The 137,739-nt window shown below is 32.7% G+C and overlaps 5 protein-coding genes across 5 annotated transcripts in view; 1 reads left to right on the forward strand and 4 right to left on the reverse strand.

The window, feature by feature from the left end:
- Positions 1 to 9,088, reverse strand: part of LOC126886757 (uncharacterized) — a 43,048-nt gene extending 33,960 nt beyond the window's left edge. Inside the window, exon 1 of the mRNA XM_050653780.1 lies at positions 8,676 to 9,088. Coding sequence (XP_050509737.1) covers positions 8,676 to 9,078 — 403 coding nt within the window. The 5' untranslated portion in view covers positions 9,079 to 9,088. The remainder of the gene's footprint in view (positions 1 to 8,675) is intronic.
- A 23,088-nt stretch (positions 9,089 to 32,176) lies between these two features.
- LOC126886308 (general transcription factor II-I repeat domain-containing protein 2B-like) lies at positions 32,177 to 32,809 on the forward strand. The gene has a single exon (XM_050653182.1). The coding sequence runs from the start codon at positions 32,177 to 32,179 to the stop codon at positions 32,807 to 32,809; it is 633 nt and encodes a 210-aa protein (XP_050509139.1).
- Positions 32,810 to 37,955: 5,146 nt separating this feature from the next.
- On the reverse strand, positions 37,956 to 61,591 carry LOC126886309 (uncharacterized). Its single transcript, XM_050653183.1, has 7 exons — positions 61,411 to 61,591; positions 59,775 to 60,156; positions 57,980 to 58,002; positions 49,533 to 49,683; positions 44,875 to 44,971; positions 38,924 to 39,028; positions 37,956 to 38,123 (listed from the first exon to the last, which is right to left on the reverse strand). The coding sequence occupies exons 1-7, from the start codon at positions 61,589 to 61,591 to the stop codon at positions 37,956 to 37,958; spliced, it is 1,107 nt and encodes a 368-aa protein (XP_050509140.1).
- A 2,310-nt stretch (positions 61,592 to 63,901) lies between these two features.
- Positions 63,902 to 105,306, reverse strand: LOC126886310 (odorant receptor 46a-like). Its single transcript, XM_050653184.1, has 6 exons — positions 104,910 to 105,306; positions 92,306 to 92,687; positions 83,677 to 83,773; positions 75,677 to 75,781; positions 67,195 to 67,350; positions 63,902 to 64,011 (listed from the first exon to the last, which is right to left on the reverse strand). The coding sequence occupies exons 1-6, from the start codon at positions 105,304 to 105,306 to the stop codon at positions 63,964 to 63,966; spliced, it is 1,185 nt and encodes a 394-aa protein (XP_050509141.1). The 3' UTR covers positions 63,902 to 63,963.
- An 11,671-nt stretch (positions 105,307 to 116,977) lies between these two features.
- Positions 116,978 to 119,086, reverse strand: LOC126886756 (uncharacterized). Its single transcript, XM_050653779.1, has one exon. It carries the CDS (start codon positions 119,000 to 119,002, stop codon positions 117,071 to 117,073), a length of 1,932 nt encoding a protein of 643 aa, XP_050509736.1. The 5' UTR covers positions 119,003 to 119,086; the 3' UTR covers positions 116,978 to 117,070.
- Between the last annotated feature and the right edge of the window lie 18,653 nt (positions 119,087 to 137,739).

A 137,739-nucleotide genomic window follows, 5' to 3' on the forward strand; every position in this document is an offset into this window, starting at 1 on the left:
CCCTGGTTTTGTACATTTATATGTGTTTGAAACTAAAAACATTTGAACTACAAATATTTAAATTTATATTTTTTTAAATTCTCGGAGGGCCATGGCCCCCATGGCCCCCTCCCTGGATCCGCCATTGTTGTATTATTTCGTCCATTATCCGCTTTGTACTGGTTTAAACTGCGTTAGTTTTCCATTTATCTTTGCCTGTATTCGATTATGAAAATAGATGTTTTCGATGGTTTGTATAATATTGATTGGTTTGTTTCTTCTATAAAGTAAATGTAAGACGTCTTCGGCTTGGATGCGATCCAAAGCCTTTGTTTGTTACCTTCATCTGTATCTATATTTTTATACATTTACTTTTCTATATTACCTAGTTTTATATTAAGCATTTAAGTATTTATTTATTAAGCTCAACAGTCTTATAAATTTTATTTAATTACACTTCAGTCTTTTTATATTATACACAGTGGCGTAGCTAGCATGGGTGACACCCGGGGCGGTAATCGACGGTGTCACCCCAAATCCTAAAAATAAAGATGTTAAAATCAACGAAAATCCGATAAACATATGTTTTGAATAATGAAAAAATTAAGAATTAAAATATCTTTTTTTCTAGCATTACTAGCTGAAAACTCTGAAATCACATTTTCTATATTTATGTTTTGTGTTGCTTCATGTTCAATAGTTAATCAACCTAGGTTATTTAGCCTTGTTTGCATCATTGTTGCTCGCAAGTAATTCTTGATTAATTTTAGCTTACTAAAACTTCTCTCGCATGAAGCAACCGATACACAAATGGTCATAAACAATTTTAATACGACCATTCAGTTTGGGAGGGATTCCATGAATTACCATTCCACAATGAGTTTTAAAAAGTCTACAGCTAACCACTTAGAGGCTGTAATATTCACGCTTTAGACCGCTTGTAAATGTTTTCTGGCCCTTGGTTTTTCTAGCAAGTGATCTGCTTCTGATACCTCTTCATGGTAAAAGTCACAAAATGTTGAACAGCTAATTTCAACTGTTCACTGTTCGTGTGTGTGTCTGCACAACCTGTAACAATGAAGCCACATCATGAATGGACTTTGAACTGGTTTCGAGTTAAACATTGAATAGGTCAAAACATTCCAACATATCCTTTTGAAGTTCGTCTCGAAGAGTGAGTCCTATATCGGTAGATATCTCAACAGCCATTCGTTTTTGACTTCGAATTCGTTTTTAGGTGGGAATGTCGTCATCCTCATGTATTTTCGTGACCAGATCTATTGCTTTATCTACATATTATAATATGACCACCGTTTTTCTTCAATATAAAGACGAAGTGCCCCTATTTCTCTTAGTAAATCATTCCAAAATAAACAATAACAAAGAAAAAATATGAAATTACACACAGCGGGCATAAGGTTATGTGCAGAATCTCTGGTGTCTAAATTTTCTTGTTGATGACATAATTCCTCAATTAAAGCAACATTATCAATATGTTTTGCCAATACTTTAACTGCAGCTTAGTGAGAACTCCAACGCGTTGTGGAAAGTCGTTTAACAGATGCTTTGCTGTCTTTAATAAGCACTTACAGCTAGTGGAAGCAGAAAAAAAAATTAAAAATTTCCTCTACAGTTCTGAAAAATGTTACACAAGCTGTATTTTAAGCAAAAGAGTGCTGACCACATAAATTAATTAAATGATCAATACATCCAATAATAGCTTGTATTATCTACTCCATGTAAGCCGCTCATACCAACTGCATTATCGTATTCCTGTGAACGGCACTTCATAATATCTAATCTAAACCATCAATCTCAAGCTTCTTGAGAATTTCGTTACATAGATCAACTGCTTTTTTCATTTTAGCGGAAAAATCCAAGAAATACCTCTTTGATCTCGACTTTTCTCGGTTTCGTGTGTTCACAAAATAATATCGAATTGTATTTTGATTGTAAAGTGAGTAAAGTTACAAATTATCAATTCATTCTTTTGTGATGGGGTCTCCCGGGTGTCACCCCTGAAAGGGTGACACCCGGGGCGGACCGCCCCCTCCGTCCCACCCTAGCTACGCCACTGATTATACACTCCTTTACCACCTTCCTCCATCTCCTTCTGTCCAATGCTAGTTCTTTCCAACTCTCAATGTTACTTTTCCTCAGGTCTTCGTACACACTCTCCTTCGATCTTTTTCTCGAGTTTCCTTCTCTTTTGTATTGTTCTTCGTGATAGTACCATTTTTGGCATTCTTTTACTTCCCATTCTCTCGATGAGTCCCAAATATGACATTCTCTGTACTTTGATCGTCGTCGTTATCATTGGCTCTTCCAATTCATACAGTTCTTCCAATTCTTATTGGTTCTTATTTTCACACCTCCATATATTGCTCTTTGCATTTTTTCTCCCATCTTTCTTAACGGTCTGTTTCTGACTTTTCAGCACCCATGTTTCTCACGCGTATGTTACTGTAGGTCTGATAACCGCTTTCTAAATTCTGATTTTTGTTTTTCTTGATACATTATTTGGATTTCATTAATTTTCGTAATGCTCCATACTTTTTATTTCCTTTAGCTATTCTTGCCTTTATCTCCCCTTCCTCATGACCTTTTTCATATATTTGACTCTTTTAAACGAATATGTTTTTTCTCCATCTATTTGTACTATGATGTTATTTTCTTTTTATTTTTGGATCTATCCCATTATAATATATTTTGTCTACTCTTCATTTATTTCAAGTCCCAATTTTTTGGCCTCTGTTATTATATTTTTCATTAGCTTTTGTAGTTCTTTTTTGCTTGTTGCTAATAGTGTCAGATTATCTGAAAATGCGATGCATTGGCGGCCGTTTATAAATATTATTTCTTGCATGTTTATTCTGCTTTTCCTGTTTATTCCTTCTAATGTCAGATATAATGCAGTTGTTGATGGGCCTTTTTGTCGTAATCATTATTTGGTTTCAAACTTTTTCGATGTATACCCTTTCCATGCTATTTCTCTTGTTGTGTTTTCTATTGTCATTTTTACCATTCTGACAATTTTAGTTGGTATCACCAATTCTTTCATCAGTTCGCATTTATGTAGCTTTTTTCAAAAAAATGTATGCAAAAGTTAATTACATTTAGTGCTCGATATCGGCCTTTCACTTTGTAAAATTCATACAGGGGCGTCATTTGAAATTTTGATTGGGGGGGGGGGGCAAACATTAAATATACAATATGCAAATATAATATATACAAACATAATGCAAATAAATAACTATAGTAATAAAATTGATGTATTTTTTGTAAATTTCAGTAATTTTCAAGGTCAGGTGTTTTCAGGGTCAGGCATTTGCCCCCCTGACCCTATTAAATGACGCCCCTGAATTCATATATTCGAGCATTCAGCCATTTCTTATTTTAAATGTTAATTAGTTAATATGTGTTTAGCTATTTTCTTTTTGGATTTCTAATAATACATATTACTAAAAGTGTTGTAGTCGTTTTTTTGCATTTATTTTGCTTGAGCGCTTCTTCACTTTAATGTTTTGTACTAAAACATATTAAATGCCCATAGAGTAAAATTAATGTTATTTTGTTTCTTTTGCAGTACAAATGGTACAATGTGGCCGGTGAGTAAGGGAATGAGTCAGGGGTTTTATATTACTAAAATAATATTGTATTTAATTTTACTTGAAAAATATTCCTTTTAAACACTATATTAAGTACATTAAGGTATGCACCAACTGGTACTTACTGGTACACCCAATAGTAGCCGACAAAAAGGTATCTCAACTGTTTAATTACAGTATGCATCATTTGATGCTTACTCCCAAAAGATTCAGTTGATCTAGCCTTCGCGTTTTTTTTTTGGGTTTTTTGCTTTGAAATTTCGTTTTTACCGATAAAAATCGAACGGGGTGCATGAACATGTAGAGCTCAGTTCATGACTGGCACCCTGTTTAAACCAAACGCTCTACATAAATGTTCCGAAAGACTTCCTTAGTTTTAAAACACAGATGTTCCTAACGTACAATAAATTGTACATAAACATGTTTTGACTTGTATACAGGGTTTCATTAATAATTGTCCATATAGTAACTGGAGAAACCTTAGCAGAGAATACGAATATTTAACCTAAAACACTTAAATAAAATGTGGTTTCTTACTGAGTTACAGGGTGTTTTATCTAAAAATTTAAAAATTATTTTTGCTCAGCATTTTAAAACTGTTCGACGTATCCTTTTCACACTTGGCAGAAAGTGCGACTACTATACACCCTACTAAATTATGATAAACAAACGTTTATAGCTACTACCAGAGGCGTATGACAGGGGATAGTGAATGGTTGACCCTTCTCAAATTCTACGCCACTGGAGGAATTACTATTTTAGTGCCATTTTTAGATTTTCCAATACTATCTACATAAATAATAAATATACTCTTCATTGGTAACGATAAAGTTATTATTCGAGATATTTGAAGTTAAGTATGAAACGGCACAGTTATTTTGATTAATTTAGGATATGATTCATATGATTAAAATTTAAAAATTATTTGTACCCAGTACTTTAAAACTATTTGGCGTATCCTTATCATACTTGGCAGAAAGTGTAGGCACTGTACACCCTACTAAATTAAGATAAATAAACGTTTCTAGCTATTACCAGAGGCGTACGACAGGGGATAGTGGCTGGTTGACCTTTCCCAAATTCTACGCAACTGACGAAATTGCTATTTTTGTGTAATTTTTTGATTTTCCAATATTTTTTATGTAAATGATATACTCTTCATTTGTAACGATAAAATGATTAGTTTTCGAGATATTTGAAATTAAAAATGAAGCGACACAATATATTAATCAAAATAACCGTGTCGTTTCATTTTTAACTTCAAAGATCTCGAAAACTAATGACTTTATCGTTACGAATGAAGAGTACCTTATTTTCATAGAACGTATTGAAGAATCCAAAAATTGAACTAAAATAGCAATGCCGCCAGTGGCGTAGAATTTGGAAAGGGTCAACTTTCCCCCGTCGTATGCCTCTGGTAATAGCCAGAAACGTTTGTTTAACATAATTTTATAAGGTGTACAGAACCTACACTTTGTTTAACGTAATTTAGTAGTTTGTACAGTACCTATACTTTCTGCCAAGTATGAAAAGGATACTTCGAATAGATTTAAAATGCTGAGCAAAAATATTTTTTAAATTTTTAGATAAAACACCCTCTAACTCAGTAAGCAACCACATTTTATTTAGGTGTTTTAGGTTAAATCTTTGTATTTTGTGCTAAAGTTTCTCCAGCTACTATATGGACAATTATTAATGAAACACCCTGTATATGTACGCATTCTTTCTCTTGGTAACAGTGTAAATACTTTCAGAAATTTATTCAGACTTACTGAAAGTATTTAGATTGTTACCAAGAGAGAGAATACGCTCATATAAACAAATTAAACATATTTAAGGTCGTAGACGCAAAATTTCGCGCCAATATGTTTTAATGCATATTTTTTTTGGAATTCTGGGAAAACTAATAAGTATTTTTGAAAAATTTTAACGCAGAGTGAAAGAGTACATATTACCGAGGATCGAAAGTACCCGAAAACTTCTATAATGTTTATTTTAATAAGTTACAGCGGTAAAAAAAGATAAAATTTAGTATAATAGTTAATTTCAAATATCTTATGCAAAAGAAAATTTTTGGTTATTCTAAGATACTTTCGGCCCTAGGTAATAATGTAATCCTTCATTCTGCGTTTAAATTTTTCAAAAATACTTATTAGTTTTCTCAGGAATCGAAAAAAAATGAGTGCATTTAACACATATTGGCGCGAAATTTTGCGCCTACGCCCTTAAGGTGTAAAATTTATTCTGTTAGGTACATTGGACTTCATGACTTTTTTATACTAAGCACCCTTTCAGACTAAGACACTAGTGTCTGACAGACGAGCCACTTTCAGTGTCTGGCTGATTTTAGTGGCTCAACAATGCTTTGCTGCAATTTAACACTGGTGGCGTACACCTGTGTCAGACACCAGAGTCTTAGTTTGAAAGGGTACTAATATACCTAAATATGATTATAAGAATTAATACTAAACTCAATCAGTCGAGAGTTATCAAGTAACTCTATGAGAATACGGTAACGTTATAAATAACATGTAACGTATACAGTAAAATAGCGTTACCGTATTCTCCTAGGGTTACTTGATAACTCTCTAGTGTCTCGGTTAGGTCGGATTGAACATTTCATTTGTGTGAGTATTTCTTTTGGCTATATTATCGTATCTACATCTTTCGAATGTCTTTCTTAAATAAGTTTGATCTTCTTTTCTTTTATATTTCTGCACTTTCAACGTCATGTTATACAATACTTCCTTCCATATTTTCCACTATATTTAACCATAAACGACTCTACTTGTTTTGATGTAATTAAAATTAAACATACATAGGTATTATATTTACTATCTTTCAGCGTTTTGATTGATATGTATTTTTAATTCCTTTCCGCCATATTAGATCCGTCATTTTGGTTAAAAAAAATTGAGATTCGTAATCAGCGATCCCAAAAACCCTTAGCGTACGGCTCCACGGGCGAGAAATTGACGCTAGCAGTAGCCGTAAAGCGAACTTAAGGTTCCGCCCAACGGAAGAGGAATAGCCGAACTGAACCGACTACAGGATTTGTGCGTAGTCGGTTCAGTTCGGCTATTCCTTATCCGTTTCGCGGAACCTTAAGTTCGTTTTACGGCTACTGCTAGCGTCAATTTCCCGCCCGTGGAGCCGTAGCCTTAAGTACGAAAGTAATACCGAAGTGTATGAATGATATACGCTTTTAAAAGTTCATGACCACGTTTTCGGCATTTGGAACCACAGTGCCTTATCACAAAAAGATTTAACCCTGCACTGGTCGCGCCTACTCTGTCAGACCCCATGTTTATTTCGTGTACTGTTTGTAAAATTTTAAAAAACACCAATTTTGGTTTATTGGGTTTTTTTTAAAGAGTATACTGATTCCAAATTTTTTAATAAACAGTAACAATAAACAGTAACAAACAATTTTCGTTGTTATTAAATATTTTTTTATTTTTATAAATATTTTATTTCCATTGTTCATTTTCATATATGGACCATCTAAAGGTCACACTGATGAGTTATTCTCAACATCGTGATTAAATTCTAGCAAATCCGTAAAACTATTGTAGAAGTTGATTTGTACTCCTGGGAAATAAGGCAAAAATATACCATGTTCAAGACACTTGACCAGCTAGGTACAAATGAGTTTTTTAAGTACCTACTATATATCTAATACATTAAAAATGCCCGTCACAGTTCGGACAAGAATTTTAGTTATTAAGAAATAAGGGTCAAAGATGGCAATTGTTCCGTTTAAATAGCTACAGGTAAAAATAGGGTAACTAAATATCTTATTTTGAATATCAATCTTTTAGTAGATGAGCAAATGTTTAAAATGGCAGTTTTTAAAAAAATTGGTCGGATCATTTGTTGCTTCGAAAATTGCAAAATAAGGCTAAAATTTCGAAAATAAAAATTTGCTATAACTCTTGCAAAAATGAACATACGACTTTGATTTTGCATGAAAAGTTGAGTCAAACAGTCCGTAAAATGCACAAAAAATGTCAAGATGATTTGTCAATTGGTTTAAATATTATTCAATTTGTTTATTCCAGAGAACTTTTATTTTGTAATGTTATTGCTCAGAAAATGATAATGATATAGCGATTTTGCGGGTACCACATGAAAGAAGAAGACTTATATTTTCAATATATTTAATTAAAAATAAACAAAGGTCATTTTTATGATCGAAAAAACATTTCACTAAAGTAGAGTTATTTTGGATAACTTTGTTAATATTAACTGTATACTACATTTACTTTGTTATTTGTAAAGCAGATATCCTTACTCAAATTATCACAAAAAAATTTCGCCTGGATCAATTAAGGTCAAAGTTAGCCAATTTGCCAGTTAGCCAAAGTTACTAAAATTTTTTATTTCATTAGTAGTTCCAAAATGACACAAAATTTAGGCATCGGATAAAAAAGTTTATTTGAAGAAAGTGTATTTTTTTGTTCTTCTTAATGGCGGTGCAGGCTCATTTTTTTAATATTGTATTTAATTACAGAGTAATTTTCACATATTAATATATTTTTCAAATTGGGCTCTGCACCGCCATTCTTTATTATATTACGAATACGTGTACCAAATATCTCGAAAAAAATATTCAAAATTACAGCCGCAATCTTGGAACGCGTTTTTACTACCTGTTGATCGCTACTGTTTCACCTTAAAACCTTAAGTTCATTTTCGCAAAAGTTATAACAAATTTTTTACTTTCGAAATTTTAGTTTTATTTTGAAATTTCCGAAGCAACAAATAATCGGACCAAAATTCAAAAACTGTCATTTTAAACCTTTGCCCATTTACTAAAAAAAGAATGTACCCAATAAAATATTTGATAACCCTATTTTTACCCGTAGCGATATAAACGAAAATATTGCCATTTTTGACCTTTATTTAAATCTAGTTAGTAACTAAATTTACTATGTATTTCTATTTAAATTCTAAACTATTTAAATCTAGTTAATAACTAAAACTTATTTTTGTATTTATAATGTATTAGGTATATAGTACCCAATAAACCCCTTGGCTGGTCAAGTGTCCCTACAAAAACCTCATTTCTCTAGACTATTGTCTTACCCCAATAGTTAACCATCATATAGTAAAAATTAAACTTGTTATTAATCCTTGAACGCTCCTTGTAAATTTTAGTGATACCTTCATCCTCAGACTCAAATATCTGTCTTTCTCGTACATGAATTCTCTTTATCAACTCTTGAACGCTTTTAGTACTCACAGCCTGGACTCGCATGAGCCCCATGGTGTAAGTCGAAGCTAGGACAGCTGATTTGGTAAAGTTGATCATGTCCAAATTTTTTTTTATCATGAGATATAACTCTATGTACTCTGTGGTGACGTAAAGAAATGCTATAAGAAATATAAACCAAGAGTAGATGTTGTAAATCTTTCTGTATAGCGGCTTCTGGTCAAAAACTAGAGGCCATACACCGAAGAATATGGTGTTGTAAATTGTCATCTTCATGTGTTCAATTTTTGGTACTGCCTGAAACAAAAGGTGCACTGTAGACAGCCAAGCAATGTGTTACAAAAAAATAAGACGGTTATAAAATTACAAGCTTATTATAAAATAAATAACCTTAAATACATTTACCCTAATAATGTGTTAGGTGTAATTTCTTTAGGAAGTTGCATGCACAATTTTTCAACATTGTTTCTTATTCTTTGCTTGGTTTCTTGCTTGTTCTTTGCTGATTCCTCTTGTCTCTAGGATTGAGGTTACATTATCATCCCATGTCTCTATTGGCCTGCCCCTTGGTCTCTTACTCTACATTTTAGCTTCCCATACTGTTTTAACGGGTCTTTCTTGATTCATTCTAACCATGTGTCCATACCATCTCAGTTGGGCCTCTTTAATTTTCTTAATAATTGGTTTGATCTTAAGATGTTCTCTAACTGCCTTATTTATAATCATGTCTAATCTGGTTACACCCATTATTCTTCTAAGAAACTTCATTTTTATGCTCTGTATTTTCAATCTTAATTTATCAGTAAGCGTCCAACTTTTACTACCAAACGTTAAAATCGGCACAAACACTGTCTTGTATATGGTCACTTTGGCTTTTTGGGATACTTCTACTTAAGCTACAAGCTTAACACTTATTAATAATATTTGGCTGATAGTCAGTCCATTTGTTCACGATTTTTGCTAGGGATTTTAAAGAACCGCTTGAATTGACATAAAATTTGGTCTACATCATCATCAATTGCCTTCCATGTTTGTCGGTCCTGTGCCATTAATTCCCATCGTCTCACTCCCATTTTCTCTAGATCTTCTTTGACTGCATCTTTCCACCTTTTTCTAGGCCGCCCTACAGACCTTCTTCCATCTGGCCTTTCCCAGAACACATTGTTTATAAGGCGATTGTCGTTACTGCGTATCACATGCCCTGCCCATCTAGGACATTAGTCTAAAATTTGGCATGTAGGTATCATAGCTAACATGTAAAAACAAAGTGATGTGCAGATATGTATTTTTGCCCTAGGGATGAGTACCACCCCTTCTCGTTGGTGAAAAAACATACGTTCAAAAGAGTCAGAAAATGGATAAATTTACTAGTTATAAGCAAATTTTGCTCTACAGAGTTTTTCAGTACTTTTTATGTGTTTGCGAATGAATATGTTGTTTGAATGAAAATAACTCAGAAAGTAAGTAACTTATTGAAAAATTTATTCTTAGCAAAAATATAGCTTATAAAAAAGTGGTGTGTATATGAAATCTGTAGTCCCAGTAGAAGCAGAGTTGTAGCTAATGAAAAGTTGGTCCTTATTCGTCCAATTCCAAATCGAATATTTCAATGTTAAATGACCAAGAAATGAAGCACTTTTCGACTCATTAAAACTTTTTAAAGTTTTTAAAAAAATCTTTATTTTTTTACAAAAGTTTCTAGCAACAAAAGTAAGCAAGTTACGCTCAATATACAATTCGTCCTTTTTTTTTGCAAAAAAAAAATCATGAAAATCACCCTTTAATTAAGTTACTTTATATATACTTCATAAGTTACTTTACTTATGTATGTATTATTTACACGATAGACAAGGCGAAAACGGCGGGTTCGTTGGAAAAAATATTCCCAGATTCCCAGAGATTTTTTTGCATAATCACATTCGTGAGACACCCCAGAATAAGGCTCAAGAAGTCGCCCACGCGAAAAGTGGTCCAATTTTTTTTTTAACAATTTTTTTAATCAAATTGCAAAAATCAATATTTTCGGCCCGCAGATTTTTTTTTAGATATTTCGGACCATTCCGGACAGAAAAGGTCTCCTATAATTTTTCTCTAAAGTTGATCGTGTTCGAGTTATAAGCAATTTAAAATTTGAAAAACGCGAAAATGGCCATTTTTAAGACTTAACAACTCGGTTAAAAATGATTATTATGAAAGTCAGAAAGTGACTAAATCAAATTTAAAGCCCCCCCTTCATGATCCTGAAGAAACTTGTGTGATTAATTTATTACTAAGCTGTTATTTTAAATTATTAATAATGAGTGGTAAGATCGTATTGACGCGGCTGTAAATGTGAGTGCGAGTGAGATGAGCTATTAGACTGCCCGAATGGCATCTCTTTCGCACTCATCATGGACGGCCGCCTAATACGTGCATGGTGCTCAATATTTTTACTTAAAAATAACAGCTTAGTAAAAAAAAATGATAAAAATTTCTTCAGGATCTTGTAGGGGGGCTTTAAACTTTGATTTAATTACTTTTTGACTTTCATAGAAATAACTTTTAACCGAGTTATTAAGCCTTGAAAATCGCCATTTTTCGTTTTTTTCAATTTTAAAATGCTTTTACCTCGAAAACGATTAACTTTAGAGAAAACTTATAAGAGACCTTTTTTATCCAGAATGGTCCAAAAAATCTAAAAAAAATTGTTCCGGCCAAAAATATTGATTCTTACAATTTGATAAAAAAATTGTTAAAAAAATTTGGACCACTTTTCACGTGGGCGACTTCTTGAATCTTATTCTGGAATGTCTCTCGAATGTGATTATGCAAAAAAATCTCATGGGAATATTTTCTCCAAAGAACCCGCCGTTTTCGCTTTGTCTATGATCTGTAAGTTTTACCGGTTGAAAGTGTTTATTTTTGAAAAAAATTGGTTTTAAAGTAATTTTTTTAATTTTGAAAAAATGCCAAGACTAGGGGATTTATAGTTTATATAACACTGGTTTAAAGTGTTCTGCGCTTTCCGGTTTCTATTTTCTAGCCGCGTCGATCTGTCAAATCTCCTGGTCGTAGATCCCTCTCAGACATTGCTTTTTGGATTCCACTTATCCAGGTAGTTTTCAGTCTGCCCCTTCTCCTTCTTTCCGGGGGTTGCCATTCAATTATCAGCTTTGGGAGTCGATGTTCCTCTATTCTTTGTACATGGCCATACCAAAAAAGTTATTTTTCCTGGATTTCTTCTATCATGTTTATTTTCCTATTCATAATACCTCGTACCCGTTCACTTGTTATGTGTGAGACTCTAGAGGCCCATCTTCTCCAGAAGTTCATTTCCAGTGCGAGCAACTTCTGTTCTGTTCGATTATTCAGTTGCCAGGATTTACATCCATACAGTACAAGCTTTTAAAGATGCTATTATATAGCTGTGTTTTCTTTTCTTTTGATATGGTCATTTTATATTAGAGTTTTCAAAGTTTTTCCATATAATCTGCTAAAGGTGATGGTTACAGTAATACAGCGATAGTTCTTGCAGTCTTCTTTATTATCCCTGGGATTTATAGTTTTTAAGTATTATTATGGAACCCTACACCATTGTATGGCAGAAGGTATATGATTATATAATATACAGGGTGTTTGGTAAAGAATGGGCCATAGCTTAACCTCAGGTTCTTGAGGTTAAAATAGGCCGACTTAAGCTAACTTACCTTAGCACAAAGTTTATAATAACCGAGATACGGGGTGTCAAAATTAAACTTTTTTTTTTATTTATTATTGAATATTTCCTGACAGGTATGACATACCAACATGAAATTTAGTATGTGGAGGTTTTTTGGGTCGAGAAAACTAAATTCCCTACCAAAAATGATATATTGCCCAGACGGCGCCACATACGTTTTTCAGCACTCATTTATTACGTTCAATTTTTTTTATCCCTCACTCTGCATAATTTTGACATTAAAATTTTTATTCTCCTATTAGTTTTACTTAAAAAAGGTATACTTCTTTCATCTCCCTGAACTCAACCGTTTTCGAGATAAACGCATTTTAAATCTGCGATACACCATCATTTTTAGCATAATATCATTGTAGTTACACCCGAAAAATAACTTAAAACCATAACATTATCCAAAAATGTATCGCAAATTTTTTCAAATGGAATTTGAGATGCAATGACATAAATTTGAGCAATGGCACAATTATTATTGTTTTAAGTTATTTTTCGGGTGTAACTACAATGATATTATGCTAAAAATGATGGTGTATCGCAGATTTAAAATGCGTTTATCTCGAAAACAGTTGAGTTCAGGGAGATGAAAGAAGTATACCTTTTTTAAGTAAAAACTAATAGGAGAATAAAAATTTTAATGTCAAAATTATACAGAGTGAGGGATAAAAAAAATTGAACGTAATAAATGAGTGCTGAAAGGCGTATGTGCCGCCCTCTGGGCAATACATAATTTTTGGCAGGGAATTTAGTTTTCTCGACCCAAAAAACCCATACATACCAAATTTCATGTTGTTATATCATACCTGTCAGGAAATATTCAATAATAAATAAAAAAAAGTTTAACTTTGACACCATGTATCTCGGTTATTTTAAACTTTGTACTAAGGTAAGTTAGCTTAAATCGGCCTATTTTAACCTCAGGAACCTGAGGTTAAGCTATGGCCCATTCTTTACCAAACACCCGGTATAAGTGTTATTTTGGTATTTTTAATTATTATATCTTCCAAACTAATGAGGGTATTTCTATTTCGGCCATTTGATATTCATTTTTACGTTTTGCTTCCATTGTGTTCATTATTCATTTCATTTTTCTATTATTTTATTTTCGGCGGTGAGTACGAGTATAAGGACACCAATGTTCTCGTATGTTGTCCTACCTCTCTATAGCATGTTTTACTTTAATTGTGTCTATGTATTTTCTTTCACCTTTTTAATTTATTGCTTTAGATATTGACTCTTTTTTTGCTTTAGTGTTCTTTTAGTTGTTGCTCTCTCTCACTCTCTCTGTTGAATTGCATACGTTTCTCGTCAGATGAGTCCGACAGATAATCCATTCTCCGTGTGTTTCTTTAAGGGCTTAAATAGTTTATTAAACTTACTAAATATATACACTAAGCATCAAAATTAACGCAACACCTTAAAAATGGGACATTTTTAATGTCTCGTATTTCCTAAACCTGTTGACCGATTTGAGTGATTTTTTAATATATTACAGCTTTATTCTTTAAGAATATCGATGTAATAATATTTTTGATAAAAAAGGTAAGTGTCATTGTATACCGGGTGTAAAAATAATATTGTGTTTTTTTCTCAAAGTTTGGAACACTCTGTGGAATATTCTAACGTATATAAAATATTGAAATTAAAACTCAACTATAGCCTTAGGCTTTCTTAACATTTTGTTGTTTTGCTATGATGGATAAAAGAAATGTTAATAATTAAAAATAAATTAAATAAATTAAAATATGTTAATTCATTTGCTTATGATGGATAATAAAAAAGTTAGGTACTTTATCAACTAGCAATGTTATTCATCAATACAGGTTATTTCTAAATAAGTGCGACAAACTTTAAGGGGTAATTCTGCATGAAAAAATAATGACCGTTTGTTTTATAAACATATCTCCGCAAATGCTTTGTTTCGGAAATACGGGATGTTGAATTTTTTCTTACAAACTGGCGATTTATTTATTGCTCTAAAACTGGTTGAGATATGCAAATGAAATTTGGTAGGTTTTAAGAGGTAGATATTGCACATTTTTGACATACAATTAGGAATTTTATATTCACCCTTGGCATCCATACGGGTATAAACATTTTAGATACATCCCGTATGCACGACAATGGTGAATATAAAATTCTTAATTATATGTCATAAATGGGCAATAACTACCTCTTAAAATCTACCAAATTTCATTTGCATATCTCATATCTCAACCAATTTTAGAGCAATAAATAAATCGTCAGTTTGTAAGAAAAAATTCAACATCCCGTATCTCAGAAACGAAGCATTTGTGGACATATGTTTATAAAGCAAACAGTCATAATTTTTTCATGCAGAATTGCCCCTTAAAGTTTGTCGCACTTATGTAGAAATACTCTGTATTGATGAATAACATGGCTAGATGTTAAAGTACCTAACTTTTTTAATATTCCACATAAGCGAACGAATCAAAAAGTAAAATGTTAAGAAAGCCTAAGGCTACAGTAAAGTTTTAATTTAAATATTTTATATGTGCTAGAATATTCCACAGGCTGTTCCAAACTTTGAGGAAAAAACATACTATCAGTGTTACACCCGGTATACAATGGCACTTACCTGTTTAGCAATAATATTATTACACTGATATTCTTGAAGAATAAAGATATGAAATACTAAAAAATCACTAAAATCGGACAACAGGTTTAGGAAATAAGTGATATCAAAAATGTCCCATTTTTAAGGTGGTGCGTTAATTTTGATGCTTAGTGTATTATTATCTGCCAATATATCACTAAACTTACCTTAGACAGCATTTTTGAAAAATATGACCACCTAATGGTCAGTAAGCAATCAAAGCAAATGATAAAGTAGAGTATCTTTTTTCATACGAAGATAAAATTCATCGATATAGTACGTCATAATAGAATTATTGAGTTTAATTTGCCTCATTACACCAATTTTACCTAATTTACCAAAGTCCATACGAATAATCGACGATTACCTATCTCTAAAAGTAAGTTATAATAAGTTTTCTTTATGAAAAACTACATACATTGAAAACTTGCTTTTGGGATTTTATTAATTATTAAGTATATTAATTTAAATTAAAAATTATTGTCTGAGCTTTTAGACCAGTGACATTAGGAGAGTAAAGAAATAAAAACTGAAAAACTCAAAAAAATCAATCATCAATCAATGATCTTTCTTAAAAAAAAGTAATAATAAGGTGTATTGTCTTTTTAGTCATGATCTATGGTACTACGCCATATGTTGCTATTGGTCGTATGATGGCTTTATATGTATATCGGGTGTCCACTTATATTTTCCCCCATTTTAACTGCCTATAACTTCTAAACGGCTCAAGATAGAAATATGCGGTTTTCGCTGAAATATTTTATTTTAGTAAGAGTTTTGTCTGAATGGATTGAGCTTTTCATATCGCTTTCAATTACGAAAAAAAAAATATGGCGGATTTTTGAAAAAAACTTTGTTGACTTTTTTTTAATGGAACACACAGTATATTTTTTTGTAAATTGAAAGAACGATCATTCACCTATCCAGCGATATAAAGTATTTTAAAATCGGTTGTTTTTTTATTTTATTATGGCTTTGGCTTAGCCAATTAGCCAGATTATTTCATTCATAGGAGATTCTGACCAATAGAAAGCTAGAGAAATAAAAATTAAACTGATAATTTTTGATAATTTCCCGTCGTGAAGTATATTACGTCAGATGCGATATTAAACTGTGTGCTTAATTGTACTAATTTGTACTTACATAAATAAATTACAATAAAATTATGGTTTTGAACAGTTTTATTCATGAGATAATCGCAACAAATTGCAATCGATCTCTTAAATTAATATAGACTTTTTGCCCTCGTGCTCGTGACACTTTGATATAATTTCACTCGCCTTCGGTTCGTGAAATTAAAACTGTCAAAGTGTCACTCGGGAAAAATTCAATAATTTTAGAGCTCTTGTGCAATTACTACTGACTATTTGTTTTTTGTATGGTATTACAATAACAATTAATTTAATCATCTAAGCCTACTTATAATCTAAATTTACAGTGTGTTATAATATTCATGGATACATTTTTCAATTTTGTGTGATATGTTTACAATTATTTTTAATTTTATTACCTAAGCCTATTTAAAATTTAAATTTACAGGACGTTACATATTTGTAAAGACATTTTAACGTCTGCTTATTATTTGAAAAAATAATTTCATTTAAATTAATAGGCAAAGGGCAATTTACATCAACTAACTCTTCATACATTATTTTAATATTTTGTCTGTACTGTCCACACTCCAATATGAGGTGCTGTAGATCTCCAATTCCACCACAGGCGCAATATGAGTTATCACTGATACCTATGCTGTGTTTGTATGCTGGGGTTAGTGCGTGATTTGATCTTATTATGAATGTTCTATTTAATGTTTTTATAAATAACCTATTTGACTCATTTTTAAACCATCTCTCATTGGGAATTAGTGGTTGGCAATTTCTAAAATTTCGGTTACGGGTAGAAGTATGTTGTTTATGTTTCGTTTAACCCAACAAATAATAATTGAACTGCCCGAGGAAGTACATAATATCATAATATAGGCTCTTAATTTCTATCTCAATGTGGTTTAGGTTTTTTGTCGATTGGATAGAAGTGATTTTGTCCACAATGCTTCTACAATCGGTGAAAATGATATAACTGTCCATACCAATAGAGGCTATATATTTTAACGCAAGTAATAAAGCTGATAATTTGGCAGTATATATTAAAGCTTCATTGGGCAATCGGCATGATTCTTTGTATTCAGAATTCCAGTGATATTGCACATCCGGTTTTATTTTGAATTTTGGAGCCGTCAGTAAAAATATATTGAAACATAGGCCACCTGTCTTTAATTATTTTGTTGATAATAAAAAATTTTGTTGATAATAAAATCGGTTGTTAAATGACTGAGTAATTAATTTTTAAAATGAGAGGTGCAACGTGGATATCGCATAACTAAATAACATAACTAAGCAAATTGATATTTTGTTATGTGATCTCCACATTGCATCTCTCATTTTAAACATTAATTGCTCAGTCATTTGACAACCGATTTTAAAAAACTTTATATCGCTGGATAGGTAAATGACCGTTCTTTCAATTTACAAAAAAATATACTGGGTGTTTCATTAAAAAAAGTCAACAACGTCTTTTTCTCAAAAATCCGCCATTTTTTATTTAACAGAGATACAGTAGGAAAAATGAAAGAATACCCATGAACGAACATATAAAACACGCTGTATGTTCCTGTCACCGTGTCATACAAAAAATTGGCCAGCGCAAGTACATGTAATAATTATTATTACATTTACTTGCACTGGGCAATTTTCTTTGTGACACGGTGACAGGAAAATACAGCGCGTTTTATATGTTCGTTCATGGGTATTCTTTCATTTTTCCGACTGTATAAAAAATTTGGACATCTTGGGTATTAGTGCACCCTACTATACAGATTTACACACCACAGGTGTCTGTGTAGATTTTGGTTTGGCATTGGATCCGACCATCACTTGTAACACCGTTGCCGTATCCTCTATTTTTTCATACTATCACGTTACAATTTTTTCTGATATTAGGTGTACACAAGCGGGACACCCTCAAAAAGGGCTTAGTTTTCGAGATACTGACCACGGAGGGGTGAATGGCTAATTTTATTCATACTTTATATTTTCGAGGGTGCTGAAAACGAAAATGAGGTTTATTTTGAATTTTATGTGGGGGAACATTGTCAAAATCGCAATTTTAACCCAAAAATAAAAAAAAAAAATGAAATCACGTTTTTTGCGTTTACCTCGCTACAACTCTGTTCCATTTTAATATTTTTTCCGAAATTTTTACAGTATATAGCTCTAACATTTCTGAAGACAAAATTTGTCTTCAGAACATCTGTACATTTAATGTATCTGCTTCAAGTTTTTATTCTTATCATGATTAAGGTTATGAATTTTTCAAAGAAAAAGGTGCGGATTTGTGCATTGCGAAGTTTAATCGCAAAAGTTGTGTGACGAAGCTTAAAATTTAGCTTCTTAATCACGTTTATTTCAAAGTAGAAAGTACAAAGAAGTTTTCTGGAAAGTTTTAGATCAAAATATTTTATAGAAAAATAAAATAGTGCAACTTTTAATGTCGATATTATAAATCCCCAATATAACGCTTATTTTTTGAGGGACAAACAATCTACAGTCGGAAAAATGAAAGAATACCCATGAACGAACATATAAAACACGCTGTATTTTCCTGTCACCGTGTCACAAAGAAAATTATCCAGTGGAAGTACATGTAACAATAATTATTACATGTACTTGCGCTGGCCAATTTTTTGTGTGACACGGTGACAGGAAAATACAGCGTGTTTTATATGTTCGTTCATGGGTATTCTTTCATTTTTCCGACTGTAGGTCTAATTTCTCACCTTTAGTACTATCCTTGGATTATAAGCTTTCATTTGACACCTCATTTGTCATTCTACCTAGTATAATGACGAAGAGGTAAAGGTTCTTATTCTATTATTCTTGTAGGTACATTTAACATTGATTGAAATTAAGAAAGAAATGGCATGGCAACACTGTGACGCACAAACATAAGATTCAGCTGTGCGTTACATAGGGTGCAGTAATATCCAAGATGTCCAAAAATTTAATCCATTCAAACAAAACTTTTACTAAAATAAAACATTTCAGCGAAAACCGCATATTTCTATCTTGAGCCGTTTAGAAGTTATAGGCAGTTAAAATGTGGGAAAATATAAGTGGGCACCCGGTATTTTAAACTTTACTTCCCTATGGATGTCTTTGGATCCAAGCACTTGCGACAGAGAGAAGTATGCTTTGTTAGCAAACATTATCCGTTTCCGCATTTCCTCCTCCTCGCTGCCATACTCAGTTATCTGTATACCCAGGTATGTGAGTTGCTCTACTACTTCTATGTTAGATAGTCTAGTCGCAACATAGGGGGCCCCGTGGGCACTTTTAGTTCGACGCGATTTGATGGTGGTATTATAGGTTTTTTGGGTCGCTGAATCCAATGGAAGTGGTCTGGAAGCCCAAATGTGGTGCGTTTAATTGTTATTAACAAATTATGGTAAAATTAGGTGTTTTGCAGGAATTATTAGAAGCCCTGTAAATAAATTGGTAGTAGTGTTAAGATCTTTTCTGGTGTAATTTTGGTCGCTGAATCGAATGCGACTGGTCGTGATTACTCAAAATGTGTTCTTATTTTGTTAATAACAAAATAATTGTTTATTCACCGAAAAGCTCGAAATGCGCAATCTACAGCAAGTTTGTAGTCGTTTTCATAGTATTTTTATACGTTAAATCGTTTGTCACTAGCCGTGATAGCTTAAACCACGTTCCGACTTTGTTATTAAGGTCATTCAGTAGCGATCAACAGGTAGCAAAAACGCGTTCCAAGATTGCGGCTGTAATTTTGAATATTTTTTCGAGATATTTGGCACACGTATTCGTAATATAATAAAAAATGGCGGTACAGAGCCCAATTTGAAAAATATATTAATATGTGGAAATTACTCTGTAATTAAATACAATATTAAAAAAAACGAACCTGTACCGCCATTAAGAAGAACAAAAAAATACACTTTCTTCAAATAAATTTTTTTATCCGATGCCTAGATTTTGTGTCATTTTGGAACTACTAAAATTTTTTATTTCATTAGTAGTTCCAAAATGACACAAAATCTAGGCATCGGATAAAAAAGTTTATTTGAAGAAAATGTATTTTTTTTGTTCTTCTTAATGGAGGTACAGGCACGTTTTTTTAATATTGTATTTAATTACAGAGTAATTTCCACATATTAATATATTTTTAAAATTGGGCTCTGTACCGCCATTCTTTATTAAATTACGAATACGTGTGCCAAATATCTTGAAAAAATATTCAAAATTATAGCCGCAATCTTGGAACGCGTTTTCGCTACTTGTTGATCGCTACTGTTTCTTCTTAATAAATTATTGCAAAAATAACGGTTCCTAGTACGTTTACTCACGGTTTTTGCTCTAAATTTTAAAAAACCAATTGGAATGACCTGAAATTTGGCATACACGTAGCTAACATATCAAACAAAATAAGTGATATTGTGCCGATGTGTGCTTTTACCCTGGGGGTAAGTTTCACCCCGTTTCGTGGGTGAAAAAAGAAACCTTTAAAATAAGTGCGGAATTGGATAAACTGATTTAATTCTAAGCAACTTTTGTTCTATACAGTTTTTTCACTAAGTCAATACTTTTCGAGTTATTTGCGAGTAAATATGTTCATTTTTCAACAGAAAACCAAATAACTAGAAAAGTATTGACTTAGTGAAAAAACTGTATAGAACAAAAGTTGCTTAGAATTAATCAGTTTATCCACTTCCGGACTTATTTTAAGGGTTTCTTTTTTCACCCCCCGAAAAGGGGTGAAACTCATCCCCAGGGTAAAAGCAGATATCGGCACAATATCACTTGTTTTGTTTGACATGTTAGCTACGTGCATGCCAAATTTCATGTCAATCCAAGTGGTTTTTTAAAATTTAGAGCAAAAACTGTGAGTGAACGTACTATAAACCGTTATTTTTGCATTAATTTATTAATAACAAAGTCGGAACGTGGTTTAAGCTATCACGACTAGTGGCAATCGATTTAGCTTATAAAAATACTATGAAAAAGACTACAAATTTGCTGTAGATAGCGCATTTCGAGCTTTTCGGCGAATAAACAATTATTTTGTTATTAACAAAATAAGAACATATTTTGAGTAATCGCCACTAGTCGCATTCGATTTAGCGACCAAAAATACACCAGAAAAGATCTTAACACTGTCAATTCATTTACAGGGCTTCTAATAATTCCTGCAAAACACCTAATTTTACCATAATTTGTTAATAACAATTAAGCGCACCACATTTGTGCTTCGAGACCAATTCCATTGGATTCAGCGACCCAAAAAACCTATAATACCATCATCAAATCGCAGCGAACTAAAAGTGCCCACGGGACCCCCTATGTTGCGACTAGACTAAGCGTCGTGTATTGTTAAATTCTGCAAGTTTCGTTGGTTCCTTGCTTGTATTAATAGGCCAGGGTAATAAGGTTTTTTCCATGACACTTGAACAGCCAGGGTACTGAAGCGTTTTTTCGACAGGTAATACCTATAAGAGCAAATTGTAACTATTTCCTGCGTAGGATCTGGCGGCCATTTTGATTTATAAACAATTAAGTGTCAAAAAATGGCATTTTTTACTTTTTTTTCAAATCAATGGAAAACGGGAAACTCATGGTTTTTTTAGTACAAATATCTTCGAGATTTTGCAAAAAACTTTAAAATGACGTATTACAAAGTTTGATATACTCATTTATTGTTAATATAATTGCGAAAAAAGGTCGGAATTGCAAAAAAAAATATTTTTGCAATAACTGTTGTAAAAATTAGTGTACAGCTTTGAAATTTTTGTCAAATAAGGGTTCTTTGATGCTTAATATGTGATAAAAATTTCAAAGCGATTCATTTAATTGTTTAAATTTTATTCAAATTGTTTATCCCAGAGAGCATTTTTTGCAATAACATAAGTGAGAAGAAAATGACGTTAGAATCACTCCACAGGTCTCAAATGAAAGAGCATGAGCTATATTTTCAACTTGGTTTAAAAAAAGTAAATAAAAAATGCATTTATTAGTAATAAATAATTATGCAAAAGTATCTTAAATCTTTCCTTATAAACTTTTTATTTTGTTATATAAGAAATTATACATATTTATTACAATTTTTTATCAATTATGATATAGATAACATTACTTGGTAGTTGTGCACTTAAAACAGGGTAAAAATGTTAATTTTTTTGGAAAAAGTTATTCAAAAAGTTTATAAAGAAAAATTGACGATATTTTGCATAATTATTTATTACTAATAAATGCATTTTTATTTACTTTTTTAAACCATGTTGAAAATGTAGCTCATTCTCTTTCATTTGACACCTGTGGAATGGGTTCTAAGGGTATTTTTTTCTGACTTATGTTATTGCAAAAAAATGCTCTCTGGGATAAACAAATTTGAATTAAATTTAGACAATTGAATGAATCGCTTTGAAATTTTTTATTACATATTAAGCACCAAAGAATCCTTATTTGACAAAAATTTGAAAGCTGTACACTAATTTTTACAATAGATATTGAGAAAATATATTTTTTTTGCAATTCCGACCTTTTTTCGCAATTATATTAACAATAAATGAGTATATCAAACTTTGTAATACGTCATTTTAAATCTTTTTCCATAATCTCGAAGATATTTGTACTAAAAAAATTATAAGTTTTACTGTTTTCCGTTGATTTGAAAAAAAGGGGAAAATGCCATTTTTTGAGAGTTAATTGTTTATAAATAAAAATGGCCGCCAGATCCTACGCAGGAAATAGTTATAATTTATTCCTATAGGTATTACCTGTCGAAAAAACGCTTCAGTGCCCTGGCTGCTGAAGTGTCACGAACAGGGCATATTTTTGTCTTATTACCCTGGCCTATAAGGCTTTAGTTTTATCTACGGTGACGACCAGCCCTATTTCTTTCGCATTTTATTTAAACTCCACATATAGTTCTGTGATGTCTTTTGCGGTTTTTCCCATCAAGCTTACAGCATCTGCATACATTACAATCTGCTTATTCTTATTAAACAGTAAATTTTTTGGGATTACGGACAATATTCTTATGATGTATTCCACAATATTACACATAGTCGGTGCCAGTCCATCTCCCTGTTTTCATCCTTTAGATATCTGAAAGAGATCTGTCAATTCATTTTGGACTCGTACTTGCGTTTCTGTGTGAGCCATGGTGACTTGAACTAACTTTACCAATTTCCTTGATATACCAAATTATTGCATAATTACATTCATTTAATTTCTATGTATGTTGTTATACAGGGTGTCCAAAAACTCTACCGACAAACGAATACAGGAGATTCTCATATAATTTTATGACATTTTAACCCAATTCATCTAGTCCCAAAATGCTTCCTAAGGGAGCTAGAGCTCTTTGAAGATGGCGTCTTGTAATTCGTTTTTCTTAAATACCTCCAGAACGCTTATATTTAAAAAAACAAAAATAAGTACGCATATTTATCTTCCAGAGATAAATCGATTTCATCCATTGTGAATTTCTAGTACCGGTCATAATTGTCCGTTTTGGGTAGAGCAACGGATATTTTATCGCAAACTTTTTTGTCTTTAACTTTTAAGCATTGTTGATACTGGATTATTAAATTGTGAGGCATTCTAGTGCTAAAAGGTACTCTTGATTTAAGTCGATAGAACACACTGTTTTTTAGAAAAATCGATTTGAAAATTTTTCGTTTTTTGAATTTGAAAAAAAATTGAAAAACACTTTAAAAAAATGGTGTACTAAAGTCAAAAATTCTTAAAAATTAAAGACAAAAAAGTTATGCGATAAAATACCCGTTGACCTACCCAAAACGGACGCATATGACCGTTACTAGAAATTCGCAATTATTAATGAAATCGATTCATCTCTGGAATATAAATAAACGTACCAGTTTTCGTTTTTCTAAATGGTCTTTTTTTGCAATTTTTTTGAAAATTAAAAAAACGAAAAATTTTCAAATTGTTTTTTCTAGAAAACGGTGTGTCCTACCGACTTAAAGCAAGAGTACCTTTTAGTACTAGAATACCTCACAATTTAATAATACAGTGTCAAAAATGCTTAAAACTTATAGACATAAACGTTATGCGATAAAATAATTGTTGCCCTACCCAAACCGGACGCCTATGACCGGTACTAAAAATTCACAATAATGTAATCGATTTATCTCTGGAAGATAACTATGCGTACCAATTTTCATTTTTCTAAATAAAAGCGTTCTGGAGTTATTTAAGAAAAACTAATTATAAGACGCCATCTTCAAAGAGCTCTAGCTCCCTTAGGAAGCATTTTCGGACTAGATGAACTTAGTCAGATGAATTGGGTTAAACTGTCTTAAATTTATCTGAGGAATCTTCTGTCTTCGTTTGTCGGTAGAGTTTCTGGACACCCTGTATACTTGTCGAAAATCTACAAAGATTTGGTAGGTATCTACATATTTATGTCGTGCTCCCACGCTTTCGCCACTTTAGCTAATATTTGTTTTACGTTGAATAGCTGGTCAATAGTATTCAATGGTAGTGGTCAATGGTATTCTCCTATGATTTGTTCTATGAAGTGGCTGAATCTAGGGTTTATGATCCACTTAAACATCTTATAACTCACAAATAGTAAGGATATGCCTCTATAATTTTTGTAGCTGAGTTTGTCTCTCTTCTTGTGGATTGGGCATATAATTGCTCTTTTCTAGTCTCCTGGAATTTCTTCTATGCAGAGCCGTGCGGTACATTTTTTCAATATGTTGCAAGTCTTCGAAATGCCGCCCCTTAAGTATTATTGAAACTAAACTTTTATTTTTATTAAATGAAGCGACACAAAATGAACGAAAACTTTTATTTTAAAAACAAAACATACCTTAAAATAAATGAAATATGTATTAACATTTTGATTTTAATTTTTGGCAAACTGTCAATCCGATTGGTGTTGTAGTTTAAAGTAGCAGCTAGTGAGGACTCTTGAAATGAGTGCTAAATTTTTCAGTTTTGTTTGTCATATGGAGCTTCGTAAATAGTTTTTATCAATTTTTAATTTTGAAAAACTCCTTTCTCACTAGCTACCGAGACACGCAGTGTTAATAAAATTCTTAGTGATACAACTACATTTGGGTATAAAGAAATTAGGGCATTTTGGTACAAACAGTTCAAAAACTCAAAACCTTAAAAGATAGGTGTCATGGAGTATCATTTGAGATATATCACGCAATTCTTCTTGATCATTTGAATCTACAGGGTGTCCCGGAAAATAGTGCGTTCCTTGAAGGTATAGGTAGAAGGCACCATGTAGAACAAAAAACTCTTATAACATTTTTTTCTAAATGCAACCGTTTGACCAAAAAATTAAAATGTATTTTGGTATGTAAATTTAAATCTGACAACTATGTGCGGTACGCAAATTTAAGCATAGACAGTCCCATCTAAATAGATAGAAGATACTAAGATACATAGTAAACAGATAGTTTTAAAGAATCCTGTTTAGTGTTTAGTGTCAATGCGAAAATGTTTTCGAATAGTGAGTGTATTACCTATTATGTTATTACCTATGAATGGTGTTTGTGAAAGGTTACTTGAAACATCTATTCGGTATAATAATTATTTTCAAGTAAGTACAACTTAGTTATTTCAGTTCACAAGTAAACAAATTACTGAGACATTATCTGGTGTATTTAAGTTCCACTGTAAACTATTAAAACTATGTAATTCAGTTAAAGCCCTCAGCAGTACTCAGCATTCAACCCATTTAAACCTTACTAAATACATAATACTAGTTTAGTTAAAAGACGTGTTTTTATGTTAAAAGATGTGTAATTCGTTTAAAATTATGCAATAGGTATTTCAATACATTTCAAAAGAAAATAATTTTAGTAAACAAATCGTAAATACATAAGTATTACCTACTATTAGGTTGGATTATTTTAAATACTGTTAATCACAATCACAAACGAGTTTTTATTATGTTATTATTCCGTAGTGCGTTCGATGTTGCCAGTTTATTAAAATTTCCAAACATTAAAATACAGGTATATGGAAAACAATGTTAACTTTTTTTTGGAAACGGCTAACTTTAGAAAAAAATGGTATAGGACTTTTTTGTTCCAAATTGTGTATTCTCTCCATACCTTAAAGGAACGCACTATTTTCCGGGACACCCTGTATAGCCAATTCTTATACTTTTTCTATTGAAAGCATTGAATGAAGATTCATACAATATTTTTCTAGTGTTTTATCATCTATTTCCATCCATTTAAAAATGTCATATAAAAATTTATAGAAGCGAAAATCGGCCAATCAAAGAATTAATAGCAATGTCTAAAATATAGATAAAACCATTTATTTTAAATTTATCTTCCTCTGTTAAGAACCCATCTACAGATTGTTCGTAATCAGATTGCCGCCTTTTCCTTGTGGCTCGAATTTTATTTTCAGCTGGAAATTCTGAACTTATATCACGATTTTCTGTAATTTCATTAGCAGTAATTTTCATGTGGTCATAGCCAGATTGTCTGTAACTTTTCATTTTTTCTGTAGTTGCTGACAACATTTTTACACAATCTGATAAATTTTTAGTTACATGTTGCAACATCTTTATACTATACCGCTTTTCCATAACTTTTCCAAATTTGTCAAAATAAGTCCTGTTAAATCTTCACCGGTTGAATCACTAGCTTTAAAACATTCAGTAAAAAATTCCTCGATAATTTATTCTGCCTAGAATTAAAAGCGACAAATCTTATCGTCAATGAGAGCTGTTTTATATGACTTACGTCTGGGGTACAATCGGCGATTATCGAAAAATATTTAGCGATTTTTGCTATCTCGAAAATTTTGTTTAAGAGGAAACAGTAGCGATCAACAGGTGGCAAAAACGCGTTTCAAGATTGCGGCTGTAATGTTGATTATTTTTTCGAGATATTTGGCACACGTATTCGTAATATAATAAACAATGGCGGTACAGAGCCCAATTTGAAAAATACATAATATGTGGAAATTACTCTGTAATTAAATACAATATTAAAAAAACGAGCCTGTACCGCCATTAAGAAGAACAAAAAAATAAACTTTCTTCAAATAAACATTTTGGAACTACTAAAATTTTTTATTTCATTAGTAGTTCCAAAATGACACAAAATCTAGGCATCGGATAAAAAAGTTTATTTGAAGAAAGTGTATTTTTTTGTTCTTCTTAATGGCGGTACAGGCTCGTTTTTTTAATATTGTAATTAATTACAGAGTAATTTCCACATATTAATATATTTTTCAAATTGGGCTCTGTACCGCCATTCTTTATTATATTACGAATACGTGTGCCAAATATCTCGAAAAAATATTCAAAATTACAGCCGCAATCTTGGAACGCGTTTTCGCTACCTGTTGATCGCTACTGTTTCACCTTAAAGAACATTACCCAATAAACTTATAAATTCATCTTGCCTACTGGTGCTTAAATAAGTCACAAACCACTTATCAGACTCTCGTTAAACTCTCCTGATATGTTCTTCCATTACTGGATCAAACTCAGAGAGCAATTGTACTAACTTTAAAAGGTTTCCATTAAAATTTTTTATTTCATTAGTAGTTCCAAAATGACACAAAATCTAGGCATCGGATAAAAAAGTTTATTTGAAGAAAGTGTATTTTTTTGTTCTTCTTAATGGCGGTACAGGCTCGTTTTTTTAATATTGTATTTAATTACAGAGTAATTTCCACATATTAATATATTTTTCAAATTAGGCTCTGTACCGCCATTCTTTATTATATTACGAATACGTGTGCCAAATATCTCGAAAAAATATTCAAAATTACAGCCGCAATCTTGGAACGCGTTTTCGCTACCTGTTGATCGCTACTGTTTCACCTTAAAGAACATTACCCAATAAACTTATCAATTCATCTTGCCTACTGGTGCTTAAATAAGTCACAAACCACTTATCAGACTCTCGTTAAACTCTCCTGATATGTTCTTCCAGTACTGGATCAAACTCAGAGAGCAATTGTACTAACTTTAAAAGGTTTCCATTATTAGGTTAAAACAAATGATCAGTTGTTCTCCGAAAAGCTAAACATTGTGAGGCCAAAAGTCTAATTATTCTTTTCACAACTTTTCCCCAATCTTGAATTATCCATTATTACATTAGATTTTACTGATTCTGCAGCCCCCCTTGTGATGCCGCCTGATGCGACTGCCTCACCGCATCATAGCACGGCACAGCCCTGCTTCTATGTTCCATATATTTGTTATTAGTTTATGAAATCTATCTATCGGTTTGTGTTCTCCAATTTTGAGAATTTCAGCTGGTATGTCGTCAATCCCCAATCCCTGGGCTTTATTATTCTTCAGTGCTTTAATAACATCCATCCTGTCTTGTGGGTGGGTTATTTAGTTCATTATTTTGCTTCTGATCCGCTATCTCGATATCAGGTTTTATATAGGCTGTGTTTGTTTGTACTTGCTCTGTTAGCAGACCCTCAGAATAATTTTTACAACCTACTTTTACTTTATATTCGGGCACATACTTTATTCGGGATATGTAATCTTTATTTCTAATTATTTGTGGTCTGTGATGAAAAGCATAAAAGACACCAAAATTGAATATGGAGAGGAAAAATGAGGGATATAAAAATGTATATAAATAAAAAACTTGTTATTTGTTCTTTTACTATATTATTATCTACACGTGCAGTGACATGAAAAACAATAAACTATTATGATTACTTAATTTATAGATATCAGATAGTGTAATGTGCAGTTTGTGTGTGTTGAGTAAATATCTTGTTACTTAGTAAAGTCGATTTCATTGTCCTTACAAAGAGACGCTAATTGTATCCGAACTTATGCGGTCCCTCCGGTACTAACACCGGAGAAAAAAAATATTCTTGCGTCTATTTTTGCCATACAAACGTCATAAACGAATATGCTGACTTGAGTATCTGCAAAAAAGAAATAATTTTAAGTTTGAATTGTATCTATTATTTCTTGTTCTATTGGTCTGTCAGGGATACTTTCTAGACCAGGGCATTTAGCTCTAAAACACGGGAATAAATCGATTTTTAAATACAGTACCTAGAGACTTACAACTTTTTGCATTGTGTTCAGGGGTCGTATTTTCGAATTAAATAGAATATTTTCGCATACGTGTTAACTCGAATGAAAAATTTCGTATACGAACGTGAATGTGTATTTTTGAACGTCCTTCGAAATGTTATACGTATACGAGCAGAATTTGCACTGGCAACACTGCAAATTCGAATAACATTGAACTTATTTGTCATCTGAAGAGTCACAATGTTGCCATATTTGTTTCGTCTCTTTCTTGTATAACAAGAATGTCTTAACTGGGGTATAATGTATAAGAATAAGATTGTATAAGAACGTTTAATGTATAAATATAACGACTTATAGTCTGAACAAATTATAAAAAAGGGCTATTTTTGGGAGAAAAGTTGTTTAGAAGTTATTTTAAGTGTAATCGAATATTAAGATTGCATAGGTATATTAGTAATATCAATTTGCAAAGTCCGCAGAAAGTGTGCCATTTTGTTTAATATTATTTTTATATCCAGTATTTACACTGATACTTTACTATTTACTTTTCAAAACTTTACTTCAAAGCGATTTTTTAAATGCACCTTTATGTAATGTGATAGTATGAAAAAATTGAGGATATGGCAACGGTGTCATATGTCAAGTTTGGAGCTTAGATCCAATGCTAAAATGCGTACATAAAGTTAGGTTAGGTTATATTTTCAAGGCATAATCGTACAACATGTCCTTTCTTTCTATTAAAGAATTATTTAAACCAGCCATTGAAAATAAATTTCAATGTAAAAATATTGTAGACAACAACACAATTAACACTATCAGCTAAAACTATCATGACAGCTGAAATGACCTTGAAATGAAACAATAATTCGTATACGAGCATCACGATTCGAATGTTCATACCCATTCGAGTCGCCGTATACGAAAAAATTCGTACACGAAGTATTCGAAAATACAAGACACCGTATTTCAAGCGAAATTCTTCTAATTTCGTATGCGAAATATGCTCGAATGAATTCGAAAATAGGACCCCAGGATCATGTCAGGAAAAAGGTCTACTATATAAAAATGGGTGAAAGTGCATAAAATACTATTATGCTCTGTATTTTCTCTCTGTTATGAGATTGATCAGCATCTTATTAATTCGATTAATTAATTAATTATTTTAATCGCTACTCATGAAAACAAAACCAAAATTTAATAAAACTTTCCAATAAAAAAATATTCTCAGGGCTAATTGATTTTAATGTATTACCTTTAATTTGTGGCTTCTAGTATTTCTCGTTGCTTACTTTATCCAGGACAAAACAAGGAAAATAAATATACTCAAAACTATTATTTATTTATATACTATACCAGGGTTGTCCAACTGGCGGCCCGCGGGCCGCATCCGGCCCAAGAGGCTATTTGTTGTGGCCCACGTAAGATTTTCGAAAAGCATATATTTTCTTTAAATGCTGCCACTGTGAAAAAAGATTTTTTAATTTATATTTTATGGTTTAGCAGTGTTTTTACATCACAAGTACTGTACCGCGTGCCGCTTCGCGGACGTGTAACGAACACAATCGTCCTCCACCACTATGAGAACTGCACTGATTACTGCGCATCACAGTTCACGCAGGCCACACCTCCCACTGCTTACCATTCGTCACCAGCCGCCATCGTGCCAGTGTGCTACTGACACGTAGGCTAGTCGGCTAATCTATTACGTTGCTAGTGAACAGTGAACTTAATTAATTCTTTGTCTTGATTCCTCTTATGCAATAATGAGTGTAAAACCAGTAAAACGGAAAATTGATAGTAAAAACAGAATTTACAAAGAAAGTTGGGAGAATGATTACTTGATTGCTAACAATAATGGAAAGTTGCAGTGCTTAGTGTGCATGAATGTCGTTTCAGTGCCTAAAGAATATAATGTGAGAAGACATTACACAACAGTGCATGAAAATAAGTATGCTACGTACACAAATGAAAGTCGGCGTGCCCTAGTTGCAGATTTGAAGAAAAAGCCTAAACAGCAAATTGGTATGTTTAGTAAAATATTACACTCTGAAACGCATTCTTTGCATGCATCTTATGCCGTGTCGCTTGAGCTGGCAAAGGCAGAAAAAACTTTACCTGATGGCAATTTGATAAAAAAATGTGCTGTTGAAATGGCCAAAGCTTTCGGTGATTCTAAAATGGCGGAGAAATTTGAATCAGTGCCACTTTCACATCAAACCATACAAAGAAGGATTGTTGCTATGGGTGAGCAAGTAGAAAAATCTATGCTTAGCCTGGTTAAGAAAAGTTCATATTTCTCACTTTGTTTGGATGAAAGCACTGATCAAACCGATGTTAGTCAGCTGTTAATATTTGTGCGCACTACTTTTGATGATTTTACCAGTAAAGAGGAGTTATTTGATATTTGTCCTCTTTATGGAACAACAAAAGGAAAAGACCTCTATGAGGCTGTGAAGAAAACAGTTGACAGAATTGGAGGCTTTGATAAATGTTCAGCCATAGCAACAGACGGGGCCCCATCAATGACAGGTAAAAAAATTGGATTAGTGGGTCTGCTTCGAGAGAATGGTGTCACTTGCCCAATAATTCATTGTATTATATATCAGGGAGCTTTATGTGGAAAATCAGTCAAGGAAAATCAAGTTTTCCAAACCGTGATTAAGATTATAAATATGATTAGAGGTGGAAATTGATCTCTTTTACACAGGCAACTTAAGCAGTTTTTAGTGGAAACAGAGGCTGAGTATGGAGACTTGCTAATGTACAACCACGTAAGGTGGCTGAGTGCAGGAAAATGCATGGAACGATTTTTTGCCATAAGAAAGGAAATCCCTGCATTCCTCAACAAGTACGTTTCATCTGACACAACTGAACTGGAAGAAAAGTTTAAGGATCCAGAATTCTTAAGACAGTTAGCTTTTATAACAGATCTGACTAATCATCTTAACATGTTAAACTTGAGTCTTCAAGGAAGAAACCAGACGGTTTCAGATTTGATCGGAATGATAAACGGATTCCGGAATAAGCTGAACGTGTTTAAACGTGATTTGGAAAAGAACAACCTGACACACGTCCCTAGCTGTCTGCAAATAGCAGAAGAATTCAGCGGTGAGGAAAATATTGAGTTTTCATCCTGCATTTCACAAATTGAACAAGTTATTGATGAATTCAATACAAGATTTGAAGAAATTGACAGTCTCAAAAGCAGTGTACTACTTTATAATAACCCTCTTGGAGCAACCATTGATGATCAACCACCCAACTTACAGCTTGAGTTATGTGATCTTCAAGCAGACATGTTCCTAATCACCAGACAAGAAAAGGGACCTGAATTTTTCAAATTACTGTCAAAGGAGAAATTCCCAAACCTGCGAGATTTTGGACTGAAAATGACGTCAATGTTCGGAAGCACATATACATGTGAAAGTGCCTTTTCCTCCATGAAATACATAAAAAACAAAAACAGAAGCAACCTTACCGATTCTTCCTTACGTCATCTTATGAGACTATCTACAACTGAACTGGAGGTGGACATTTCTTCATTGGTGGATGAAGCCGATCGACCACAGTCCTCACACTAATTGGATACATCTTTTTCGTTGCTTTTGCAATGTTTGTCTTGATTATTGAAAAGTGTTATCAATAAACTTTCCGTTTATAAAAAAATGTAGTTGTTGAGCAATAAAAGAAATAATACTCTTTTTTGTTTTAATTATTTTTATACCTCACTTTATTTTCTTATTACTTGTAACAAAATTATTATATGGCCCGCGACAAAATCAAAGGTTTTAGTTTTGGCCCTTGAGGCATTGCAAGTTGGACACCCTTGTACTATACCATAAATATAAGATTCAAAATGTATGCTAAACTTTATTCTGTTGTAAAAATTTCTAATCTAATAAAAAAATCTTTAACACTAGAATGTCTGGCTTAGCATACCTATCTAGAAAACCGGAAGGGATCATTTTGGCCCCACGTTCTTTAATCAATTAAAACTCAGTTTAAAGAAATTAAATCAACTCTAGACGGTAGAATCTAATTTTATTTTTTACTTTTATTGTTTAACACATTCGCTGCCCATCAAAAACATTGGGAACACCATACAATTTGCAGTTTTTGATATTTGCCACACATTGCCTTGTTACAACCGTGGCAATGATTTGAAGTATGATTTCCTTTACAAGATATTTTCAACTGATATTTTTTTTGGTTTTTACTTCATGTTAGAGTTTTTTGATATTCTTTTCGTTTTTGGATAATAACAGTGATAGTTGTTGGTAGACCTGGTGTTACTAGACGTAGTTCCAGATTTCGGGAGACAAGGTATGGGGCCCATAATTCTTCAAATAGCCGATGAATAAACTTACGGAAACTGAGTCTATTTCCAGTTATTTCTTTATAAATAATCCATGCATTTATTGCTTCCAAGTCAAGAGTATGATAAAACACGTACATAGGCCATCGTCTTGAAGTTGATTTTGTAGTATAAAGACGCGTCATTTGGTCCTCTACACCAACAATTGCATCTTTGTGTTCACTTGTGTTCGCCAACAATTGTATTTTTATTACGTAGATGATCAGTACCAGTATAAGGGTAAGCATTTACAATAAACATACATAAATATAATTTTACCCATTCGACAGGAATTTGAAAGAAAGGATCGTCGAATTTACCAGAAAACGATAATAACTTACACGGGGCCAATTTGGCCCCTTTAGACTTCTATGGTAGATTTGTTAAAAAAACCATTAAATAAATTTAGTAAACAATATTTTTTTGTTTTAAATAAGGCTTTGTATCAAAATATTAAAAGTCATAAAATATGAAAATATTATTGCCTCAAATAAAAAAACTACAATAACTTTAAATCGCAACAGGGGCCAAATTGGCCCCTCCGGCTTTTTAGTGTTAATTCTACTATCACTTTTTTTTAACCAAAATTCATTTACATGATTCGGTAGACTGTTCTTATTATTATAAAAAAAACAAAATTTAATTTTCACTTTTTAAATATATTATTTATATCTTCTATGAATTTATGAATGAATAAATCATGCTGTAAAACTGTTAAGTTGACAAAAAACAAATATGGTATGTAATATAAAACAACTCTCTCTTTTCACAAATAATCTGACTAACCTTTTCTATCTTCTTTACTTTTTCTCATGGATTGTGTTGTTCTCGGTTCTCCCACAACGTGCTCCTCGGATGCTGCGACTGTCCTTCTCCTTCAAACTGTTTCACAAACAAAAACAGCACTCGCTGGAATTCTCTCCCCAATTAGATCTCTGACTCGATACAAACAATATCAATCTTTATAATTCCAAGATTTCTTCTCTCAGCTCGATATCTAGTGCAAGTTGATATAAACCGGCTACTTGTTCCAGACAGAAACTGGAATCTATTCGGACACAAGGAGTTTGTACTTCTCGACTTAATCACGATTTCGTCTCGACACGAATCTGCTTCCACGGCCACCAAATTAACCACTTTACACAAAAATACTACTTTCGAACTGAACTGGTTGCTTCCGATCTTAATTACACAGTGAATTCTTTTTCCCTCATCAATACGAAAATCAACCACTCTATTCTCCCTCCATCGGTCTCCTCGCCAATCACAAGCATTCTCCATACATCATATCCCTACTTTTTTTCTTAAGAACAAATAGTATTGTATACAAATTTTATATTTTGTCAATTTCCAGGAGATATTAAAATTAAGTTTTACTTACATTTTAGAAAACCCTCTATTAGGCTATCGATTATGTACTATAGAAAGGAACTACAACATTAACGGGGTTTTATTATTTCATATGGTCAATGAATATATATGAAAAAACCGCGGAGTGCTACCATTTAAAGGGGTGCGTTTTTGAGAAATGGGTGAATTAGTCCCTGGGCACAGGTTACATTAGGGTGAGTTCTATGCACTTTTGGTACAAACACGTCTACATACAAATTGATCCTGGTTAAATTTTCTATCTAAATATAACTTTTTATAGTCAAACATACTTTTTTTTACAAAAATATATTCAAAAGAAAAAGCACAAAGAAACCCAAAAGAAAGAAATTTTGTTTTTTGTCCCATAACTTTTGTCCACGGGGATGTAGGTATAGACATTGCTTCACAGAAAAAAAACTTACTTTGTCTTTAAAATGATGTTTGGTAGAGGTCATTAGGATTTACAGTTTTCGAAATATGATTTTTCAAATTTCGCCACTCACAGCAATTTTGGGCAATTTTCCTTGTTATTTCGCAAATATTGTTCTGTAACTTGTTTCTACGTAACTTTAGGTATATGCAATGGTACATGTAAGAGGACTAGAAATGAATTACCTTTAAAATGATCTACTGTATAATTTTGTACGACTTCTTTTAAAGAGGTTATCTTTTTCAAGACTTTATACTTTTAACTAGTTTTTATATTTTTTACGATTATTTTTTAAATTTCTCATTATAACTTTTTTTTTCTACATTTAGGTATATATTATATAATAAAAAATAAAGCTTATTCTGTTTACTTTAAAATGGTGTATTATAAAAAATTCTAGGATTATTTTTGAATAAGATATGCTTTTTCAAAATGTAATAAGTACTTGCAACGATTTTTGATTTTAGGATTATTTTTTAAATTCTTCATTATAACTTTTTTATGTGATTGTGTGTTATGATTAAATCTTATTTTTTATAGGTAATACTTTGGATCCACTTGACTCGGCCGGGCAAACTTCAAAATATGGATTAATTCCAATATTTTCTGTCAAAGCTCCTGCACCACAAGCTTTGCTTGAAAAAATAGCATGTAAATGTACCAAAGGATGTACAAAAAACTGCGGTTGTAGGAAGATAGGAATTAGTTGTTCAATATTCTGTAAAGGGTGCATAAGAATGGGTACTAATTGTGGGAACTCTAAGATAACTGAGGTGTCAGAGGAAGATATTGAAGCTAATGCTACCGAAGAGATGGACTTTGATTTTGAAAAATTTTTAAATGTCAACGTTTGAATAATTTTAACTAAATTGATGTTTTCTAAGACTAATGTTTATGTAATTTTTGTAAAAATAATAATTTTGAATAATACAGGTAAAAAAATATCGAAGAATCACTCGGTTTCCATTACATATTTAAATATAGATGATATACGATTTTAAAGAACAGAAGGTAAGCCCTCTTTATTGAGCAATATATAGTTTGTTCATGTACAAGAGAAAAAAAGTTATAATGAGAAATTTCAAAAATAATCGTAAGAAATGTAGAAAATAATATTTTTTTTATATTAGGTATTATATAATATGTAATATATAATATAATATTATATTATATATATTATCTAAAATATAATATTATATAATATATAATAATATTATTTTATTTTTATATTATATTATAAAAATTTGTTAAAAGTATAAAACCTTGAAAAACCATAATCTCTTTAAAAAAAGTCATACAACGTTATACAGTAGACCATTTTAAAGGTAATTGATTTCTATCCTATTACGTGACCATTGCATATACCTAAAGTTACGTAGAAAAAAGTTACAGAACAATATTTGCGAAATAACAAGGAAAATTGCCCAAAATTGCTGTGAGTAACGAACTTTGAAAAATCATATTTCGAAGACTGTAATTCCTAATTATCTCTACTAAACAACATTTTAAAGAAGAAATACGTAGGTTTTTTTTCTGTAAAGCAATGTCTATACCTATATCCTCGTGGACAAAAGTTATGGGACAAGAAACAAAATTTCTTTCTCTTGGGTTTCTTTGTGATTTTTCTTTTGAATGTATTTTTGCAAAAAAAGTATCATTAACTTTAAAAAGTGATATTTAGATAGCAAATTTAACCAGGAACAATTTTTATGTAGATATGTTTGTACCAAAAGTGCATAGAACTTACCCTAATGTAACCTGTGCCCAGGGACGAATTCACCGATTTCTCAAAAACGCACCCCTTTAAATGGTAGCACTCCACGGTTTTTTCATATATAGATGTCCATTGACCATATAAAATAATAAAACCCTGTTTACGTTGTAGTTTCTTTTAGCTATCTTATTTTGAATATAATCAATAGCCTATATTCTAAACTAAACAAAATTGTTTACCAGCGTTTCTTTCTAGGAAACCATTTAGAAACATGGTCTATTGTTTACTCCAACGCGGCACATTAACTTTCTAAAAGGACCGTATTTAAGTTCATTGTTTTGAAATGTATAAATCCGGTCGTAGAAACTTTACCACTAGACTTTTACTTTTCCACGAAACACTGCTTACGGCTAAATTATTTTAGTTACAAATTCTGGTCATATACAGGGCGGTGAAAATTTACGATCTAGTGGTCTTTGACATAAAATTAATTCTCTAAATTTTCCCCATAAAAATTATATAACAATACATACAAAAGTGCATAAACATGTCAAAATAAGCATATTATTAAGGGCCAGCTTTTGTTACTCGGAGGTGTATGGGGTCGCTGAATACGATTTCGCAATCAGAACCGACCTCAGGAGCACGTAGTGCACAGCACAGGCACTTGAGGTAGCGAATTATTTTATGTTTTTTAGTTTTTGTAATTTTGATCGGACCCATATTACTTACTCACTTCCTTGAGTTACCTGGGCCTTGAGGGAACGATCTAAGGTAAATAAAAAGAAAGCATGTTCACAATACCAAAAACCCGGCGAGCAAAAAAATCATGATATTTATATAAAATCTTTGATATATTTAAAAACTTACTCCAAAAAATATGCTCCAAGACATCACAGTCAACGTTCCTATCTGAAGTCCTGCTCCTTGATTACATTTGAGCATGAAAATATTCACTAGCGACTTTGTTCTTCGTGATTTTTCATACCACTTTGTTGTATATATTGCATCTACCAAGTCAAAGCTCTAAAAATAACGACAATAAAACTTAGATAGAAGTAACTGATAGAATATTCGTTTAGTGACCAAAGACAGTGGAAGATTAAATTGTTTCCTCCTCCTCCTTCTTTTTCTTCTTCTTTTTCTTCTTCTTCTTCTTCTTCTTCTTCTTCTTCTCCTTCTTCTTCTTCCTCTTCTTCTTCTTCTCCTTCTTCTTCTTCCTCTTCTTCTTCTTCTTCTTGGATGTTTGCGTGTGCTGATTTAGTCATGATCATGCATTTAGTTTTCTTCAAATTCATCTTCAGTCCGTACTCATGACAGCGTTCATTAAGGCGTTGCATTACGTTCTGTAAATCATTGTTGTTATCCGTTATTATTACTGTATCGTCTGCAAAACTTCTCCATTGATAAATATAGGTACCCCCATTGAATCTGAGAGTGCTTCTTGAAATACCGCTTCACTGTAGACATTGAAAAGTAGTGGAGACAGCGTGCAACCCTGACGGACTCCTCTCTGTATTTTGAGATCTTGGGTGTCCTGGTTGTCAAATCTTACCTTGGAAATTTGATTCCAATATACATTAGATATAATTTTCATATCACGACTGTCAATATTTTTGCTTTTTAAAATATCTACAAGCTTCGTATGTTGAACTTTATCTAATGCCTTTTGAAAGACGAATTTCCAGACTTGCTCAATTAGTTCGTTGTTAATTACTATTTTGCATCTTATGGGTTCCCTTGACACTACCAGGCATTCCTATTTATTAGCAAAGTAAATATATTTTAATATCTCAGATAACAGTTTTGTACCTCAAAATATTTACCTTCATCATGACTTCATTAGCATACCAGTAGTAAACTCCTAATCTGCATAGAAGAATGATTCCAAATCCTACTCCAGCTGTCATGGATAGCATGTCTACCTCAAACTACAAAAAAATTAACATTAAAAATGTATAAAATTTTCAATTTCGCAGCCGCATTATACTCTAATTTAATCAGAGAGTACAGCAAGTGTCTATACCGATTTCGGGGCTTTTCTGCCCCTCGTCAGTAGTCACATATGCCCTTCTCTCTGACTGAACCAGGATACAGCGTCGCGTGCAATCACGGATTGCAACGAACGAAATGGCTGGGATGCCTTAGCGAAATCTGCTAGAAAGAAGACTAAGTTTTCAATCTAACAGTACATAACATAACATTTAAAATATTATTTACATCCCGTCAGATTGAAAAAAATGGGAACCTTCTCTGGTGGTACCTCCGAGGCTTCTAAAATATGCAAGCCATACGGATGCCGAGACTACAGGAAGATGAGAGATTTCTACAATTGGCAAATCATATTTCATCTGCTCAGCGCACAGTGGTTCCAAATGCTGAAAACGTGGTCATGAGGCGAACAAAAAAGTACCTATCTAGGGATTCTCACGTTTACAGTTGTTTTCTCATACTATTGTAGAGTCGTAATATGCAGGTATAAGGATCAAACTGGATGTATTCTAGTTCATAGCTCAGGAACAAGTGAGCCATGTCCGAGGTAATTTGGCCGACAGAGAAAGTGAAAAAGACCGCGTATATTGAAAACGCTGTAAAACGTTTTATACTTTATCAATTTTATCGCTTTAAAGCAGATTCTTCTTTTTTAAGTATGTAGTAATGTAAGATTTAAATTAAATTAAGGTTTAGTAGCAATAAATACCTTAAATTTGTTAATGCATAAATAGCGAAAATACACTTGAAATAATCAAAATTTTGTATACATTCAAAAAGTACAAAATTCTGCAAAATTCTGCGAATATTAGTGTTTATTAATCTTAAAATATATAGTAAGAAGATATATAATCACTTTAGTTTAGCTGCCTATAACTGCCTATGCATTGCTGGCAGTTGTTTGAATACAAATTTGGGAAATGACGCATATTACATGATTCTGGCGATTGTTGAGTTTGAGTATGTATGGGCGGTTGTACACAAGTAATGGGTTCCGAATATTGTACTTCATAAAGATAATGTATGGGTAATCCGCAGTTTCAAAAATCCCTTTTAATATAAAATTTTAAACAAATAAACGATTAAAATAAAATTTTCGAATTTCTTTCGGCAGTATTGGATCCGCCATTTTATTTAAAAAAAATGTTAGATTTGTAATCAGCGACCTTAAACTAGCAAATTTGACAAACAATTTGCGTTTTGGGTCCGCAATTTTGTTTTTCAGAAAAAATAATGTCAGATTCGTAAGCAGCGATGCCAAAATGTACTTTACAAAAATACAAATGTACCTTTTGTATTTTGTGTTGCATATGTTTGATGTATAACTATAGATTATAAATATGTTTTCGACCTTCTATTAATACGCTATTGTTGGTATATTCAGTTTGTTGACTTCTTTTTTTGTTATTGACAATCAAAGCCTCCTACGTTATGCTGATTTGCTATAGTATTTTTACTACAAAAGCGATATTACGTAGGTCAACATTTTTGACGTAAGAGAACTGTCAAAACATTAGAATGTGACTTTTCATTATTGCCATGTTTATTATAAACATGGCAATAATAAAAAGTCACATTCTAACGTTTTGACAGTTCTCTTACGTCAAAAATTTTGACCTACGTAATATCGCTTTTGTAGTAAAAATACTATACACATTTTTCTTCATTAAGTATTATGAGAGCTTATTCTTTGACTTTTTCTCTTTCTCACGTCTGTTTCTTTCATGATTATTGCTATATATATTTCCATATAGGGGAGTGCATATAGATTTTCACTTCGGACAAAAACAAACAAGATAGAACTTCTTGTAATTTCATTAAGAAATGTTTAATAAACAACATATCAAAAAGTTCTACTCGAGAAGTGGGTGCTTCATTTTTTATTAAACAAATGAACTGCGAAATTCGATGTTTTTTTAAATAACTCCGAAAATATAAATTTTAGAAAAATTCAGAAAATTTTACAAAAAAACCTCATATAAAGAATTTTCTAAAATTAAATCTGTATTTTCTATAATTTTTTATTTATAACGCTAAAGTCACCCTTCTCACAAACATTGGCCCACTGTAAACTAGAGTACGGCGAAGTGCACGGTTGAGTTTTTTTAATGTATTTCTCTAACTAATGGATCAAATGAAATTTTACAAATTGAACATGAAAGAAGAGTAATTGAGCTATCTAATGGTTATAATAGAAAGAAATAAAACGTATGGGCATAAGTACGGTGTGAGCGGAAAGTGAGCCTTACATGAATTTTGTTTAAAAATGATTTAAAAATGTGTAACTTATACAATTTTTCTTATAAAACTCTCAATTTTGCACAACTTACCTTTTAAGTGTCTTAATAAATGATGTTTCATTCAAAAAAAATCTCAAAAATTTAATTCAAATGATATGACGCCTCAAAAAATGTAATTTTCGAAATCTTCGTAGTTTTATAGAATTGCCACCAATTTAAGACGGTATTACTCAAGTTTGAACAGATCTATTACAGTTTTGTAATCTATTTTTTAAAGCTTAGGATGTAGTCTTTAAAATGCATTAAATTATTTTACTTTAGAAATGAAATAAAGTATTTCTTTTTGCGAAAATTAAGAAAGATAACAAAAATGTAATACAAAAACCGAAAATTACCAGCTAAACATGTTTATACAAAGTGATCAAAACTTTTCTCTGTAAAACTTACCTAAAGTACATTTAATAATAAGCTTCAACAATAATAAATGTTTTGCAAAAAAAAATTTTTAGCTCTTATACAGTATGTCTGCGTAACTTGGAACCTATTGATAACTTTTTTATTATCAGTTTTACGAAAAAAAGTTATTCTTTATAAAATACTCTGCATCGTATACAGTGCTAGTCGAAAGTCCGTACCCCCCCTCCCTCGTATCTTTTTAACGGTTATACTTATAATAGTGGAATTTGGAGGGAGGAAATAAACGGAAGTAGGCGTCTTAACTAGCATGACAGGTGACGTAATAGTGACAGATGACGTTGCAGCGCCACCATGACAGATAATTTTAAATGGGACCTCATGGCAAGTGATACCTCATTTGAAAGGTATTGAAAATACCTATTCAGTCATAATAATTTTGTTGGAGTTTAAGATAATTTTGATGAATAAATGAAATAATATAAAATTGTAGTTTGGCATTTAATTAATAAAAATTCAAACCTCCGCTTATGATTACTTGTCAAAAGGGTTGACGTTGACGTAAAAACTATTAGAGAACTGAAAAACATGAACTTCTTTGACAAAAAAACCATAGGCGGACATTTGAATTTTTATTAATTAAATGCGAAACTACAATTTTATATTTATTTCATTTATTCACCAAAATCAAAATCAATTTATATCCAAAAAAATTAGTATGACTGAATAGGTATTTTGAATATCTTTCAAAAGAGGTATTACTTGCCATAAGATCCCATTTAAAATTATTTGTCACAGTAGCGCTGTAAAGTCACTTGTCACTATTACGTCACCTGTCATAACTAGTTAAGAAGCCTACGTCCGTTTATTTACTCCCTCCAAATTTGACTATTATAAGTATAACCGTTCAAAAGATACGAGGGAGGTTCGGACTTTTGACTAGCACTGCATAATCTAAAAGGCAATCATCAAATATCAAATTTAATTAATTTTATACGAGGTATGTCAAAAATATGAATTTCACTCAAGAGTAAAGTACCTTTAAATTTCACAATATCGAAAATTGTTATTAAGAAAAGTTATTTGGAATTAAAAAATTTGTTTTAGTGTTCAATTACATCCTTTCAATTAAAATATTGTGAATAATAAAGGCACTTAACTCTTAAGAAAATTCATATTTTTTACATACCTCGTATATAATTAAAAAAGTTTGATATCTGATGGTTGTATCGTAGATTTTAGACCAGGGAGAGCGTTTTATGAAGAATAACTATTTTTCGTAAAAGTGATAATAAAATATTTATCATAATTGTAATAAAATGATGATGAGTATTCGTAATTTGAGAAAAAATTGAATTTTTTTTTCAATTAGAATGATGTAATTGTATATTTAAACATAGTCTTTAATTTCAAACAACTTTTCATAATATCATTTTTTGATATTCTGGAGTGTAAAGGTACTTTACTCTCTAACGAAATTCATTTTTTTGACATAACTCGTATAAAATTGATAAAATTTGATATGTGATGGTTGAGTTTTAGATTATTGACTATCTAGAGCATTTTATGGAGAATAACATTTTTTCGTATAATTGATAATAAAAAAGTTTTCCATGTGGTTCCTAGCTACGCAAACATACTGTATAAGAGCTTCTGTATAAGAATTTTCAAATTGCAATGCCATATTCGGATTCAGCATAATCAAAAACAAAATAGAAACATATTTGATCAAAGTAAAATGATGAAGTAAACGATATTTTTAAAATTATTTATACAAAACAATTGTTATTGTTTAAACAATTAATAAACAATTAGCGGCCAAATCTGCGAGTAGAAATTTTTACTTTAACATGTATATAAACTAACAAAAAAAGTTTTAGAAAAATATAATAAGCTTGTTTGAATTTTTCCGAAACAATGCATATTTTCGTTCTAATTGCACTCCCCTAATCGTAATATCTGCTCCTTGTTCCAGGTATGTTTGCATCTCTGATATCTGTCGATGTTTCTGTTTTTTTATGTATGTTTCATGCTCATTTATCCTGACACTTAGTGGTCCTGCAGTTTCTCCCACATATAAATTGTTGCATTCACAATGTATTTTATGTATTAACTTTTTGTATGTTGTTAGGTTTAGTTGTAGGTAACTTTTTGTATGTTGTTAAGTTTAGTTTTGGACGGGATATACCTATCTCCCTATATTGGGCAGATTGTTGTTAAATTGGTGGGTTATTTTATTAGAATAACACATTATACACATACATAGTATACACAAACACATTCAACAAACAAAACCCACAAACGATAAAAACAACTTTTCCAAAAAAAAAACAGTAGGTAACAACAAATACAATAACCAAATAAAGTCGACTTTACATTACATGATTTATCATGTGATTTGTCATATGATTTGGTCATGGAGTGAAATTTACCTGTTTACACTGTGTGATTTGTCATATGATTTTGCATTGTTTATACGGCTCGTTTTGTCATAAGCATTGTCATGCGGCTCGTCATGGGAAAAATCATATGACAAATCACATGATAAATCGTGTAGTGTAAAGCCGACTTTAGACATAATGCAAACAACACAACAGTTGCCAATCTATCCATTGACAGTCGAACGCAACAGAGAACGCAAGAGATCATAGAGCTCATCATCATCATCTTCTTCTTCTAACGGCGCTACAATCCTTTGTGAGTCTTGGCCTGCTTAACAATGTTTTTCCATTCTGCCCTGTCGGACACTTTCCTTCGCCACTGTTTTATGTTCATGGTTTTAAGAAACCCCTCTACGACGTCTATCCATCTTTTACGGGGCCTTCCTCTCTTGTTTTATTTCCTTGGGGCTTCCATCTCTGGATTACTTTTATAGCTCGATTATCTAGCATTCTTTATAGGTGACCAAGCCAGTTTAGTCTTTGTGACTTTAAAAAATCTAACAATATCTGCGCTCTGCATTAGTTCTTCCAGCTCGTGGTTCATTTTAATTCTCCACGAACCATCGCTGCACTGGGTTGGTCCAAATATCTTCCTTAATAAGAAGAAAATCATAAAATACATAAATACAGTCGAGGTATATACGTAAAAATAATGATAATAAAGATGGTGATGATGTGATGATTACTTACCAGTACGTAAAGACATAGTAATGCTATCTGTAAAGAACTCTGTAAAAAATCTCGTAACATAATACTCCTCATAGCATTATTGTAATCATCAACAAAACTAAAATAAAATTCAAAATATTATGTATATACTGCTTACTGAAATTAAAAGTATTGACTAATCACAGCCCAACAAAAAAAATTTGTCTTGCTGCCGAAAAAATCAACTGATTTTAGTTAATTAATCTGTGCTGATTCCAAAAATATAAACCTTTTCTTTGTATCAGCTCTAGTTTTCGAGATATAACATACTTATCAAATACTTAAATATTCTTACATTTCTGTACAGGGTGAGGTAAATAAAGGGCCTATTAGAAATATCTCGAGAACTAAAGGCAACAGAACCATAAAAATTGGAATAAAGCGGTTTTGAAGGATGATCTATTAAATGAAAATATTTTCATCTCTTTGCAACTTCCGGTTATACGGTTATATATAACTTCGTTTTTTTAAATGGGACACCCTATATATTTTTACATTTATGGATTCTCTTCGATGTCTTCTTTCTTAAAATATGAGGTTTTGTAATATTATACAGGGTATTTTAAAAGATAATTACGTTTTTTTATTAATTTCGTAGCAAAATTAACACCCTGTAGAATTGTAGTAGTTTGACATATAAAACTCTACTTACATTCAAATGATTTTTAATATACTCTACTATTGTTAAGAATCATTAGTATAGCTAAATTTTTAATTTTAGTATACAGGGTTGGTCGAAACTCGGAATGAGTATTTTCTGAGTTTTCTTAAATGGAACATCCTGTATTTTAGTATTGTAATGAAATGATATTTTATGGTACTTTTTTATTTCATAAGCATTCCCTATACCTAACTGCTTTAATTTGTGCTTAATTGTTAATCGCACCAACAATCTTAACTAAGTAGGTATTTCGATAGCTAAACCATTATTGGTAATTTTAAGGACCAGTCTGGATTAATATGTATTTATTTCTGTAAAATTATTTGGGATTGAGTATTTTCACGGCCAACCTAATAAAATTTTACGTATTTTTTGTTGCAATTAATGTTTAGCTTGAATCACCAATAACTCACAAATTAAAGCAGTTATGTATAGGGAATGCTTAAGAAATAAAAAAGTACTATAAAATATCATTTCACTACAATACAAAAATACAGGATGTTCCATTTAAGAAAACTCAGAAAATACTCATTCCGAGTTTCGACCAACCCTGTATACTAAAATTAAAAATTTAGCTATACTAATAATTCTTAACAATACTAGAGTATATTAAAAAGCATTTGAACGTAAGTAGAGTTTTAGATGTCAAACTACTACAATTCTGCAGGGTGTGAATGTTGCTACGAAATTAATAAAAAAAACGTAATTATCTTTTAAAATACCCTGTATAATATTACAAAACCTTATATTTTAAGAAAGAAGACATCGAAGAGAATCCAAAAATGTAAAAATATACAGGATGTCCCATTTAAAAAAATGAAGTTATAACCGGAAATATAAGTTCCGGTATAACCGGAAGTTGCAAAGAGATGAAAATATTTTAATTTAATAGATCATCCTTCAAAACCCCTTTATTCCAATTTTCATGATTCTGTTGCCTTTATTTCTCGAGATATTTCTAATAGGCCAGTTATCTGCCTCACCCTATATATTCCATCACTATAATTGCAATATAGTTCTAAACAAACTTAACAAATTCTAAGACAAATGGGCAAATGAACAAAAGGGCCTATTTTGGTGTTCATTTAGGAAATCAAGATAAATCCTGAGCTCCACATGTAGTGTGCAAAGCTTGTATTGAAAACTTGCGACAGTGGACGAAAGGACAACGAAAATGTTTAAATTTGGTTTTCCAATGCTATGGAGGGAACCAAAAAATTATTTTGACGATTGCTATTTCTGTCTTGTGAATATAAAGGGCAACAATCATAACAATCGACATACGTGAACATATCCTAACCTGGATTCAGCAATAAGACCAATTCCACATCAGCTTGAGCAGATACCCATTCCAATATTCAGCAGTCTACCTATGTTACCAGAGGATAATGCCGAAACGTTATTTGACGAACTGCAGAATAATAGATTTGAGGAAGACGACAGTGATTTTGAAGGGGATTCAACACGTCTTGAGCGCTTTACTCAGGAAGAGTTAAGCAATATTATCAGGAATTTGAACCTTGCAAAGGATTCTTTCGAGTTGCTTACCTCCAGAATAAAAGAAAATAATGTTCTTCACCCAGACACCAAAATTACATACTACCGTAATAGATCTTTTGCCTTTTTTTCTCAGCAAGATAATATGCTTTTTTATAACAATATTAAAGGACTGTTAGAAAAAATGGGTGTATAGGAGTATACACCAGATCACTGGCGTCTTTTTATCGACAGTTCCAAACGAAGTTTAAAGTGTGTCCTTCTAAATAATCGCAACAAATTTGGAAGTATACCAATTGGGCATTAGAGTGGATTAAATGCTCAACAATTTTAACAAACACGGTTGTCATGTGAGTATTAAAATTCATTACCTCCACAGCCACTTAGACCGTTTCCCACAGAATCTTCACGAATATATCAAAACGTTGATAGAGGGGTATCAGAGGGAGATGGGTATCAGGGATATAAAGAGGGGTATCAGGGAGATGGAGGCTATCACATAATGGCGGATTACTGCTGGAATCTTCAAAGGGACCGTCCTTTTAAAGCCTTTGCAAGAAAATCATATAAAAGGAAGTTTTTAGGTGACGCCGAATAACACATTTTTGTTGCGACGCTGCCGGTTAGGTTAGATTTAAGTTTTTTTGGCAGATATGTGTGATGATTTTTGTAAGTACATTATTGTACAATAAATATCTTACTTTTTATTCGTATTTGGTTTATTTCATGGGTAGCAGCACTACATATATGTAGGTAGTGCTGCGTTGTGAGCGGCCGTGGGTAACGGCATAAACGCTGGCCTCATACGCCAGTAGACGTGGGTTCGATCCCTGCCAAAGACAAACCATTTTCATTTCCAATAATGACACGAGCCGTCTCACCGTGCCTCGGAGAGTACGTTAAGCCGTCGGTCCCCCTGGGCTAGTGTACATCGACACTAGTTACTTGAAACAGGGTTAAAGATGTAATTGGCGCTGGAACTATCCGAAAGGATCTCCCCGGCAAAAATGCCATACGATATTATTATTAGTGCTGCGTTAAATTACCCTATATGTTAGAAATGTGATCTGATCGTATTTTCTGAAAACGATCTGATGGAGAAAATCTGGTGGCATTTTTGGATTCAGCAGACCCAAATTACCTAGAAACAGTAAAAAAATTTCCGGCAGCAAACTGTGTGTTTACCAGTGAATAGGTGAAAGCATATAGTCGCGTTAAGATTGCAGTGTGACAGTGTACAACCTGCAGAATTCCCTGATACCTAATCCTTCTAAAACTCAAGTCTGCACCTGTCACCTTCGCGCAAAGGAAGCCAAGCGAAAACTCCAAATTGCGTGGAATGATAATACATTGGAACACACAGACCAACCTATATATCTTGGCAGTCCCGGATTAAGAATCTTGAGGCCCCTAGGCAACCCAAGCTATGAGGCCCCTTAAGAAATCTAAGCTTTCTCCATTTTTATTAATTTTCATTTTTGAAAATGTCCGTTCGCCTGTTTGCGAATTAACCCAAAACGACTGTGAAGCAGGAATAATTTTTTCCCTACAAGTCTTAAAGCTGGGCTATAAAATATTTGAACTCCTCTAGTTCATCTTCAAGTTCAGATTCAATATCATCAGGATAGTTTTCATGTAGTTTTTAAGCACACTCCTTTATTTGAGTATCACTCAATTTTGTAAAAACACAAAAGACCAACTACTGAGTTCACTGACTTATACGCTGTCAACCGACGACTTAGCTCAGTAATTAGCTTATCGAACATTGGTAGAAACGTTTCAACCTTTAACTTTTGTCCACCCTGTAGAAAAACTTCATTGGAATTAGCATCATCGAAATGTAGTTTTCTTGCTCGCTTTCGTTTACTCGCAGGTCTTCTGCTCGTAGTAAGCAAAATTATCTCTTTGGATTTTCAAGAACTCCAAAAATGAATTTAGAAGCTGAACTGCAGTTTGAATTTCAATCTCTTTTCTCTGTATTGATTTACTGACAGCGTTGATGTGTTCTAAAATTGTTGCCCAAAACTCATTCATTATGAATGTTTCTTATTTTGACATTTCTTTCAACCAACACTTAGCCTCATGAACTGTTTCAGCTTCCTGATTAGTGTCTTCAGCAAGAGTATGAAGAGCAGATTTGAAAGCACTGTAATCTTTAAGACAAAGGTTTTGTTGTATGTGCCCTTGCAGTTTATTTTGTGCTCCTTGTTCTTTTAAGGACTAGATCGTGGCGAATGAGATTGCTTAGTGGAGTTTCATATCAGCATTTGATCATAACTTCCCAACGGTGAGTAGGAGCTGAAAAAAAGTTGTAGACGGACTGAATAAACTCAAAATACGATATTCTCTTTGAAGGAGAATACGTCAGCCAATCTCTTTTAATTTTTATTCCACTGAATTGTTTTCGAAAAACCATTTGTGTAAAAATCTTGTAATGCCTTCAAAATTTATTTTTGATGCTTAAACACTTTTATTCTGTTACATTCTGAAGACCTTTCCCAATCCAAAAATTTCCTTATTTCTTCGGTTATTGTATTCCGTAATCCTATGTCGTTTTCCAAATTTAGGACCCAATTTATCTTTAACTTGAATTTCTAACTTAGTTTCGGTTTCTGGTTCTTTAACTTCTTGAACTGGAATAGAAATGTAGTTACATGTTTTTTCACCTTCTTCAGTTACGGAAGCTATGTTTCCCTCAGTTATTTCCATTTAATGCGCATTTTCATTGGTTGCAGCTTAACTAGCTATGGATTTCCGTGTGCAACTGAGTTTAAATAAGTTTTGCATCTGTTTTAGATCTTGCTTAAGGATCTGTCCTTTCTTCTGCTTTTTCTTGTATTTTTTACTACACTCTTGAATCTCTTTTCCTATTTCCATCTGTAGTTCCTTCTACCAAAGGGCATTTATTAGCGAGTTATGCTCACAACATAGACTTTCTATGCGAACAAAAGTATTATATGCATTGTAATGTAGTTTTATACGTCCATCGCTTTTATTGTATTGCGCGATATTTGAATTTTCAAACATAATATGATTTATAGTTTTTATTTAATTATAATTATTATTTTTTCGTTTTGGGCCCTGCGAGGCCCCCATTGGGGCCTAGGCCCCTAGGCAACTGCCTACTTTGCCTAATGGTTAATCCGGCACTGTATCTTGGAGTATCTCTGGACCGGTCCCTCACAACTGACAACATTGCATAAAAACTAGAGAGAAAGTAACAACTAGGGACAGCATACGCAGAAAGCTAACGGGAAGTAAATGAAGTGCATATGAAAGTAAATGAAGTGCATGAAAATGAAGTATTTTAAGAACAACGGCACCGACACTGTGTCTTGCAACTGCTGAATATGCGTGCCCTGTTTGGGGAAGACCTGTCCACTCCCAACAAGTTGATCATGCGCTAAATGAGACATGCATGATAGTAACAGGGTGAATGAAACCAACGCCTTCCTCAAATCTATACAAATCAGCTGATTTTACAAAACCCTCAACACGTAGAGGAGCTGCACATAGAGAAAATTAAACAGATCGCGGACGAAAGGCATATCCTGCACAAAGTCAAACCCCACGAAAGTGACTAAAATTTAGGAAAAGCTACCTAGGAACAGTGCAGAATGAAGCACTCGAGTATTTTTCTCTTTTCCAGGTTCAATGGATCACGCTTCAATGACGCCAGTCAATGAGAGCAAGAACAGGATATTACCTCCGAATTCTATCCTACTGCATGGATTTTAATGAAATTTTGGTAATTGCCTCTACTTATCTCCTAATTCAAAGTCTACCCTATGCCGATGTGTGCTTTTATTTTGGGGGTGGTTCCCACCCCTTCTGGGCTTGGAAAATTTTTTGATCAAAATATCCACGGAAGTGATTAAAGAACCTAATTCTAAGCTAAAACTGCTCTATAATTTTTTTTTGAAAACTCAATACTTTTTGAGTTATTTGTGGTTGAAAATTGGCCATTTTCATTAAAAAATAACACCTTTTCGGACGGTTTTTTGCGAATACCTTAAAGACTATGCATCTAACTAAAAAAACTATATAAAACATTTCTATAGCTTATAAATAAACAAAGAGACTCGTTCCTTCACAAATCTTCTAGCTATAATACACAAAAGAATATGGTAGGTGAAAAGAGTTTGTTTTTTTTGGTGCATGCTCAAATCGATGTATTCAACTTGAAATAACAGAGAAACTGTCGATTTAGCTGTATAATGCTATTAATATCATTTGTAGTGCTTGAAACGACCTTTAAAGTGAGTTACATTAAATGTCGATTACATTCAAACTAAGCGAGGTATGCTGCAAAAAAATTGATGACTAATGTATTTTAAGAAAAAATGAGAAGGATAATATGTAACCCCTCATCCACCAAAATTTAAATGGATCGTTTTCCTTCTCGACACCGTAAGGTACAAGAGGACGGCTTAAGTAAGTAAGTAAGTACGTTTTCCTTCTACAATACCTTTTATTATAGTGTTATTTGTATCTTCAAAAAGTTGGACGGGTTTAAAATATTTAAATGGTTTTTGTAAAGAATAAGATCAGATTATAGAGCGCATTTTTAAATTTTCTTAAAATTTTTCTTCCTCTTTCTCCATGTAACTGGAAAATAATAAGAGATACAGTAATGAGAAACAAAAACAAAATTTTTATTTAAAAAACCTACATTTTTGTATGGTATCTTTTTTCGTATATCTTATGATTTTCTAGTTACATGGAGAAAATGGAAGATTTTTAAGAAAATTTAGAAATGCGCTCTATAATTTGATCTTACTTTTTTCAAAAACCAGTCATTTTAAACCCTTCCATCTTTTTAAACATAGAAATAACACTATAATTAAAAGTATTGCAGAAGAAAAACGATGCATTTAAATTGTGGCGGATGAGGGGTTAAAAGGGTTTTTTCTTAAAATAGGGTTAAAAGGGTCATCAATTTTTTTGCAGGATGTCTCGCTTATTTTAAACGTAATCAACATTTAATATTGCTCAGTTTAAAGAACCTTTCAAGCACTCCAAAAAGTATTGGTAGCACTATACACCTAAAATTGACCATTTCTCTGTATTTCAAGTTGAATACAATGCGACAAGCGAGAACTCGCGGCTGACCTTCTCGTATTCTGCATTTGTCGCTGTGTATTCTCGCTCAAGGTCACGCGCCACCTCTGGCTTGCCGGATTGTACACCGATTTGATTATGCACCAAAAAAAACAAACTCTTGTCACCTACCATATCCCTTATTTTATTATCACTAGAAGATTTATGAAGGGATGAATCGCTTTGTTTTTTTTTGTAAGCTACAAAAATGGTATACAGAGTGATTGATTAGTAGGGTAAAGCTCAATAGCTCCGCTTTAGTAATAGATAGCAATAAATGTTAATAACAAAAATTTTAGCCACCTTTGAGCTTAACATTACAAAATTAGTTAGAATGTTACAGGGTATTCGATAACACAGTGGCAGATAAAACTTATGTTTTTTTAAATGGAACACCGTATATTTTATTTTAAATTCAAAATCCTGTTAACCCAAGGTTTGTTATGTTTTATAGGGTATTTACAAAGTTATAACCAATTTTATATGAAAATCGTAACAAGTTCAACTCCCTGTATAAATAAAAATAAGCAAAACAACAATGGTTTATTAATGCCATATTTTTTAACGTATTGTCAAAATTTTCAAGAATGGTCGATATTGCTAATTTTCTTTATATCAAATACAGGGTGAGTCAAAACGCAAGTACATTATTTTCTCAGTAATTTTAAATGGAACACCCTGTATTTTATATCACTATTGAAAAGTACCATTACCGTACTTTAATTTTTAGATAACATTCCCTATGTCTAAATTTATTAGTTTTCGAGATATTTTCATTTTTCAATGGACCAGTAGCGTGGCCACCCAAATCACCAGAATTTAATAAACTGGACTGATTTTTTTGGGGTTACGTTAATAATGAAGTTTATAAAATACCTCCAACAACAAGGGATGAGATGAAAAATAGAATACAAAGTGTATTTCGATGTGTTAATTTACAAATGCTCCGTAGAGTAAGTAGCTCATTCAATGATCGTTTTTAGGCGTACATAAATGTGTTAGGAGATAATTTTGAACACCTTATGTAATTAAATATTAAAAATATTTTATTAAAAGTAGCTTCTAATTTTTTCAAACATGTTTTTTTGCAAAATGTATTACTGATAAATTATGTTTCGTTCTTTATTTGTTACATTGTTACATTTACATACAAAAGTAGTGTTTAATTGTCTTCACAAAATATTGTATTTTGTGTTTGTGTGTTTTTTTGTAAAATTTATTACTAATTTTCTTTGTTTATTTGTTGCATTTACATAAAAAGACAGTTTTTAATCGTTTCAAAAATTTTGCATGTAGTGGTTGTGTTTTTGTTTGTAAAATGTATTACTAATAAATTATTTTTATTTTTTTATTTGCTACAGTGTTACATTGATTACCGGATTGATAATCGGTAATCTTCAATTGTCAATTCAGTCATGGTTTATTAATGCCTGTATGTTAATGGCTGTATACCTAACATTATAAACCTTTATATTTTTGTGATGGAGAAGTTAACAGGATTTCGAATATAAAATAAAATATAGGGTGTTCCATTTAAAAAAACATAAGTTAGGTCTGCCACTGTGCTATCGAACACCCTGTAACATTCTAACTAATTTTGTAATATGAAGCTCAAAGCTGGCTAAAATTTTTGTTATTAACTTTTATTGTTAGCTATTACTATAGCGGAGCTATTGAGCTTTACCCTACTAATCAATCACCCTGTATATAGTTTTTTTTAGATGCATAGTTTTTAAGGTATTCGCAATAAACCGTCCGAAAAGGTTTCATTTTTCAATGAAAACGGCCAATATTCAACCACGTATAACTGAAAAAGTATCGAGTTTAAAAAAAATGTAGAACAGTTTTTGCTTAAAATTAGGTTATCTAGCCACTTCCGTGGTTATTTTGACCAAAAAATTTTCTACCCCCGAGAAGGGGTGGGAACCACCCCCAAGATAAAAGCACACATCAGCATAGGATAGACTTTGTTTATTGAACTATTCCCTAGTTACTGTGAAAATATCAAGTAAATTTATGTAGTAGGATGGAATTCGGAGCCAAATACCCTCATTGACTGCCCTATAGACTTTAAAACGTGGAAAACTATAAACACGATAAGAACAGGGGCAGAGCCGTGCGGTACATCTTTTCAATATGATGCAAGTCACAAGTGATTCACAAAATTAACGAAAATTTTTATTTTAAAAAACATACTTTAAATTAAATGAAATATATGCATTAACACTACATTAAGTGGGTAGGCGCAAAATTTGCTTGCAATGCTTTTTAAATGCATTCATTTTTTTCGTATCCTGAGAAAACTAATTAGTATTTTTGAAAAATATAAATGCAGAATAAAATATTACATTATTACCGAGGGGCGAAAGTCCCTGAAAATCTCTATAATGTCTATTTGAATAGTTTACAGTTACAGGGCAAAAAAAGAGAATTGAGTGTAATTTTTAATTTCAAATATCTTATTCAAAAGAAACCTTTTGTTTGTTCTAAGGGACTTTCAGCCCTCGTTAATAATGCATTCTTTCAATCAACGTTTAAATTTTTCAAAAATATTTATTAGTTTTTTGAGGATTCAAAAAAAAATGAATGCATTTAAAAAGCATTGCAAGCAAATTTTGCGTTTATGCTCTTAAGTAACATTTTCAAAAATTATATTTTACCCTTATGACTTTAATTTTGAACTCGTCAATCAGATTGGTGTAGTCTAGTGAGGATAGATAGGTGTAGCAGCTAGTGAGAACTCTATTGAAAGAAATGCTAAATTTTTTAGTTTTGTTTGTCTTATGGAGCTTCGTCAATAGTTTTTAATTTTGAAAGACTTCTTTCCCCACTAGTTACCGAGACAGGGAGTAATTCTCAGTTTACAACTACATTTGAGTATAAAGAAATTAGGTCATTTTGGCACAAATAGTTCAAAACCTCTAAAGTTTTCATGGAGTATGTATGGTATCATTTGAAATATATCACGCAATTCTTTTAGATCATTATATCATCAGATTTTTGTTCTTTTTCTATTGAAATTATTTAATGAAGGTTCATACAATATTTTTCTAGTGTTTCATCATCTATTTCCCTCAATTAAAAATATCATTTATAAAAATTTAAAATTTTATGAGTTTCTAGAAGCGAAAATCGATCAATCAAAGCATTAACGGCAATGTCTAAAATATAAATGAACAAATTTATTTCAAATTTAGCTTCATCTGTTAAGAGCTCGTCCACAGATTTTTCGTAGTCAAATAAATGCTTTTTTCTCCTGGCTCGAATTTCACTTTCAGCTGGAAATTCGGAACAAAATTTTCTGCAATTTCATTAAATTTTCATTTGGTCATTAGCCATATTGTCTGTAACTTTTCATTTTTTCTATAGTTTCTGACAATATTTTTACACACGCTGACAATTTTGTTTTATTTTACTGTTTATGCCGCCCCCCTTGTGGTGCCACCTGATATGACTGCCTCGCCGCATCATAACACCGCACGGCCCTGAACAGGGGTCGCTCTAGTAAAATCAAACACGGCAAAATGGGGGAAAATTAGATCAAAATGATGTGAACGTGACTGTGAAGAAATAAAGAATATGGGAAATCTGACATGTAGAAACTGTCCTCATCGGTATCCCCTCGAAGATTTGTGGCTCGCCAAAAAAGATGGAACCGAGCAACGCACGGTACACATACAGACGGTATGCCGATTTTGGCGCCTAAATTCCGTCCGTTTCGCGCACGACGTCAGCTTCGAGGAACCGAGGAACCCACACACTTGCCACTTGACTTGCAGATACATTTTGTGAAATTCTTTTATTACACACGAAAGTTTTACGGAGCGGAGAATATATTTTGTTACTTTGAATTATTTGATATTATTGAACGTGTTAATATTCAATTTATTATTTGTATTGTTTTTGGTATCGTGTGGGTCTGGAATAAATTTACAATACCGAATTGTGCCGTATATAATTGCAAAATCTGTAATCAAAGTACAAAAAGTACGAAAATAAAATACTTCAGCTTTCCAAAGACAGATAATTTGTCGAAACAATTAGTATGGTATAGTTAGACCCAAACCCAGACATCCAAAGTGAAAGTTATCCTCCAAACAAATTGTTCTATATGGTCCAGATAATGTTCAGAAAAAAGTCACACCATTTTGAGCGTCGGGTTTGGGGGGAGAGGGAGGAGAAATTTGTAAATTCGTAGTTTTTTAGGGTTTTCGTCAATATTTCTAAAACTATGAGATTTAGCATGAACAACCTGCTATACATAATTGTTCTACATTAAATTTGAAATAAAAAGGCCCAATGCATAATCCTTCTAAAATGAATGGTTCCAAAGTTACGGAGGTAGTATAGTATAACTGGTCCAAAAAAGGCCTAACCCAGACATCTAAAGTAAAAGTTTTCCTTCAACACCAAATTGTTCTATATGGTACACATATTCTTCAGTAAAAAGTTACACCATTTGGGGGGGGGGGGGGAGATGGGGGAGAAGTCGGTAAATTAGTAGTTTTTGTACGTTTTTCGTCAATATTTCTAAAACTATGCTTTAGCTTAAACAATGTTCTACTTATACAAAAATGTTCTACATAAAATTTAATACAAAATATGTTCTACACATAATTTTTATAAAATCAATGGTTCCAGAGTTACGGAGGATGAAAAGTGGAGGTTTTCGATACTTTTTATATTTTTTGGGCAATTAATGATGATTTTGGGTGGTGAGGTACACGGTTCTTCAAGGGCTTATCATTAACATACCATCGGCCACTGATACAGCAAATTTTATGTACAAACCACAATCCTGTTAAAGAAGATTTCTATAAATTACCCAAAGAATATAAAAAGTTTCGAAAACCTCCACTTTTCACCCTCCGTAACTCTGGAACCGTTAATTTTATAACAATTATGTATTAAACATTTTTTATTTTAAATTTCATGTAGAACATTTTTGTATATAACATTGTTTACGCTAAAGCATAGTTTTAGAAATATTGACGAAAAACGTAAAAAAACTACCAATTTACCAACTTCTCCCCCATCACCCCCCTCCCAAACCGGACACTCAAAATGGTGTAACTTTTTACTTAACAATACGTGGACCATACAGAACAATTTGGTGTTAAAGGAAAACTTTTACTTTGGATGTTTGGGTTAGTCCTTTTTTTGGACCGGTTATACTATACTACCTCCGTAACTTTGGAACCATTCATTTTAGAAGGATTATGCATTGGGCCTTTTTTTATTTCAAATTTAATGTAGAACAATTTTGTATAGAGGGTTGTTCATGCTAAACCACATAGTTTTAGAAATATTGACGAAAAACGTAAAAAACTACGAATTTACCAATTTCTCCCCCCTCTCCCCCCAAACCCGACGCTCAAAATGGTGTGACTTTTTTCTGGACATTGTATGGATCATATAGAGCAATTTGGTGTAGAAGGATAACTTTCACTTTGGATGTCTGGGTTATGCCATCTTTTGAATTAATTATACTATACTAAATGGAAAATCGCTTGTCGCAGAAAAGATAAAATTAATTTAAAAAATGGTAAGTTTGGAATTAATTCTAAAATGCATATTTATAAGAAATTAATACAAGTAATATCAAAAATAAGCAATAAGAAGATACCAAAAAAGAGCTGTATTAAATAAATATTTATATCTATAATAATATATTTTATGTATAAGTAACTTTAACTTCTTTTAGCAACGATTTGCTCAATACATTTTGAAGAAAAACATTTTGAAATTCCTCTAAAACAAAGGCTCTTGAATTCTATCCAAAGAATGCTCGTCATTTAAAGGCTGATGCAGTACCTACTTTAAACTTACCTGGAGGCTCATCAGATACTGACCTAAAGCGAAAATCTGAGGAAATAACACTGAGAAGACAAAAAGAAGACGTAGAGAAGAGGTGGAAGATATTATAAAATCATCAAACAGTATTTCAAGTTGTACATTAGCATATAAAAAGAACATAGAGACGATTACTGAGAAGTCACAGCTTCCAACATGTGATGAACAAATATTAATTTCAACATTACCAAATATTGAGTGTGGCAATATTATATACCTATATATAATTTAGCTCTCCAGTCCCAGAAAGCTTATGGCTTGGTTTACTATTCTTTTCCATTTTCTCCTGCTTGATGCTTTATTTTTCCAATGTGTAAGGGGGTCCATGCGACAACGGGTGCGTCCAGCAGTGCAAGTTCTATCCAATCAGTGGCAAAAGCCATAAAATATTGCGGAGAGAGTGGTCTTATGCCGAAAAATAGCTTTTGGCAAGAAGCCTCTGATATGGTCCAACTGTTCAATGACTGGTTCGATGTGTTCAACTCCCGTTCAAAATTTACTCAGAACTGTCCAGGAAGGAATGCTTTCGGTACAGATATTAACAGCCAACCTACTGGATCAAATGATAGTATTCATTCAGTCTATGAGAGTCGGCAAGCACAAGAAAATGATCCCCTTTCAAAAAGGAATTTTACTTGCAAGTAGATTCATGTCTCAAATGTACGATTATTTAAAGAGCAGATACGATGTAGAATATATATACATATATAATAACTTCCAGGCTAAACCAAGATGTTCTTGAGAACTTTTTTGCGTATATTCGAGGCATGGGTGCTAGTAATGATCACCCTTCTCCTCTCGACTTTCGGTACAGACCTCGATGGTACATTCTGGGTAAAAATTCGACAGCAATTTTCACAGAAAATCGAAACACAGCAAATTCCAATGAGGAGTGATTGTTGGACATTCTTAAGGACTCTCAGGGCGTACCATCCGATCCAGAATCAGAAGAAGTTTGCTTGACACAGAAAATGTTGTTGAACATTGCAAAAATTGACGAGCCGGCTTACGGAGTTGTCCTTTATTTCGTTAAAACTCGAACTTATATTAGGCTACGAGAGTTAAATAGAAAAATTAGTTTTAAAAAGGCTCAAAGGAGCCTAGAGAAGAAAATATCAAAATTGACCAATTTTAAAAAAATAACAGTATTTTATTTTTTTTGTTATCTTGCAATAAATTATTCTATAAAATGACTGCATTTTTTCTTTCCTTTTTTTTGTAGGACGATATAACGAATAGTATTATTTATAACATCAATGTTTTCTTTTCTTGAAAATATTTTTTAATTACCTGGTAATTTAAAAGAGAAAACATTTCATCAGGTTATTAAGACGATACTGCAAAAAAGTATTTATAGTATTCTTGAATTAATAATCAAGGCTTATTATTTTTGGACGTATTTCCTCGATAATAATTTTTAAATACATTTTTATTGAACAACGTTTATGTGGACAAATTGTAAATCCCTAGGAATAATAATAGTACATAAAACTATTTTCTCTTAGAAACATTTTTAATCAAAAAATCAGACGCTATCATTTTAAATTCGATAAAACTGGAAAGTATCTCCTAAAATTATATGTATTTACAAAACAGTCTCCTCGCGCGTGACGTCATACCAGCGACAGAGATGCGCCTCTGCATACCGTCTGTACGTGTACCGTGGAACCGACGTAGCCCGATACTGGGCCGAAATTATGTGAATGACATGTCCGGATACGATAAAGTAAAGTAAGTGCAGTGTGACAGAACGAAATCCTGCCGTACTTACCTCATTAGCCTTTGATGTTCTTTTATACAAAGCTGCATGGTTACAAACTCAGCTTTTTCGTCATCACACTCAATTTGATCCTTAATTTTCTCCTTATAACTCTCAAAATTCAAAATAATGTAATTAAGAATGTCGAGTTGTCCTATAATATAACTAATAAAGCTGAAAAAGAAGATATCTGTTCCATAATTGTAGACTGCACAACAAGTTGCAGCGATCTCTTCCCATAAGAAAGCTTTGAAATAATTTTGATCAATGTCAAATGGTATCCATGAATTAATTGGCAAATCTTTGTGTAGTTTGGTTTGGTTTTTAACAGGATCGTAGATCTCTTGGTATGGGTAAAATAGAGGAAATATAATGTACAAGTAGCTAATGGTATCTGAAAATTATATATAAGTAAATATATTGTTTTTTGAGATGATGGATCTGTAACGATAGAAAAGGTAAACATTCCCCACCCTTCTATGTTAGTCATCAACCTTTGAAAGGATAGTGTGTTCCTCTCTCTCTCTTCAGTCCTTACCACCCGGAGGGAGGGTAGTAGTCATTCTGATGTAGTGTAATGTCCGTCATTAAAGATCTCTGCCTTTAGTCATTTCAATTAACTCATGCAGGTCATAATAGTCATACGTTGAATTAATAGCAAGCTGAAAATTTGTTAATAGCTTAACGGTGTCTAGTGGGACAGACTTTCATGAAAGGGAACACTGGAACAGGAGAATTTTTAATTGTGGAACAGGTTAAAAATTTGGAACGTCAGATTACGAAAACGTTTCATGTATTTTGTCGGACAGAACTTCCAATTGATTTGTTACCATTTCATTAAACTCTCGTGCAAAAATCAGACTGGTGTTTATCACCAACTGGGAATTTTAATGAGTGGAACACGAAGAACATGTCAAATGACAGGAATCAGGTTGGTTAGTAATAGCAGTCTGATTTTTGCATGAGAGCTTAATGAAGGGGTAACAAATCAATTGGATGTTCTGTCCGATAAAATACATGGAACGTTTTCGTAATCCGACGTTCCAAATTTGTAACCTGTTCCACATTTAAAAGTTCCCCTGTTCAAAGTATTTTAATTGTTGGACTTTGCTGGATAGCCGTTTGCTGACCTTTAGTTCATTTAAAATTGACATATTTGTCCTCTGGTCAATATATGGAATTCGTAACATTCTTCTGCAACAGCAAATTTCAGTGGCATCTATCTTTCTTCTTTCCATTTGTCTTAGAGTCCAAGATTAACATCCGTATGTCATATGTCATATGTCATATTATGTCATATGTCATATTGGGAATTTTAATCAGCTGATCAACCTAATTTTTAGAGTTCATGAAATAAATTTGAAAGTCCTATATTTTGGATATCTTTCCTACGGCGACTTTTGTTAGATCACATCTACATTTTATTTCTTCCTGTGGTGATCCTTTCGAATGGAGAGATGTTGTCGAGTCGACTAAAACCCACGAAGGGTTTTAACGCCACGGAGTAAGTAAGTAAGATGAAGACTACGCCTATTTCCATAGTTCAGTTTTATACGGACCATCTAAATATCACTGATTAGTTATTCTCAATATCTTGAGTAAATTCTATCACATCAATACAGCTATTATAAAAGTTGATTTGTCTTACCCCAATAGTTAACCATCATATAGTAAAAATTAAACTTGTTATTGATCCTGGAACGCTCCTTGTATATTTTAGTGATACCTTCATCCTCAGACTCAAAGATCTGTCTTTCTCGCACATGAATCATCTTTATTAACTGCTGAGCACTTTTACTACTCACAGCTTGGACTCGCATGAGCCCCATTGTGTAAGTCGAAGCTAACACAGCTGATTTGGTAAAGATGATCATGTCCAAATTATTTTTTATCATTAGATATAACCCGATGTATTCCGTGGTGACGTAAAGAAATGCTATTAGAAATATAAACCAAGAGAAGATGTTGTAAATTCTTCTATAAAGCGGTTTCTTGTCAAAAACTAAAGGCCATAAACCGAAAAATATTGTGTTGTAAATAGTCATCTTCATGTGTTCAATTTTTGGTACTGCCTGAAACAAAAGGTGTATTGTAGACAGTCAAGATATATTTTACAAAAATAATTAAGGTAGCTATGAAATTAAAAGCTCAGTAGACTTCTCTAGTTGTCACTATCACTCGGACTCTTTGAGGCTTAATTTTTCAGATATATTAAAAAAATTCAACATCTTTCGAAATTCTTGTTAAAAAACCGTTTGAAAACGCTGACATTTTAGCTTATAAACATTTGTAAAAATTTTATAATTTTTATGTCACGCGCTTATAAGTTGGCTCACTGAATATATGGTAAAAAATCATAAAATACAATTTAAAAAAAAGAACCTTCTATGACCAACACTTACCATAGCATTTCTTTCTTGAAATCTTATTTTCATTGTTAACATTATGTTAACATGAATTATTATAAGTGATCTAGATTTAATTATCCAATTTATGAAATATGGCATATACAGAAAAGATGTAAAAAATTATAACCCGTTATACTAGTTAAAGTGATCGTACTCTTAAATTACCGCCACGTTAAAGTGGAAGGGGAACTATCGGACCTCCGTTTCTCTTAGAATGGAACTTCAAATTGAAGCACATTGGGAAAATTTGCAATATCTCCCTTCTATGGCACGCAGAAGATTAATTTTCTGGGGTAGCTCGAGAAAATAATAAGGACTGGGCTACTTTCACCTCCCGGAAAAATTGAAAAATCCCGGATAAATAAAAGCTTAATTTTTTCCACATTTTTTAAATTCTACTATTATTGCGTAAGATGTATTATTTCTTACTGTATTAAATATTTAGGTAGTTTATTTGGTACAATAATTTTTACGAACGTAATTGTTTGTAAACACAACAGTTTACTAAGAAAGAATAATGATAAGTCTGCTAATCACATTACCTGTTATTACTGTGTTGTTTTTCACACAATGTTGCCAAAATGAATTTTGTTATTTTCAGTTTAAATTATCTAGCCGAATTCCGAGTCAACTATACCTATTATACAGGGTGTCTTACTATATCTTATTAACAGTGAAATTTGTACACCCCATAAAATTTTTATGGGGTTTTGTTCCCTTAAACCCCCCAAACTTTTGTGTACCTTCCAATTAAATTATTGCTGTAGTACCATTAGTTTAACAAAATATTTTTAAAACTTTTTTGCCTCTTAGTATTTTTTCGATAAGCCAGTTTTTATCGAGATGCAGCTTCTTTTTTAATATGTTTACATACAAATTTTATGGGGGCTTCGTTCTCATAAACCCCCAAATGCTTGTGTACGTTCCAATTAAACTATTATTGTGGTACCATTAATTAAACACGGTGTTTTTAAAACTTTTCTGTCTCTTAGTATTTTTTCGATAAGGCACCTTTTATCGAGATGTGGCTTCTTGTTTAATATGGTTCAAAATATACCTAAAGATGTAAATTATAAATAAATTTTCATATTATTACCAGGTCTCTATATTCGTACTTAACCATATACAAAAATATGTAATGGATTTGTCAAATATTCAAAATATCTCGATAAAAACTGGCTTTTCGAGAAAGTACTAAGAGGCAAAAAAGTTTTAAAAACATTGTGTTTAACAATAATAATTTAATTGTAACGTACAGAAAAGTTTGGGGGCGTTAAAGGGAACAAACCCTTCATAAAAGTTTTATGGAGTGCACAAATTTCACTATAATTTTTTTTAAGATGTTTCCGCCATAAGAATGCCACATGTCCATTTTCAATAAAAAATCACTAATAGTTTTCGATATATGGAAAAAAATTGATTTTCATTTTGTAACTTCAAAGGGCTGTAACTTTTCTTAAGTGCACATTTGTACTAAGGTAAGTTAGGTTAAATCAACCTATTATTGACCCCAGAATCTGTGGTATAATTTATGACCAATCTTTTCGGGACACCCTGTATATCTCTATTTCTAATGTAGTTGGTATGTATTTAAAACATGAAGGATACCAAAAATGTAATATGGAAGAGGTATGCAGATAAATAAATCAATTATATTGTTTATATTACTAATATAATAAATAATATTATTTATAATACTTTATTATCACCTATGTGTCTAATGACATTAAAAGCAGTGAAAATTTTCTACCTGGATTTACTATTTTCTTAATACCTAGAAACACACATTGTATTTATGTTTGTGTTACAAACGTCATGAACGAGTAGGCTGATTTGAGAATCTGCAAAAAAAAGATAATATATTATTCCACAATGTATTTGACATTGGAAATAGTAGCTGAAGTTCACCGCACATATTTTACCAAAAATATAATGTCACTCATATGAAATAAAATTTAGACGAATAGATTGGTCTCTAAATTACAATCATTTCATAATATTGCGCCATCTCTGAACTTTAATTAATAACGGCGTAAATTGTACTTAAAGTTTATCGAAATCACATTTTTAAAGTACACAAAACTGTCATTCATAAACACTATTACTTTAGTGTCTATTGAAAAGAGCTTTGACAAATGTGTCATTCATAAATACTATTTAGATTAGAGGAACTATATATTTTTGTACGCCTGGCCAAATTATACCTACTTTATTATCTATAAACCTCTGCCTTAAAGATTTATGAAGTGGGGATTCCGAAAATATTTTTTCTCTCTTTGAATCATTTAAATTCCCATTTGATGTTAGACTTCTTCTTCTCTTCTTCTTCTCTTCTTCTTCTTTTTGTATAGACATGACTCTGTCTGTTTTTTCAATGTGCCTCTAGTAAGTTGTCGTTCCATCGTTTTCGTGGTCTTCCCACTGATCGTCTTCCTATTGGGAAACCATCTTTCGCTGTCCTGACTACCCTATTTGTTGTCATTCGGCTTATGTGTTCATTCCATTCTATTCTTCTGTTTCTTACCCAGTTATTATGTTAGCCACCTTGCATCTCCGTCGTATATAATATGTACTTCTAGCTCTGTCTCATAGACTCTTACCATCGATTTTTCGAAGGGTTTTCATCTCCGCTGTTTCGAGCAATCTTTTTGTCCTCTTTGTGTCGGGTCGTGTTTCTGCCGCGTATGTCATTATTGGTCTGATGACTGTTTTGTAAATTTTGCCTTTCATTTTTTCCGATATTTTTATTTATCCATATTGTGTCACTCAGGCAACCTGCAGCTCTGGATGCTCTATTCATTTGATCTTCCAATTCAGTTTTGAGCCTGTAGCTATATAGTGTGATGCCTAGGTATTTAAACTCCATCACTTGTTCAATTATCTGACCTTCCAGCTCCGATTTACATCTTATTGGATCTGATGTTATAATCATGCGCGGTTATGGTTTGGGTTTGGATGGGTAAACGCTTGGGAACACCTCAAGTTGTTGCCTTGCCCGACTTTTTTTTTAAATTTTTGGTAGATATTATTTTAAGAAATTTTTTTGAAAAGTAGTAAGTATTAAAATTAGTTTAATATTTTTATAAAATACAAATAACGACGACCTAATCTGTAAACTGCGTAACTCCATTACCCAAATTTTACAGCAGACTCAAAAAATTATCTCTCTAAATATGACTAATCCGATTACTACGTATCTCCCATTTTAAAAGATAGGATAGTAAAACGGAAATATGTATTTTATAGATACACATATCACTAACATTTGTAAAAGTAATTTTCTTGATTATTTCATTCATAGGAGATTCTGATCAATAGAAAGCTGGAGAAATAAAAATTAAACTGATAATTTTTGATAATATCCCGTCGTCAAGTATATTACGTCAGATGCCCTTTGTTGCTACGAAAAAATACATTCAGTGACATTAATCACAATTAATGTTTTAAAGGTTATAAAAGTGATGACTTTCAACCGTCAAATATTTATAACAACTGTGTGTTTAAATTTACTAATTTGTACTTACATAAATAAATTACAATAAAATTTTGGTTTTGAACAGTTTTATTCACGAAATAAAAGACAAACAATTTTTAACTTCTAAAAATGATACGAGCCGTCTCACAGTGCCTAGGAGAGGTTAAGCCGTCGGTCCTCCTGGGCTAGTGTACATCGACACTAGTTACTTGAGACAGGGTTAAAGATGTAAATGGCGCTGGAACAATCCGAAAGGATCTCCCCGGCAAGAATGCCATAATATATTATTATTATTATTGTACTTACATAAATAAATTACAATAAAATTTTGGTTTTGAACAGTTTTATCCATGAAATAATCGCAACAAATTGCACTCGATCTCTAAAATTATTATCGAATTTTTGCCCTCGTGACACTTTGACATAATTTCACTCCCCTTCGGGTCGTGAAATTAAAACTGTCAAAGTGTCACTCGGGAAAAATTCGATAATTTTAGAGCTCTTGTGCAATTACTACTGAAAATATTTCAAAATAACGGTAAATAACGACAGTGATAGGTCAGTCGCGGAATAGTACGTTTCATCGCCGCCGGTTCATCGCCGCCTGTTCATCGCCGCCGGTATATTGCCGCCAGTTCATCGCCAGTCCATTTCATTGCCGTCCGTTTCATAGCCGTCCGTTTCATCGCCATCCGTTTCATCGCCGTCCGTTTCATCGCCGTCCGTTTCATCGCCAGTTAGTCAGTTGATTTTGTATTATGGGAGATGACGCGGCACGACGTTAAATTCAGTTCAAAACTTATGACAATTAAAAAGATAAAAAATATTATTATATTAATTTACTGTTCTATTGCTACTTCCCCTAAATTTGATATTAAAGAATAATATTAAATTTGTAGTGTTAAATGACCTTTGTAGAAATATATATGTTCAAATTTATGTAGTATCAGGTTACGTTAGGTTAGGTCATTTCCTAGAATTCCTAATCAATATTAAAAATAAATAATAAATGTAACTGCAGAAAATTGGTCGGAAATTCGGAAATAAATCAGTTAGCGACTAATTAACTGGCGATGAATCGGCCGGCAATGAATCGGATGGCGATGAATCGGCCGGCGATGAACTGGCGGCGATGAACTGCCGGCGATGAACTGGCAGCTATGAACTGGAGGCGATGAAACGTCCTAGACCCGTCAGTGGTGTGGTATGACAAACTAGGGAGTTACGTATTTTTCGTACTAAATTTTGCGGCAAGGGAGATACGCTGTATACGACGACGCCGACGTTGCTATTTACTCAGCTGGTAAAAATATGCACGTGCGTATTTGTTTAAAGGATAAGTAGGGACTTTTTGAAACCGATGGCAGTAATAACTCATTTTCAGATAATTATGGAGTTACGCAGTTTACAGATTAGGACGACGATAAACTGTTTCATATATAATTATTTCGTTGAAATCATAAAATAGAAGTATAACTTCTTACATGCGTACAAAGTACTACACTTACATTATTATTTTTTTTTAATTTAAAATGATTTGAAAACTTACTCCAATAAATATGTCCCAAGACATCACTGTTAATGTTCCTATCTGCAGCCCTGTTATTTGATTACATTTAAGCATGAAAATATTCATTAGTGACTTTGTTCTTGGTGATTTTTCGTACCATCGTACTGTGTATAGTGCAGTTGCTAAGTCAAGGCTCTAAAAATAATGATAATAAAGGCTCAGTTACACGACGCTATAAGTACCTATACAGGGAGTTTTATTAGGTCGATGGAAATTTTTTAAGGGATAATAGGGGACGCCATTTGCAACATTTTTTACCAATAATGTATCGCTCAAACTGTTAAGGTTTCCGAAATAAAGTTAAATTTGTCAATATTCGAACATAAGGCTGCTCGTCCATTTTATTTTTAAAAATAATTATCTAAGCGAGATACTTCCCTGACATACAAAATGCCTTACGTATTACTTGCTCAGATTGCAAAAACCCTTCGTTGTTAATGCAACTCCAAACTCCAAACACAATTCGGATGTCAAAACAGTAAAACGCACCTTTCATACGCATACAATAACCATGTTTATAAACCAAAATAAACCACTTCATAGCAGGTAGATTGTTTGTTAGCATAGCAGGTAAATTGGTTTTTGTTTGTTATGCGTTCGGAGAATGACGATAGCTGATGGAAATTGTATGCGAAGAGTCAGTGTTGTAGGTTTACATTTTTATTCCATTCGTAAAACAGGGAGGTAGTACGCCTAGATAATTTTTAAACGTGAAATAGACGGTTGTCGAATATTGACAAATTTAACTTTATTTCGGAAACCTTAACAGTTTGAGCGATACATTATTAGCAAAAAATGTTGCAAATGGTGTCCCCTATTATCCCTTAAAAAATTTCCATCGACCTACCAAATACCCTGTATATATAAGTATACAGTAAGCGCCGCACTACTTGACACATGGGTAGGTACCTACCTAATTGCTACGCTTACGGACTAATCAGGTCCCTTCAAAGATTTGACTTTCATGTCTGTCATGTTACGGTCAAGAAACTATTCAAAATAATTGTTTTCTATACAAAAAATACAGTTATTAATAGTATTGTTATTCTGCTTTAAATAACTTTATTCAAACACCAATAATATAGGGCAGTCAATGAGGGTATTTGGCTCCGAATTCCATCCTACTACATCGATTTACTTGATATTTTCACAGTAAGTAGGGAATAGCTCAAGAAACAAAGTCTACCCTATGCCGATGTGCGCTTTTATCTTGGGGGTGGTTCCCACCTCTTCTCGGGGTGAAAAATGTTTTGGTTAAAATAGCTACGGAAGAGGCTAGAGAACCCAATTTTAAGGAAAAAATGTTTTATAATTATCTTTTGACAACTTGATACTTTTTGAGTTATTCGAACACCTTAAAAACTATGCATCTAACAAAAAAACTATAAAAAATATTTCTGTAGGTTATAAAAAACAAAGAGATTCGTTTCTTCATAAATCTTATAGTTAAAATACAAAAAGGGATATGGTAGGTAAGAAGAGTTTGTTTTTTTGCTGGATGCTCAAATCGGTGTATATAACTTGAAATAACAGAGAAACTGTCGATTTTAGGTGTATAATGTTACTAATAACTTTTGTAGTGGTTGAAAAGACCTAGACCTGCTTAGAAAGAGCGATACTAAATGTCGATTACATTCAAACTAAGCGAGATATTCTGCAAAAAAGTTGATGACTATTTTATTTTAAGAAAAAATGAGAAGTATATGTAACCCCTCATCCATCAGAATTTAAATACATCGTTTTAATTTTACAATACTTTTTACTATAGTGTTATTTCTATGTTCAAAAAGTTGGACTGAATTAAAATGAATGGTTTTTGAAAAAAATAAGATCAAATTAGAGAGCGCATTTTTAAATTTTCTTAAAAACCTTCCTTTTTACCACACAAAAAGATACCACACAAAAATGTAGGGCTTTTTCAGATAATTTTTTTTTATTTTTCATTACTGTATCTCTTATCATTTTCAAGTTACATGGAGAAAAAGGAAGATTTTTAAGAAAATTTAAAAATGCGCTCTATAATTTGATCTTTTTTTTTAATTAACAATTTTTTCTTAAAATACATTAGTTAACAATTTTTTTTGCAGCATATCTCGCTTAGTTTTAATGTAATGGACCTTTAATATAGCTCATTTTAAAGGCCATTGCAAGCACTGCAAAAGATACTAGTAGCATTATACACCTAAAATCGACCGTTTCTCTGTTATTTCAAGTTGAATACACCAATTTAAGAATGTACCAAAAAACAAACTATTTTCACCTACCATATCTCTTGTTGTATTATAATTAGAAGATTTGTGAAGGCAAGTGTCTCTTTGTTTTTTTATAGCATACAATAGTTATTTATGAAACAGTTCGTGAAGTATGCTTTTTGCGAACGCACGCGATTTTTAGAGCACGAGCGACAACGGAGCGAGTGCTATAAATAGCGTAAGTTCGCAAAAAGTACTTCACGCACAGTTTCACACAATATTTTATCTACGATAAACAAATAAAAAAACTGTAACTCTTCGTCACTGGAATTCATTTCTATTCTACAATTTTTAGAACTTTGACATTTAAAAATTCTAACTACTTTCAAACCACAAAACTGTCAAAACTTTTGTTGTAATTCATCGCTCATATTGTCATCACCATGACAACGCGAAAGTTAAGGATTATCACCATGACAACGCGAAAGTTAAAAACAGTGCGAAAAAGTGAGTCCCATTTAAAATACATTGTTACTTCACGCACACTTTAAATCCTTCACTCACTGCTATCTATAATGACAGTTTTCATAAACTAAAAACTTATACATAATATGACATAGAGTAGATAAAAATGTTTAATATAGTTTTTTTAGTTAGATGCATAATTTTTAAGGTATTCGCAAAAAACTGTTCGAAAAGGTATTATGTTTCAATGAAAATGGCCAATTTTCAACCACGAATAACTCAAAAAGTATTGAGTTTTCAAAAAAAAATTATAGAAGAGTTTTAGCTTAGGATTAGGTTCTCTAGTGAATTCCGTGGTAATTTTAATCAAAAAATTTGCCACCCCTCAGAAGGGCTGGGAACCACCCCCAAGATAAAAGCACACATCGGCATAGGGTAGACTTTGAATTAGGAGATAAGTAGAGGCTATTCATTAAAATTTCATTAAAATCCATGCAGTAGGATAGAATTCGGAGGTAATATCCTCTTCTTGCTCCGATTGACTGGCGTAATATAAGAATACTTCAAAACTTTTACAACTTTAATACAATGACAACTATAAACGTCAAATAGAGCTGTTTTATTAGCTGTCAACTTTATATGTTAATATTCGGTTTCTATACATTTTCTGACGTTCTACACGCTACTAGACATAAAATTAAACAGTCCAGCAAGTGAACGGTCCAGGACCTAGATTTTTGACCCTTCTCTTCGTTATCGAACGTATTCGCTTCGTATCTGTTTAGTGTACAGATAGCGAATGATCGATAAAGAAGGGTCAAAATCGAGGTCCAGGACTGTATTCGCTCAATGTTCCCGTGTGTCTAGTAGCGTGGCGGTTATTGTAAATCGTTACTTGTAAATGTTATTATAAATGTTAATTGTAAATGTTATAGTAAATCATACGAGTACACTAAAACTGAACGTATTCAGAGTAAGTTCGGGATTAGCTTATCCAGGACGTGTCCAGGATTTTATTTTCCAAGAACAATTTTCGGATTCGGAATGTAATGACGGGTTGCATACAGCTAGGTTAGACAAGGAAGCCTTCTCTTATCAGTACGAGTTACTAGCGTCGTGTAACTGAGCCTTAAAACTTAGTGGAAAAAAATCTTCATCTTTTACAAACGCCTCACTATAGGCGAACGGCGCACCCTCAAAAAGATGCATAAAAAACCAATATGCTGATTATGTTCAAAATAAGAGAGCTTAAAGGAACTACAACGTTAACGGGATTTTATTGTCTCATATGGTCAATGGCCCTCTATATTTGAAAAAACCGCGGAGTGCTACCATTTAAATAGGTGCGTTTTTGAGAAAGGGGTGAGTTAGTCCCTAGGCTCAGGGTGAACTAGGGTGAGTTCTATGCAATTTCGGTACAAACACGACTACAGGAAAATTGTTCCAGTTACTATCGAAATATCACATTTTAGAGTCAAAAGTATTTTTTTTACAAAAATATATTTAAAAGAAAAGCAAGACAAAAACACCAAAGAAAGCAATTTTGTTTTTTGGCCCATAACTTTTTTCTTCAGGGATACCGTTATAGGTAATGTCGCCGCTCACAGCATTTTTAGGGCCGTTTTCCCCATTTTTTCGCAAAGATTGTTCTGTAACTTTTTTCTACGCATTTCTAGGTATATGTAATGGTACATTTAGTAGAAATAAAAGTTAATTACCTTTAAAATAGTCTATTGTATAAGGTTGTGCGACTATTTATTTTATTTTAAAATGGTGTATTGCAAACAATTCTAGGACTATTTTTAAACAAGATATCCGTAGGATATCCAAGGGTATCCGTAATTTAAGAAAAATTTAAAAAATTTTAATTTTTTTTTCAATTAGAAGAATATAGTTGCATATTATAACATAATTTTTAATTCCAAATAACTTTTCTTAATAACACTTTTCGATGTTGTGAAATATAAAGGTACTTCACTCTTGAGCGAAATTCATATTTTTTAACATATCTCGTATACTATTAATAAAATTTTATATCTGATGATTGCATCTCAGGTTTTAGATTATGCAGATAAGAGCATTTTACAAACAATAATTTTTTTTTGTATATGTCACATTTTGAGAACGGATATCTTGTTTAAAAATAGCCCTAGAGTTTTTTACAATACACCATTTTAAAGTAAAGAAAATAGGCTTTCTTGTTTATTGCACAATGTATCTAAATATACAATAAAAAAACTTATAATGAGAAATTCAAAAATAATCGAAAAATATATCAAAAATAGTTAAAAGTATACAATTTTCAAAAACCATATATTGCTTAAAAATAGTCAAACAGCCTTCTGCAATAGACCATTATAAAGGTAATTGGCTTTTTTTCCTACTAAATGTACCATTGCATGTACCTAAAGCTGCGTAGAAAAAAGTTACAGAACAATGTTTGCGAAAGAACAAGGAAAATGGGTCAAAATTGCTGTGAGTAGCGAAGTTTGAAAAATCATATTTTGAAAACTGTAAATTATAGAGACTTCTTCCAAACACCATTTCAAAGAGAAAGGATGGAAGTTTTTTAATATAAAGCAATGCCTATACCTATATCCTCATGGGAAAAAGTTATGGGGCAAAAAACAAAACTGCTATCTTTCGTGTGGTTTTCTTGCTTTTATTTTGAATATATTTTTGCAAAAAAAAATATTTTTCACTTTGAAATGTGATATTTTAATAGTAAATTTAACCTGTAACAATTTTCTTGTAGACGTGTTTGTACCAAAAGTGTATAGAACTCACGCTAATTCGCCCTGTGCCTAGGGACTAATTCACCCTTTTCTCAAACCTCTTTAAATGGTAGCACTCCGCGGTTTTTTCATTTTTAGAGGTCCATTGACTATATTAAACAATAAAACCCCGTTAACGTTGTAGTTCCTTTTTAAAATACATAATCAATAGCCTACAAGTAACTAACGCCTCGATAAAAGACTACTGATCCAAACCAAGTGTATTAGATTCTTTCTTCTTCTTAAAGTGCCCTCTTCTCAAAGGAGGTTGGCTACTACAATTGCAAACTCTTGTCCTGTTGATTGTCAGATGTTTCTGAAACACGATAGTCTTTTCCTTCCTAGTCCTCGCTTTGCCTCGATCTTTCCCTTCACTATGAATTGAGCATATTGTTACTGATTATTTCTCAGTATGTGGCCTATGATGTTTTTCTAACTTTCACTGTGTTGAAAAGTTCTCTTTCCTTGCCTATTCTATGCAGAACTTCTTCGTTTGAGGTATGCGCTGTCCATGAAATTTTGAGCATTCTCCGGTAGATACACATTTCAAAAGCCTCCAATTTATTTACGGTTGATGTTTTAAAGGTCCATGTCTCAACGGCATAGAGAAGGGTCGACCAGATGTAATATTTTGATTAACGTGTTAGTCGAATTTCGAGTTTTATTTGAGAATCACAAAGCAGTTTTTTGATTTTTTCGAAAGATTTTCTGGCCTGTTCTATTTTTTATCTTATTTCTAGATCATAATTTAGGCTACTATCGACCCAACATCCCAGGTACTTAAATCTATTGATCTGTTCTAAAATGTGCCCATTTATTCTGCAAGGTTGAGATACATTTTGTTTTTTTTTTCGAATTTACATCACTTTGGTTTTTTAATGTTTATTTTCATACCAAATTGCTCACAGATCGAGTTGGTCTTGTCGATGAGTCGTTGTACACCCAAGTCGGAATCCGCAATCAACACCGTATCATCGGCGGATCTGATTCTGTTGCTATTTACGCCATTCACATTGACTCCATCCTTTGGATCCTCCAGGGCCTCTTTAAATAGAAACACGGAGTAAAGATTAAACAGCAGAGGCGACAGAACACATCCTTGTCTAACTCCCCTCCTAATTTCTACCTCTGCGGATGAGAAGAAGTCGATCCTAACTCTCGCGTTTTGGTTCCAGTACAAATATTTTAGTAATTTGATGTCTTTTTCATCTAAACTGACTTCTTGCAAACGTTCTAATAGTAGGTCGTGTTTTACTCTATCAAATGCTTTTTCGAAGTCTATAAAGCATATAAATATATCTTTCTGTTGGTCGTAGCATTTTTGGACGAGAATTAGTAAACTGAAGAGGGATTCTCTCGTTCCCATGCCGGCTCTGAATCCAAACTGATCGTCTCCGATGATTGTTTCGCACTTTCTATAGATACGATTATGTACGACTTTTAATAGGACTTTTACTGCATGACTAATAAGGATTATCAGACGCTTATTAGGTTTGGATTTGAATCATAAATCTGAATCATAAATGAGATTGAATAAAAGGACAAATAATTGTCTTTGTCTTTGGATTGAATATAAAGGTAAATATGGCAAAAATAAACTTTTTTTTATTTTTTATGCATCTTTTTGAAGGTGCGCCCTCGCTTCTTAAAACATAAATATGTTCTCTTTATAACAGTTACTACAATTTTTTGACGTTTTTACTTTCTATTGTTTGTTTTTAAACCAAGAGGAGTAAACTAAAAAGACAGATTCACATCCAAGAAAGTCACTAGAAAAATCACCAAATGCATCTTCTTTTTTGGTTGATCATATCGGCCTTCGACGGTAATCCATACATATTATATTATACTAATACGTCGCTAAAGAGTTCTAAAATAACTGTTTTTTTTTATATAAAAGTAGACTAAAAATCTAAAAATTAAATGAATAACGCAGAAAACATAAGAAATCGCCGATATAACTTAATTAGGGAATCCAACGATCTGTCAAACTATTCCAATATGTCTGGCGGCTGGCATGCAATACATTGAAGGCATATGATAGTATAGTGTTATTTTAATATTTTAAAGTAATTTTCGTATTTTATGTCCGTGTAAATATTGCTAAATACTTCTGTGACATAGTAAAACATATTGCTTACGTCAATAAACTTTAATAAGTAGTTAAAAAGTTTTAACTAAGTAATTTGGAAGATTGAAGAAAGCTAGGTTAAAAAATTTTATGTTTTATAAGTTTAATAAAAAATAATATTGAGCATCCCTAAAATAGACTTTAGGTAAAATCATCGGGGTAATATATATTTTATTATTTTAGGTACCTAGTAATACCACATTGTATCTTAAATTTGAAATTTTAATTTAAATAAAATATCCAATAAAATCGCTTGTGTGCAGTGTTGCCAGAGAAATTTTTGTAAATGCACCGGAATGACTGGAATAGTGACACAAAGTACTAAACCAACCCATTTTGTACAAAAACTTAAAAAAAACGTCGTTTAATATTATTTGAAGCAAATTTTTTATGTCACAAAATTTTAGGTTTTTACTTTAGTAGACTTTAGTATCAAAAGTTTGGTTGTTAATTGTATCAAATTGGTACAATTGTAACAACTCTGGCAACGCTTAATTGCCTGCCATACGTCCTGTCATTAAAAATCACGTGGTTTGGATTGCCTAATTAACTTATGAAATGCCAGTTGTGTCAAAATTTCATAAATGTCATTAGTGTCAAAATATTATAATGTCGGTTCGCTAAACTCTAGTGATTTTAGTAGGTATTTATTTTTGTTTTTTGCCAATTTTGCCAAAATTGGCAAAATTACTTACTAAAATCACTAGACAGTTGTGTCTGATTTTAGCGAATCGACTATAACAGTGGAGTAAACTTGTCTGTGGTTGGACCAATTACAAACAAGCATTACGGCGCGGTAAATTTAAATTACTCCTCTTGGTTTAAAAACAGACCATAATTATTCGTAATATTTATGTATTTCTAGGCCCTTGAAAACCGTTGTACCTCAAAAGACTTACCCTCGTCATTACTTCGTTAGCATACCAGTAGTAGATTCCTAATCTGCACAGAAGAATAAATCCAAATCCCACTCCACATGTCAGAGCAAGAATTTCTACTTCCATCTAAAATAAAATCTGTTAGTACACCATGTATTTGTTTTTTATTTACCTATAAAATTTTGTATAAAATAATCCCTTATAAAGGGTATATTTATTATGTACTGTTATATAATTTTTATGGGAAAAATTTAGAAAATTAATTTATGTCAAAGACCACGAGATCATAGATTTTCATCGCCCTGTATATGGCCAAATATTGTAAATAGTATACTTTAGTTATAAGCAGTGGTTCGCGGAAAGTGAAAATCGTTCAGTATTTCACGTATTTCAGTATATCGTTCGGTATTTCAGTATAATCGTTCAAAACGGACGTATACAAATGGTCGGATTAGAAAGTGCATGTCTTCACTTTGGAAGTGAACAATAGGAGGTTTATAAATGCTTCTTTGAAGGAAAGACGGTAAACACAATTGTTGAGTTTTAGAATATCGGATTTTTATAGCATGTAGAAACACAAAAGTAATTTTGGTATCTCCTGGAATTTGACGAAACGGAAAAGTTGTATACACAAATAATTTGTCCTTAAGAAATGAAAGTAGGGATGTAATGTGTAGAGAGGATGTTTGTGATTGGCAAGAGGGACGGATGAAGGGAGAATAGAGTGTTTCAGTCTGAGTTTGAGGAGAAAAAGAGTTTCACTGTGTACTGAAGATCTGGAGAGAGCAGTCCAGTTTTTGAAAAGTAAGAAGTCTGTGTAAAGTGGTGAAGTTGGCGGCCGTGTAAGCAGAATCGTGTTGAAATGAAATCGTTGATCGAGTTGAGAAGTTAAATCTCCTTGTGTCGGAAGAGATTCCTGTTTCTGTCTGGAACGAGTAGCCGGTTGGTATCAATTTGCATAAGATATCGAGCAGAGAGAAAACTGAGGAGAGATTTCGAGCGAGTGCTGTTGTTTGTTTTTGAAGCAGTTTGGACGAGAAGGATCGTCGCAGCATCCGAGGAGCACGTGTGGGAGAAACGAGGACTACACAATCCAAGAGAAGAAGTAAAAAAGAGAAAAAAGCTAGTCAGATTATTTATTTGTGAAAAGGAAAGTTGTTTTATATCACATACCATATTTGTGTAATTTGTATTGAACAGTTCTACAGCATCATTTAGTCATTCATAAATTCAAAGAAGAAATAAGTAATCTATTCAAAAGGTGAAAAGTAAATTTTGTTTTTCTTATATAATAGTAAAAACAGTCTAACGAATTATTTAAATGAAAATTTTGTTAAAAAAAGGAGATAGCAGTATTAAAGATTAATTTATTAGATAAGAAACAGTTGCAACAAAATTGAGTTTTAGCATACATTAGCCCAAATTGTACAACTTGCTACCGGATAATTTAAAACAATTTAAAAATTATAAAAAACATAGATATAAATATGAAATTAAACAATGGATTGGGAACAAATCAACAAAATTCTGCGAAGAACTTATCAATGGACAATAATTGTAATAAATAAACTTAAATAAGAAATTAAAAATTGTATCGAAAATAAAAATTGTATCTAAATAGATTTTTATTATTAACTGCGACATTTTTTGAATTATTGATGGCCACATTTATATCACAAATTATATTAAAATTATTTTATTTTTATTTTTTCTTGATTAATGTTACGAGTTTTTAGTATTTTTATAAATTTTCATATAACTGTATACATTTATACATTGGTTAAATATTTTTCGTGTTTGTTTATATTTGTAAATTAGTATATTATATTTTTAAGTCTCACGCACAAGGGGTGCTACTTTTGTATGTATATTAGTAGTATATATATACAGGGTAGCTCAACTTCAGTGAGTTATTTATGTTTATTTAGGTAGTACTCATTATGCTTTTTATTTTTTTTGTAAATCTTTATTGTTATTCCTAAATAAACATTATTATTATTATTATTTAAATCTTATATTTATGGTATATTGGATAAATAAATAATATTTATAGAATTTATATGACATTGAGTATATTTATTTTCCCTATTCTGTCCTGGATGAAGTAAGCAACTAGGGATACTAGAAGCCACAAATTAAAGGTAATACATTAATATAATTTAGCCCTGAGAATAAATTTTATTGGAAAGTTTTATTTAATTTATGTTTTGTTTCCATAAGTAATAATTAAAATAATTAATTAATTAATCGAAATAAGAATATGCTGATCAATCTCAACAGAGAGAAAATACAGAGCATAACAGTACTTATTAAAAAAAAACTCTTTCGGACTAAATCACAGATTGTTTTCGGAATGAATATTTCATCGTAAATGCCGGTACTGATTACAAACACAGCAACCTGATGCAAACGTAGCATGTAAGGAGCAGTGAGCAAAAGTGAAAAAGGTAAAGAGACAAAAGAAAAGAGCAAGTAATGAACAAAGAGTAAAAAAATAGAAGGCTACTATAAAAGAAAAGAAATTAGAAACTTTTACAGAGAAAATAAGAAAGGGAAACAATGTGTATATAATGAACAAGGAAGGAAACTTATTAGGCGACGAAGAAAAAATGAAAGAGAGATGGAGAGAATATTTCTATGAATTGCTAAACGAAATCACAGGGGAAGAAGAACGGCAGATAATATGAGAAAACGTTAAGTACTGGAACCAGCAGAAGAAGAAGCAGAAAAAATCTTAAGCAACATGAAAAACAATAGGAGCGCCAGACAGAATGGAATAGCAATTGAAAATATTAAATATGTTGGCAGAGAGATAAAACGTAAGCTGTATTGTAATTGTGAACATATTGGAGAGAGGAGCAGATGCCGAATGATTGGGAAAAACCAACAATAATACCGATTTTAAAGGATGGCGATGAGGCAAAGTGTAAAAACTATCGGAGAATATCACTGCTGGATGTGCCCTACAAAATAATAGCGACAATCAATAAAATCAGGCTGGAGGAACTAGTCGAACCACAGACAGGGGAATATCAAGCAGGATTTAGGAAAGACAGAGAGTCTTAAGACCAGTGGATAATTGTGAACTGATCCAAACAATCAATAGTATCAAAAGCAAATCATCTTGTAGTACTGATGGACTATCTATAAAAATTTTCTCTAATCTCACAGAAAATGTGTTGAAAATCCTCGTCTCTCTAATTAATGATTCCTTCGAAAAAAGGTAAATTTCCAGAGTGCCTAAAGACAGCCATTATTATTCCTCTTCATAAGGGTGGTGAAAAATCTGATGCGTGCAACTATAGACCTATTGCCTTACTACCGGTACTCTCCAAAATTATCGAGAGACTCATTAAAACTCGACTTATGTCCTTTATCGTTGATAACATTTTATCACAAAATCAGTTTAAATAGTTCGGCTTTTTAACAAATAATTGTACCACTGATGCCATGTTTTCTGTACTACATGAGGTTTACCAAGCACTAAACAATAATCTTTATACTGCCACTGTTTTCTGCGACTATGCCAAAGCTTTTGATTGTGTAAATCACGACATCTTGATTACGAAACTAAATTTCTATGGAATTCGAGGTATTTCTTTAAATTGGTTCCAATCCTACTTGAATAATAGGAAACAACTAGTTAGAGCAAATGATACTGACTCTAGTCTCAAAGACATTGTATGTGGAGTACCACAAGGTTCAGTATTGGGTCCTCTTCTGTTCCTTATCTTTATAAATGACATCACTAATTTAAAAATCGATGGGAAAATTTTTCTTTTTGCTGATGATGCCAGTATCACTTGGAGCAACTCAACTATTGCATCTCTTCATGAAACTATAACTTCGGATCTACTGACGATAAAGACCTGGTCTGACTTTAATTTACTCTCTTTTAACGTAAATAAGACAGTCACATTATCCTATAAAGGAGCTCTTCAACCTCTACCTCTTAATAACAGCCAAATCAGTACTGTTGATTCTGTAAAATTTCTTGGTATTTTTTTAGACAGCAACCTCAAATGGTCCCTTCATATCGATTCGTTAAGTAAGAAACTCGCCTCAGCTTGCTATGGAATAAGATCTGTCTCAAGGAAACTCAATTATTTAGCATCTTCTAAAAAACATATTTTTCGTTGTTCGAGTCTCATCTTCGATATGGTATTCCTTTTTGGGGTTCTAGTACAGCTGCTCAATTTGATGTTATTTTTAAATTGCAAAAAAGAGCAACAAGATATCTGTTTGGCCTCAGAAGATCTACACATTGCAGAAGTTACTTCAGAGATCACGGAATTTTAACACTTCCATCTTTATATATTCTAGAAACGGTTTGTTTAATTCGTAAATACCTTCATGTCTTTCCAGCAAGGCCCAATCATCCTTACTCGACCAGAAATTCAATCTTTGACATTTATTTACCAATTCCATCGACTGAGTTAGTAAAGAAATCTATATTATATTCCGCAAAGAAACTGTACAACCATCTCCCGTTACAACTTAAATCTGCAACATCTTTCCCAAAGTTCCGTAAAATGACAAAAGCCTATCTATCTAAAAGACCATACTATTCAATAGAAGAATTTCTTAATGAATAACTAAGAAAATTGGGTTTCATACGCAGTAGCATAAACTTGTTTGTCAGTTCCTTATGTATTTTTATTTTATTTTTGTAAGTATGTTCAATTTGCAATTTATATAAATTTTGCAATAATTTGTTTTTGTCTTGGCTTTTATGTCTTATATTATACTGTACATATATTGACGATTTATCTAATTTTAGTAAATTGTAGTTGTTATTTGTTATTGATATTATGTTTTCTTTTGACTCTATGTAAGCTTTGTCCATAAAATTGTAAAAATTTTCAGTGACAATAAAGCATATTTCTATTCTATTCTATAGGAACAACCGATCAGATATTCATAATGAAAGAGGTACTGACCAGATGCTATGAATACAAAATCCCGACAATAGGATTATTCAGAGATTTTAAAAAGGCGTACAACTTTGTCAAGAGAGAAAAAATTGCAGAAGTTATGGAAGAATTTGAAACCACTATGAAGCTAAAGAAACTAGTGACGATTACATTGAAGCATACGACCTGCAACGTAAGAGTAAAAGAGGGAACCTCAGAAGATTTTGCAGTCAGATCAGGACTTAGGTAAGGAGACCCGCTATCAACGCTAATATTTAACATGGCACTAGAAAAAATCATTAGAAATAGCAACTTAAATAGAAATGGGCACATATTGTACAATACTCATAAAGTAGTGGGACATGCAGATGATGTAGCAACGAGTTAAAATATACTGAAAGAGATAACAGAAATATTAGTAAATGAAGCGTATAAGCTGGGTCTACAAATAAACCAAAAGGACAGCAAGGATATGATCGTAGGAAGAGAAAGGGAAGATGGGACAAAGTTCAATCTAAGTACACAATTAGGAGAGTTTACGTTTGAGGAAATAGATGAATTTGTATATATCTAGGAGCCAGGGTAACAAAAAAATGTGAAGAAATAAGAGAAAATGATGCCAGATTAAGTCATGAATTATTTACTAGGATCAAAACAGCTGTCAGGGAATACGAAATTCAGGAATTACAAAACTATAATAAGACCAATAGCGACATACGGATGTGAGACATGGATACTCAACTAAATAACAAAAGAAACAGTAAGAAGATGGGAAAGGAAAATACTCAGAATATTAGGAGGGAAGAGAACAGAGGAAGGGTACATAAGAAGGACAAATAAGGAAGTTTATAAAATTTACAAAGAACCACAAATAGATAGCGTAATAAAATCAAGAAGGTTGCAGTGGGTGGGCCATATAAAAATAATGAACGATTGCAGAGTGATTAAGAAAATAGCATGCAGAGTACCAGATCATAAAAGAAAGAAAGGAAGACCTCTAAAGCGATGGAGAGAGGCGGTAGTAGAAGACCTAAAACAAAAATTAATAACATACTGGAAGAAGTTAGCGGAAAGCTATGGAAAAGAACAACAAAGCTCTAAGCCTAAAAGGCCTGTAAAAAATCTGCATATACAATCAACGAAAAAGGTAAGTAATATTAATAAAAATGTTAATTCAGACAACAAAAGCAATACTTAAAATTTGTCAAATTCTTGGTTTTATTGGAATAACAAAACGATGTTCATCAATTCATTATTTTCGTTAGTTGATCCAATGTATTACGTTTATTGAATGGATGAACATCCATTTATTAATATATAATACTTTCATTATGTATACCATAATATCACTTTATTGATATTACGAACACTGTTCACTGAGTCAATGAACACTATTAATTGAAAGAACAACGTCGTTAATTGACCGACGAAGACTATTCGTTGTGTCAATAACAGTGTTAGTTCTCATAACCTATACTGCTTCATGCATCCAATCATTTTCGTTTATTTCTACAATTATTTCCGTTCATTCTCACAATAAATACGGTTCTTTTTACAAGCAATTCTATTCATTCCTACAATCAGTTTCGTTCATTCCCACTATGAACGTATATTATTAATTACTGAATGCATTAGCTCAATGTATGCTATTAATTGATTAATAATAATTTTGCAAATCCCCCTTTTTTGTCCTAAACCTAATGGACTTTACACTGTGTGATTTCTCATATAATTCACTTATACAGTGCGTTGGAATAAGTGTTACCCTCCCCTTATTGACTTATTTATATTTAGCACATAAGCAACACGCTCGGACAGGTCGATTTTTAAAATAATCAAAGTATATTATAAAATCAATGTTTCGAACTTTACGCGATCCCTCTTCAGGCGACAGACAAATTTAATTTTTTTAAATGGGAAAGTACATCATGTGACAGCTCATTTAAAAGCGTTTGAAATAGTGATTCCAAAAATATATAACACTTTTTGAGAGCGCAGGTGCAAAATTTCGATCGAATTCTTTTTAAACGCATTCATTTTTTTGGAATCCTGAGAAAACTAATAAGTATTTTTGAAAAATTTAAACGCAGAATAAAATATTACATTATTACCGAGGGCTGAAAGTCCCTTAGAATAAACAAAAATTTCTTTTGAATGGTATATTTGAAATTAAAAATCATACTAAATTTTCTCTTTTTCACCCCTGTGACTTATTAAAATAATTATTGTAGAAGTTCTCAGGGACTTCAGATCCTCGATAATACTGTAATATTTTATTCTACGTTTAAATTTTTCAAAAACACTAATTAGTTTTCTCAGGATTCGAAAAAAAGTGAATACGATATTAGAAACACGAAAACTTCCTTCCAGTACGGACTACACTTGGAAACGAAATGAAATTAATCGGTACTTCGGCAAATAATTCTTTTTTAAACAATGGTAACACAAAGAAGTTTGGGGTATCGCCATAAGGAAAAGCCGTTACATTTCAAATGGTCAAGCAAAAAATTTATTGTTTTAACAACTGCGTTTATTGTTACCATGAACGCATTGATTGTGGTTATTAAACTCAGTAGTAGATTGAATAATGCATTCTTTGTCATAACAATCATATATTACTCTATATTAACAACATTTGTACATGTTTTAATGAAATCTGTACATTGTCACGATAAACCAAGGTAATTGCTTATCATCTACGAAATCAAGAAAATGTTTTGCTGCCAGAATTACTATTATTTATTAAATATACGAAACTAATTTATTGGCTGAATAAATTGAGTGTAATTGATTAATGTACTCTAGTTATTTTGATAATTATTATTCAATCATTGTGACAATAACCAAATACATTCATCAATGTCTAAAGGTTCGTTGAAACAAAAAATTAAATTGTTGTTACAACGAAATACTATTCATTAATCACTGTTAATCAATATTACGAACTAATTTTTTTTTGAGTGTATTTAAGTGCAGGTACTAGGTATAGGTGATTAAAGGCACATAGGTGAACATCATGTGAAATTTTAAGTAGATTCACTTTATGGCAAAGTAAAACTCCCAACAAAGTATCAAAGCTACTAAGGATAAAGATAATGATTTACTTACCAATGCGAAAATACACACCAATGCTATCTGTAAAGAACTCTGCAGAAAGTCTCGCAACATCACACTCCGCATAGCAATATTGTAATTATTAACAAAACTAAAAAATAAATTAAAAATATTACCTATTTTTGTGACATTGGAAATTCAGCAGAACGTCATCTATGACGTGAGTGCTCTACAACTGCAGTTCAAGACCGATTTTTTAGTGTTAACCGCTAGAAGACAACCAATAATTACATCACCTTAATTGGTTAGAGACTTGCAGTGGGCACACCAGGTAACTATAGGGCATCACACTGTAAAAATGGTCTACATCAGTGTTTTTCAATCTTTTTGATTTCGCGACCCCTTTACAGGTTGAACTATTCTGGCGACCTCCTGGTGTCACAGAAAACCAAAGAAATAAATTAAGTAAAAACTACATATATTAGGTAATAATTTTTTCCTATTTTGGTACATTTATCTTTTATTCACACATCCTAACAATTAAAGAACAGCCAACATTTTGCTTTATAGTTTGACGAATCTACAAAATGTTTCCGAGTGTGCACAGTTTGTAGTATTTATGCGCCTTGAAGCAGATGAGAGTGTCATGAGAAATCTTATTTTGCAAAGCACATCTTGCGAACACTACTGGCCAGTGTGTGTAGGATATGTTTTAAGAAAGCACTTGCGACTACAATATTGATTGGAAAAAATGTATCGCTATTTGTAGCTATGGAAATAGCGGACTCATTGAAAAATAAAAACGACAATGCCAAACATATCCAGGACACACTGTTTTCTTCATCGACAGGCTCTAGCGGGTAAAGTAGTACCTTTTGGTTTAAATGACGTGCTCAAGGAGGTAATAAAAATTGTAAATTCTATCAAAGGTAAAGCTTTGCAAAACATCAGAATCTCCTATATCACATAGAGGTCAGGTAGCTATCCAAAAGAATGGTATTGGCAAGAGTTCTGGAACTGAGAGCTGAATTGTTAATGTTTTTACAAGATGCAAAATCTAAATATGCTTATCGTTTTTCTGACCCTATTGGTTCTTGAAATTAGCATTTTGGCAGAACTTTTAGTCACCTTAACAGTTTGAACAAGGACCTTCAAGGAAGAGGAGAGAATATTTTAAAAGCTAGAGATTTTTTTTTTATTAACTCCTTGAGAGATCTGCAATCTGCCCATTAGGCAATAAGCGTTTTTTCTGACAATGAAGCTGATGACATGTAGAGTATTATTCCAATGAATAATCTCTTTTAAATATATTTAAACCTAAGTTAAACATTGTTGGTATGAATTTACAATAATTTGCCTTAAAAAAAACTAAACTAAAGTCTGTGTGATATAGATAGATCGGATGGTATTAGACGTTTCAGCCTACTGATTTCATTGGCATCGCGCACGTTTAGTTGGGCCACTAACCGATTCGGGTGCACTGACACTTTTTCACTATAGTTGACACTAAAACGATGTATGGCATCTTTGATGGATTCTAAAGGGATATCATGCTGAATGATTTCGTTACTGACGTAGTAGGGAGCATCAACAATATTTCGTAGTACTTTATTTTGGAACCTCTGCAAAATGGATATGTTGGAGTTGCTAGCAGTTCCCCACAGCTGGATGCCGTAGGTCCACACAGGTTTTAAGATTGTCTTATATAATAATATTTTATTGTCTATGGAGAGTTTTGATCTGCGACCGATGAGCCAATACATGTTTCTTAATTTGAGGCCAAGTTGCTTGCGCTTAGTGAATATGTGTTTTGTCCAAGTCAGTCGTCGATCCAGGTGCATTCCGAGGTATTTGGCGCTATCAGATTGTGGAAGTTGACAATCAATAAATTGAACAGGCGGGCCCGTTTCTCTGCGAAGGGTCAACGTCACATGTGTTGATTTCAATCCATTTGCTTTAATACGCCATCTTTTTAGCCAGTTTTGGATCTTGTTTAGACTAGTTTGCAGGTTCCTAGAGGCTGATGTTGAGTCAGTGTGGGACGCCAAAATGGCTGTATCATCGGCAAATGTCGCAACAGTGATAAGTCGTGTTGATGGCACGTCTGCAGTATACAATAGGTACAGAATTGGTCCAAGTACGCTACCTTGTGGAACTCCTGAATTTATTGGATGCAGCTCTGTATATTCACTTCCATGTTTTATTTGGAAGTGCCTATCTGTCAGGTATGATTTTAGAAGTTGAAAGTGGAGATGGGGCAGTAGCTTCTTTAGTTTAACCTGCAATTCTTCATGCCACACCTTGTCGAAAGCCTGAGATATATCGAGGAAAGCTGCTGAACAATATCTTTTACTATTCAGATCCTTATTGATTTGATTTACCACTCTATGAACTTGTTCTACTGTCCTGTGTTTATTGCGGAATCCGAATTGGTGATCCGGAATTATCTTCTTTTCGTCTATTATAGTTTTTAGCCTTTTAACATATAGCTTCTCAAAAACCTTGGAAAGAATTGGCAGTAGACTTATCGGTCTGTAGGAAGACAACTCTTCTGTTTTCTTTCCGGGCTTGGCTATCATAACGATCTTGGCAACTTTCCAGATGCTAGGAAAATAATTTAGTCGTAGTATAGAATTAAAAATGTAAGTAATAAGTCTACAGCACTTTTCGGATAGTTCTTGAAGAATTTTTCCAAATACCAAATCGAAACCAGGAGCTTTTTTTATGTTAATTTCTTCCAGAATTGTTTGTTTGACTTCTCTAATAGTGAACTTGTTATGAGGCAGGTCCATTTGGAAGGGTACATTTAGATAGTCGGTGATTTCGTGTTCTTCTTCAGCAGATAATTCTGAAGGAAAGGGCATGAATACTTTTTTCAGATATTTGCTAAAAGCTTCAGCTTTTTCTTTATCATTTCTGGCCCAGGTGTTATCATTTCTGATTGGTGGATTAGGCAAGTATGACCTTTTTAGTTTTTTCGTTGCTTTCCACAGCGAATAATCTGTGGCTTCTGTAGGTGTAAGGCTTTCCAGGTAACACTGGATTCCCTGATTTTGTTCTGCTATGATTAGCTCTTTCAATTCTTTGGTGGCTTTGTTCAATTTTTTCTTGTTTTCTGTGGTCCTAGCTTGTTGCCATTGTTTCCTCAAGTGTCTTTTAAAAGCTAAAGATAAAGTAAAAGCATCTCACACAAAACTTCGTTTGTGGGCAACCTCTCTGCAAAACAAAATGTTTAAGTATTTTCTATGTGTTCAGAAAGATTGATGAAGATAATGCAACAGACCAAAATTTTGCAGTGTTGGCTCACATTCCTTGCATCATTCAGAGCTCGCATAATTTACAAGAGCAATATTTGGCATACTTTCCAGACTTGCAGTCTGAAGCTGACAATGGACGCAGATGAATTTCAAACCCTTTTTTTGACAAATCAATAGATCTGGCTGATGATACAAAAAAATGTAAGAATGTCTTCTAGATTTAGCTGCTGATGGCATGGTTAAAATGGAATTTTATTCGCAAAGTGTCGACGTACTTAGGATGAAAAAAGAAACACCAATATCCAGACCTGGCAAAGGAAGCTTTTAAATTATTAGTGTAATTCGCCGCTTCATACTTGTGTGAACTGACATTTTCTTCAATGGTAGACATTAAAACTAAAAAGAGAAATAGACTGCAATTAAAAATTATTTGATTATTAACCTTTTAAAAATACCACCACAATTTAATGATGTGAATATAACTTTTGAAAAACAAACAAGCACATCCTTCCCACTAAAACTGTGTGTGAAAAACCTCAACTTTTTCTTTCAGTCAGCGACCCCCCGAGAAAAGACTCACGACCCCCCGGGGGTCGCGACCCACAGATTGAAAAACACTGGTCTACATGAAGCCAATCTCCATAATCGAAGTCCATTTAAATGTCTACCTATTTCCAGAGACAATCGCGTTGCAAGAGTAGAATGGTGTCAAGAATCTCAAAACTGGGATACAAATTATTGGGCTAAAGTTTTATTCTCCTACGAATCTAGATTTGGATTTTATCCAGATTCTCGACGAGTAAGAGTGTGGAGACGATCTGGAAATGTATAACGTCTCGTCCACATGTCGCACGCCCAGTGCCATACTGCCTCAGCAACGAAGGTATTGATGTGTTGCATTGACCAGCACAATCTCCCGACCTGAATCCCATCGAGCATGTATATTACGTGCTTCAACGAAGAATTATTCCACATATTTAACATTATACAGGCCGTTTCGTTTCCGAGAAGGTCTGATAGAAGAATAGACAAACGTATCTCAACAGGACATTTACAATCTCATTTTGTTTATGAACGACAGATGTATAGTCCAGAGAAATAAGATTTTTCTCATGACACATCCCCCTCCAGGCCAAAACCAAATTTTTTAAGTAGTATGGACATCTACAGGGTGTAACAAAAATACAGGTCATAAATTAAGTCACATATTCTGGGACCAAAAATAGTTCGATTGAACCCAACTTACCTTAGTACAAATATGCACACAAAAAAAGTTACAGCCCTTTGAAGTTACACTATAAAAATCGATTTTTTCCGATATATCGAGAACTATTAGAGATTTTTTAATGAAAATGGACACGTGGCATTCTTATGGCAGGAACATTTTAAAAATAAATTATAGTTAAATTTGTGCACCCCATAAAATTTGTATGGGGGTTTTGTTCACTTAAACCACCCAAACTTTTTTGTACGTTCCAATTAAATTATTATTGTGGCACCCTTAGTTAAACACAATATTTTTAAAACTTTTTTGCCTCTTAATATGTTTTCGATAAACCAGTTTTAATCGAGATGCGGCTTCTTTTTTAATATGTTTACATAAAAATTTTATGGGGGTTATGTGCCTTTAAACCCCCCAAATGTTTGTGTACGTTCCAATTAAACTATTATTGCGGTACCATTAGTTAAACAGGATCTTTCTAAAACTTTTTGGCCTCTTAGTATTTTTCCGATGAGGCATCTTTTATCGAGATGTGGCTTCTTTTCTAATATGGTTCAAAATATACCTCAAACTGTAATTTATAAAAAAATTTTCATATTATTACAATCGTACGTAACAGTATACAAAATATGTGGTGGATTTGAAAAATATTCAAAATATCTCGATAAAAACTAGCTTTTCCAAAAAGTACTAAGAGGCAAAAAAGTTTAAAAAAACATTGTGTTTAACTAATGGTACCACAACAATAATTTAATTGGAACGTACAAAAAAGTTTGGGGAGGTTTAAGGGAACAAAACCCCATAAAATTTTTATGGGGTGCACAAATTTAACTATAATTTATTTTTAAAATGCTCCTGCCATAAGAATGCCACGTGTCCATTTTCATTAAAAATCTCTAATAGTTTTCGATATATCGGAAAAAATCGATTTTTATATAACTTTTTTTGTATGCTCATTTGGACTAAGGTAAGTTAGGTTCAATCGAACTATTTTTGGTCCCAGAATATGTGATTTAATTTATGACCTGTATTTTTGTTACACCCTGTATATTAATAACCTATATGTTTCCTGAAGTAGAAAACATATTTCCAGGTTTCCACTATTACTATAAAGTGAAGCATTCTAAACAAATTTGAGAATAAGCAGCTCATAAATCATATAAAAAACTTCAATATGGCGTTCGCTGAATATGTCTATCTTTATTTATTGCTTAGAAAATTGCAAAATAAGTCATACATTTTGAGATTTTATACATGTTCATAACTTATGTAAAAATTAAGTTAGAACCTTCTTATTACACGGAATGCTGAGACTTCTTGTGCTTAAATTATATCTCAAATTTCAAAGCAATTATTCAAATAGTTTAAAATTTGTTTAATTTGTTTATCCCAAATTCAATTTATTTTGCAACACTTTAAGTCAGAAAATTATGAGATTACAGTAATACTTCGGACAGTTTATGAAAGAACAACATTTATACTATTAACATAATTAAAAACAAAATGACAAAAAGTAATTTTAAACAGTGTAAAATTATTTTGCAAAAACATGTCGATTTTTGCTTACTTAAAAATAATTAGAATAACTTTTTAAGCGTAACGCGGAAACAGCATGGAAACAGTCGATCGGTGGTCTATCTATCTCTTTTAACCAAGCGATCCCGCGCATATTACAGACAAAGATGGCTAGACCACTCAATGCTATGTCGGCGTTACACCTCGATCATAGCCACCTTTACTTTACAAGCCATGAAGAGAAAAAGGCAACGTCGCAATTGATGACGTCGGTAGTTTGACTTTCGGACTACCGCTTTCGAAACTACGATTTTAAAGTACAAATTCTGGTAAAATTTATAGTATTTTTTGAGTCGAACAAGAAAATATTATTAATTAGAAGTTTGTACAAAATAATATTAAAAGCAATTCCTTGTAAGTAACGTTTATTATACAAAAAAAAAAACAATAACAAGAATATAACCGGGATTCATTTTTTTCGAATCCTAAGAAAATTAATAAGTATTTTTCAAAAATTTAAACGCAGAATGAAAGATTACGTTAGGACCGAGGGCAGAAGTCCCTGAAAACTTCTATGTTTATTTTAATAAGTTACAGGGGTGAAAAACTCAGAATATTTAGTGTGATTTTTAGTTTCAAATATGTCATTAAACAAAACTTTTAATTCATTATAAAGGACTTTCGGCCCTCGGTAATAAAGTAATCTTTCATTCTGCGTTTAAATTTTTCAAAAATACTTATTAGTTTTCTCGGGATTCAAAAAAAATGATTATATTTAAAATACAGGCGTTAAAATTTTGCATTTTGTTCCTTTCCACTTAAAGTTTATCGCACTTATTTAGAAACACCCTGAATTGATAAAGAGCAAATCTAGTTGTTAAACATAAGCGAATTAATCAAAAAAACAGAATGTTAAGAAAACCGGAGTCTATAGATGGGTTTTAATTTCAGTATTTTATAAATGCCCGGTACACCATACAAATTTAACTGGTTAGCAACAATATTATTACAGCGCTATTGTACAAGAATTAGGCTATAACATATTAAAAAAATCACTTAAATCTGCCAACAGGTTTAGGAAATATAAGACATTAAAAATGACAAAATTTTTAAGTGGACGGATTTCTATATGCACGCAAGTTTATACAGTGCGGTGGAATAAGTGTTGCCCCCCCTGTTAACTTGTTTATTTTAAGAATATAAGCAAAACGCTTGGACAGATCGATTTTTAAACTAATCATAGTATATCATAGCATCAACGTTTCGAACTTTACGCGATCCCTCTTCAGGTGACAGGCATAACTTTGATTTTTTTAAATGGTAAAGTACATCATGTGACACCTCATTTAACAGCTTTTAAAATACTGATTTCAAAAATGTATAATACTTTAATCCTTTTCGAGATCGCAGGCCCAAAATTTCGGTCGAACTCTTTTTAAACGCATTTATTTTTTTCGAATTCTGAGAAAACTAATAAGTATTTTTGAAAAATTTAAACGCTTTTTTTTTAAAATAGTTTTTTCAGGATTCGAAAAAAATTATTGCATTTAGAAAGAATTCGACCGAAATTTTGCGCCTACGCTCTCAAACAGGATTAAAGTATTATACATTTTTGAACTCAGTATTTTAAGAGCTTTTAAATGAGGTGTCACATGATGTACTTTCCCATTTCTGTCACCTGAAGAGGGATCGCGTAAAGTTCGAAACGTTGATGCTATAATATACTATGGTTAGTTTAAAAATCGACCTGTCCGAGCGTTTTGCTTATATTCTTACAATAAACAAGTTAACAGGGGGGGGGCAACACTTATTCCACCGCACTGTATAAAAATATATTATATTGAACTAAAATCATCTTAATAACATACCTTTTAATGTTCTTTATAATTTGGTAACACGAAATATTGTAAAATATTTCAGTTTCTCTGTAAATACAGTGAAAATTATTTAAAAACAAATAAGAATTGTCAGAATTAATCGGTCTACCAATAGATGTTGCCAAATTTCAACTTCATGGCTTGTTAAGTAAAGGTGGCTATGCCTCGATGCATTGAGTGGCATATGACTAGCCCGGTCTATCCTTACCATGTCTCTGGTTCTAACCCTCGCACGTTTAAATTCTTATAAATGTGAAACAGCGCAAATAGGCCGACGATGAACTCGCAACAGCGCAGCGTTTTCTTTCATTTGATTTACATTGTCCGTAAGGTCGATGCCACATTATGCGTTTTGACCGGATGCGTTTCCGCCGCATCCGGTGGAAACGCATAGTGTGACAGATCGGTCCGGTTGCGTTGGAAACGGATGCGTTTTGAGTCATCGTTACGCGCTTACAAACTGCACCAGACTAAACGCATAGTGTGACAGGTCGGTTCGGTTGCGTTGGAAACGGATGCGTTTTCACCGCATCCGGTTAAAACGCATAATCGGACCGACCTGTCACACTATGCGTTTAGTCTGGTGCAGTTTGTAAGCGCGTACCGATGACTCAAAGCGCATCCGTTTCCAACGCAACCGGACCGATCTGTCACACTATGCGTTTCCACCGGATGCGGCGGAAACGCATCCCGTCAAAACGCATAATGTGGCATCGGCCTAAGAGCCAACGCTGAAATCTACTCGTGAATCCGATTATAGACTTTTCCGCTGTGTATAAGAGCATTCGGATTACCTGGTACAATCTACTTACCTCATTATCCTTTGATGTTCTTTTATGCAAAGTTGCATGGTTACAAAATCAGCTTTTTCGTCGTCACATTCAAGCTGTTCCTTAATTTTCTCCTTATATTTGTCAAAATTTAAAATAATATAATTAAGAATGTCCAGTTGTCCCATAATATAATTAAAAAAGCTGAAAAAGAAGATGTCGGTTCCATAATTGTAGATTGCACAACAAGTTGCAGCAAGATCTACCCATGATAGCGCCATGTAATAGTTTTCATCCTGGTCAAATGGGATCCATGAGTAAATTGGCAAATCTTTGTGTAGTTTGGTTTGGTTTGTGACAGGATCGTAGATCTCTTGGTATGGGTAAAATACAGGAACTATTATATATAAATAGACAAAGGTATCTGAAAATGATAAATCAATAAATCATGGCTGTAATTGATGGATTCGACCGTTACTTGATGGAAGTTCATTTTATCTAACAATAAAATACTGAAAACGTTTGTTTTCTATACTTCCACAAAATTTATTATAACTAAGTGACTACAGCTGTTTCGGCGGAGAGAAGCTGTTTCGGCGGAGAGAAAGGCACTCCGCCGAAACAGCTGTAGTCACTTAGTTATAATAAATTTTGTGGAAGTATAGAAAACAAACGTTTTCAGTATTTTATTGTTAAATCATGGCTGTTTTACGTTTATTTTCGTCTATTTTTATGTCAAACCGCCATAAAATTTGCCCTCCCCTTTAGAATAATCCTCTAACCGTTATGACCGTCTGTAGACGGTGTTCATTTTTTTAGTTAAATTCAGAATTGTCAATAAATATACACTCACCAGCACGAAAAACGGACACCCCAAAACATGGGTAATTTTTGATGTTTCGTATCTCCTAAACCTGTTGTCCGATTTAAGTAATTTTTTTAACATGTTATAGCCTTATTCCTTAACAATATCGCTGTAATAATATTGTTGCTAAATAGGTAAATTTTCATTGTGTACCGGATGTACTAATCAAACTGGGTTTTTTTCTCATTTTTCACAACATCCTGTGGAATATTCTAGCCTTTATAAAATATTGAAATTAAAACCCAACTATAGCCACAGGTTTTCTTAACGTTTCTTTTTATTTATTCGCTTATGCTGGATAATAAAAAAGTTAGGGACTTTAACAACTAACCATGTTCTTTATCAATACAGGGTGTTTCTAAATAAGTGCGACAAACTTTAAGGGGTAATTCTGCATGAACAAATAATGACCGTTCGCTTGATAAACCGATGTCCGCAAATGCTTCGTTCTCGAGATACGGGATGTTGAATTTTTTCTTGCAAACTGATGATTTATTTGTTGCCTTAGAACCGGTTGGCATATGCAAATGAAATTTGGTAGGCTTTAAGAGGTAGTTATTCGCATTTTTTGACATACAATTAAAAATTTTATATTCACCATTGGCGTGCATACGGGTCATATTACCCGCATGCACGCCAATAGTGAATATAAAATTTTTAATTGTATGTCAAAAAATTCGCAATAACTACCTCTTAAAATCTACCAAATTTCATTTGCATATCTCAACTGGTTCTAGAGCAATAAATAAATCGTCAGTTTGTAAGAACAAATTCAACATCCCGTATCTCGAAAACGAAGCATTTGCGGACATACGTTTATCAAGCAAACTGTCATTATTTTTCATTCAGAATTACCCCTTAAAGTTTGTCGCACTTATTTAGAAACACCCTGTATTGATAAGGAACATGGCTAGTTGTTAAAGTCCCTAACTTTTTTATTATCCAACATAAGCAAATAAATAAAAAAACAGAAGGTTAAGAAAACCTGGGGCTATAGTTGGGTTTTAATTTCAATATTTTATAAAGGCTAGAATATTCCACAGGGTGTTGTGAAAATTGAGAAAAAAAAACCCAGATTGATTGATACACCCGGTATACAATTAAAATTTAACTGTTTGGCAACAATATTATTACAGCGATATTGTTAAAGAATAAGGCTATACCATATTAAAAAAATACTTAAATTGGACAACAGGTTTAGGAGATACGAGACATCAAAAATTACCCATTTTTTGGGGTGCCCGTTTTTCGTGCTGGTGAGTGTAGCTTAAATAATGATATTGATTGTTTTTAAATTTTAATTTTTTAATTTATATTTAAACAAAAAACAATATCATTTAAGCTATATTTAATGACAATTCAAAATTTAACTAGAGAAATGAACACCGTCTACAGACGGTCATAACGGTTAGAGGGATAAGAAGAACACGAAATTATCCACTAGGAGCTGTATCATTCCAACTGGATCTGCCTCATAACAAGTTCACTATTAAGGCTGTATGACACTATACATTTTCTTGTATCATTTCTAATATCGTTTCTGATATGTCAAAAAATGCATAGTGTCATACACAGATACAAGAAACGATACAAGAATTTGAGTCAGACACAGATTCTTGTACAAGAACTGCGCCAATTTCTGCGCAAAGAGCAAAATCATAAAACCTGCTGGTAAAACATCTAAAATGTCATAATTACTTACTCATAATGGCGGCTTAAATGAAAGTGGGATCATGTATTGATGAATTTATTTGTGATTTTGTAGGTATTATTTATAAATCTTTTATTGATACTTAATATACCGTTTGGTATGGACTACTGTACTACTAATAAACATATATTTAGCTCCTAGTAAAGTTCAAACTATAAATTTAGGTTTCATGGTGCATAATTTTTTAATAGACGAAAATACAATAGTTCCTAATTTGGATCAAACTGAAGATAATTCTAATGCAAATATTTTAGCACAAATATCAAAACAAAATAAAAACACAAATAATAATCAACCTCAAACAATCAACGTAAAATTCTAGTTAACATTAAAATGTTAATTAAAAGTTTATAAAATCTTTAAAATCAGCTGTAGCTGTAGATGCATTACAACCATAACGTGACACAGGGTAACAAACAAAATTTCGACCAATCACGTGCCGAATTTCATACAATTTTCGATACAAGAACTTGCATAGTGTCATACAGGGCACAAATGTACGTACAAGAAATGATACAAGAAAATGTATACAAGAAACGATATCAGAAACGATATTAGAAATGATACAAGAAAATGCATAGTGTCATACAGCCTTTAGAGAAGTAAACAAATAATTATGGAAGAAAATACCATAAAAAAGCTCATGGTTTCGATTTGCTATCTGGTAAAATTCTACAAAAACTGTCTGAAAAGTGCTACAGACTTATTACTTACAGATTTAACTCTATATTACCACTAAATTCTCTAGACTAGATTTTTTAGCATCTGGAAAGTTGACCAAATAATCATTATGATATCCAAGCCAGGGAAGAAAATATAAGAGTTGTCTTTTTTCAGACTAATAAGTCTACAGCCAATTCTTTCCAAGGATATTAAGAAACTATATGTTAAAAGACTAAAACCTATAATAGATGAAAAGAAGATAATTCCAGATCACCAATTCGGATTTTGCAATAAATACGGGACAATAAAACAAGTTCATAGATTGGTAAATCAAATCAATAAGGGCCTGAACAGTAAAAGGTATTGTAAAGCAGCTTTCCTCGATATAATTCAGACTTTCGACAAGGTGTGGCATGAATGATTCCAAGTTCAACTAAAGAAGCCACTGCGCCATTCCGCCTTTCAACTTCTAAAATCATATCTGATAGATCTCTCTCTTCAATCTTGATCCCCGGAGGAAGTGTGATGTCGTGTATTGTCCGTCTCCAAAAATCTCTGTCTCTGGCCATTTCTTTTATCTTATGCGTAAGTCTTTTGCATATTCCTGTAATTTTATCGATTCATCTTGTTGGGGATCTTCCTCGTGATCTTCGGCCTTCCAGCTTTCCTTGTATAATGAGCATTTCTTTGTAAAGCTGGGTCTAAATGAACATTCTTATAAGACCATGCAGAAAGCTGTACTACTCTCGACGCGACGGCCAGATGTGTACGAACATTTTTGGGAGATACTCCAGAAGACCAAGTCACCTAGGGCTCGATAACACAGAAAGATTCCCACCAGAGCTCAATCCTTTTGATACCGTAGGTATCTGGGTTGAGTCAATTTTCCCCCTAGAGGGAGTGTGAACCGTATAGCTAAATATGAATTATAATAATATTACTGTACTCACAAATCAAACTTCTTCTTCTTTTGGCATCATAACCCTGGATGGGTCTTTACCTGTCTGGCTATGTCCTTCCATTCAGATCTCTCTTGGGCCTTCTCCTCCATTGTCTTATATTCATCGTTTTCAGGTACGGGTCTTCAGGTCTTCCACGTCATCCAACCATCTCAGCCTGGGCCTTCCTTTTTTTCGCCTCCCTACCGGCGTCCACTGTAACATCTTCTTTGTCGTTTTCATGTCTTCTTGTCGCTGAACATGTCCCAGCCATGACAGTCTTTGACTTTTCACAAATCTTACAATGTCATACCCTTCATTCAGTTCATTAACCTCGTCGTTTCTCCTGATTCTCCATGTATTGTCTTCCTCTTGCGCCGGGCTGTATATTTTTCTTAGTATCTTTCTCTCGAATGTCCTGAGTTGGGCTTCATCCTTTTTCGTCATTACCCAGGTTTCACAACCATAGGTTACTACGGGTCTAATCAAAGTTCTGTAGATAGTTATTTTGGTTCTCTTGTCGAATAATTTCGCTGTCATCAATTTTTTTTTAGCATAGTATGTACGATTTCCACTGGAAATACGTGCATTAATTTCACTATTTACGGAATTCTTCTGATTGATTTCTGTGCCCAGATATGTGAAGGCATCCACACGTTCAATAGTATAGTTGTCTATTGTTATATTATTTTCATTCTCAGATGTTCTTTTGATGGTCATGTACTAATTTTTCTTTCGTTTATTTTAAGCCCTCTTTTTTGTGCTTCAGGATCAATTTCCTTGAACGTTTCCTTTAGTCGTGTCTTCTTTTTCTCTTCTTCTACGGCACTACAGCCCAAATTGAGCTTTGGCCTCCTTTATTTTTTGCCTCCACCCTTGCCTGTCTGTGGCTGCTCTTCTCCATACACGGACTCCTAAAAGGGCTTGTGCGTCGCTGTTTACTGTGTCTTCCCAGCGCTTTCGTGGCTTCCCAACCGGTCTCTTTCCTTGCATTCTAGCATTCAGTGCTCGTTTTGGTAGCCTATCCTCTCCCATTCTTATCACATGTCCGGCCCATTGCAATCTTTGTAATCTAATGAAGTCTGACAGGGGCGTTTCCTTATAAAGTTGATAAAGCTCGTTGTTGTATCGACTTCTGAAGATTCCGTTTTCCCTCACAGGTCCTAGTATTCTCCTAAGTACTTTCCTTTCGAATGTATCGAGTTTGTTTTTGGATGTTTCTTTCAGCACCCAGACTTCACTGCCATAGCATGTTATTGGTCGAATTAAGGTTTTATAGATTCTCATCTTTGTATTTCGGTGGACACTTTTTGACCGAAATATATGGGAGAGGGCAAAATAAGCTCTGTTTACCTGCGTTATTCTCTTCCTTATTTCTCCATCTTCTGATCCGTCGGCATATATTTCTACTCCCAGGTATGTAAACTTTTCAACCGTTTCAATGTCATCTTCATGTATAATGTTTTCTGGTACTATATTTCTTCTCGTCTGAGTCATTATTTTTGTTTTTTCTGTGTTAATTTCCAGACCTAGCATTTTTGTTTGTGTTTTTAACTCTGCATATGTTTCCTGTGCTCCTGTTGATGTTCTACTCATAATATTAATATCATCAGCATAAGCGGCCAGTTGAACCGTTCGGTTGGTCAGTAGATTTCCTCGTCCAGTTTGCATTTGCCTAACCGCATACTCCAGTGCCAGGTTAAACAATGTTGGGGCCAGCCCATCTCCCTGTTTTAGTCCCTGCGAAATGTTAAAAAAGTCTGTCCGGTGGTTTTGTATTCGTACATATGCCTGAGTTTCATCCATTGTGGCTTTAATGAGTCTTATTAACTTGTGTGGTATTGCCAATTCAGCCAATATATAGTATAGTTTGTTCCTTTTGACTGAGTCGTATGCCTGTTTGAAGTCTACAAACACGTTGTGAACATCAATATCGTGTTCCCATGCTTTGCTTAAGATCTGTTTTACTGTGAATATTTGATCCAGTGTCGATCTTCCCCGTCGGAAGCCCGTCTGATACTCTCCAATAATATTCTCTGCTAGTGGTTGGAGCCGCTGGTTTATAATATACGTGAGGACTTTATATGCTGTACATAGTAGAGAGATTCCACGGTAGTTTTTGCACTGGAGTTTGTCTCCTTTTTTATAGATCGGGCATACTATACTTTTCTTCCAGTCGTCGGGTATTTTCTCTTCTTGCCATACGTCTCTGATGAGCGCGTGGATGTGACTTGCTAGGTGGTCGCCACCTACCTTATATAGTTCTGCTGGTATTTCATCAACTCCCGGAGCTTTATTGTTTTTCTGGGCCTTAATGGCTTCGAAAACTTCCTCTATGGTTGGAGCTTCTACTCCATTCTCTTCTACGTAGATCACACCCATTTCATCTTCCATGTCTACTTGAGTTCCAAGTAGTGTCTGAAAATAATGCTTCCAGGTTTCTGTGACTTTCTGTTGGTCACTGATTATTTGCCCACTTTCATCTTTACATAGACTTGTTTGAGGTTTATACCCATTTTTTATCTTTTTTAGGTATTCGTAAGCCCCTCTAATTTCGTTGTTTTTGAAATGTTCTTCCATTTTTTCTATTTGTCCATTTTCATAGGCTCTCTTTTTATTTCTACATGTCTTGTCTGCTTTCCGTCTTGCGACTTCAAATAATGTTCGTCTTTCCCGTGTTCTTGTTATGTACATTTTGTGTGCTTCATTTCTTTCCTCGATTGCTTGTCTGCACTCGTCATCAAACCATGCTGCTCTTCTCTCCTTTTTCTTGTTTCCCAGGGTGGACGCTGCTGCTGTCAGTACTGCTGTTTTGATATTAGTCCATTTGCCCTCTATGGAGTGCAGTTCTAGCGTCCTTAACTCATTTGCGACTTCTTGTTCGAACTTCTCTTTACATTCCTGAATCTTCAGTTTTTCCAGGTCCAGTTTGTTTGTTCTTTGTTGTCTTTCGTGTCTTTTGCTGTTAACTCTGCATCTAAATTTGGTTTGTACTAAAAGATGGTCTGATCCACAGTATGCTCCTCGTCGTGTTCTCACATCGGAGATACTACTGGCTGCCCTTTTGTCTATCAGCACATGGTCAATTTGATTGGTTGTGGTTCCATCTGGTGAAATCCAAGTCATTTTGTGTATGCCTTTATGTGGGAAGCATGTGGAACTTATAACCATGTTTTTACTGGTGGTAATCGTCGTGTCTTGCTTCTACTAATAATAGCAACATCGTCTGCATATGCAGTAATTTGGGCCGGTTTGGTGTTTATATGGCCGGTCACATTGGTTTTTCTGATGACTGCTTCAAGAACTAGGTTAAACAGCATAGTTGAAAGTGCGTCTCCCTGTCTCACCCCCATGTTGATGTCAAACAGTGGAGACAGTTCTTCATCTAATCTAACTGCGGCCTTTGAACCCTGCAACGTCATTTTTATGAGGTTGATATATTTTTTGGTATACCTAGATTTCGGAGGTCTTCCAGCATTTTGTCTCTTTTTACACTATCACACACAGATCAAACAGTCAAGGGCGGATCCAGGGAGAAGGCCATGGGGGCCCCCTCCGAGAATTTAAAAAATAGAAGTTTTTAGTTTCAAACACATATATTATGTACAAAACAGGGGATAAATATGTCTTCTGGACTAGAATTGAACAAAACCAGTAACAGAAGCTTCAAGAATGACATATGATGTTTTGTAAATCAAAATGTTGATAATTTTACAAAGTACAAATTGTTAGAACGACCTTGGCAACCATCAAAATCGTATCAATTTCCATATTCTGTACACACAAAGAATAAAAACAAATGAAGCGTTACTTGGGTCATCAGCACTTAGTACAAAGGAGTTGGTTAGTACCTTTGTACATTCAAAAGGGATTGTTTTGCAAGTATTGCATTTTATTTTTCTAATAAAAAATATGGTCACAATAGAGGGATGACATTGACAGCCCAAAGCCTTGTCACAAAACCTTTAACATCTTTCGCCAAACTCATGGGCAAAGACGGAGCCATACAAACCCATGAAAAAATATTATACCATAAGGAGTGCTTTCAGGTGGGCCTGGATTTTCTATAAAGTGATCGTAATTGCAAAGTCAGTCATTAAACAGATAGACTCTCAGAGGTCTAAACAGACACAAGAAAATAGAGAAAGACTACGACCAATAATATTTCTCTAAGAGGCCATCGTGATGATGGCCTTCTGCTTCCGGACGAAGATGCTGATGCCGGATGTTAAGGTTTAAAATCGCATCAAGAGATAAGGCTTTTAAACAACACCTATCCACAGCATCTTCCCGAGTAACATACATTAGCAGCCTAGTCAAAATCAATTAATAACATGTTGTGGTGAAGAAATAATTGAACAAATAATGAATCAGGTTCAAAGTGCAAATTATTACTCTGTCCTATTTAACGAAACGGCCGACGTATCCCACGTGGAACAGCTTTCTCTAAATTTGAGATGCATAAACAATAACAACATTCGTGAAAACTTTGTTAAGCTCAAAATCAAGAAAGAGGGAAAGAACAAGGTCTGACAGGAGAAGCATTGGGAAAAGTAGTATTAAACTTGTTGAAAGAACTGCTCTTGGATCCGAAAAAATGTGTAGAAATTGGTACTGGCTTTAATAATATTTTAATAAGGATAAGTTTTGAATATCCTTATGGCACTCAAAAGTGTATGAAAAGTGCCTGAAAACTCACCATTGTAACAGTAATTTTTAAAAATTATCCCCAGACCCCTGATACCCCTCCCCAAAAAAGTTTATGGCCCCTCCCGAAAATCGGTCCTGGATCCGCCCTTGCAAACAGTGGCACATAATAGACACTAATTGATTTGAAGGTATATAACAACAATAATCTACGTACTAAAGTTACTGAAAAGATCACCAGATGAAGTACAGAGAAATTTGGATGATCTGGAAATTCAAATACGAAAACAATGGAGAATGAAAACTACCCAGACAATACTTATTATTTCGTCTACTACTGAAGTCATTCCGAAAAACGTTATCGAAAACATAAAAAAGGTGGAGCTAAATGAACATCTTTATAAGATCTTGCAGAAAGCTGTACTACTCTCGATGGCCAGATGTGTACAAGAATTTTTGAGAGATACTCCAGTATACCAAGTCACCTAGAATAGAATAGAAATATGCTTTATTGTCACTGAAAATTTTTACAATTTTATGGACAAAGCTTACATACAGTCAAAAGAAAAATAATATCAACAAGAAATAACAAATAACAACTACAATTCAATAAAATTAGATAAATCGTCAATATACAGTAAATAAGATATAAAACCAAAAACAAAAACAAATAATTGCAAAATTTATATACATTGCAAATTGAAAGTTGAACATACTTACAACTAAAATACAACATTAGGAATTGACAGTTTAAGCTACTGCGTATGAAATCCAATTTTCTTAGTTATTCATTAAGAAATTCTTCTATTGAATAATATGGTCGTTCAGATAGATAGGCTTTTGTCAGTTTACGGAATTTTGGGAAAGATGTTGCAGATTTAAGTTGTAAAGGCAGATGGTTGTAAAGTTTTTTTGCGAAATATAATATAGATTTCTTTACTAACTCAGTGCATGGGATCGGTAAATAAATATCAAAGATTGAATTTCTGGTGGAGTAAAGATGATTGGGCCTTGCTGGAAAGGCATGAAGGTGTTTACGAATTAAACAAACCGTTTCTAGAATATATAAAGATGGAAGTGTTAAAATTCCGTGATTCCTGAAGTAACTTCTGCAATGTGTAGATCTTCTGAGGCCAAACAGATACCTTATTGCTCTTTTTTGCAATTTAAAAATAACCTCAAATTGAGCAGCTGTACTAGAACCCCAAAAAGGAAGACCATATCGAAGGTGAGACTCGAATAATGAAAAATATGTTATTTTAGAAGATGCTAAATTGAGTTCCCTTGAGACAGATCTTATTGCAAAGCAAGCTGAGGCGAGTTTCTTACTTAACGAATCGATATGAAGGGACCATTTGAGGTTGCTGTCTAAAAAAATACCAAGAAATTTTACAGAATCAACGGTACTGATCTGACTGTTATTAAGAGGCAAAGGTTGAAGAGCTCCTTTATAGGATAATGCTACTGTTTTATCTACATTAAAAGAGAGTAAATTAGAGTCAGACCAGGTCTTTATCGTCAGTAGATCCGAAGTTATAGTTTCATGAAGAGATGCTATAGTTGAGTTGCTCCAAGTGATACTGGTATCATCAGCAAAAAGAAAAATTTTCCCATCGATTTTTAAATTAGTGATGTCATTTATAAAGATAAGGAACAGAAGAGGACCCGATACTGAACCTTGCGGTACTCCACATACAATGTTTTTGAGACTAGAGTCAGTATCATTTGCTCTAACTAGTTGTTTCCTATTATTCAAGTAGGATTGGAACCAATTCAAAGAAATACCTCTAATTCCATAGAAATTTAGTTTTTTAATCAAGATGTCGTGATTTACACAATCAAAAGCTTTGGTATAGTCACAGAAAACAGTGGCAGTATAAAAATTATTGTTTAGTGCTTGATAAACCTCATGTAGTACAGAAAACATGGCATCAGTGGTACATTTATTAGTTAAAAAGCCGAATTGATTTTGAGATAAAATATTGTTATCAACGATAAAAGACATAAGTCGAGTTTTAATGAGTCTCTCAATAATTTTGGAGAGTACCGGTAGTAAGGCAATAGGTCTATAGTTGCAGGCATTAGATTTTTCGCCACCCTTATGAAGAGGAATAATAATGGCTGTCTTTAGGCACTCTGGAAATTGACCTTTTTCGAAGGAATCATTAATTAGTGAGACGAGGATTTCCAACACATTTTCTGTGAGATTAGAGAAAATTTTTATAGATAGTCCATCAGTACTACAGGATGATTTGCTTTTGATACTATTGATTGTTTGGGTCAGTTCAGAGTTATCGACTGGTTTTAAAAAGAATGAATTCGAGACCTTTCTTGAATTAGGGAGATAGGAAATGGGATCTTTTTGCGGCAAAATAGTTGATGTTATATTTTTACTGACATTAACGAAGTAATCGTTTAGACTCTCAGGATTTGGAAGGGAAAATGATTGAGCTGTGTGAGTTTTATTTCGAAGATCGTTTATTATAGACCAGGTTTCTTTTGCAACACTTTTAGAGCTTCCCAGACGATTTTGATAATAGGCTTTTTTAGCTGATTTGACAAGTTTTAGATATGTTGTCCTGTACTTCGTGATATATTCAGTGACAGAAACATTGGTAGTAAATTTCTTGATGTATAGAAGTGAACGCATATTCTTGGCTGATATGCGGATACCTTTCGTAACCCAAGGTTTTCGATGTTTTGGCTTAATAGGAATTAAAGGAAAAGCTTTATTGAAGATGCGGATAAGCTTATCTAGAAAAACACTGAAATTATAGTCCACGTCCATAGAAGGAAACTGCCACTCAGAAGTTAAGCATAAATTTTGGAATTTACGAAAATTCTGGGCGGAAAAAATCCTACCTAAACGTCTGGGTTCTGAGGAGGGTTTGCTGAAGATGTTAAACTTCGTATACACTGCTTCATGATCAGATAGTCCCGCATTAATAACTGTAGAGCAGACATCAAAGGTGAGAAATCTGAGACAATATAATCAATTATGGTAGATGTAGTTTTTGTAATCCTTGTAGGAGAATTAACGTGCATTGAGAGACCATACGATTCAAATATGTTGACCAGGGATACTTGGGTAGCACAAGCAGCAGCATAATTAATGTTAAAGTCACCGCATAGAATTTTTCTGCTTTTATGAGGCAGGTCATCTAACAAATTTAGCAGGTTCTGAAAAAATAGTTCCACGGCAGAGTCAGGTGATCTATAAATGCAAATAATGTAAAGATTAAGATTTTTATTATAAACTAAGGAAAACTCAAAGACGGATTCACTTAACAAAAAGTCGTATTTTGTTACCGGAGAAAAATCATTATATCTAGAGAGAATTAGGGTGCCTCCATGAGCCGAAGTTCTGCGATCATACCTGGCAATTGTGGTATATTTTTCTACAAAAAAAGGCTCGTTGACTTCAAGCCAGTGCTTTGTAACCGCAACTATCGGGGGAAATCCTAATTCCTCCAGAAACAAAAATAATTCATCAGTTTTATTTCTTATAGAACGAATATTAATCAGAACCATGCCAAAGTTGTCATCACTAAAATAATTTGAGGTTTCTAGTCGCTCAGAACACGTCGTGATGTTTAAAAATTTCGCTTTGGAGAGCTAGGGCTCGATAACACGGAAAAAGTCCCACCAGAGCTCAATCCTTTTAATACCTTAGGTATCTGAGATTAGTCAATTTTCCTCTTAGAGAGAGTGTGGGCCGTATGGCTAAATCTGGATAATAATTATTTTTATCAACACCTTTATTGAATTGTATCAAATCAGTAAAGCTTCTCCGTTAAAACAATAAAAGACGAATAATCTTACCCCAATAGTTAAGCATCATATAGTAAAAATTGAATTTATTATTAATCGTGGCACGTTCTTTGTAAATTTTAATGATATCTTCATCCTCAGATTCATATATCTGTCTTTCTCGTTCCTGAATTTTCTTAATCAACTCCTGAGTACGTGGAGTATTCACAGCCTGGCCTCTCATGAGCCCCATGGTGTAACTAGGAATCAACACAGCTGATTTGATCAATCTAAACACGTCTAAATTTGTCGTTACAATGAGATATATTTCTATATATTCAGTGGTGACGTAAAGAAATGCTACTAGAAAAATAAACCAAGAGTAGATGTTGTAGATTCTTCTGTAGAGCGGTTTCTGGTCAAAAACTAACGGCCACACACCGAAGAATATGGTGTTGTAAATAGTCATCTTCATGTGCTCAATTTTTGGCGCTGCCTGAAACAAAAGGTGAGTTGTGCAATCAATGTCATAGAAAAATTCAATGTTCGTCAAATACAACTAAACTGTTTAAAATATATTTATTTCGTTGAAATTGTAATAATAAAAGTATAACTTTTTACGTGCGTTCATACATTCTTTTTATCTACTCTATGTCATATTATGTATAAGTTTTTAGTTTGTGAAAACTGTCATTATAGACAGCAATGCGTGAAGTGTTTAAAGTGTGCGTGAAGTAACAATGTATTTTAAATGGGACTTACTTTTTCGGACTGTTTTTAACACACTTTCATATAATCAAATATCCTTCATTTTCGCGTTTTCATTTTTTTTGACATAATGAGCAATAAATTACGACAAAAGTTTTGACAGTTTTGTGGTTTGAAAGAATTTAGAATTTTTAAATGTCAAAGTTCTAAAAATTGTAGAATAGAAATAAATTCCAATGACGAAGAGTTACAGTTTTTTTATTTGTTCATCATAGATAAAATATTGTATGAAACTGTGCGTCAAGTACTTTTTGCGAACTTACGCGATGTATAGCACTCGCTCCGTTGTCGCTCGTGCTCTAAACATCGCGTGCGTTCGCAAAAAGCATACTTCACGAACTGTTTCATAAATAACTAATTTATTTATATTTCTGTCACCAAGAACTTCCTTGAGTTGAAAAAATAAGTTTTGAATTTGAAAAATTTAGTCGGTTCATTTTAGTTTAAATACTATAGTTATAGTTTAGTTAATTTTAATTTTAGTTTATATAAACACATATTAATTTCTTCTTTTTCTTCTTCTTCTTGTTCTTATTCATCTTCTTTTTCTTCTCCTTCTTCTTCTTTTAAATCTCTATATTATTATTTATATTAAACATTATTAACTTAATTTACATTAATTACTATAATTTAAATATTTCTTACGAAATCATATAAATTTCAATAACTTCTATAGGTAAAAAACTAATTTATTTATTAATTAAATAAATTTAAAAAAAGAATGTGTGTACTTTGTACGCACGTAAGAAGTTATACTTCTATTATATGATTTCAACGAAATCAATATACTTTAAACAGTTTCTCTACTACTTTCCAAAATTTTTTATTAAAACTATACCAAAAATTAAATAATAAAAGAATAAAACACACACAAACACATTGAAAAATGCCACAAATGATTTCTGAACAATAATTGTTGCCAACAATTTTAATTAAACACGTATTTCCTGAAAAAAATTATATAATATTATACTTACAATCATAAAATCTATAAAAAAAAAATAAAAAAATAACAACTTGCTTGGGGCTTGAACCCACTTCACGTCTATCGCGCCGTACGAAAGTCGAAGCGATTTCCCACTGCACCACATTCGCGTATACGTCATGTGGGAATATACACAAACTAAACGTTTACACCATAAACTTTTTGGCATTTTGTTTATTTATATGAATTTAATCAAATTATTAGTTTGATTTTTGTCGAATTAAAGTACAACAAAATATAGAGTAAGAAAACGATATAGTAGATGAAGATTTGTAGAAAGTTTGTTCGTAATCAGATTATGTAAATTAAAGCATTGCCTACTAATAGGTAACTACATTATTTTTTTTACATTTTCCAAATAGATAGGTATGAAGATAATTTTTTATTGGAATACAACTGAAACATTTAGAATTACGCACCTGCGGCTTCTCAAAACTATTTAAAAAGTCACTATAATTATAAATTTGATTTTATTTCTGTCCTCACAACAATAAAAACCAATATGTAGAATATTTTTGTTTACCGATAACCTCCATATTGAACAATTATTGACAGATCATTTCAACACCCAATCAGAGCCTGTATAACGACTAATACCATACTGTCGGTGTGCGCATGCGCGCAGATTAATAAAATTTCACCCTCAATGAAATCGCGCCTAAAGAAGTATAACTTCAATAATTTACTTTATTTATTAATTTATTTAATAAATAAATTTATTTATATTTCCGGGATTTTCCGACTTTACCGAGACGTGAAAATCGGTCAGTTCCTATTATTTCCTCGAGCTGCTCCAGATTAAAAAAAAATAATGCTATGCATGCTATAGAAGGTAAGATATTTCAAATAATTTTTCCAGCGCTCTTCAATTTGAAGTTCTATTGTAAAAAACGGAGCTTGAAAAGTTTTGCCATTTATCTTAACGTGGCGGCATTTTACGAGTACGATCACTTTAACGGGTTATAACTTTTTACACCTACTCTGTATATGTACTACACTCTCTTATACACCTACTCTCTATATATAGTAAGAGCCACGCTACTAGATACATGGGTAGGTACCTAATTGCTATGAAAATCCATGAGGAAAATAAAATTCCTGTAGCTGGCTGTATACCATACATCACAAAAATACGAGATCCTTTGTGAAAGGAATATTTAAAATTCCCTAAATAAGGGTTCAATTAAATCACAGAACGCTTTCGGATTAAAAAATCCATCATCAGTGTTACTAAAAGCCCTAAAATAAGTATAACGTACTTAGTTAAGAAATAATTATTTCAAAATTTGACTAGGGTTAAAATATGCAAGAGGCGAGGGAAATGACAACTACTATAAGTGAAGGGTCCAGGCCTGTAATAGCTTAATGTTCCTATGTGTCTAATAGAGTGGCGGTTACTGTATAAATTGGACTATAAAATCTAATTCTTCACTTGTAAAATGTTTTCAGTGTTAATTTTAATAAACAATGGAAATATGATTTAAAAAATGCTATCTTGGTTCCTATTGATCAAAGAAGATTGTTTATAAAAATATATCAAAGTTACTGTAACCAAATCAAATCTCCTAATCAAATCTTCTAAAAAAACTAAAAAAAGAATGTGTGTGTACTTTGTACGCACGTAAGAAGTTATACTTCTATTATATGATTATATGATTATAAACGAAATTAATATACTTTTTATTTATATTTTATTTAAATATTAAACTAATTTATACTTACTACTTCTCAAACATTTTTATTAAAACAGTGCCAAAAATTAAAATATGTAATAAAAGAATAAAACACACACAAACACATTAAAAATGCCACAAATGATTTCTGAACATTAATTGTCGGAAATTTTTTTAACTAAATACGTATTTTCTGAAAATAAAATTATATAATAAATATACTTACAATCATAAAATGTATAAAAAAAATAAAAAAATAAAAGTTTCTATTGGGATTCCAACCAACTTACCAGCGCGGCTGGTATTGGCGTTGTATTGGGGTTCACTCGCATTAAACGCTTCGCCACGGAGACAGTGTGTCATTATGTGCGAAGATCGACTAACTAAACGGATTAAACTTTTGACATTTTTGAATTATGTAAATAAAATTATTTTGATTTTGAATTGAAAAAATCCAACAAAGCATAGAGTAAGAAAACAATATATTAGGTGAATATTGATAGAAATTTTGATGGTAATCAAAGTATGTAAATAAAAGTACTACATACTATGTATTTTGGTAGGTTCAAAACATTTACAATTATTACGTACCTGTTGCTTTAAAAACTATTTAAAAATCACTACAATTATAAACTTTTTTGTTTCTGTCCTCACAATAATAAAACTAACATATTATACATTTGTTTACCTTCATATTGAACAATTATTTATTATTGACAGATCATTTCATCACCCAATCAGAGCCGATGCAATCACTTGCATCGTGCAAAGTGGCTATGTTCAAATATCATAACAAAATTTGATCAACTATTTTTAAAACACTTACCAGTGTAAGATTCTTTAGCTTTGAATAAGCGAGATCGTAGATCGTCCCGGTTGATTGTTGTTATCCACAGTCACCTCTACGCCTTCGAGCTAATAGGTTTTTTATCAGTAATTTTGCGGCACTCATACTAGTCACAGTTTGATGGGATTTCACATTGGCATGCAACAATCATCTCTTCTATGTTAATAAGTCCAAAAATATAATATGAAAACTATTTAAAAAGGCAGGATAACCATTAACTAACTTTTTGTTTGTTGTTTCTCTTCCTATAAATTTTAAAACGCAATAACCATACATAACCAAACCACAGTCCCACAGCTGTGCCACAGCTGCCATATTGGATAATTTTTGTCATGTCATTTGAACATCCAATCAGAACAAAGTTGTAATGCGACTGCGCCGGGATCAAAGGTTTTAATCCTATTAAAATTCACCCTCATATCGCTCGTAAAGAAGTATAACTTCAAAAATGTGCCCTCTTTCAAACGGATTTTTTAATAAAAATGTTGATAAAATGTTAATTTTTTTGTAATGTGACTTAAAATTAAACCTCAAAAAATCAATTGCAATGGTTGGGGCGGTTTACTGTAAAGAGGCCGAAATCATTAGACCGAAAGCAGTAGACCGAACTCATGAGACCGAAAGCACTTTACCGAAACCTCACTAGACCGAACAGTAGGAGACCGAAAAGCAGGAGCCCGAAAAACATTAGATACATAATACAGGGTAATCAAACAGGATTGTAATCTGAGCAAGGGTAACATTAACCTCCCTTCACCCGTAATCCAGGCTTAGGACTGGCAGCACAAATTACTGGCGAGTTTAGAGGTTGAAGTCAAAAATAAGAGTTTTTGCAATTATCTCAGTCAATTATTTTTGTATTTTAATTTATAAACTCATGTGGTATTATAATATCACCCTGTACAAAATATGTTTAAAACTCATTCAAAGTCATTAATCCATGTAGTATCTGTTCTTGTATCAATAACCGCAAGTAACATTGAATTGTCATGTTTTGTTATTATTTAAATGTGTATATAAACATTAACTCCGTGGAGAAAGATTATTGTACTCAGTTAGTAATTATTGTTGTAGTAGGTCGTTACTGTTAAATGTAAACATATTGTTATGGTTAGTCGTTGATGGAGGTGATTGTAAATATAATGTATTTGAACCAAACAATAGAGTTTTAATTAATTGGGACCAGAAGGCATAACATCACACTATTTAATACACTCACAAAGCAAAGAACTTTTTAAGATCCACAACTTTTATTTGAAACATTTGTCGCTAAAATATACAAAAAACATTTTATAGGCAAAAAATATTTTTTAAATTTTTTATGGTTGTTAAAAAAAAGCAAAGCAAAATAAGCTGCTCGTCTTCAAGAATTTGTCCTTAACTATCCCTCAGATACCATTTAAATCCCTGAGGGGCGAGTTTGGTTTAAAATTATCATTATTTTAATAATGAAAGTGTATAACTTTAAGAAAACTCTTTGAAAATTTCAGATCGATAGGAGTAAAATGAGATACAGCGTGTTAAATCTTTCTACCTTCGACTCGCTTTGCCGCTGTTTTGCGCCAGCACGCTTGGGCGTAGTTCAAGCTCAACAACTGTTCTCCTTCTCATTTGTAGTGGGGATGGCGGTTGTTGAACAAAAAACCGATTTTCGGTTATACCGGTTTTTTTTACTTACGGTTTAACCTGGCGGTTATAACCGGTCAAAAAAACCGGTTGTTCCAAAAACCCAAATACTCAATAGGTTATAATGTTACATTTAGGTATATTGCACTTCAAACCAATTCAACCTATAAAAATTTTCCCAGGCGCTTTCAAATTACCCTAAAAATGGGCGAAAGTACCCCAATCTCTGATTCGTTGCTCGTTGTAGACGGCGTCGGCGTATATTGCGTTGTCAATAATTGGGATATTCCCAAAAGTGATGATCCCACCGATCTACCGAAATGTCCCTTGGATCTATCGAGTTTAAAAAAATATCCAAATGACTTATATTTTATTTAAAAATAAATTCGATAAACCAATTCATTATTTACTTCTCTATTGCCATCAAAAAATTTCAGTAGATATTTTTTAATACGTTTGTATAATAGCTACCTTTTATTTCCTAAGAATTATTTATTGTTTAAAAGTTACATAATGGAGATTCCTAATCGTATTTCGGTGTTCACATTTCATACAAGAGTCTCAAGTACTCAAGTATAAACAATTTTTTAGATGATGGTTGGAATATCGATTTCAAGCAGTAATCACTTACTTTTTTATGTAAATATTATCATCTATCTAAATAACTATTCCCAAAATTGTTTCATATTTAAAAGCTGATGTGACACTTTCGTCCAGTTCTCTATTAGTAAATAAAAGTTGAATTATGGTTGTTTGGGTTAATTACTTCGCATATTGCATATTTATAATACATATGATTGAGATCGAAAATAGATAGACATTTCTTCATTTTTCTCTAAATTATTTTTTTTCCACAGGTCACTTATTCGGTTTTTCACCGGTTATTACTTTAAAAAGAAAAAACCGGTTATAACCGGGACAAAAAATAACCGGTAAAACCGGTTGTTTCGAATTAAAAAAACCCGGTTTTAGGTTATAACCGGTAGGTTTTTCCCATTCCTAATTTGCAGATTACGTCGCTATTCAAAAATATATTCCGGTGTGCATTACTCTATGACTTGTAGACTGGGAGATATTATACAGAAGTTCAGCCACGATTTTCTAAGTCCTGCCTTTTGCAATACTGGAAGGATAGACGATGTAATTACAATCTGTGGAAACATCCACAAATTTCCTGTGACATTTTCCTGTAAAAATTAGATTTTCCCAAAAAATAAAAATAGGGTTTTGCGATGAATTTCTAAGTCCTGCCATATCCGTAGATAGACAGGATACTATCGATTTTATGAAGAAAATTTTTTGGGCAGGACGGTCGCAAAAGTACTTAGGGAGTATACATATATACAAATATGTAATGAAAATAATGAAATTTTCATGATTTTCTAAGTCCTGCCAACTTAATAAACTAAACATATTTATTTCAAAATGATCAAAAAAATATTGGCATGACGTCTCCTAATGTTTAAGTATACTTGTCCCTTGGAAAATTCTGCGGAAAATTCTCACCCTGATTCCGTGATTTTCTAAGTCCTGCCTTTAAAAAGTTATAATACTCAAATACAATCAATACCTTTTCGGTACTCGGCAGGAAGGTTAAACAGTTCTTGTAAGACGGCAGGAGTCCTAGATTTGTAAGAAAATTCGTGAAAAAGTCAACGATTTTCTAAGTCATGCCATTTTGCACATGTTTCAAGAATCTTAATATAAGTCTATATACAAAGAGGCAGGATGGTTTTATGGTTATTTTGTATACAGGGTGGGGCATTAGTGTGGGCTAGTCCAATTACTCGTTTGTCGTAAGATATACGAAAAAAGTTATTTAGGTAAAACATGTGCCACAGATAGGACTATAATTTAACAGTATTTTTCTAATATACAGGGCTACCCGTTTTCACAGGGTGACAAAAATTTATGTTTTTTTAAATGGAATACCCTCTATATTTTTACATTTTTGGATTCTATTCGATGTTCTCTTTAATAAAATATAGTGTTTTGAAATATTATACGAGGTAGTTTAAAATATAATTACGTTTTTTTTTTATTTTGTAGGAACATTCACACCCTATACATATTGTTAGTGATTTGATATCCAAACTTCCATTAATTTATGTTTAAACGATTTTTAATATAGTCTACTATTGTCAGTTATTAATAGTATACCAAAATGTTTAATTTTAGTATACGGGGTTGGTTGAAACTTGAAACTCGGAATGAGTATTTTTTGAGTTTTCTTAAATGGGACACCCTGTATTTTAGTATTATAATAAAATGATATTTTATGGTACCTTTTTATTTGCTAAGCATTTTCTATACCATATTTATATATTAATTTCGGCAGTAAATTGATACAGACAGATTACTCAGGTGGTTTTTGGGGTTTCTGAACAAGAATGTCACATTAGAACAGATCTTTACCTAGTGCCCGGGGTGACTGATATACACGCCGTATTCTAAATTTCGAGGCTTTCAGACACTAAAGTGATGCAAGTAGATTTCTCGAAGAGTTTTGTGGTTGCTGAACATGAATACGCCATCAGAATCGACCTCCAAAAACTCTCTTAAATTCGAGATCAGTCACCCTTTGCACCAGGTGCTCCGAGGGTCGGTTGTAATGTCATATTCGTGTTCGGCCATCCCAAAAACCATCGAATATTCTGTTTTTTTTAAATTTATTGCCGATATCCCACGAAACTCCAGATGGCGTGCCTTAGCAGCAACTCTGGGCACTAGGTGATTCAGAGGTCGGTTCTGCTTGCGTATTCGTAACTCCATAAACCTCAAAAATAACAAAATTTTGCCCTTCATACACCGATTTTGACAGGTTTATGCACTTTTGGATGCATGTTATGCACTAAAATGCAATTTCTACCCATTTTTATATTATACACCTTTTCCTGATGTTATCCTGAACACAATGCAAAAAGTTGCAAGTAGATAGATGCTGTATTTAAAAATCGTTATTCTGGTGTTGTTAGTGTTAGTAAATTTTGCTATCAAATATAGGAAACAATATCAGGATAATATCTACAATCCTACAATATTAGGAAAACGAGTTGAGTGCGGCAACTCAGCGCCTGTTACATGCGTGTGTATTTTGTGTTCGAACAAGTAAGAAGGCGGGATAAAATTGCTATGCAACAAAATAAATTAATAACAACAAATTGATTTTAAGGCAATTAATAATTGCAATAAAGGCAATTAATAAATTTAATAATTTTACGGCAATTTAACACAATTCAACTAATCTGAAAATGCTTCCTAAGGCAGATTAAAATAACATAAAACGTGAAAGATGAGACGTGAATCATGAAACTTGAAATAAGAAACAAATAAATTGTGAAAAAACATTTGATTTCATGTGATATACTAATCGAAGAAACAAAAATAAAATTTGTATAGTCGACAATGGAAAGTTATGACGAGGTCGTTGCTGTCATGGCAAACCTTTATTACTTTCTAAGGGAGGCCGCAGATCAAAGAAACATGAAGTAAAACATAAAACGTAAAACATGAAACAAAATGAATTGTGAAGGCCGAAACCGTTTCATGTTATATACTAATCAAAGAAACAAAATGAAAATTTGTATAGCCAACAATGGAAAGTAATGATGACGAGGTTGTTACTCTTGCGGCAACTTTTTATTACTGCCCAACATCATAATCATAGTACGTATTTGGTTGCAAACGAACTAAGTAATCATCTTCCCAAATTTAAATAATTTTATAGACTGAGTATTCAAACATCTACATTGTTTTATTGTGGGTCCTGGTTTAAAGAAAACTGATATTTTCTTATCATTACCTATTCGAGTACCTCTCCAGGTTATAATAATTGTACAACTCTTCATTCTACTTTACAACAGAAACCAATGCAATATTAAATTCTTGGTTGGAATTCATATTATGCACGTAATTAACTGTCCAAAACAATGAAACTGAAACCGAAAAATACAACACGATCTCTTTCCTGAAACAGATTTCACCAAGATAAAAATGTTTTATGTGCATGAATCACACTCGCTTCTTGTGTGTGCGGACTTCAATTTGTTTAACTGTGTTTTATTTTCATGAAACGTGTCATGTTTTATGTTTCTTTGGTGTGGGGCCTCTCGAAGATAAAAAAGTTTCAGGCACATGAATCACACTCGTTTTATTGGTGGGCGTACTTTTAAATAGACGGAGGCCTATGACCAGTACTAGAAATTCACAATTGATAAAATCGATTCATCTCTGGAAGAGAAATAAACGTAGCAGTTTTCGTTTTTCTAAATAGAATTTTTCTAAATTCTTTTAAACTCAAAAAACCAAAAAGCGAAAAATTTTTCACATCGATTTTTCTAGAACACTGCATTGCGTATTCTTCTGAGTTAAAGCAAAAGTACCTTTTAGTACAAAACTATCCCAGAATTCAATAATCCAGTGTCAGAGATGCTTAAAAGTTAGACAGAAAAGTTATTCGATAATATATCCGTTTCCGTACCCAAACGGACCCCTATTACCGGTACTAAAAATTGACAATTGATAATTGACATTTGACAATTGACCTCTGGAAGATAAATAAGTGTACCAGTTTTCGTTTTTCCAAATAAAAGCGTTCTGCAGCTATTTTAAAGAAACTAATTACAAGACATCGATATGCTTCTTCTAGACGAAGCATATCGAAGTAGAGGTCGTCCGCCAACCAGATGGTCTGATGACATTTGTAAAGTTGTAAACGGTTTTAGATTAGTGTTTTTTAAGCATACTCGACATGGTATGACTCAAGAAAAATGTGGTGATATGAATATGTTTGTATAACACCCTGAAATAATTTTACAGACAGATAATTTAATTTTTTTATACGAAATAACTATACAACCATCCTGCCTCTTTGAAAATAGATTTATATTAACCTTCTTGAGATATGTGCGAAATGGCATGACTTAGAAAATCGTGTAATTTTCCACGAATTATCTTACAAATTTTTTAACTATATATAGTAAAAAAGGTGTAACTAAACATCCTGCCATTTTGCATAATGTATACTGAAATTATTTATTTTGTAACAAAATTTATTTTATGACTTAGAAAATCACGGAACCAGAGTGAAAATTTTATACAAAATTTTCCAAGAAACAAGTGCAGTTAAACATTAGGTGACGTCATGCCAATATTTTTTTTGGTCATTTTGAAATAAATATAATTAATTTATTAAGTTGGCAGGACTTAGAAAATCATGAAAATTTCATTATTTTCATTACATATTTGTATATATGTATACTCCCTAAGTACTTTTGCGACCGTCCTGCCCAAAAAATTTTCTTCATAAAATAGATAGTATCCTGTTATTCTATGGATATGGCAGGACTTAAAAATTCATCGCAACTCCCAATTTTTTTATTCATGGAAAATCCAATTTTCACAGAAAAATGTCACAGGAAACCCGTGGATTTTTTCACAAATTGTAAGTACCTTCTCTAACCTTCCAGTATTGCAAAGGGCAGGACTTAGAAAATCGTGGTTGAACTTCTGTTAATATCTCCCGGTTTATTGACAGACAAACAAGAAGACGGAGTTGTCAAAACTTTAAACGAGTTTTCCTGAAATCCACCTGAAATTTTGTATAGATTTTCTGTAGACATTTCTTAAGGTAACGGTGTCGGGACATATTTGCTTTTATGCTTATTTTTTGTTTAACAATAATAAATATGTTGATTTTCATCCTTTTGTTACAAACAATTTCGTTTCTTTTATTTCCGTGTGATACCAAGGTTTCAAAATTCATTAAAAATAAAAGAAAAAACTCAACAGCGTTATTTTAAGAAACTCATAAACTAATAAAATATTTTTTAATTTTCTGTTTCACATGATCCAGTGGCGAATTCAGGTGTCCAATGTAAAATCCATTTTTTGGAGGTGTCTGTAAAAATTTGCCACATTTGGGTTATTTTAAAATATTTTTCCTTGAAATTTGTTTTGAATACTATTTGAATTGTACTTAAAAAGCTTATTTAATTTAAAAATAAAATAATTGTACCATAGTTTAAAGAAAATCACAAACATGTTCTTAAAATGTTGGTTCCCCCCTTAAAAATCTGTATAAGATTTTAACGTGAAATCGATCATTTTTTCGCAGATGCAACTGGGGCTGGGGTATTGAAACTAAGCAAGATACACCAGAAAATTATTATAGTTTCCTGAAAAAACAGGTAAAATAAGAATGCAAAACAGTTTTTAGATTTTGTTGTACTCAGTGCTGAAAGCCATATTTTGTTTAAAGTGTAAACCACAAATTCTACTGCTGGTGAAATTTACTGTATACGAAATTATATCTATAGTTTGTAACATATAGGCACTAATGAGTGGCCAGGCAAGCCGAAATATCATGACTGCTTTTATAAAACACCAATTCTGCAATAAAAACTATTATAGATAGAAGCTGCACAAATGCAACAAACTGGAAAACCAAAACTAAGTTGCCAAACGTTATGAGCTTGGCATTCGAAGAACTCTTTTCATACTTCCGGTACAAAATATCCTTTTTCCACTTGGTAATAAACCCAGCACTGGTGATTCTATCCAGGTATGACTGGAATACGTTATAAAGGTTAAACCCTTTTCTCATTACTATGTTGACAGGTATTTTGATCACCGGTTTGTTCAAACAGTATGGTTTTTCCTTGCTCTGAGATAGCTCTCCGGATCCACTAAAGATATACTCTTTGTGAAGTTCAGTTACACAAAAAGCATTATGGTTCCCTTCTAAAATCTGTTCGAAGCAATACGATATGTTCACGCAGGTTCTCCAGTTGTCTAGAATAGTTCTGATTGGTACTGATTGAATATAGTTGTCTTCATCTTTTGTATACGGTGAGAAGTACCTTTCTGTATCTCGCAAAAAGTAAGTAGTTAATTTATATTTGTATATGTCTTCCATTTTGCTAAATTTTTCTCCGAAACTCTGACTGGATAGACTACTGGTTAGATAGCTTGTGTAGATAATATTTATGAATAGATTGAATACTATAAAAAGACCCATAAAGTACCTAATTAGTCCTGCTCTGGGTAGATCATTTGCTCCAAATCCAATGACAACCAAAAAAGTCGTCAAAAAACACTTGGTTAAATCTTTGTAAGTTGAAGACTCAGTGGTACTTTTTTTACTTAGACACCACAGCACCAAAGTGGTAACAAAAAATACTGTCCCGAAGGCTATCCACACTTCTACGGACAAGATTACTACCATCGGCCTCAATCCTTGGTCGGTACGTTCGTGAGAAACGCACCAAATCAAAGTATCCTGTATATAAGTTTTGCTGGTATCCATATAGAACATTTTTCCAAAACTTTTATCATACCCTCCGATCATAACGTCGGCTTCGTTATTACTCAAGAGAGTAAATCCTCCTGTAGTAGTACCATTATCGTACACAGTACCATAGCCGTCCAGATCATCTTCTTGGTATACTGCAAATAGGTTCAAGATTTCAGATATCATATTAATTACATTGACTTCGATACCTTGAGCATCAGTGGAGCTGGATTTTTTGAACCTTGGATTGTCTATGGTTACGAATGGTGCCCATCTGGTATAAAGAACCTTAAGAGTACAGTTATAAAAGTCTGTAGGGAATTTGTTGGTGAACCAAGATACGTCACTTTCAGTGTTTCCATACGAACAACGATCAATGGACGTGTGCTCATAATTGTCACCACAACTTCTGTTACTGTATGGCTCCCAGGAGTAAACATTGAAAACAGATCTATTTTCTGGATTAGAGAGCATAATTACGCCGTTTAGAATCTGGTACTTCATCATGTCATTCGTCATGTCTGTAGCTACTTGAACTGGATCGTCAAATGCAGTAGTGGAGACCACGATAAACTTAGCGTGGGGGTTCCAATCCAATATTTTTTTAAGTATCTTTAGACTATTAGCAACTTCACCACTTCCTCTAATTTGCATGATGTACCCGGTGGTTTTGGTAACAAACTTAAACGGATAAGCTTTTCCAATCAAGCTTTTAATCATGATATTCCATCGTGCTTCACTTTCCAACGCTCTCAGAACCTGATGAGTTATGACAAAATAAGACGCAACATGATTTTGCATGTCAGCTGTAGGTAGCATGTAACTTATAACCTGGAAGGGTTCGTTAAAATATTTTTTGCAAGCTTCTACAATACACTCACTTAAAGAAACTCTAGTTTGAACATCTTCTTCTTGCCCTTGAAGAAACATTCGGCTCGCTACTACCATTTCAAAGACTAACAAGAAAATAATCATGGCCAGCTAGTATTTATTTTACGTTTTAAAATAAAGAATTTTTTAATATAACTTAATTAAATCCATAATTTTAAACAACGGCTGAAAAATTAGCTCTATCAACGGGCTGTTTTGATGTTAACTGAAAGTAATAGGTATTGCATGTTTGGTAAGTGATAAATATCTTCATAAATAACATCAATTAAGATTAAAGTTGAAGGGTATCTAAATAAATTAGTCTGATATACAGTGGGTGCTCATTTTATTAGAGCCACCTAATAAACTTCAATGTTTTAGAGGAAGGGTATACAGGGTGAGTCATGAGGAACTGTACATACTCCTACCTTGTATAGAGGCTCCTATGGGGAATAACAAATGACCATTAAAAAGTGTCTGCTCCCATTGCTTTTTAATATACAGGGCGAGTTTCGCATTTTGAAAGAAAATTTCTATTCGTCATAATCTTTGAACGGTCAGATCGATGTGTCTCGTGTTTTGGCCAATCGTTGCACTATTACCACCTAATCAACTGATTTATTCAAACTAGAAAAAATCAGGTCGGGCTTTAAAAAAATTAGTTCGTTTGGGTCTATAAGAGGTACGAGTATGTACAGTTCCTCATGACTCACCCTGTATAATTGAGCTGTATCATATATTAATTATCTCTTATAAGAATAGGACGACTAAGATATGCAGGACATCTAGCAAAATCACAGCATAACAACCCTCCTAGAAGAATCCTTATGTCACAACCTGTGGGAAGTAGAAATAGGGGTAGGCCAAAACTTAGATGGAAAGATGGTGTAGATGAGGATGGGAGAAAAATAGGCGCAGCAAACTGGCAACGGTTGGCAATGGATAGGACTGACTGGCGTAATAGACTTGGGAAGGTCGAGGCTCTTTCATAGGGCTGTAGCACCATTGATGATGATGATCATATATTAATTAGTTTGTTTCCATTTGGCTGTCTTGTTACACTTTATGAAAGTGCAATAAATAGTCTGACAATAGTGGCAACATGCATGTGTGGCAATGCGTGACTCAGATGCAATTGCTCGTCAGTGCTGCCCAGCCTAGCTTGCAACTCGTGTGCCTATTATTTTGTATTCTTGGTGTTTAGAGTTATAATAAACTTTGTGAATTTCCATTGCCCTCTAGTGATATTCTGACAGTCCTATACTATATTTTGTGAATTTAGTAAAAATTGCGAGATCGTTACAGTAGTTGTACCAGAACATCATGAGAAATCCAAAGACATCTCACAAAGGAAAATAGCAGAAATAAAAACTTTAATATTCAACACTAATCACTCCAACAGAAACATAGCATTCGGACCGTATAAAGAAAAAACGTACCTACATACCATTTATTAAACAAAAGTAAAATTTTCTGAGGTGGCTCTAATAATATGATCACCCACAGTAAAAGGTAGCATATTTAAAAAGGGTAACGATGTTTTGAATGTTTTGAAAATTAAAAAAAGAACGTTATAAATCATATTCTCTTTATTAAACTACCTTAATGTCCGACTGGTATATTATTTGACAATGACATGATTTCGAAGTGAGTTAAGTATGATATAATGCCATAGGACGTTATTTTGAAAAATAACGCCCTAGGACATTAAATTTAAATAACTAGTTAAATTACTGTCAAGTTGACAAATAGTAACCAAATAAAACTATGGTTACCACAATTACGTTATGACTATTGCTGGTAAATGTACTTATTTGAAAACTAATTAATTCAAAAATCATTCAAATTTTTTAAGATTTAATTTAATTCAGACCTTTTAACAAGTCTGGCTTTATTAAACATGGAAAACTTAACTAGCAAATATTGGAGAATAAAAAATTCACCACCACTAACAGATGCATTCATTGAAACCAGGAATTATACAGATTTACACAACAGAAAATTATTACCAATTTATAAATTTCCGTATAAAACTTTGATAAAAAACCAAGAATCATAATTCCTAAATATACAGAATCAAATCATTTAAATAATATTTTAGTAAAATCTATACTGAGCGACTTTGTGGATTATACAGTAATTTACACAGATGGTTCTAAAAATCAAACAGGAGTAGGATGTGCTATGTATGTGCAAAATACCCATCAACATAATAATTATAAATTATCTAGTATTAGTAGTATTTTAACAGCTGAGATTATAGCCATCGAAAAAGCTCTAGAATGGATCAAAGAGAATAATATTGAAAAAGCTGTTATAATAACAGACTCCAGATCTGCAATATATGCAATTCAAAACACTGATTTTAATTCATACAAATCAAAAATTTTATGTAATATAAAAAATAATTTGTCTAAAGTGGAAGTAGTATTTATATGGGCAAAAGGGCATGCCGGTATACTGGGTAATGAGAAAGTGGATGAGTTGGCCAAAGATGCAATAAAAAATGGTGAGATCCTAATTCAGATCTTATCGACAGATGCAATAAATAGATAGAATAAATAAAATATGGAAAAATATTTCAAGCATATCAAAAAATTTATATTTTTCTTTACATCAAGAACTTCCTCCGCCACCTGAATATATATTTAAGTATAACCTGCCAAAGCAAGATATTTCTACTATCGTCAGATTAAAAACTCGACACGGAAAATATGAGGCACATCTGCACAAATTAGGAATAGTTAATTCATCAGTCTGTTTTTGTGATAATGTTTCGATTAGAGATTTGAACCATATTTTCTTTGAATGCAAAATTAACGAGAGATATATAAATCAATTGTATTACAATTTACGACAAACACAAGTTCATTTTCCAATTAGTATAGAATATCTACTAAGTTGTCATAACATGGAAATATTTAAATTACTCATAAACTACTTGAAAGAAACAAATATAGTCATTTGAGTCAGATAGGTGGGAATATAACAAAACTAATAAATTGAGGTAAAAATAAAATAAAAATCTGTGGCTAACGGACCAGCATCCAAGCCATTTTTTCACACACACACACACACACACACATTCAAATTTTTTGAATATACAGAATATTTAATAGGACATTAAACGTTGAAGGCACCACGGGTATTATAGATAATAACACTTTCGGTCAACGTATATCTCTCGGGCCAAAGGGCCTCGGTATATACACTATTGACCTCAGGCGTTATGATCCTTATAATACCCTTGCTACCTTAATAACTATAAAAATGACTATTTTTTTATATATAAAAAATTCGACCCCTGCAGATATTATTTCAGGTTTTTTGGATCCTTCTAAACAAAAAAGGTCGTTTGTAATTTTTCTCTTAAGTTGATCGTTTTCGAGATATAAACATTTTCAAACTGAAAAAAGAACGAAAGATGACGATTTTCAAGAGTAAAAAACACAATTAAAAAATATTATTTTTGTAGTCACTAAGTACCTAAATTCAAGTTCAAACCTTCTTCTATCAGGTCCCGTCATGAATGCATTTGCCATGTTTTATTCTAAAATATATTTTTTTAATTGTTAATGAGAAAGGTTCCTTATGGGAATAGGGCGATCGGTTTGTATTAACAACTAAAAAATAATATCTTAAAATAAAATAAGTCCAAAATATTTATAGTACGTTCTTTAACGGTAAAGTATTGCAAAACCTCTAAATTTTAAAGAACCGCTTGGATTGACATGAAATTTGGCATACAAAGGGCTAACGAGTCAGGGTTATCATTTGATAGGCAAATGCCCCCCCCCCCCCGGCCCTGAAAATGACTGAAATTTACAAAAAATACATCAATTTTCATCATTACATCATATATAATGTATTGTATATATAATGCTTGCCCCCCCCCCCAATCAAAATTTCAAATGACGCTCCTGTAATGAGTCAAAGAAAAAAAGTGATATTGTGCCAATATGTGCTTTTGCCCCGGGGGTGGTTTTCACCCCCTCTTGGGAGCGAAAAAATACTCGTCCAAAGTAAGTCCGGAAATGGATAAACTGACTAATTCTAAATAACTTTTGTTCTATAGATTTTTTTCACTAAGTCAATATTTTCCGAGTTATTTGCCAGTGAATATGTTCATTTTTTCAACAAAATAACCACGCTTTTAGACGGTTTTTCGCAAATAACTCAAATAATAAGTATTTTGTCGAAAAAACATTTGTAGCAAAAATATAGCCTGTAAAATTTTTTAAAAAATGGTGTAAATATCACGTCTCTGTACCTAGTAGAAGCAGAGTTATAGCTAATTAAAAATTGGTTCCTATTCGTCAAATTCCAAATGGAATACTTTAACGTGAAGTAACCAAAAATGAACACATTTCGGGAAAAACTCATTAAAACTTAATTAAAGTGTTTAAAAAAGCTTCATTTTTGTTTTATAAAAAAAAAATTCTAGCAACAAAAGTAAACAAGTTACGCTCAAAATAAAGTAAGTTCCTTTTTTTTTGGTAAAAAAATCTGGAAAATCACCCCCTAATTAGTATCTCAAATGAACTTAATCGTTACGACTTCACAAGTTCCTTGATTCGTGTATGTATTGTTTATAGGATCTGTAAGTTTCATCGGTTCAAAGTCCTTATTTTTGAAAGGGTTGTAGTTAAAAGGGGTTGAACGAATCACTAATCACGAATGTATGCAAATTTAGAAACACCAAATCTTAGTCAATATTTGTCTAACAGAAAAACAAAAAAATACGTGATATTCAGAAAAGCAATGCCGACTTTTTTTGGTTTTCGAGATTTTTGGTATCTCTAACAATTTTTAAGTTATTTTGAAAAAAAAGCATATTTTTCAAACTTAAAATTTTTGAAAATTTTACTTTAAAACCAAATTTTTTTTAAAATAAGCACTTTGAATCGATGAAACTTACAGATCATATAATCACAACATAAGTAAAATAATTTGTGGAGCGGTAACGATTAATTTCATTTAAGTTGCTAATTAGGGGGTGGTCTTCCCGATTTTTTTTGCCAAAACAAAAGGGACCAACTTTATTTTAAGCGTAACTTGCTGAAATTCAATGCGAGAAACTTTTTATAAAAATAAAAATAAAGCTTTTTTAAACACATTAAAAAAGTTTTAATGCGTTTTCCCCAAAAATTGCTTAATTCTTTGGATATTTCACTTCGAAATATTCTAGTTGAAATTTGGTGAATATGAATATATATTTCATTGGCTATAACTCTGGTTCTACGAGGTTCAGAGACCTAACGTGTACATAATGTTTTTTACTTTTTCAGATGCTATATTTTTGCTAAGAACGTTTTTTCGATAACATACTTACTTTTTGAGATATTTGCGAGAAACCGTCTAAAAATGTAGTTATTTTGTTGAAAAATGAACATATTCACTCGCAAATAACTCGAAAAGTGTTGCCTTGGCGAAAAAGCTCTATAGAACAAAAGTTACTTAAAATTAGTCATCCATTTACGGACTTATTTTGGACATATATTTTTTCATCCACAAGAGAGGGTGAAAGTCACCCCCAGGGGAAAAGCACACATCGGCACAATATCACTTTTTTTCTTTGGCATGTAAGCTATGCGTATGCCAAATTTCATGTCAATCCAAGCGGTTCTTTAAAATTTAGAGCAAAAACCGTGAAAGAATGGACTATTATCAAGAACTGAGAGAATAAAATTTGAAGCTGAACTTAGGTACGTCGTAATTTCAAAAATGATATTTTTTACTTATTTTTTGAGCCTAGTAAATCGTAATTTTTTGTTCTTTTTTCAGTTTTAAATTGTTTATAACTATAAAACGATCGATTTAAGAAAACAATTACAAAAGTTATTTTTTGTTTAGAATGGTCTAAAAAAATCTAAAATAATATCTGCCGGGCTGAATTTTTTTAATTTATAAAAATGTCATTTTTTAGTTGAAATTTCACTTTAAATTTTTACGACACTCACAATGATTATGTGATATAGTTATCAAAAATACATTTTTAAATAGGTAGATAATTATATTATTAGTAGAGTTAGGTACCTGTTAAATATGGTTTAAGATAATTTTAAAATAAACACTTAAGTATTTTTCTTCGAAATTCGTACAAACAAAACATCTTTATTTGCCAAAACGTATTTCAATTAATCCTAATAAATTATACAGGGTCACATAAAATATATTGTATCGTAAATCAAATTGAATTAAAAAATAATTAAATTCAAACCACAAAAAAAATAAAAACTGTTATTAGTTTAGTTTACTTACGTCCAATAATAGTTTTATGAACCCCATTTGACGAAAATTGTTGAATTTTTGTTTGATTTTAAACAGAAAAATCAACTTAGTAACTAATAAAGAATTTTAGATTATTCAAACCCGTTTTAAGAAGACTCTATCTTACAGGGGATAAACTGCATCTGAAATTGTACTCGGCAAACTGTAAATGATAATTAATAAGCTGGTGTTTATATAGAAATATAGTTTCATAAATTAAATTATTTATTTGTGAAAATTATTGGTTAGGTTCTAGAATATAATTGATTATAGAATACTTAAAGCGGTGAAGCGTAATTTGCTTTTGAAGAACGGATAGTTACTAAATTATTTAAGTTTTTAAAATATTGTCTAAGGGACAGAGAGAAAAATGAAATAATCTAACACAGAACTAATATAATAAAAATTGTCCAATACAAGATTGTTTTATTTTTCACATGCAGAAAATTCTATTTTTTACTGTATTAAACCCATAAATACAATCCATAATCTTAAATAAATCCTAAACCAATCCCGAATAATAATTTATAGTACCTAGTTTCATTCCTGCCTAGTTTCATCCCTACCTAAATACAGACATCTGCTGAGACAGTTGTGAACTTCTTCTTCTTCTTCCTTCTTGTATGTAGGCTTTAAAGCCTGTTTGTTCTTCAATATAGCCTCCAAAATTGTTTAAGTTATCGCACCATCTTTTTCTTGGTCTGTCAATACTTCTTCGTCCATATGGTGTCTTATCTCGTGCTGTTCGTACTATTCTATCCTCTGCCATTCTACTAATGTGTTCGTTCCACTCCTGTTTCCGTTTGGCACCCATCCATTTATGTCTTCTATATTGCATGATCTTCTTATGTTTTCGCTTCTCTCCCTACCCAACAGACTTTTCCCTGATATTCATCGGAGTATTTTCATCTCTGTTGTTTCTAGTAGTCGTCTCGTTTCAGATGTGTCAGGTCTTGTCTCCGCCGTGTATGTTAATATAGGTCTAATTGCTGCTTTATAGTTTCTTGCTTTTGGTGTCTAGTCTTAGGTATTTGTTCTTCCAGATTATGTGATTAATAGATCCCGCCGCTTTACTTGCTTTTAAGCTTTGTTGTCGTACTTCCTCTTCAACATTTCCGTTGTAGCGTTTGAAAAAACTCCAACATTAATTTGATATCCAATTCCCAAAAAGTACATCTATTTTTCCAATTTGTTAATGTTATATCCCACATAAAATATTTTAAAGCCGTCCCTGTTTGAAGATTTCCAAAAGTTAAGAGATATTACGTAAGTTGAGATTTTTACCCCTACTCCCCTTCAAAAAATGATTGAACTCGTCCAAAATGCTAACCCCCCTTTGAAAAAATGGTTTAGTTCAACTGAAAGTAACTGAGTTTTTGTCAATTAAGCATCCCTAAGGATCAAAATCGCTCGGTACTTTCGTCGTACTTTTCCTGTTTGTGGCTTCAGAGCGAAGCGCAATTTAGTCCAGTTTTAAGATCTGAGAGAGTAACATCTGCTCCTTGCTGGTACTCGCTTGAAAAGGGCGTAGTCCCTTGCCCCTTAGCCGGTAATGTGTAGAAGGTCGTTTTGTGAAATTATGAAGATCTAAATCTATAGCGAGTGCTCTAGGAAGATTTTTTTACACATGATAATGGATTTATGTACAGTGGAACCCCGATAAGTCGGCCCCCGATAACCCGGAAGTTCAGCTAACCCGGACCGATTTTCATCAAACATTTTGATTTTCAATATTTTGTATTTTTCAATTTAATTGTGGCTTATTTCCAATCAAAATAGTTAATTATCAGACAAACCTTTCAACAATAAAAATGTATGTAATATAATATTTGAGAGAGAATGTGTACTTATGTGTGTAATTTGAACTATACGATATTAAAAATCACTCATAGCACACGCCGCAGAAACAACAGCCACCTGTCTGTAGTATCTATTCCTTTTTATTTCAAACTGTCAGTATTGTTTAGGAAAGACTATTTAAAAAATTATTTTATAAACAATGGTCTTTAGTATTGTGTGTCTTGTATTGTTCGCTTCCATTTGCTTACGTTTGGGTTTGGTGTTTTTTTTAGTAATTTTAATGAGTAGGTAATACTGTGCATATTTATAAATATATTTCATGTTATTTCAATTATAACGGAGTTTATCTGTAAGTATACCGTATTTTATTAATTTTTACCATATTCTCCGGCTATTTCGGATTTTCGATAACCCGGATCGGTCGCGGTCCCGATTAATCCGAGTTATCGAGGTTCCACTGTATATGGAAAATCGACTACTCCTATGAGTTAATGACGTAGTTCTATAAGCCGGCATTGTGTAGAAGTCTTTTGTCCTGTTCCTGTTTTATGATGTCCAGTTCCTGTCGTAGAAGTTCCCACTGATGTCTGACTAGGCCCCAAATTTCGCCAAGTTCCATTGTCCTGAAATTTAAGATTGAAGCCATGTCCTCCCCTGCCTCAGGTCGATGACCATGTTTGTTTTTGTTTTGTGTACCCCCTGTGACATTGAGATAAAGGTATGATACATTTGCTAATTTTGCTAAATTTCAAGAGGATAATATACTAAAGTTTATTGGTAAAGAGTTTAAAAATGTAATAGTCGCTTTCAAAATGGAAAAGTTTCTTGTAATAACTTTTGTTGTTAGTTTGATATCTAAAAATCCCGTTATATAATATTTTAAAGTCCTGTTTTGCTATGATAGATGTTTAAAATTGTCTTGTTTGAATATAAATTTGTACATTATGTAAATAAAATGACAGTGACATTTAACACGACATCTGTCAAATTTAGTATTTGTTTTGATCTTGTTTTGATACACTGTAAAAAAGTTTTGTATTAAAAATCATAAAGATTTGTAGATATTTTACCATTGATTTTACCCCATAGTAAAGTCAGTCACGTCAATCATTTCTTGTTTTTTTTGTTTAAAGATGTTTAAAAATACAGATTTTTTTGTTTAAAGGAAATTTAAAGTTTGAGGTTTTAAATAAATGTTTGTGAAAGTGTACCTATTTTATTTCTCTTATATAACCCTTTGGAGAAAATTATTAACCAAATCTAATGCAACTGTGTAAGTTTTAGTACAGAAGTAAATAATATGGCATAGAAGCCAGTATTGAGAAAAGATGTTGCCCAGTATAACCCCAAAGAGGAATCAAAGATGAATGTCTCCCCATTTGGTCCCAATATAATAAAAATAAAATATTGAAAAATTTCAAAAAATTTCGTTTTTTTTTTAATTTTTTTGCTTATAACGTAAAAGCTATTCATTTTAGAACAAAGTCCTGTAAGAATAAAACAAAGATAATTAAATTTTCTATCAGATGCGATTGGCTAAAAATGTCTTAATTTATCACCCTTGCTTCAAAATAGCAATAAATATAAAATAAGGGGGCAAAACAAGCCTGTCTTTATTCAATGATTTTCCATCACTTAGGTTACACTTGGAACCTTCCTAATTCGCCTAGAAAATTTCTGTAATATGCTAAAACCGTACACCAAATTTCATTAAGATTGACTTACTAGATTTTGCATAATAAATTTGCAATCTAAACTTTTTTTAAAAAATTAAAATTTTTTAAAATCTTGCACAACAAAAACTAGAACATACAAAGATCCGTCAATTTTTTTACATATAAAGAATACTCCAGCTATCTAATGCACTTTACAGAATTGAAATCGGATTATTTAAGCAGCCTCAGCAATGTTTTAAAGTTATAAACAATTTTTTGGCTTATAAACAAATTAGTGCTGTGGCAAGGAGGGGGTGCTACTGGCTCCTTCATTTAGATGAACTTACCCAAGTTTTTTTAAGTATTTTGACCCGTATAACACGATTTTTTTGGGTAACAGTTGATCCGGATGTCGATAAGATTGTTATAAACAAAGAACTTGAGGAATTACATAACATCGATTTTTCGCAAAATAAAACATTTTTTTGTATTTCTTGGGTAATTCTAAGCAAAAAATGCTCTCACAAGTTTTTTCGTAGGATGCATATTCGAGATAAACACGGTGGAACTTTCAAAAAATCGAGAAATTGCAATTTTTGAACGCGAATAACGTTTGATTAAAAAATAAAATAGCAATTCTGCTGACAGCATTTAAAAGTTTAAGTCAAATTATACCGGTTTTGATTATTTGAATTGCAAAAAATTTATTTTTTTATTATTAAACTGAAGCGTTTAACATTTCTTCTAGAAAATTCATCTACGCATCAACACTTCTTATAAATTGTAACACATTGAAATGTTGTGCAATACTTAATGGCTGTATACAGGGACGGCTTGGGATATTTTTGATGATATTCAACTTCACAAAATAAATTAAAAAAATGGACATTCTTTTTGGGAATTGGGATTTTAAATTAATGTTGGAGTTTTTTCAAACGCTACAAAGCCTCCGCGCAAAAGAGAAACCTGGATAAGATTATCCAGTTTTCGATAACAAACAGAAAAAAATCCAACATGGACATCTTAGGTGTGACAGGACGACAATATCAAAATATTTAGATAATGGCTAGTGGGGATTAAACAAAACAAAAAGGTCGTTAGGGATTGGGCTAGCGTGCCATCAATCGCCAGACTCTTTAAAGTCGAGTAGACTTAAATGTTTATTGACTCTACAAAGAACTGTAGGTGACAAGAGTTTCTGTGCCTTGGGAAAGAAACTAAACTTGTGCCCTGTGTGGACCTCGCTGACATCCACAGCAGTAACACAAGTGACATACCAGGGCAGACACAGCCTTATCACCTCGTTGCCTAACCGCGAGCGGTTCTCAAAAACTAAAAAAAATATGACAGATATACATCTGCCCAAACTCAGCTAACACCTAGCGAGTTTCACGGGACATTTTGGCAACGGTTCTGCAAAATGAGGATTTAGACAATCCAGTCTAAACACCTCAGTGAGACAAAATCTCACCAACAACTTACCTCAACAACTCATTCAAACAAGACAGGGCTAGACAAAGGGGTATATGACAACAACAAGGACTAAAATCAAGACAATATTAACAAGGGGGGAGGGGGGATACGTGTGACAACGACAAAAGACCAAAAAGACTAGTATACTGGGTTCAAACAGGATATCAAACTTTTTAAACAATACTAAGGGAAATTAACGCAACATATGATATAGAGAACACTACATCATTACGTTTTCACTCAACAGTCCAATCTAGGACATAAGAACCTTTCATGAACGTTCACTAGACAACTCTCTCATTTACAAATCACAAACTGGGGGAAGACTTCATTTTCAAAACAGGGCTACACTTCACTTTTTGAAACAGGGGATAGACTTCATTTTTCAAGACAGGGGGGTTGGGCTTTACTTTTCTAAACTGGGGATAGACTTACTTTTCAAAACTGGGGGCATTTCATTTCTCAAGACTGGGGGTGGACTTTATTTTTCAAAACGGGGGGGCTACTTTTTCAAAACAGGGGATGAAAGCAACACACAAGGGAAAGACCAAAGGGACATTGGAAAGTATGACAGTCCTGACGAACAACCGCTTCCATTTATCGACCGAAAGCAAGCTTCACCTGTACTCAACGCGGCCAGATCCTAACCTCACCAGCCTTGTCACAGCTTCTGCTCTTGGCCTACTTTCAATCAACAAACAGAAGAGAGGTCAACTAACTATTCGCCAAAAAAAATCAAACTCCAGCACGGACACGGGCTAACAAACAACACGGGCTAATAGACAACACGGGCTAATAGACAACACGGGCTAATAGACAACACGGGACAACAGACAACGGGCTCTAAAATTTCCAGACAAAACAGGGATAGACAAACAAACAGGCAACGACATACTCAATGACTTCTAGATATACTCAGGGGCTTACAAACACAAACAATATTGAAATTTGGTTCCTATATGAGCTCACACGGGATAAGACATTTCTTGCTCCGACTACTAATGAAAGTGTTCACAGATAGCTGAACAACACTTCCTTCATCACGAGTATTACACTTGTGACATGTCAGATACAAAAAGACATACTTCATTCACGGGGGGACTTCAACTATTTCACTTCACGGGCTCTTTTCAACCAACCTCTGGCATCCTTTTGACACCTAAAAAGATAGATTAGTCAAAAAAAAACAAGGGGCAACACAGACAAGGGGGGGGGGCTTTTTCTTGAATAAGTGGGGGGCCTCTCGACGGTTTCCCTCTTCACTTCTTCATGAATAAGTGGGGGGCCTCTCCACGGTTTCCCTCTTCACTTCTTCATGGGGCCACTTCTCAAGGGGTGACTTCTTGAATAAGTGGGGGGCCTCTCCACGGTTTCCCTATTCACTTCTTCATGGGGTCACTCCTCAAGGGGATGACTTCTCAATGGGATGACAAAACTTTCACAGACAATACGGGACTAAGCTCATACACGGACCATACCAACAACATTACACATCTACTCAAATGACCAAATCAATAAATCACAAAAAACGATTATTCTGTAAAAAACTGTTGATCTATAGGAATACATGCAAAAAATACAACATACTGTTATACTTCATAATTGGATTCAATATTCAAAATATTTAACGTTACTTTTTACCAAAATTTTCAAAAAAATTTTACGTTACTTTTTTATTCAACTGTTTGTCTATATATTTCATCAATATTTTCAAAAAAATTCAAATCAATGCTTTCATCATGGGTACAATATCAATACAATACAGTTAGTACGCTACAATAACATACAATTCTGTTCTACGATACTTACAATACAATACAATACCAGTATACATATGGGGTTACAAGTTAAATACACTATGATGTATGAAATGGTACATGCCTATACAATCAACAGCATGACCAAATCAACATCACAACAAAATGTGTACATACTTACACCTCTTTGGAAAAATTATTAACTTCTGCAACAAAAACTACAAAAATGGGCTCTTTCATGGGGACTAACAGACTGAAACAGTTTCTGGTGGCAAGACAAGAGGAATCTGGGCTAAACTACATGGGAAGACTGGGGCGATATTTACTCAGGTCAAACTTCAGGGTGTACGTTACAAATGTAACACTAAGTGGGGGGTGGCTAAAGACATTGGGGACTAGTAGATAGGCTAACTACTAGTTGAACATGTCTACAAGCTAGACTTGTAACAATGGGCATACAAAACATGACACGAGTCAAGCTTCCATGTTATCGGAAACACCTGCACCACAAACTGAGATCGGCTGCCCAAGGGGACGGGCACTGCCTAACAGTTGTAGTACAAATGAGACCGAAAGGAGGCTAAAAGGACATGGTAGTGGGAACATGCAAATGGGGTCTGAGGGAGGCCAAAAAAGACATGCCCCACGTTCTAGGGCGACAGTTGAAGCGTTTTGCGTACAACTGGAGCCGGAAGGAGGCCAAAAATGAGTCGGCCTCACACGTTGGGTGCCAGTTGAAGCGTTTAGCGTACAACTGGAACCGGAAGGAGGCTAAAAATGAGTCGGCCTCACACGTTGGGTGCCAGTTGAAGCGTTTAGCTTTTCTTCTAGAAAATTCATCTACGCATCAACACTTCTTATAAATTGTAACACATTGAAATGTTGTGCAATACTTAATGGCTGTATACAGGGACGGCTTGGGATATTTTTGATGATATTCAACTTCACAAAATAAATTAAAAAAATGGACATTCTTTTTGGGAATTGGGATTTTAAATTAATGTTGGAGTTTTTTCAAACGCTACAAAACAAAGCTATTTGTTTATAAGCCAAAAAATTGTTTATAAATTTAAAACATTGCTGAGGCCCCTTAAATAATCCGATTTTAATTCTGTAAAGTGTATCAGATAGGTAGAGCATCTCTTTATATGTAAAAAAATTAGCCAACTTCTAAATGGTCTACTTTTTGTTCAGAAAGATTTTAACAAATTTGAACTTTTTTAAAAACATTTAGATTGCAAATTTATTATGCAAAATTTATTAGGTGGATTTTAATGAAATTTGGTACACGATTTAAGTATGTGACAAAGAATTTCCTAAGCGAATTACTAAGGTTCTAAGTGCCACCAAAGTGGTTAAAAAATATTGAATAACAACAGACTTATTTTGCCCCCTTATTTTGTATTTATTGCTATATTGCAGAAAATGTAATATATTAAGAGATTTTTTACCAGTCGTATATCATACAAAATTGAATTATCTTTATTTTATTTCTGTACGACTTTGTTCCAAAACTAATCGTTTTAAAGTTATAAGCAAAGAAAGCAGAAAAAAATCGATGTTTTTCGAAATTTTTAAATATTTTAATTTTTTTATTAATGTTCCGGGCATATTTGAGAAGGAGCATAAGTCAATTATTATTACTGAAGGTGTCACCTAACTTTATCTGCAAAAATCCGAATGCCACCTCTCACATCCAAAAATAGACGTTTTTTCGCAGATCCTTACTTTCCCAGATCCTTACAATCTTTTTATATTATAAAACGAAAATTTACGAAGCAACGAATCTCTTTGTTTTTTTTTTATAATCTAAAAAATGTTTTATATAAGTAGTTTTTTTAGTTCGATGTTATAAGTTTTCAGTAGTAATTGCACAAGAGCTCTGAAATTATTGAATTTTTCCCGAGTGACACTTTGACAGTTTTAATTTCACGAGCCGAAGGCGAGTGAAATTATTAGTCTAGGCGCCAGAGGGGTCACCGTGTTATATTCAATTCTGATGGACAAACTCAACAGTTTCTTATGGATTTTTGGCTGCTGATTACGAATTTCGAGGGGGGATTTCGATCCGAGTGGTCAAAAAATTGTTAAAAACAATTTAATTGTTTATAAATTGTTTATAAGGCTCTGGCTCATAAACTAAAAGAGATAAAAAAATGTTTCAAATAAAATTTGTTCCCTAATAAAAAACGAAGAAAAAACCGTTTACTAAACTTAAATCTAACAATTAGAACTCAAGATATTGTAAAATTAGTGCACAATGCAAATTGCAAATTGCAAAATAAATATTTTTCGAAGCTTTATCGATCGTAACTCGGCTTTTACGCATGAAAATAAGTCTTAGAAGGTGTTGTTTTAAAGCTTAATTGACAGGCTTCCAAACAAAGTTTGTTAAATTACTTGATATTCATTTGTTTTAAAGTTATACCCGTTTGAAGTTACAATTTTCTTAAAAATATTGTACATTCATTTGTTTATAAGGGTTTCAAGCAAATTTGAGCTATAAACATTTATACTTTAATGAACAATAATGATAGAAAAACTCAAAAGGAACAATTTGAAGTTATGAAAATGTTCATAAGTTTATTTTTGGCCAAGATGTCGATATTTTAATGGCGCGCGCTATGAGGCGCAAGATCGGCTCACCGCGTAAAGGTTCACGCGCTAACTTCTCGATGCAAATTATAATTTCTATGTATACATACGTTATCTTCATTTTTCATTTTTGAAGATCCTAATAAAATTTTATCATATAATTCTTATAATTAAATCATCATACTGTACCTCGTATCACCTTTCATTCTATTTACATTGTCTTCTATTTTTTGCACTAAATGAGAAAAAAACATTAAAAACTAATATTTCAGAAGAATAACTAAAAAGGAAGTTGATATTATTTATTAATACTATTTTTACAAACTTTTTTTTTCATGCATCTGCAAATCTGCATAGAGATATAGAGGGAATATCAGCTTTTTTACATCTGCATAAGTTCTTAGCGAAATTTTAACAGTTACATGGTGGTACAAGTCTGTTCTTGTAGGCAGTAAAACTAAAACTTTTTGAGGCTTCGAGTCTAATTATCTAATATGATATCCATATAAAGTGGATCTAGTTCTTTTGCAGCATCATCAAGGCCCGTCAATTGTGTGTATGCCGCCACATCATAAATGCTCGTTTTATATGCAATGATAATGCTGCAAAAGAACTCGATCCATTTTTATATGGATATCACATATTGGCTCATTTTCATGCGTAGAAGCCGAGTTACGATCGATAAAGCGTCGAAGAATACATACTTACTTGACTGTGAGCCAATCTTGCGCCTCATAGCGCGCCATTAAAATATCGACATCTTAGCCAAAAATAAACTTACGAACATTTTCGTAAGATCAAATTGTCCCTTTTGAGTGGTTTTATCATTATTGTTAATTAAAGTATAAATATTTATAGCTCAAGTTTGCTTGAAACCTTTATAAACAAATTAATGTACAATTTTTTTAAGAAAATTATAAATTCAAACGGGTATAACTTTAAAATAAACGAAGATCAAATAATTTAACAAACTTTGTTTGGAAGCCTCTTAATTAAGCTTTAAAAGGACACCTTATAAGGCTCATTTGCATGCGTAGAAGCCGAGTTACGATGTAGTCCTGTCGCCAGGGGGGGTACAACGGCCTCGTTAATTCAGATGGACTTACTCAAGTTTTTTTTATGTATTTTGACCCGTAGAACACGAATTTTTTGGGTAACAGTTGATCCGGATGTCGATAAGATTGTTATAGACCAAGAACTTGAGGAATCAAATAACAGCGATTTTTGGCAAAACAAAACAATATTTTGTATTTTTTGGGCCATTTTAAGTAAAAAATATTTCTACAAGTTTTTTCGTAGGATGCACAGTTTTCGAGATAAACGCGGTTGAACTTTAAAAAAATCGAAAAATTGCAATTTTTGAACCCGAATAACTTTTGATTAAAAAATAAAATAGCAAGTCTGCTTACCGCATTTGAAAGTTTAAGTCAAATTATATCGGTTTTGATTATTTGCGTTGGTAAAAATTTATTTTTTTATTGTTTAACAAAGCTATAAACACGTAGGGTTTCCCGTGCTTTTACATGCGTTTTAACGCATGTAACGTAGAAATAGTCTTGATTGCACTAGTACCTATTCTACCTACTCGTTCGATTTTAAATGAGAAATCATAGAAACATCACTCACGCACTAGTTGTTTGTAGCTTTGTTTAACAATAACACAATAAATTTTTAGCAATGCAAATAATCAAAACCGACATAATTTGACTTGAACTTTCAAAGGCGCTAAGCAGAACTGCTATTTTATTTTTTAATCAAAAGTTATTCGGGTTTAAAAATTGCAGTTTTTCGATTTTTTGAAAGTTCAACCGCGTTTATCTCGAAAACTGTGCATCCTACTAAAAAACTTGTAGAAATATTTTTTGCTTAAAATGACCCAAAAAATACAAAATATTGTTTTGTTTTGCCAAAAATCGCTGTTATTTGATTCCTCAAGTTCTTGGTCTATAACAATCTTATCGACATCCGGATCAACTGTTACCCAAAAAATTCGGGTTCTACGGGTCAAAATACATAAAAAAAACTTGGGTAAGTCCATCTGAATTAACGAGGCCGTTGTACCCCCCCTGGCGACAGGACTAATGGTTAAGCTTCGAAAAATACTTATTTTGCAATTTGCAATTTGCATTGTGCACTAATTTTACAATATCTTGAGTTCTAATTGTTAGATTTAAGTTTAGTAAACGGTTTTTTCTTCGTTTTTTATTAGGGAACAAATTTTATTTGAAACATTTTTTTATCTCTTTTAGTTTATGAGCCAGAGCCTTATAAAAAATTTATAAACAATTAAATTGTTTATAACAATTTTTTGACCACTCCGATCGAAATCCCCCTCGAAATTCGTAATCAGCAGCCCAAAATCCATAAGAAACCGTTGAGTTTGTCCATCAGAATTGAAAATGACACGGTGACCTCTATTTGGCGCCTAGACTATATGTCAAAGTGTCACGAGAGCAAAAATTCTATATTAATTTCAGAGATCGTGTGCAATTTGTTGCGATTGTTTCATGAATAAAACGGTTCAAAACCAAAATTTAATTGTAATTTATTTATGTAAGTACAAAGTACCATTAAACACACAGTTTTTATAAATATAATATGACGATTGAAAGTCATCACTTTTATAATTTTTAAAACATTAATTGTCATTAATGCCACTGAATGTATTTTTTCGTAGCAACGAAGGGCATCTGACGTAATACGCTTAACGACGGGAGATTATCAAAAATTATCACCTTAATTTGCATTTCTGTAGCTTTCTATTGGTCAGAATGACTCCTATGAATGAAATAATCAATTAAATATCTTTTAGGAATATTATTAATATTTTTCAATATTTTTAATATTTCTATTAGGTTGAAAACTTTGACTTTCAGTTGTCAGATGTTGCTAGACACCTACTCCATAAATGTCAGTTGCAATGCGGGGATAAGCTCTCGGAGTTTCGTCACTTGGGGCAGATAGCAGCAAATCTACGCCTCTCTGATGATGACTCCAAATAGAGTCGAAAATCGTCGATTTAGAGTGCTGGTTTGCGCTCTCTGTTCTAAGTGACAAATAGGACAGTTTTGCCTTTGCATTGCAACTGAATAAAAATGGTATACATTTTTACCCTATTTTATATTAGTTTTACTCCTTTGAGTAACTAGGTCCATTTTCCGTTGGAATTTACCAGCTAAACAGACGGGGTCGTGAATTGTAAGTTTTTGAATTCCCACTTGTCTTCTTCGCTTCAGCATCCATCTGGCTTGCAATTTTTAGAAGTCATGGAGTTGTTACCAGGAAAATGGTT

The sequence above is a fragment of the Diabrotica virgifera genome, chromosome 6 (assembly GCF_917563875.1).
Source record: "Diabrotica virgifera virgifera chromosome 6, PGI_DIABVI_V3a".
Taxonomy (NCBI): domain Eukaryota; kingdom Metazoa; phylum Arthropoda; class Insecta; order Coleoptera; family Chrysomelidae; genus Diabrotica; species Diabrotica virgifera.

Coding starts and splice junctions, on each gene's coding strand:
- LOC126886310 (XM_050653184.1), bottom strand. CDS start 105,306: ATGACTATTTACAACACCATATTCTTCGGTGTGTGGCCGTTAGTTTTT. Junction 83,774..92,305: donor GAACATCAAAGGATAATGAG/GTAAGTAGATTG, acceptor TTTATTTTTTAG/TTTTGTTAATAATTACAATA. Junction 67,351..75,676: donor CTAACGAAGTAATGACGAGG/GTAAGTCTTTTG, acceptor CATTATTTTTAG/AGCCTTGACTTAGCAACTGC.
- LOC126886756 (XM_050653779.1), bottom strand. CDS start 119,002: ATGATTATTTTCTTGTTAGTCTTTGAAATGGTAGTAGCGAGCCGAATG.
- LOC126886309 (XM_050653183.1), bottom strand. CDS start 61,591: ATGGGGCTCATGCGAGTCCAAGCTGTGAGTAGTAAAAGTGCTCAGCAG. Junction 44,972..49,532: donor TTGGGAAAGGTCTTCAGAAT/GTAACAGAATAA, acceptor ATTTTATTTTAG/TTTTGTTGATGATTACAATA. Junction 39,029..44,874: donor TACTATGTCTTTACGTACTG/GTAAGTAATCAT, acceptor ATTTTTTTGTAG/TTTGAGGTAGACATGCTATC.
- LOC126886308 (XM_050653182.1), top strand. CDS start 32,177: ATGTTAAACTTGAGTCTTCAAGGAAGAAACCAGACGGTTTCAGATTTG.